Genomic DNA, 144179 nt, shown 5'->3' on the forward strand with positions numbered 1-144179 from the left:
TCAGTTTAATTTATTTTTGGGGTTGCTATTTATTCTATAAAGCTACATGTATTTTGTCCCTTAAAGTAATTCATTCATTCCTTTAACTACCACATTTTTACTTTAAACTTTATTCAATAAATTTCGATAAAGTTTTTTAGTAGGTATTCTTTGAAAGACCTAACTTTTTTTAATTTTTTGGAAGGAAAAAACTTTAAATCAAACCAAAACGCCTATTTAAATTAGGATTTTTCAAACAAAAAAAGTAATACTATACATGTGATTAAAATGGTATAATTTGGGTTATGTTACCTTGTTTACCACATAAATTACTATACCTACTAAAAATAACCAAACAGTCAAGAATTGTTGAAAATTAAATGTTTTTCTTTACTATGTTACAACAATCAAATAACAATAACTGCTACATTTGAGGATTTAAAAGTATACTAGGGTAGTAAACCTACTATTTGGTTTTATTTAACTTTAGTTGAAGATTAGCAATAATTCTTGGATTTCATTATTGTACTTCGCAATGAAGTGTGGTATGATGTTCGACCAATCAGAGTACAGGCACCGTTCTTTGATGATACGTCGTGTAACCAAAACACGTGAGCTTTTAAACGTAGCCTAATGCCTATCTACCAAAATATTGATCGAAATTATTTGCTTAAAAAAACATTATAGCAATTTTCGCATTATACAAAAGTTTCTCTACTTTTTATGATTAAAATATTGATGTATTGTACCTAAAAACCTGCCCTAGCTCATAACGAAGCCGACAGTGAAAACCGTATTAAACTCCTTTGAGTAAGCTAGTTTAGAAAATATCAATGCATCAACAGACCAACACAAAAAGGGACTGAATTTATAATATTTATTGATGTTCATTTCAATTCGTTTCTCATCGCGGTATAAGCCCAGAAATGTTTCATGCCGCTTATAACATTTAAAGTAGAAGGTCTCAAGATAAAAAAATACTATCCAAATAAAAAACTACGAAACCTATTGTCTGCTAAAATAATCTTCAATAATACAAAGAATAGACTATAATGTAAGTAATATGAGGAAAATATTAGACTACTGATGTTTTGTAAATCAATGTTCTTCTCCAGTGAGTTAAAGGGTAATGTTTTGTGAATGCTTCGGAAGCTCCTGTCTGGAAACCTTTAGGCTAGGTTATAATGGATTTGAGCGTGCGAAAATTCTGACCTGGAACGGATTCCAACTTGAGTCTACAGGGTAACACTCAGCTACTATGAACGACTGGGATATTCGCCGCGATATCCCAGATGTATCATACCAACTAAATCGATGTTTTAAAGTGGTATTTGGTTATAGTACACAAACAAATAAAAGTAAATTTGAAGATAAGTTTGGCATAAAACAACACGTATTGTATCTAATAATATAATAATTAGTGCAAAAAAAAAATAAAAATAAAAACAATGTTAACGTAATTCCTTCTGTTAAGTAGAACAATGACCTGATTATTGTTCATCTTTAATTTAATATTCTTAAAACTTTTCATAAAATCTGCTCTTTTTAATGTGTTATTGTAAAAAAGTTTATATGACGCCATTTTGAAAACTGATATAATATATACGGATACTAAACAAAAATGTAAAATTTAAGTGTAAGGACAAAACTCAAAGTATGCCTGAGAAGAATGGTTCAATTGCTCTTGATGAAACTGTTGACTTACCTTGTAATAATTGTTGTCAAACTGGCAGTTCTGACAGTGACACTATAAATAGTGAAAGTGGTTGTACTAATTTAACAATATGTTATTGATAGGTGACTCTATGATCCGATATGCTAGTATTTCAAGTTGTAAGAGAGGTGCTATGGTGGAATGTTGCCCTGGGGGAAAAATAAAGGATATAAAGGAGAAAATATTGAAGTATACCAACTATAATCTTTCAGTAATATATTTCCATGTTGGAACGAATAATCTCAAAATGTGGTACAGGGGACGGGCGGGTTACAACGGCGGCCATGGTAAGAGGGAGGTTCTCCACGACCTGGCTGACCTGTTGTTCACCACAAAAACTCATTTCCCCAATACCATGGTTTTTGTTAACAGCTTATTAATAAGATCTGAATTAACATACAGAGCTCTCTTTGACTTTAATGAACAAGTGAAACTGATGTGCAATAATTTTGATGTTGTTTTTGTTGAGGCAAATTGTTGGGTGAAGAGGCATCATCTTGCAAAGGATGGAAGACATCTTAAAAAAACAGGGAACTACCAGCTGGGGAAGTTGTTTTTGATTGTTTTTACTGCAATTGGTGACCGGATTCAGGGGTTTCTCACTGTTGATGCAAACTTGGACATTAATGAAAGTATTTTGGTCAGTGATAAAACTATTTTATCTAAGACGGCCCAATCTAAACCCTCTGTTGTGCCTCCCACTGCCAATGGTTCTTTTTTAGGGGCGATGTCTCGGGGAACTGTGTAGATAATAATCGATCAACTCGCAATCTTAAGTTAATTAATCACAACGTGCAGGGTCTCTCTGGAAAAATAGACAGTTTTCAAATATTTATTGATTCCGAAGATCCAGATATTGTTTGTTTATCTGAACACCATTTAAGAGATTATCAGTTTGAAGTAACATCTTTGCAGGGTTTTAATGGCATCACAGCTTTCTGTCGTACATCTCTTCAAAAAGGAGGGGTTTGTATATTTAGTAAACCTTCTATAAAATCTGAGGCCATAGATGTCTCACGTTACTGTCTAGAGGGTAAATGTGAACTTGCTGCCGCAAGGTTTCAGTTTGATAACAATGAAACACTCCTTATTGTCGCTGCTTATAAACCACAGCCATTTTCTTCCTCAATGCAAGAGCACGAAATTTTTTATGCACGTCTATCGGATTGTCTTGCAAAAGTGATGAGTGCAGAGGGTAAAACAATTGTTGTAGACGATTTTAATGTCAATTTATCTGTTTCTGATATTAAAGCTGACAACTTGTTGTACATGATGACCTCTCATGGGTTGGGAAATAAAATCACATCATACACTAGAGAATTTAAAAACTCAAAGTCTTTGATAGACCATGTCTACACTGATCTTCATGATGCCACTTGTAATGCCTCTGTTTTAATCACGGCATTGTCCTGATCACCATGCACAGGTGGTAATTGTTAAGTTATCACTTCCTGGGAACAATAACCACCCCAGGTTTTTACTTCGGCGATCATTTTCGGAGGATAATATCCGTATTTTCAGGTATTTACTCATGAGTGAAACTTGGTCCACGGTCTATGAGGCTAATAAAATGGACGATAAAATGCGTATTTTTGGATCATCTATATCGTATTATTTTGATAAAGTATTCCCTGAGAAGAAAATTAAAATTCGTAAGAATGTCTCTAGAGGTAAAGTGTCTCTAAGTGTTGATCAACTGAAACTTCGTGATGAGGTCATCCAGTGGTATCATTTGACTAAAGATTTGGATTCTTCTGATATGAGAAGACAGCATTATTTATCATTAAAACGGCAATACAAGTCTAAAATTAGAATTGCAAAATCAGCCAAAGTGCTGGAGGAGATCCAGAACTCTTCAAATAAAGCAAAAACTGTATGGGATATAGTGAACGAAAATAGGGGAAAGAAAAAGCACCAATGCTTCGTTCCTCAAACCATTAAGGATGGGCGTTGATGTGAGTGATCCAAAGCTGGTCTCAAATATTATTAATAATTTCTTTATAAATGTTTCCCATAATGGTTTCACTTCTACTAGGGGAGTTTTTTCAGATTATCTTCCTTGCTATAACACCTATTCTTTATTTTTTACTCCTGTTTGTAGGAAGGAAATGTCAGACATTATAAAATCTTTAAAAGCAAAGACATCCTCAGGCTATGACAACATGTCATCTAAACTGCTTAAGTCATGTTGGGAATCCCTTGCTGAACCACTCGTGCATCTCGTTAACTGTTCTTTTGAAAGTGGAACCTTTCCAGATGTGTTAAAACTAGCTATCGTAAAGCCTTTGCAGAAAAGAGGAAAAGTTGATGATCGCGATAACTTTAGACCAATCTCCATTGTTTCAACGTTCTCTAAGGTTTTTGAAAAGGCAGCTTTAAGTAGATTATGGTCTTTTCTGATTCAAAATAATATTTTGTTCAGCAATCAGTTTGGATTTGTCAAAGGAGGGTCAGCTGTCAATGCTATGTTTACTTTCATTGATAAAGTCATCAAGGCTCTGGATAGAGGCAAGTCTGCTTCTGGTGTCTTTTTCGATTTGTGAAAGGCATTCGACATGGTTCCTCATGAGCGTCTACTGAGAAAGCTTGAGAGCATTACGTGGTGTCGCAGAGCAGTGGTTTTATTCTTACTTGAAAGAACGTCGACAAGTTGTAGAATTGCCTTTTGTGGATGGAAACACTTTAAAGCATTGGCATTCTGATGTGCAAACTGTTAAGGCGGGTGTACCCCAGGGTTCCATTCTGGGTCCTCTTTTATTTATTTTATATATTATTGATCTTTGAAAATGTATCTCAGATGCCCACTTGTGCTTGTTTGTGGACGACACGTCAATTGTGATAGAGAGCCAATGTCGTGAAATCATGGAGGTCAAAACCTTTGTAGAATCTAACCGGATAGTCCAAAGGTTCCATTTTTGGTTCCAAGAAAATGGATTAGTTATCAACACTAATAAAACCACATTACTTGAATTTGCTATCACAAGAAAGCATAATGATGACCTTAGTGTTTGGGTTGATGATGTAGAAGTCTTTTCTGAACAAAGCGTTAAGTTTTTGGGCTTATCTATTGACAGAAATTTAAGTTTTTCTTGTCATATAAGCGACGTGGCGCAGAGGATAAGTTCTGGAATATTTGTACTGCGTAGGCTTTCTCATTTTGTAAACACTGATATTCTGCTTACAACATATTATGCACTTATTTTTTCTTTCCTTTCTTATGCGGTAACCATCTGGGGTTCCGAGAGATGCAATACTTATTGTATCTTTGTTTTGCAGAAGAGGGCAATGCGAATTGTTTGGCATTCGTCAAAGAGAGTCTTGTAAATCTGTTTTTAAGAAGCTTGAAGTTCTGACATTTCCTTGTGTTTACATTTTTTACACTTTGATGTTTTTTAAGCAGAACCATGGTATTTTTCAATCTCTTGTCCCTCAATCTGGATATAACCAGCGAAACAAACAAAAACTGAATATTCCTTACCATACCACTTCCTTCTTTAAGCATCACACATATTACAGTGCCGTATCATTGTTCAACGCTCTCCCTGATTACCTTAAATCTAACTTGGATCTAAACTATTTTAAAAGAAAGCTCAAGTCATTTCTAATTGAAAATTGTTTTTATTCTATAGAAGAGTATATTAAAGGTAGATAGAGTACCATACATAGATTGCTAGTAGTTTTTAGTTACATTTATTTTGACGCAAGCTAATGCATGTACTTATGTTTTTATGGCAATAAAGAAATTTTGACTTTGACAAAACTAAAAAAAAAATATTTCTTACTCGTATTTATATTGACATGAAAATAAAATGGTGTAGTTTGATTGCATAATTTATGGACACAATATATTGCATCCATGAAATGTTAAATATACTACCGCTTGAAACGTCATGGTTGGGGGCTTTCTAGTTCCAATTGTAAGAAGCCATTATAATAATATATCACTGGAAGGCATTAAACATATTATATTCAGTAAACTTTGACAGTAATATAAATACACAACATTCTGAATCTAATCAAGAAATATTATTTATTTACTAGAAGATTAAAATGGATTACAACTATAAACAACATATATATCATACACTATTTACAAGTCACCAAAGAGATTGGGTTAACCAATCAAAATGTCTGTTACACAATCCCCATATGGATGCATGGTGTGATCTCTGTTAAAGCCAAAGCTTCAAGTATAGGAAATAAGTTTTTGGGGGTTTATATTAAAATATATCCCAAAAAATGTTATAAAAATAATTATTTTTTTTTCAGATGTACAATTTTACCTGTCGTCCCTGTGGTATCTGGTCTATTGACATCTTTTGATACTTTGGTGAGTCATTTATTGTGTTTCATAATATTTACAAAACCTAATTTTAATCATATACTAGTTAGGAAAAATTATATTCTAAGCGATGAAACACTGTTTATTTAATTATAAATGATGAAATCATTATAGTATTGTCGATTTTACCAAATAGTAATCAATTTATACAATAATATATTGTATAATTACATATGTTTCTTTGTTGATCCAAAGTTTAATTTCCCGACTTATTTTAATACACATGTTTTATTTCAGCTCTTAGGCTTGTATCTAGTACAGTCAAATTTGGAGACTATAACTACTGGGATCTCAGGATAGTAATGGCTTATTCACACATTCGCTGCTGATTTATCAGTTTCACGTGATCACCAGTGCTGATAAATCAGCGCCTCGTCAGCGTCTTCTGAACGAAACGGAAGTGCTCGTTGTTCCACTTATGGATGAGTTGTTGCAGGGTTGTATTTAAGTCGTCAATATGTCAGATTAGAAGTAGAATTTAGATCTTGTGATAGGTTTTCAAATATTTTGAAAACTTACCCTTGTTTGTGGATCCCTCTCTCCCATGGGAAATATAATTAAAGACACACCAGAGGCATAGCTACGAAGGAATTAATTTCGTATCTTGAATCCGAAGGGTTTGGCATTAATTTAAAAAGTAAATTTAATTCTTCGAATGACTCATAGTGAGCGGAGTTTATTAAAGTTCGGAAATCTTAAATGAAATCTACACAACGTTCTCCTGCTTGATCTCGCGCTTTAACCAGCGCTGCCATCCATCCAAGTGTGAATGATATTATCCACGTCGGTACATACCACTGGTGATAGAAGCAGGTATCAGCAGTTGGCAAATCAGCCACGCGTGAATGATAATTGTTCACGCTTGTACATACCTCTTGTGATAACAGCTGGTATCAGCAGTTGGCAAATCAGCCAAGTGTGAGTGAGCTTTAAGAGTGAAAATTTATCACTTTTTTACCTTTTCCATCAAGTCACAAATTCACAAGTTAAAAACATCAGAGTAATCATCCAATCAGACAATATCTCTTAAGTAATAAGAAAATAAACCCTCGATTATACATTTAATACGTGTTTTGGCATTTAAAGAACATATACAAATATTAGAAACAAATAATACGTCAATAAAATCAAATGTTTCTGAACATTTAAATTAATATTACTGTTATAAATTAATTAATTAATAAAATTAACATTACTATTATTATAATACACAAACTATTATTATTATTTTTTTAACAATTAATATTAACAAGTCTGATATAGTTGTAAAATATTTAAACGGAAATGGAAAGTGTAGTTATTGAAAGAAAAGAAGAAAAAACACAAAAGAATAATAGCATATATATTTTAATTATGCTAAAGATCCCCAAAATATTCTAAATATTAATCTGAAAAAAAAAAACAAATTTTAATATGTTTAAAAGGGTTTTAGTTTACTTCTTTTGATATGATTATAAAGGTAACCTTATATTGTGGAGTTAATACTATAATAGGTTGCCGTAGTTAGAATGTTACGATTCATTACTCTGTTTAATAAAGTAACGATAACTAAGATTTTATAGGTTGCTCTTGAGATTAGGTTTTACTTGATCGATTACCAACATATTTTAATCAGGAGTCAGTTTATTGTTTAAAATTCAGTTAATTATCCTAGGTTTTTGCGCAATAGAAACATCTGGGGTACCAGAAATCAAGCTTAAGATGTTCAGGTTCTTATAACTGGATTAGTGATTGAACAAAAAGAATCTCGTGTTTACAGATTATCTTGTTAAATAAACTTAAAAGTCAAATAATAAAGAGAAGCAAACATGTACAGACTAGTTATTTTTGGAACACAATTTGTTGGTTTATATGAATGTAAGAAGGTAAGTGTTTATAAATGTAAGAAATTAGCATCAAAATCATTAAAATTATTATTTAAAGTTTTCCAATTTTATTATGTTTACTCCATTATGTGTAACCATATATATATATTTTCTCTGACTTTAATTTTTGAGTATAAAATCACTGATCGCAAGAACTTTATTATATATCATTTGGATACAAATATATGTAACAAAATATTAAACAATTAATGAGACAGTAGAAAGATGTTGTAAACATTTAGCCATATCGTTTTCCCACATTTAGCTGAAGAATGATATGGTTGATACCAGTTACTTTTGCTTAAAATGGGCTAATACTAGTTTTTATTTTTTATTACATACTAATATATGATATGCAAAGGAGAGAAAATCATATATGGTGCTTTATATGTATATTTTGCGTCTATTTCCAGTATACATGGCTACTATGAGTTTGTGGTGGTAAATCACCTTTACTAATTATATAAATTTATTAAACCCCTGTCGTTATCGTGTATTATAGCATACGCTGATTATTGCATGAACTTCTCACATCCCGAATCTTTGGAAGTAGCCAATCGAGAGAAAAAAACAATTAGGTGATATGATAGGCCTATACTTTATTTCTATACATTAATATCAACAGTAGTGCTTTAACACTATTGTATCGACGCATTAATTTATTTGGATTTTTTATTCTGTTTGATTGCTTTTTCTACTGTGTCCATAAATTTGTCTATAAAAACCAGTAAAAAGTGCCGCTATATGGTTTATAATTATACTTAATGTTTTATAATTCATATAATTAAATTCTACTGCTGTTGACCAGGAAAAGAAATAGGCATTGTAAATAACTTCAAATATAGAAGAATGCATTTTCCAGCGATGCTGCCAGATTATAACAACCCATATAAACATAAAAACAAACACACACACGCGCGCACACGTAACATTACTTACACATACACATACCGTCACGCTCATAAAAAGGTAAATATATATTTTACATAAGGTCAAATGAAACTAAGTATTGCCATCAAAATTGTACATGCAGAGCTCACACATACACGAAGTAATTATACATACACACCGTCATACCCATACACACGAATTACTTATACATAAGGTCTAATGAAGCCAAGTACTGCCATCAAAATTGTACATCCAATCTGGTGTCAAGAAATTTTGAAATTGTGTAACACAGGAACACAATACATAAATTTAGTCCTTAATAATTGTTAAGTAGCACCCGTAGCTGTACTTGGAAGAAACAGGATTTTTCCGGACATTTGCCATCGTTCAGTGAAACAAGAAAACAGTAACACTACGTTTCGAGATCTGCAATCTGATCTCTTCTTCAGGTAAAGAACTAACCTAATACATAATTACAAATTGGCAGACCAACCAATCAGTCAACCATCAGTCGAGATTAGGCCGCTTTGGTTGCCAATTCTAAAAAATGAACTAAAGAGAAAACCAAAAGTATCAAACGGATCGTAATAAACCAATGCGGAGTCAAAATATGGTTTTAAGAAGTTCATCTCGCATGAACCAATAATAACGAAAGGGCCCATTCCTGTCCCCCTTCCCTTGTATTTCCGCCATCTTGTTTTAGCCAGCCGTCACGATTACCATTGGCTAGTCCCTATGGTCAGTCGTAGGTGGTTAGTAGACGAGTGAAGACGTATTGTGACCTGTATCCCGTAGTTTAGTTTTAATGATTAATGTTTTGTATTAAGTGCATGTCTATAGAGTTAGTGAAGTTGACAAACAACATGTAGGTTGTGATTCCTGACTTAGGCGTGCCACAACGCTTTAGTAAGATTTGTTTATTTTAACCTAGTTTGTAATTATGTATTAGGTTAGTTCTTTACCTGAAGAAGAGATCAGATTGCAGATCTCGAAACGTAGTGTTACTGTTTTCTTGTTTCACTGAACGATGGCAAATGTCCGGAAAAATCCTGTTTCCTTCACAATCCTTCCATCGTTAAAAATAACCTTAAAACAAAGAATGTACTTGGAAGTTTATAATCTAAGTTGTCTTGAAAATCCATAACATAATAAGCCTACAACTGGCAAGCACTTGAACCTGTATATCTCGTCGTATTGTTAAACCACTATGTTAGATACAAACCTCTATGCAGTATATACTCGTATCACTTATTCTCTACTCGATTTTGTTTAGTTTCCATTAAACTAAGAGTCACCTAGCAGTATAATTTAAAGTATATTCTTAAAAATTCGTTACATTCTACGTTCATTACATAACCTAATAATTGTCGTAATTAGTTAATAACGAAAGTAACTTGTTTTTCAGCCCGGTAGAAAAGGTTTTTCTCATAATAGCAATAAATTCGTGGAAAAGCCAGAAACAAAGCGCTGTTGACGCAACACAGCGCTGTAACAATGGTCTTTTTAACCTCTATTCTTGTTTGTCCACCACATTAAATGTTAACCTTACACAAAAGAGTGAAACAACTTTTGAAACACTGCTCATGAAGTTTACTTTGCCAAATAAAGTCAGCTTCCTTAAACAGTGGCTTTGTGTGAATAATGTTTCAAACAATTATTCTTTTCGAAGTTATGTAACTAGTCATTTTCCCCACTTATTAAATCCTCCCCTGATTAATTAATAACTTCTTTAATAATATATTTGTTAAACCTAATTCTAAATCATATAAACGTTCTAATGACTCTTTACAACTATTATTAATTATTTCAAGATTCTAACTGTATCTGCAATTTTTACGTGGTTTAGCGGGAAATCCTTGATGGCGGTTATTATTTTGAAATCGAATTTTCACTAACAAAATTATTTTTATTATAAAAAATTTTTTAATTTAGTAGTGAAAATCTTAAAATTTCCTCTAGAGATTTGTTCAATTCATAATTTATTTGATAATGCCGAAACATTACTAAAATATAACCCTGTGCGTCATACGTGAGTATATATAGGGGATATGTCTCAAAGGACAAGCATATTGTCTGTGCGATCGCTTCAGTGTGATAACATGATAAAGGGCCATATAGATAACTGTGTAGAGGCGCTTGACGCCCGGCCCTTTCATCGTACCTACACAATAACCTAAGGTACACGGTGGGTCGAGAAATCTTGATATTGAAATCTTTTACACGGAAACATGTAAAAAAGATTTACGTTAAAAAATAAATAACATTTTTATTTTGGAATGTTTTCATAACATCATTTATCTGGATCATATTAACATTTTATTTAAATGGATGTATTTATATGGTGATAACTTATGCGTGAATTATAAACCGTCTGTACATTTTGTTAATTATCATTTCTGTGCACCATAACATCGTAATTGTTGGCTGAGCGTCAGCGAAGCCTACCACTCTTGGTCAAGAAAAATTAAATTTCATTTCTGTCCCAGATAGCACGTAAGCTTGGTTTTAGCCCTTTCTTAGTTTAGTCGTTAAAATTTAAATTTTGGAACATCCCCTTTAAAACAAATTAAGTTCCTTGAGTTTGAAGTATAACTACAATTCAAAATTGACTAATTTTCCGTTTGACTTAACCTTCCAAACTTGAAATTTTGAACCCATTGATTTTTAAAGTTCAAAACGCAACTGAGCCAACCACGTAAATGAGCCTAAAACAACTTAGAAACGGATCAACAATGACGTCACCAGTCACTGAAGTGCGACAGTGTTCTGCGCGTGCTTAGTTCTTTGTGTTCTTTTCCTCAACATGGCGGCACCGAACGTATTCCAGTATACTGGTGTTTAGGGACGATTCAAGAAGTGATTCTGTACTTCCTTTCATTGCTTTGACAGTTCAACTACTTTTCTTGAAGAATTTCGTTCTAACTATTATCAGGTAAGTTAAAGTTTTGTTTTAATATTCTAATAATGCTTATTTTAAGACTTAAACTACATTACTTTGTCCAATCACTCTTATGAGTTTTAAGGCAGGATTTTTACCTAATGTATTCAAAGATATAAATCATTCATTATAAGTCTATTTATTGAGCTTGTGAAGTAATTTATCTCGTGAATTTAGTGTTTTTATAGCACTAGAAAAGACGTTAAATTTATTTTGTAGGGTAATGGATAACTTTCCATTTTTCATGACTGGCGTCTGGAGACACATTGTTAGACCGACTCGGATAGGCAGATTCTTTGAAATTTTGTGTCTAAAATTAAATTTGTTAAATCATTGTAAAATTACATTTTTAAGTAATTTATCAATTTTTGAGTATTTTACAATTAAAATCACTTGCACAACAACAGTACAACTTGATTTAAAAGTTATTACTACTTACAAAAATTATTTAATTTTTTAAATGATTATAAACGATTTTTAAATGATTATAAACAATTATAAACGCTTTCTATGCAATCGTTTTAGCTAAAATTCCTTATTTTTAAAAGAATAGGATGTATGGTTTGCGTAAATTGGTTTGTTAGCTAAGTTTATTAATTATATGTATATTAATAAACATCAGGTATGTCTTAATTAATCATCAATCAAGTTATATAAATATGAACTACAACTCTGACTTACCGGATGGGCTGATGCTGACGCATGGTCGTAGTAATAGCAGCGAAATTAATTGGTTAAGGCTTTTGACCAGTCATGCATGGCAAATTCGGTATATTTTCAATTAGTTATTAATTAAACGCCCTAATTTTCGTTCACGAAATCACTCGTCCCGAACAGTTCGCGTTTTAGTTTAATAATATTAGAGTTTGTTGGTATAAGAGATTATTTTTACAAAATAGTAAAATACGTGACATACTTCATTTAAATTCTAGTTAAATGTTTTGACTTTTTTTTTAATTTGTAGGTTGGTGAAAATCGACCCCTAATTTCTACAGTTACTGCCACAAAAACCTATAATATTATTGTTATAAAAGTAGTTATTTCATTTATGAACACAAAACTACATAAACAACATATAAATTTATATTCTATATTTGGATGGTTTTAACAGTACTTTAGATTGCACAAGGATGATGATGGTTTAAAAATTATTCCTTTACCGTTATTTCTGTAACGCATGTTTAAATACGTACTTCCAAACGTATTGTAAAACAGTATAATATCGAGTGTAAACATTCAACGGGAAAATTAAAATCTCATTGGTTGTAAAGAATATTTTTCCTTTTACCTAAATCTAATATAGTTCAACTAGATCCATTTTCATTAATAGGCTTATAGCCGAGCACAATCACATTTTTGAAATTATATCTAAACCTGTTAATAGGGCTGAATGTTGTCAAAGACAACCTCAATATATATGCTCATTCCATTGGTCGAATGATATATGTCGGCAGATCTATCTCAGCAAGTTTATCTCGAAGATGCACCATATGATAACTCTATAGACTTAGCTGTAAATCTATTCTTCTCTTGGTTTGCTTACATTTTGAAATATAACAATTACAATTATACATCCTGACTATTGCATTTCATGTCATTCAAATAGACACGCCAATCGGTTTAGTTTATTTAAGCTCTCATATCTCAAAGCATTTTATGAGTTTTATTTTTACACACGTTTTATATAGATGGCCTGTAATATAATTCAATATGAACATATAGTATAATATCCATGTACAATAGTTCTTTATGAAATAAATAGGAATAAATCTTGTAGGTCCCATGTAAAACACTATATTAGGGTTTTGAATCAACAGCAACAAACATAGCCAGTTCTTCTATTTATTATTTAAAGAACCTTTCATTCATCAGTCATGTTACTAAGTGTGTATTTAATTTTTTTGTCACAGGTGGTGTTGAAGAAAATGCTTAAAAATATGGAAGATATATACTTCATGTTAATAGTAAATTTGACAATTTGTAAAACACACATTATTATTAAAACTTATTACTTATTAACTTTATAGTATTTAGATAATAATTTTCAAATTCCCCCAAATGTAGGAATATATTATTTGATGGTTAAATTCGTTAAAATTGACTTTTAATTAAACTGTCTTCTTCCCCATGTGTCTATGCTTGTAATAAGCTTGCTATTCTAAGCTAACTGTGGAGATTGACTTTAGATTTTGGATAACTTTGATAGTCCAGGCTTGGAACAAGCTAAATAAGTAGCTGCTATGATCTTTAAGCCAATCTTAAAACAAAAAAAAACTGTTAACTTAGTTTCGTAGGCTTGTTTCATGACTGCTAACTCAGGGAGGGAAGATTGGTACACGTTCTAAACAAGCTTAATTGGGGGTCTGTCTGTCCGCTCGACATCTTGAAAACGGTCTGATCAATAGAAATATAGCAAGTACCTTCGTTTATATACAACAAAACTGAGTTTGATGATGGTGAATGTCCCTCCAGGGGATTTAGATGAGCACTAGCAAATATTTTTACATTAGTCTTATGGGTAACCATGATGAAATCAAGAAAATAGCAGAGTAAACAGATTTTAACAATGTGTCATATTAACACATAATCTACATTATACATACATTTACCGTATGTATAATGTAGATTATTCATACGGTAAACATAAAAAATAATAAATAAAATCCAATGTTAAATTTTGGTAAAACGATATGATTTCAACGCATTCTTGCGTTGTAGAACTTTTAACATCTTTGCATGAAACATCGTTTCTACATAGACAAGAATTAGTTCTATGGTGGACCATATCAACCACATAATTTGATTGAGCGTCATTAAATCACGTAATAGGCTGTCATAATTGATATTTTGCCCGTCTATGGGATGTAAAAATGCCTTACTATATGACATATGTCTAACTATCTCACCATAAGACATCTTGAGAATGACATGAGCTATGGCCTTGAAATTTTTTGATTAAGCCTTTGCAAGGCTTGTTATTTGATACTTGGCTAGTTGTAATCCTACCTTGTTTAGTAAGATAAAAATTATCAACAGATCGCATTAATAAAGTATCTATTTATATTGCTAAAATAAATTTTTCATTTTTGTACGATAACTGTAGGCGTCTAAAGTAATTATATTATACGCATATTACTTATTACTTGACACTTCTTACACTTTAGATGTGGATTTATAAGGCCTTCGACACAAATCAGGCCAGAGCTATGCCGCATTCGAAGTTTCATTATAAATATATGAGGTAACCTTTGTTTAGTTTAAACAGCTGATTACTTAAACACTCGTGACGTTTAACCAGTGTTCTCGTTAACCAATATAATAATCATCTGGTATACCCTGCATTCTTTGCGTCGGTAGATCGGAAACCCAAATACATTTTGATAAGTTTTCTCGTAATTCATAAATCACTATCGAAAGTGAATATATTGTTAGCCCACACGAAACCTTGTAACGAATAAGTTATGAATGTTTTTAGAATGTCCTGAATGAGATTTAAATCGACTAATCCCATAGGATACGTTACGTCAGTTTATTCTATACGTTTTAGGTTATAGTTAAAAGGCTAATGTACTAATCAAACTGCAACCGAAAACTCATTTATGGTCAAGACTATTGACTCTATAAAAAAACTATTCCAAAATCTGAAATAATCATGAATTAACACGATACAATTGTTGTTATGGTAAGTTATCTGATTATTTCTCTATATTAATACTTATTGCGCAGGATTTAGTAACACCATACTCTTCGTACTAATCTAAAAAAACAAAATCTGAAGACATTTAGTTTTAAATTTAAATGGTCGTTTCAGAAAAAAAGAATCAGTACGATAAAATTGTTATTATCTTAAATTTGTTTTAACATTTTTATAGTATAGTTTTTATGTGTTTTACAAAATCATGTAAATAAATATGACAGTAATTTGAAAGTTATTCATATTAAGTAACATATTAAGAAACAATCTCCACTTGTTACGCAGGTTTTAGTAACTCCATACTCCAGTCTGTAATCTAAATAATAATCAACTTGTAGACATTAAGGGGAGATGTACGCCCTATACCAGCTCATGTTAATTTTCAAATATTTATGTTCATTTTTCTCAAAGAACTATGATACCTAACGAATTGAAATTTTCAGTACTTCTAAAACATACTATTATACACAAGCCCTGCCACTTTTAAAGATTTCAAATCAATATTTTTGGCTTTAGAAATTTTTTAAGGATACTCAATATTTTTTTAAATTATTTGTTTTTAAAAAAATTTTTATTTTTTTTTATTTTGACCTAGACTTATGAAAGTGGCAGGGCTTGTTTGAATAGGTACGTTATATATATGATATAAATTTCATGAAGATTGGACAACTAGTTCCTGAGAAAAAGGAACATTTATGTCAAAAAAGTAAATTTTCGGTAATTCACAAAACACTTTTATGTATACAAAAATTTTGATTGAAAAGTACCTTTTAAAACATTCCTGCTTCATAGTCTTGTTCCTTGGCCTTATCATCATCAAATAGTTTCTTCCTCACCATTCTTTCCCGTTTCCTAGCTTGCTTTGTCTCTTCTTCACCAGCTTTTTCGGCTTTCCTCACTCGGTCCTCATCAATCTGACGTAGGGTATAAACACAGTTTTGGCCTAGCTTTATACCTAGATCATTAAGCACTTTTATTCTGCCTTGACTTCCTTCATTAAAAGTAATAATACTGTCAAAAACACCAAATCTTAGTGTTTGCAGGCCTACAAAATTTAATTTAGGTATACGCGTCCACAACACAGAATTAAAACTTTCGTTTACATTCTGTGTTTGACCATGGAGACATTTTTTGAGCAGGTCTGGTGAAAATAATATTAAAATATTATTAAAATAATATTAAGTAATATTAAAAAGTGCAAGTTATGTATATTAAAATGCTCAAAACAATATCCTATCATTTGCCATCGTTCAGTGAAACAAGAAAACAGTAACACTACGTTTCGTGATCTGCAATCTGATCTCTTCTTCAGGTGAAGAACTAACCTAATACATAATTACAAACTAACCTAGTTTGTAATTATGTATTAGGTTAGTTCTTCACCTGAAGAAATCAGATTGCAGATCTCGAAACGTAGTGTTACTGTTTTCTTGTTTCACTGAACGATGGCAAATGTCCGGAAAAATCCTGTTTCCTTCACAATCCTTCCATCGTCAAAAATAACCTTTAAACAAAGAATATCCTATCGTTCAGAACGTCTTCGATACGTCTGACCACGGATCCCTGCGCCCGACTAGCATGTTTATAATTTTTTTTTAGCATATAAATATAACCCAAATATATATGTATTATATATCACTGAACTCAGAAAAATCTATACTTTAAGATAAAAATATAAAAAAATATTGATTTTTTTTTACAATATAGGCGTACATCTCCCCTTAAGTTAAAAATTACTCCATAAAAATTGTGTTGTACAGTTAAGTTACTTTGAAAATACGTAACAAAAATAAGATTGAATCAAGACATTATGACAACAAACAAATACACAGTTGTCAGAACTGTCAATAATAGTGATAAACAATATGAATAATAATAACAGTGATTCCTTATGTTAGCGTTTGTTATCGACAAAAAACTGGGTCGAATTGTTTTATAAACGGTTGTGTGTGCTCACGAGACTATTCAATTCGCCAGAGTTCTTTTATAAAATAACAGTTGTAACAATTTTCAATGATTGTGATAAACTATAGGAATAAATTCATTGTACCAGCATTTGTTCCCTAATATGAGAAAGAGCTGGTACGTAATTAGCTGAACGACAGCGAATTGTTCTGTACATAAGGTAGAAATACGCCACACCACGTGTCACGTAACACGTAACAAGCTTTGCCAAGGTTATATGAAGATTATTAAGTCTATAGCTTGAAGTGTTATAATTTCACACTGTAAAATGGCATATAATTGTACTCAGATTGCCTACAAATGTGTTTATTCAGCAATTTTCTCGTTTTCAACATAGTTATTCAAAAGTCATATATAAAAATGTTCTGTTAGCCTCGGCCAAATCCCTTGGGATGACATGTGCTATCATCGAACTCCTTACATAGAAACGATTTCTTTGTCTACATATTAAGCTTTACAAGTATACAGGTCTGTTTGTTTTAGAGATATCATACATATATAATGACAGACAAACAGGAATGAGATTTGTTGAAGTGACAGGCTTTGCTAACGCTCAGCCAGTGAAAAAGAGCTAACACTTGGTAAAGCGATAGCGAAGTGTGTTCTGTAAAAGTCAGCTTTTTTGGTTTGTATCCGAGCGCATACGAGACTATTTTCCAAAACTCTCAGAATTTTTTGGAATATTACTCTCCGCACAATGAAGACAAAACTTGATTTTGCATATCACAATTTAACACAATGTTCTAATGGGGGTTGGTTTGTGGGTAATGACTGGCGAAGATTTACTAAAGTTTCTTATAATTTCTGGAACAAACGTGTTTCTTATAGTTTCTGAACAAATTCTAAAAAATATGCCTAAAATCGACATGTATGATTAAACTGCATTATATTAAATGTAGGAGCTGCTGTTTATTTTTGTTTAAATACAGATATATTTGTATTACTATGAAAATAACTGTTTCAAATAAACAATATTTGGAATTGTCCAAGTCATACGAAGAACTTCGAGGTTAATTACCACTATAAATTTTGGTAATTATGATTGCGCTTAAATTCTTCACAAACTAAACTACAGATATGAGCAAATGGTTGAAAAATGTTGGAATCATACAAAAACATATCTTTCGAGATTTTAAAACTTTGCATTATTATAACTATTATTATTTACAACATTGATGAATTCATATAAAGATAAAACAGTGTATATTGCAGTGTATATGTTAACAGTGAATATAGTTACAAAGATTTAATTTGTACTTTACAGTAATTATGTTCAAATACCAGCACTTATTAATCGAATTTTTTAACTCAGCATTTTTTTTTAAATTTAATAGTTGTACATGTACAGTAATATTTCATGTATACTTCCAAAAGTATTTTCTATGGCACAAGTATTGCATTCAAACGTTTAAAAAGATTTTTAGATATTTTAATAATTTATTCAGAAAAAAACAAAAACATGTTTTCTTCTATATTAAAGTGTTGAAAAAGTATACACTAAAAATAACTGAAAAATAATTAATTAAATATACAAATTAGAGACATATATAACTAAAATATCTACCATACCGCTACGATCAAAAATATTGACATACAAGTACATGGGGTTTACTATTGTTCCAATGGGAAAAAACTCAATGTATTTTCACTGTAATCTACTCTCAATTTTAGATTGTAACAAAATTCCAAAGGGGAGGACATTACCTTTATTATAACGGTTGAACATAGTTGTGTATTTTTTGTCTTTAGAATAGAGTATTTGTATTTTCATTCCAATACAAATACTCACGTTCATAACTCACGTCGTTTTACTGACGTCAAATATTCATGTTTAAGTCAGGGTGAGCTTGTCGAGTCCTGCACAGTGTTACAGTATTGCAATAGTTACTCCATTGTTATCTTTGATATTTTAGTATATTACTCTTATCATTATTGTTATTGTTGTATTATTATTTTTTATTACTTGTTATATCACTACTTGTTATTGTTATTGCACTATTGTTATTGGTACCACTTTCGTTATGTTTCTCATTGTTTTAGTTTTATCTTGTTATATCTGTTTATTTCACTATGTCGTAGGCATGGTCAATTGCTAAACTCGATTTCTCATATTATAATTTTTTATGAGAATTTATTACTGTTCTAGTCATCGTAAGTATTGTAATTTTGCAAAATGGATATACCGTGGGAATGTAAATAAATAAATACACATCTCATTCGTTACTGAATCACTAGTTTTTTATTGAAGTGAATTATTATAGAATAAAATCAACGTCCTAACATAATTCTAAGTACCACTTTTACCCCAACCACTCAACCAGTGAAATCCAACATCGTCAAAATCTCAATCAGTAGAGCTTTTCCTCGGTATTTTCCGACCGGAAGTGTTTTATTGCTCTTTTTCTCGATAATTATATATATATTAGTCGGCGTTGAATTAATATATAAAATCAACGTTCTAACATAATTCTAAGTACTACTTTTACCCCAACCACTCAACCAGTGAAATCCAACATCGTCAAAATCTCAATCAGTAGAGCTTTTCCTCGGTATTTGCCGACCGGAAGCGTTTTATTGTTTTTTTTTCTCGATAATTATATATGTATTAGTCGGCGTTGAATTAATATATAAAATCAACGTCCTAACATAATTCTAAGTACCACTTTTACCCAACCACTCTTTCGTAATTACCGACCGGAAGTGATTTTTTCTCGATAATTATATAGGTACAGTATACAGTTTCATGATAACAAAAATCGTCGTCCTAACTCAATCGAAAACAACACGTTTACCTCAATCACTGAAGTCCAAATTAGTTTGAAGTTCTAATCGGGAGAGTTTTTCAAGTGTATTTTCCGACTGAAAGTAATTGTTTATATTTTTTTTCGATAATTATATACACGTCTACAGTTTAATGACACCTAAAATCAACGTCGTAACTTAATTCTAAGCAGTCATTATACGTCCCCAAGACGAATTTGAACAAAGTGGTCGCTAATTTAAACTGTTCGCCGTGTTACGGTTCAAGTTACTTTGCGACGTCACGTGACCGCGCCCTATAGAAATGCCGTGATTACACTACACTATCGAAAAGGCCGAGCCCAAAAGTATCGTTTGATACTTTATGATTTAAACGAAAGGACAATTATATTTTTAACAACGGTCACTTTAATCAATTAAATCAATCAATTTAATGTTTGTAGACAATAGTAATGATAACCTTTCCCTTTTTTTCCTGCTCCATGCTTTATTTTTTATATGTCTTAAAATTTCGGGGGGGGTCCGGACCCCCTGGACCCCCCCCCCTTCGCTACGCCACTGATGCCGAAACATTACAAAAATGTAACCATGTACGTCATACGTGAGTATATATAGGGGATATGTCTCAAAGGACAAGCATATTGTCTGTGCGATCGCTTCAGTGTGATAATATGATAAAGGGCCATATAGATAACCGTGTAGAGGCGCTTGACGCCCGGCCCTTTCATCGTACCTACACAATAACCTAACGTACACGGTGGGTCGAGAAATCTTGATATTAAAATCTTTTACACGGAAACATTTAAAAAAGATTTACGTTAAAAAATAAATAACATTTTTATTTTGGAATGTTTTCTTAACATCATTTATCTGGATCATATTGACATTTTATTTAAATGGATGTATTTATAAGGTGATAACTTATGCGTGAATTATCAACCGTCTGCACATTTTGTTAATTATCATTTCTGTGCACCATAACATCGTAATTGTTGGCTGAGCGTCAGCGAAGCCTACCACTCTTGGTCAAGAAAAATTAAAATTCATTTTTGTCCCAGATAGCACGTAAGCTTGGTTTTGGCCCTTTCTTAGTTTAGTCGTTAAAATTGAAATTTTGGAACATCCCCTTTAAAACAAATTAAGTTCCTTGAGTTTGAAGTATAATTACAATTCAAAATTGACTAATTTTCCATTTGACTTAACCTTCCAAACTTGAAATTTTGAATCCATTGATTTTAAAAGTTCAAAACGCAACTGAGCCAACCACATAAATGAGCCTAAAACAACTTAGAAACGGATCAACAATGACGTCACCAGTCACTGAAGTGCGACAGTGTTCTGCGCGTGCTTAGTTCTTTGTGTTCTTTTCCTCAACATGGCGGCACCGAGCGTATTCCAGTATAGCCTACTGGTGTTTAGGGACGATTCAAGAAGTGATTCTGTACTTCCTTTCATTGCTTTGACAGTTCAACTACTTTTCTTGAAGAATTTCATTCTAACTATTATCAGGTTAGTTAAAGTTTTGTTTTAATATTCTAATAATGCTTATTTTAAGACTTAAACTACATTACTTTGTCCAATCACTCTTATGAGTTTTAAGGCAGGATTTTTTTCCGTAATGTATTCAAAGAGATCAAAGATACAAATCATTCAGTATAAGTCTATTTATTGAGCTTGTGAAGTAATTTATCTCATGAATTTAGTGTTTTTATAGCACTAGAAAAGACGTTAAATTTTTTTAAAGACGGAAAATTTTTGTAGGGTAATGGATAACTTTCCATTTTTCATGACTGGCGTCTGGAGACACATTATTAGACCGACTCGGATAGGCAGATTCTTTGAAATTTTGTTTCTAAAATTAAATTTGTTAAATCATTGTAAAATTACATTTTTAAGTAATTTATCAATTTTTGTGTATTTTACTATTAAAATCACTTGCACAACAACAGTACAACTTGATTTAAAAGTTATTACTACTTACCAAAATTATTTAATTTTTTTAATGATTATAAACGATTTTTAAATGATTATAAACAATTATAAACGCTTTCTATGCAATCGTTTTAGCTGAAATTCCTTATTTTTAAAAGCATAGGATGTATGGTATGCGTAAATTGGTTTGTTAGCTAAGTTTATTAATTATATGTATAATAATAAACATCAGAGATGTCTTAATTAATCATCAATCAAGTTATATAAATATGAACTACAACTCTGACTTACCGGATGGGCTGATGCTGACGCATGGTCGTAGTAATAGCAGCGAAATTAATTGGTTAAAGCTTTTGACCAGTCATGCATGGCAAATTCGGTATATTTTCAATTAGTTATTAATTAAACGCCCTAATTTTCGTTCACGAAATCACTCGTCCTGAACAGTTCGCGTTATAGTTTAATAATATTAGAATTTGTTGCTATAAGAGATTATTTTATACCAACGAATTCTAATATTACAAAATAGTAAAATACGTGACATACTTTATTTAAATTCTAGTTAAATGTTTTTACTTTTTGTTAAATTTGTAGGTTGGTGAAAATCGACCGCTAATTTTTACAGTTACTGCCACAAAAAACCTATAATATTATTGTTCTAAAAGTAGTTATTCCATTTATGAACACAAAACTACATAAACAACTTATAAATTTATATTCTATATTTGGATGGTTTTAACAGTACTTTAGATTGCACAAGGATAATGATGGTTTAAAAATTATTCCTTTACCGTTATTTCTGTAACGCATGTTTAAATTATGATTTATTACGTACTTCCAAACGTATTGTAAAACAGTATAATATCGAGTGTAAACATTCAACGGGAAAATTAAAAGCTCATTGGTTGTAAAGAATATCTTTCCTTTTACCTAAATCTAGTATAGTCCAACTAGATCCATTTTCATTAATAGGCTTATAACCGAGCACAATCACATTTTTGAAATGATATCTAAACCTGTTAATAGGGCTGAATGTTGTCAAAGACAACCTCAATATATATATGCTCATTTCATTGGTCGAATGATATATGTCGGCAGATCTATCTCAGCAAGTTTATCTCGAAGATACATCATATGATAACTCTATAGACTTAGCTGTAAATCTATTCTTCTCTTGGTTTGCTTACATTTTGAAATATAACAATTACAATTATACATCCTGACTATTGCATTTCATGTCATTCAAATAGACACGTCGGTTTAGTTTATTCAAGCTCTCATATCTCAAAGCATTTTACGAGTTTTATTTTTACACACGTATTTCCAAAAGACGCAATGTAAAATCGTTTTATATAGATGGCCTGTAATATAATTCAATATGAACATATAGTATAATATCCATGTACAATAGTTCTTTTTGAAATAAATAGGAATAAATCTTGTAGGTCCCATGTAAAACACTATATTAGGGTTTTGAATCAACAACAACAAACATAGCCAGTTCTTCTATTTATTATTTAAAGAACCTTTCATTCATCAGTCATGTTACTAAGTGTGTATTTCATTTTTTTGTCACAGGCGGTGTTGAAGAAAATGCTTAAAAAGATGGAAGGTATATACTTCATGTTAATAATAAATTTGACAATTTGTAAAACACACATTATTATTAAAACTTATTACTTATTAACTTTATAGTATTTAGATGATTTTAAAATTCCCCCAAATGTAGGAATATATTATTTGATGGTTAAATTCGTTAAAATTGACTTTTAATTAAACTGAGTCTTCTTTCCCATGTGTCTATGCTTGTAATAAGCTTGCTATTCTAAGCTAACTGTGGAGATTGACTTTAGATTTTGGATAACTTTGATAGTCCAGGCTTGGAACAAGCTAAATAAGTAGCTGCTATGATCTGTAAGCCAATCTTATAACAAAAAAACTGTTAACTTAGTTTCGTAGGCTTGTTTCAAGACTGCTAACTCAGGGAGGGAAGATTGGTACACGTTCTAAACAAGCTTAATTGGGGGTCTGTCTGTCCGCACGCCATCTTGAAAACGGTCTGATCAATAGACTTAAAATATAGCAAGTACCTTCGTTTATATACAACAAAACTGAGTTTGATGATGGTGAATGTCCCTCCAGGGGATTTAGATGAGCACTAGCAAATATTTTTACATTAGTCTTATGGGTAACCATGATGAAATCAAGAAAATAGCAGAGTAAACAGATTTTAACAATGTGTCATATTAACACATAATCTACATTATACATACAATTACCGTATGTATAATGTAGATTATTCATATGGTAAACATAAAAAATAATAAATAAAATCCAATGTTAAATTTTGGTAAAACGATATGATTTCAACGCATTCTTGCGTTGTAGAACTTTTAACATCTTTGCATGAAACATCGTTTCTACATAGACAAGAATTAGTTCTATGGTGGACCATATCAACCATATAATTTGATTGAGCGTCATTAAATCACGTAATAGGCTGTCATAATTGATATTTTGCCCGTCTATGGGATGTAAAAATGCCTTACTATATGACATATGTCTAACTATCTCACCATAGGACATCTCGAGAATGATATCAGCTATGGCCTTGAAATTTTTTGATGAAGCCTTTGCAAGGCTTGTTCTTTGATACTTGGCGAGTTTTAATCCTACCTTGTTTAGTAAGATAAAAATTATCAACAGATCTCATTAATAAAGTATCTATTTATATTGCTAAAATAAATTTTTCATTTTTGTACGATAACTGTAGGCGTCTAAAGTAATTATATTATACGCATATTACTTATTACTTAACACTTCTTACACTTAGATGTGGATTTAAAAGGCCTTCGACTCAAATCAGGCCAGAGCTCTGCCGCACTCGAAGTTCCATTATAAATATAATGAGGTAACCTTTGTTTAGTTTAAACAGCTGATTACTAAAACACTCGTGTCGTTTAACCAGCGTTCTCATTAACCAATAATTATAATAATCATCTGGTATACCCTGCATTCTTTGTGTCGGTAGATCGGAAACCCAAATACATTTTGATAAGTTTTCTCGTAATTCATAAATCACTATCGAAAGTGTATATATTGTTAGCCCACACGAAACCTTGTAACGAATAAGTTACGAATGTTCTTAGAATGTCCTGAATGAGATTTAAATTGACTAATCCCATAGAATACGTTACGTCAGTTTATTCTATACGTTTTAATGTTATAGTTAAAAGGCTAATGTACTAATCAAACTGCAACCGAAAACTCATTTATGGTCAAGACTATTGACTCTTTAAAAAACTATTCCAAAATCTGAAATAATCATGAATAAAATTAACACGATACAATTGTTGTCATGGTAAGTTATCTGATTATTTCTCTATATTAATACTTATTGCGAGGATTTAGTAACACCATACTCTTCGTACTTAATCTAACAAAACAAAATCTGAAGACATTTAGTTTTAAATTTAAATGGTCGTTTCAGAAAAAAAGAATCAGTACGATAAAATTGTTATTATCTTAAATTTGTTTTAACATTTTTATAGTATAGTTTTTATGTGTTTTACAAAATCATGTAAATAAATATGACAGTAATTTGAAAGTTATTCATATTAAGTAACATATTAAGAAACAATCTCCACTTGTTACGCAGGTTTTAGTAACTCCATACTCCAGTCTGTAATCTAAATAATAATCAACTTGTAGACATTAAGTTAAAAATTACTCCATAAAAATTGTGTTGTACAGTTAAGTTACTTTGAAAATACATAACAAAAATACGATTGAATCAAGACATTATGATAACAAACAAATAAACAGTTGTTAGAACTGTTAATAATAGTGATAAACGATATGAATAATAATAACAGTGATTCCTTATGTTAGCGTTTGTTATCGACACAAAACTCAGTCGAATTGTTTTATAAACGGTTGTGTGTGCTCACGAGACTATTCAGTTTGCCAGAGTCTAATATATAAAATAACAGCTGTAACAATTGTCAATGATTGTGATAAACTATAGGAATAAATTCCTTGTATCAGAATTTGTTCTCTAATATGAGAAAGAGCTGACACGTAATTAGCTGAACGACAGCGAATTGTTCTGTACATAAGGTATAAGCGGAATTTCAGGCGTGGCTTCGCGATAAATATATTCGTCCTGTGAATGCAATATTAGGTTTTCAGAGTACCCAAATTATTTGTCCTTCACGATATCCGAATTATTTAGTAGTTGTATATTATTATACAGTATAATGGTAACATATTAATATCGCACATATTTGTGTTAATAAGTTAGAGAAATTTCGTTTCTGATTACTTGCGTAAACAATCAAAAGACAACACACACTGACGCGTTGTTTGTTGGTAAGTACGCTGGCGCGCACAGTCTTATGTTCTCTTCTCAGTGTTCGGTGAGAAAGTGACCGCTCACGGCAGTGCCCGCACCAACGCGGCAACACCGCGGCATCAGTCTCCCCACTGCTCGCTGCCCCTCCACACGCTTCCAATACGGAAGTTACATCTATTTAACTATAGAAATACGTCACACCACGTGTCACGTAACATCTAACAATCTTCCCCAAGGTTATATGAAAATCATTAAGTCTATAGCTTGAAGTGTTACAATTTCACGCTGTAAAATGGCATATAATTGTATTCAGATAGTCTACAAATGTGTTTATTCAGCAATTTTCTCGTTTTAATCATAGTTACTAAAAAGTCATATATAAAAATGTTCTGTTAGCCTCGGCCAAATCCCTTGGGGTGACATGTGCTATCATCGAACTCCTTACATAGAAACGATTTCATTGTCTACATATTAAGATTTACAAGTATACAGGTCTGTTTGTTTTAGAGATATCATACGTATATAATGACAGACAAACAGGAATGAGATGTGTTGAAGTGACAGGCTTTGCTAACGCTCAGCCAGTGAAAAAGAGCTAACACTTGGTAAAGCGATAGCGAAGTGTGTTCTGTAAAAGTCAGCTTTTTTGGTTTGTATCCGAGCGCATACGAGACTATTTTCCAAAACTCTCATAATTTTTTGGAATATTGCTCTCCGCACAATGAAGACAAAACTTGATTTTGCATATCACAATTTAACACAATTTTCTAATGGGGGTTGGTTTGTGGGTAATGACTGGCGAAGATTTACTAAAGTTTCTTATAATTTCTGGAACAAAGGTGTTTTTAATAGGCAAATTCTAAAAAATATGCCTAAAATCGACATGTATGATTAAACTGCATGATATTAAACGTAGGAGCTGCTGTTTATTTTTGTTTAAATACAGATATATTTGTATTACTATGAAAATAACTGTTTCAAATAAACAATATTTGGACTTTTCCAAGTCATACGAAGAACTTCGAAGTTAATTACCACTATAAATTTTGGTAATTATGATTGCGCTTAAATTCTTCACAAACTAAACTACAGATATGAGCAAATGGTCGAAAAATGTTGGAATCATACAAAAAAAAAAAAAACATATCTTTCGAGATTTTAAAACTTTGCATTATTATAACTATGATTATTTACAACATTGATGAATTCATATAAAGATAAAACAGTGTATATTGCAGTGTATATGTTAACAGTGAATATAGTTACAAAGATTTAACTTGTACTTTACAGTAATTATGTTCAAATACCAGCACTTATTAATCGAATTTTTTAACTCAGCATTTTTTTTAATTTAATATTTGTACATGTACAGTAATATTTAATGTATACTTCCAAAAGTATTTTCTATGGCACAAGTCTTGCATTCAAACGTTTTAAAGATTTTTCGATATTTTAATAATTTATTCAGAAAAAAACAAAAACATGTTTTCTTCTATATTAAAGTGTTGAAAAAGTATACACTAAAAATAACTGAAAAATAATTAATTAAATATACAAATTAGAGACATTAAAAATAACTAAAATATCTACCATACCGCTACGATCAAAAATATTGACATACAAGTACATGGGGTTTACTATTGTTCCAATGGGAAAAAACTCAATGTATTTTCACTGTAATCTACTCTCAATTTTAGATTGTAACAAAATTCCAAAGGGGAGGACATTACCTTTATTATAACGGTTGAACATAGTTGTGTATTTTTCGTATTTAGAATAGAGTATTTGTATTTTAATTCCAATACAAATACTCACGTTCATAACTCACGTCGTATTACTGACGTCAAATATTCATGTTTGAGTCAGGGTGAGCTTGTCGAGTCCTGCACAGTGTTACAGTATTGCAATAGTTACTCCATTGTTATCTTTGATAGTATATTACTCTTATCATTATTGTTATTGTTGTATTATTATTTTTTATTACTTGTTATATCACTACTTGTTATTGTTATTGCACTATTGTTATTGGTACCACTTTCGTTATGTTTCTCATTGTTTTAGTTTTATCTTGTTATATCTGTTTATTTCACTATGTCGTAGGCATGGTCAATTGCTAAACTCGATTTCTCATATTACAATTTTTTTATGAGAATTTATTACTGTTGTAGTCATCGTAAGTATTGTAATTTTGCTAAATGGATATACCGTGGGAATGTAAATAAATAAATAAATACACATCTCATTCGTTACTGAATCACTAGTTTTTTATAGAAGTGGATTATTAAATTAAATTAATAGTAATTGAAACAAAATAATTATTCCTTTTAATATCGAACCATTAACTTTCAAAATATTACAAAAATTTAAAACACCTCTCTCTTCTCTAAATATTACAAGCAGAAGAAGGAACTAAAGTTATGATCATAATGACAGCGTATTTTTGCAATATTTTTATAATTTATTCAGAAAAAATAAAAACCATTTTTTTAGATATTAAAATGATAAAAATATATACACTAAAAATAACTACAAAATTATTAAAATTATTAATTTAATATATAAATTAAAGACATCTTCCATAACGCTAAAAATAACTAAAATGCCTCTTGTTACGCTACGATACAAATTACAGGCATACAGGTATAGGGGGTGTAATATTATTCCAATGGGAAAAAGTCGATGTTGTTTTACTGTAATCGATTCTTCATTTTACATTTTAACAAAATTCCAAGGGGTGGGGAACTTACGTTTACTGTAATGGTAATCATAATTTAAACATAATTATTTCTCTTAATATGGAATTAATAACTTTCAAAATATCGCAATATTTAAAGCACCTCTTTCTACCGTATATAATACGAGCAGAAGAAGGAACTAAAGTTATGATGATAATTGATTCACTCATCGTTGTTGTCTAAACGTAAATTAAGTTCACCAAACACTTCTTTAATTTGAAAATAATAAAGTATTTCTATGCAATATTTTAAATAATTTTTAAACAGCTGTAATGATAGATATGGGCCTGTTATTATGAAAAAAAATATCTTCTGTAGAATTAGTATGGTATCAATTTGTTTATGTTAAAATATCATACTTTTAATCATGAAAAAAAAACATTTACAACTAAAGATTTTTAAACAGTTGTGCACTACTATAATTGGCTATGAATATTAAATTTGATTTACATTATTATTAGTGATATGTCGAACAACAAAAACTGGGACAATGGAAAATTCAGCCAAGCTCGGCTAAGAAGGGCAGTGTCCCAAGGAAGCCGTAACACTGCCGAAGATTTAGTATATCGCTGTCTCGTCGATGTTATTGGATACAAGATTTACGGCACTTTGTATAGTGACCACAAACACAAATTTCCACCTTTGCTTTCTTTAAGCATTCAGGAAGTAAATGTATTACAATTACACTGTTTTCATAGTTTAAATACCTTTGTTAGAAGTTGTAGCTACTGGTATTGGTACTGGTAATATATATATAATTGCTTTGATAATTACAACAGAAAAGAGTAATAAAACAACACAGGTAGCAACAAATTTACTTTAAAATAAATTATTTAGTAGCTTAACACAGTTTTGAAAACATGTAATTACGTAATTATATGTCATCAAATCAATTTTTCTCTGATGTCAAATGTCAAAGGTCCGACAGAATGTGATGCAAAGTAAGAAAGTTTGTCACAACTTTATAAAACGCTCTAACAGACTTTAATTAGAATATTAAAATAATTTAATTTAGGAACTTCCATTCCAGAATGAGTACAAACAACCATTCGTATGAGAGAACGATGCTTTATATTTTAAATACTAATTTCGAATATATTCTGCAAATAATTGTAAGATGTTAATCCAGGGTGACGTGATCTGAAGAAATCCTTGTCGGAGTGATTTGGAGGAGGTCCCAATAGAAAGGCGCCAGCCTTATCAACACATTTTTAAACCCCGAATATAATAAAAAGTATTAATGTCCTGGTTGCAAAGGGAATAATATTATTGTTACTAAAAACAACTTGATTAACTTATAAGTTAAAATAGTTAACGAAAGTAGCAGCGTAGAAAGTGAAATCACTCAGACAGGTCGAAAGGAATTGGAAGGGAGGAGGGAGGTGATATATAGGGGGATACTGTGGGTTATCCGCCCCAAGGGACAGTTTGGTGTAACCCCTCTCATGTATACCAATAACCCCACAGCCTGGTTGGCTTCGCAGGCTTCATTCCTGCCGTTATATTACCAGACATTAATGTAAGCAACAACCTACAACTCAGCTCATGTACTCCCTTGCTGTTATAATACGCGTTACATTATTTTGAAATATCTGTGTTTGTATTTAACAGTCAGTGATACTAACATCTTACTCCCTTCGTCTGCATTTGCCTGGATATTATTATGTAATTTAAAACTATGTTGGTTAATAAATTTAGGCAGTTGATTGCATATGTCATAAGCAACTCTTTTAAATGACTGTTATTAACATAAAAGCCTCCATCGTAAGTTTTAAGCCTAGACTGTATTGGCATTAATAAATGTATGACACTTAAGTAATTATGGAAATATCATTTAAACCATAAGTGACAGCTTCGTAATATATTATAATAACAGATTTACAAAGTACTCTTTGCCTGCCGTTCAATATAATTTAAATTTGCTATCGTGTGAACAGTTTGAGTTATGTTAGATTTACAATAATTACTATTTTGGATAAACTTTCACTTTATTGTTTATACAGGGTGATTCAAAACTAAACGGCAATCTCTCGGGAGCTTATTCTATAGTTAAAAAAAGTAAAAAAGTTCATATAACCATATGCCCGGAAACGCTTCGTTAGCGAGTTACGCCTAGCGAAAGATTTCGCCCGGATTTCAGAACCCTTGGTGAAGTCAGGCCGTATAAAAAATGGTAAAGGTAGTTACAAAGATACAAATACGATTGTTTTTTATGTTTTTATATCTGACAAATTTATTAAAATTCGTCCCAGAGCTGTAAATGCAATACTTTCAGAGATATCTTACGTAAAACACAAGAATTGGTGCAAAGAAATAACACATTTTTGTGTTTAACGTATAGAATTACTTCCATAAATGTTAAATAAAGGTCATTTTTTTCTTAAACAGATTTGTTAGAACATTTTAATTCTGAAAAAGATTCATGTGAATTACTTAGGAAAAAAATTAATTAATAGGTATTGAAATTTAGCTTTATTTAAAAATAAAAACAGACGCACAAAAATGCATATTCTTATCTGCATAAAATATTAACTATGTTTAGGTTGTTGTAACAGCTGATCATTTTTTCTAGACAGAACATTAACATAAAATGTATTTACTTTATAAAACTGTAATAATCACCTATAATAGTTGCTCAAAGTGTCCTCCGTTGTTAGCAATGCACGTTTTCGCACGACGAATCCACTCTTTTCTAGCGCGTTTCATAAACGTTTGGAGCATTCTTGATAGTTTCTGCCGCCTCTGTAATGCGATTACGTAACTCCTCTATGGTGTTAATCCGTTTTGAATAAACAATTGACTTCATCCAACCCCATAGAAAAAGTCTGCTGGCGTGAGGTCAGGAGGAACGTGGTGGCCATTTTACTGGTCCATTTCGACCAATCCATTGTCTACCGTATGTATCATTTAAATAGTTTTTTCACATCATTAGAAAAATGTGGAGGTGCTCCGTCGTGCATAAACCATGCATTTATTCTGTTTTGAACAGGAATATCTTCCAAGAGGGTAGGCAGGTTTGTTCTTAAAAAAAATTAAGTACGCTACTCCATTAAGTCGATTAGGGAGGAAAAATGGACCAATCAATTATCACCCACAACACCAAGCCATACATTGACTGAAAATGTATGTTGAAAATGCCTCGTCGCAGTTTCATCTGGGTTGTCGTACGCCCAAGTATGGGTATTACGAAAATTTACAATTCCATTTTCTAGTAAAACAGGATTCATCAGTAAAGAGAATACGCCGAAGAAAAATACTGATGTCGTAAACAATTTCTTCTTAAACCAGCGGCAGAACATCTTCCGTTTATTAAGATCTTTGCGGTAATAAGTCTTGAAACACGTGTTATATGGAATGGGTACAAACTGTGCTTCATGAAGTGTCCGCCATACGCTTGACTGGCAAATATTTAACTGACGTGATAATCGTCTGGTGCTTGTGGTTGGTGATAATTCTACAGCATTTATTATTGCTTGTTCATTATTATAGTTCCTTGCGCTACGTTGACGACCAGTATCTATTCGCTTCGGTTTAAAGCTACCAGTTTCTCTAAGTCGTCTCTCCACAGCTTCAAATGTTTTGCGATCAGGTGTTCTTCGATGTGGAAAAGTATCACGATATTCCTGAACTGCAGCTAAACCATTCTTGTTAACTTTGCCGTAAATCAGTATCATGTCCGTATACTCTTCAAACGAATACATACCATTTACATTATCTGCCATTATTTACTAAGATAATTACATACACTTTTATAAAAATATTTAATAAAATATTTTAAAAATAAATATTTAGTAAAATATTTTATACACTTGTATAAAATATTTCCAAATAATCACAGGATCTCACAAAATACAATCTTCACACGCCACAATACAAAAAACCTCCATAAAGGTTATTCAAATATTACTTCATGAACTTAATTGTTGATCAGCTGATAATGCCAACCTTTGCAAAGAAAATATGACGATAAAAAGTGTTGAATAAATGATCAGCTGTTACTCACAACCTAAACATTAGTTAATATTTTATGCAGATAAGAATATGCATTTTTGTGCGTCTGTTTTATTTTTAAATAAAGCTAAATTTCAATACCTATTATTAATTTTTTTTCCTAAGTATAATTCACATGAATCTTTTCAGAATTAAATTTTCTACAAAATCTGTTTAAGAAAAAAATAACCTTTATTTAACATTTATGGAAGTAATCTTACGTTAAACACAAAAATGTGTTATTTCTTTGCACCAATTCTTGTGTTTTACGTAAGATATCTCTGAAAGTATTGCATTTACAGCTCTGGGACGAATTTTAATAAATTTGTCAGATATAAAAACATAAAAAAACAATCGTATTTGTATCTTTGTAACTACCTTTACCATTTTTATACGGCCTGACTTCACCAAGGGGTTCTGAAATCCGGGCGAAATCTTTCGCTAGGCGTAACTCGCTAACGAAGCGTTTCCGGGGATATGGTTATATGAACTTTTTTACTTGTTTTTAGCTATAGAATAAGCTCTCGAGAGATTGCCGTTTAGTTTTGAATCACCCTGTATAACATTGTTAAAAACTCTTGCGCTGTTACACAATTTTCTTCTCAATAATTATTAGTCAGGAAATCATTTTACTCATAGACCTGTCTGTTTGTTTTGTAATATAGTTTCTTTTGCTTTCCTCCCAAATCACTTTATTTAATATTATGTTTCAGGGAAAATTAATAATAAAGCAGTATGTTAATTCCAAAGTTACTTAATAGTTTATTTTTGCAAAAGTAGATTAGTTGATTAAATACAGTATATTGCCCGAAAATCAAAAGATATTTTAAATGGAATTACACTTAGAAGCCAAATTTGTGCAACAGCCAACAGACAGACAGACAGGGGTTGTAAGCAGCCTAGATAAATATGTTAATGAATGGGCATTCAACGCATTGTGTAAAGAAATGCTTTGAGAGTTTGTTTGAAAACTTCACTTTCAAAGGTTTCAGGGTCCAGAGGATGTGCTTTGAAAGTTTCCTTTGAAATTGCCTTATTGAAGAGGTGGCTTGTATAAAACATCTTTCAGCAATAGGTAATCCGATAGTAGAATATCCCTTTTAGTAGAGTGTTTTATAATCAGCATTGGGATCCAGTGAAGGAATCTAAGGTTCCAGTATATTTTTAACTACAGAAACTTACCTCTTATTCTGTATTATTTTGTATATGAACATAACATTATTTATTTTTGTTGTTAAATATAAAGATTTATAGAAGGCCATATTTTAAAAATTCTTATGAAGGTTGCTTCAAGATATGTCTGACAATACGAGAGCAGAACGAACATCAACATCTGTAATGCATTTAGACGCTGACTTGAATTGCTCTCGAGACACCTCTTCTGAATGTAGTAGCATAAGATACAGTCATTCATCGTTTATTAGCTTCTAAACTTCCAGGAAAAAATTTAGTCTTTGATTGCGATTTTGTTAGGCTATCTCTACCACAGGGAAGAGAAACTTGGAACACAACAACCATCAACACAAATTTTGACAGATTTTCAGTAAAATGACATTTAACGTCAGCTTTAGTGTCGGCCATCTTGGTTGCTGCATCGTACACTTTTACGGTATCTTTTAGTCGTAGAAATATGGGAGATATCTTATTTAAAAAAATGTAACTAATAAACATCCAAACGTTTTTTAATCTGTGTGGGTTTTTCATAAAAAAATCAAAACTTGTTTTATTTAATCGTTTCAAATTAAAAATGTACAGCTTAAAAAACTAATAAGCATTTGGATGAGTGTTGATTATATCCTTAAATAACGTTAGATCAAAATAAGGGCGTAAAAGTGTACGAGTTTTAACATTATCCTTACAGGATAAAATTCAGTGGCATTTCACAACAATAAAGTCTTATAATCTTCTTATACTTCCACCTGTCAAATATTGTTTTATACTTTTAACGTTTCTCCGAGTGGTCAAGAATAGTTTAGGTAAAAATCAAAGCATACAATAGGCAAAACTGAAACATTATAAATTTGTAACTGTTTACAGCTGCCTTTCTCACTTTAACGTTAGTTTAATTTTTTTAAGAGGGGAAGTGGTAGAGTCAGTAGGAATATAACCAGTTAGATTATAGTCCTAACTTCACATTTTATAAAGTAATTTTTCATTTAATTTCAAATTAGACCTATCAAGTATAAAGGGTTAATTAAACGTGGTGACAGGTTCGGATGACGGGGAGTTGCAAATGGGTTACTACTGTTTATTCCATAAAAACGTTTAGTGTGATCAATTAAATGATATTAGCATAGAAAGAATGCGTTTCATTAATTCAATAGTACTCTAATACTTAACAGTAGTAAATTTACCATTGGTGGAGGGGGAGGGATCACCAAAAGTAACGTATACCAAAATATAACTAGATATAACTAGGTACTGTTCTATGTCATCGAGGCGTTAATGTGTACGTTAGAAAATAAATAAATAAATGTGTAAACATTACAAACAAAAAATGCCAACAGAGATAATTTAGTTTCCTCTCCGTTATGGTGGTACTAAGAAAGGGAAAAAAGATTTTCAGGCCATCAGCCGTTGGGGTTGTAAAACCTGAAACTGATTTATCGTCAATCACGAACTGCAAAGACAGGGTTTGCACCCAGGTTCCACAAGGTAGAAACTGTATTGCACCCATTCCTTAGCTGTACTTTAAATGAAATCTGAGCATTAAAATAAAAAAGGAGAGTTTAATTATTATTTTTTTTACTTTCTGATGTAATATCTAGCATTGTATTTCTTGAACATGTTATAAAAACCGTTCACTTTAACTGTATTTTCGAAACAAACTTTATTGTCTATTTTGGTTACTATAAAAATGAGAAGATAGTTTAAGAGTTGAATGCTATAACTACTTTACTGGGTTAAACTATTGTACGTAAATTCCTTGCTTAAAGTTTGTAACTAACGTAGGAAGGTTTGAAAGGACAGCAGGATTTCGAACATTTGCCATCGTTATAAGTTACAAAAGGAATAACTCAACGTTTCGAGGATTGGAATCCATCCTCTTCGTCAGGTGGGGGAAGTATTAATACACTCTAAAAAAAAGAACAGATAACAGAAAAGAAGGGATTCCAATCCTGGAAACTTTGTGTTATAAATTTTGTGTAAAAGGGTCCGAAATCCCGTTGTACCTAAATCGTATATTTTATTATTCAATTTAGCTCATTTAACAATATGCCTCTAGTTAGACAATATTACTCACTATTGTACTATGAGAAAATGATTATTCAACAATATAGATAATGTAAAATAGACTCAGTAAACAAAGCAAAGAAGATAAAGTTTTTAATTAAGTTTTTATCCGGAGTGCGACCAATGTTTTGTGTATTGAGCAGGTATGCAGAGTGATTACAGTCTGTTTGATCCAGAAGGCCATAACATTCGGAGAACTTCTTTAACTTTGTGAGAAACTTGTGCTTAGTCAGGACGTCTCGCAACTTAGCAGCCGCCAGAACAGCCAGCTTAGCTTTACTTCCCCAGAGTGAAGCTGGAAGTCAGTAGCAGAAACTTTTCGTACTTTGGCCATAAAATGTACAACTACCTACCTACTCGGTAGCTTAAGGAGCACAACATCGTTGTCTGGTTTTAGATCTAAAGTTAAGGATTTTGTGATATCCAGTTGTAAGTGACTGTTGTTTTTTCTATATTTTTTTACCAATCAGAATTAGATTCTTTATAGTTCAAATAAACATCAACACCAATCATAGTTTGAGTCAATCATAAAATAACTCCCTCTAATTTAAACAGACTTGTTTCTTTTTAAAGCATTATACTGAGAGGAGCTCTAAATAAAAATTCATTTTTATTTATTTAAGTTATTAAATGTCTTAAAAAACTAAACGATACACAATCATTTTTAAATGAAGAAATAAACCTTGGATTAATAATATAATATAATAATAGCTGCATTCAGTAAAAAGCGTCTGGTAAAGTACATTTAAATTACTCAGCGTGTAAGGCGAACAAGAAAATGACAAGAAGAGCATGATGGCTTACCATATTGTAATAAGGGCTAAGGGCGTGACAAGGGTTTGCCCAGCAGTACCCTCTTGGTATGGCACAATTGCTGAAGTAGCGTTTATATCACGTCCTTATACATAGTAAGGGACATTGTTACGTGAATAGAAATCTGTGGTCAGTAATGTCTTTGATTGTAAAACTGCTAATAAAAGACCCAATTGCCTCGTAAGTTTCATGACAATTTTATACGGTATACAATATTTTTTGGCGCGTTGTTTTGCATTAGTCTATAACCAATTAGAACTCTTGGCTTTTTCAGGTTCTATATTTTTTGTGAGATCACATAATTTGGGTTTAAACTTTTAGATAAAAATTAAAAAGAATAATCTAACTCTTTTTATTTTTTACTGAAGCCGAAGACAGAATTTTGCCTGAGAATTAAATTGATGTCAACGGCGTTACTTTTGGTTAGGGTTTAAAATGAGGGGGTTGAAATACCAATCGCTTGATCATTTTACATTTTAGCTTGATACAACTGAAAGCAAATGTTAGATGCCTAATATTAAAAGTTAATAAAGCTTGTAAACTCCGAATCCCATTGAGTGATGAAGATATAAGTATTATTTTGCTATCTGAGGGTTGGTTATAAATTTTTAAAAGTACATGAATATGATCTATGAAAAAACCTACCATTTTATATTTGTAACCCTTTCGATATTCACCAATTTGGACCGCCACTAAAACTAGCACGGCTGAAGATTATTATCTTTATTTGGATGAATTCTTGCCTATATTTTACAAAAACCTGAAATGTGAGCTTATGCAATGCAAAATGGATCTTGGTTACAGTCAATATAAGTACAATGTTACCTTGGCTTTTATTCACTTTTAAAAATTAACACAAAAAGCATTACGAACTTTTGAATAAGGCGTGCATTTAAATGACGCATACATAAAGCACATAACAGCCAGAAAACATGTTTACATCAAAGAGGGTCTCCACAAAGAGATTTCTTCTGTTATTTACAACACTAACTGTTTAGAAATTCTCTCTGAGGCAGAGCTTTTTGCACCTCTTAATTTTCCTAAGAGTTTAAACATATCCTCCGTATTAGGATCAACGTTGCTTTGGGATCAAACGGTTCTTTTGAAGCATCTCTGCTGAAAGCCGATAAAAGAAACGTTTCACAAAAATGCAGTATTAAATAAATGAATTAGCTGCTATATTCAATTTTAGTTATAACTATTCACTAATATCATGGTCTTGCACAATTTGTGTGAAATAAAGTCATTATTATGTTCAAGAAACGGTTCGAAATAACTTAAACCGATTTTCCGTCAGGTGAGTCTTTCGAAAATTATTTAGTCATTGTCCTTCAAGATACCATTTCTGAAGATAGAAAATGACAAAAATGTTTTGATCATTTTGGAGAAAATGTAAAGCAGTATTTGGCAGTCAGTATCTTTTAAACAGACCCACAAATATAGGAATGGAAAATAATGAGATAGCAATTTGGATTTATGTGAAAGAAGTTGTATGGTTTTATACAACAAAATTAAATTTGAATAAAAAATACAATTTAATTCTGCAAATGTTTCTGTAAAAGTAATGACTCATACAGACACTGTAAAATACAAAAATTGTACCTACAATAATTCCTTGCGCTTGTTTAAAAATTTACCAAAATTACAACTCTAATGCATTTAGGCATGAAAAATGGAGTGAAAAATGTTTTTAATATTTGGTCTATATTTACTGAATTCTTTAAAAGGCAAATGACTTTGCTAAAATAAACCAAACCAACAATAATTATTTGAAACACTTAAAAATTATGTTTTCTCTTACTAGAATATCAATGGATCAATATTCCTATAGAGGATTGCCATGACACGCTGACACATGTATAAGATAAGGAAAAGTGTAAAATGTGTGAAAGTATAAGATAAGGGATAGTACGAGATAAAGGTAAGTATGAAATGACAAAAAGTTTAAGGTGAGTAAAATTGTAAAGTGCGAGGAAATAAAAGATTAGGGAAGGAATATAATAAGAAAAAGTAAATATTAAATTAATCGTACAATAACGATTAAATATTTATATAACAATTTGAATGAACAAGCTAATTTAAATTCATTCTATTCATTGAAAATAATTTTATAAACAAGCAATAATTTTTTATACTTGATATTAAAAAGGCGATAATCCACCCCCCTTCCATTAAAGAAATATTTTGCTCCTTGTATCATTACTGGTCTTTATCACTTCCAAGACGTGTTTAAAAGGGTAATATTATTGTGTAATGATAAATACTTCGACCAACATAACCTCCAGCTGGAGAGCGATAACAGCAGTAAACCTGATCCCTCAGCAAGTTTTATGGGTTCCTTGTACCACAACTCAGTAACTGAGCTTTACAGGTATTTATATCCGTACAGGCCCCTGCCGTTCTTAATCTATTCTAGCTTATGGAAATACCACACATTTTACAGCAATGATAAAGAAATTCCTCCAGATAGATATAAAATGGTGGTAAACATAATTCTGCAGAACGTTTTATGGCTTAGTTTCACCACAACTCTTACTAACTGAGCTTTACAAGTATTTATGTCCAAACGTAAATCTTCACGGGTTCCATACAGCTCTTCTTCTTCTCAGGTTTAAAGAAAAACAACTCATTTTATAGCAGTGATAAATATTTGAAAACAAAATAGTCTGCCAGACAGAGAATAACGCTAAACGTAATCTCTCAGCTCGATTTACGGTTTCATTTGGCCGCAACTTTTATTAGCTGGCTTATTCATGTACATACCTAAAGCTCTACAGGGTTACTTTCATACCTTTCTCTCAATTTACTGCAAGAAATATCACTCATTTTGCAACAATGAAAAACTTTGAAAACAAACATTTTTTCAGACAGACAATAACGGTGAACTTCTCAGCACGATTAAGAAGCAGCCTTTACTAACAGGGCTTTACAGATATTTATGTCTATATAGCTCCTCCCTCTCTATTTTTCTCTTCTACGTGAAACAGGTACCACAAATTTTACAATAATTATGAAAATTCTGGCCAAAAAATCTACCAGTCAGGCCACGTTTTATGGTTTCATTTTGGCGTTAGACTTACTAATTCAGGTTTACGGGCAGTAATGACTGAACGTACAAAAACAGGCTCTTCCCATCTTTTCTTCTGTTACAGCTTAAGGAAATACAAAAGATTTTGCAGCAGTGATGACATTCTAACCTATTACGCCATTATAACGTAGAAATAATCCATTATAGCGTCGTTTGGCTTCATTTTTGTTGCAGCTCTTACTAACTTATCTCAGTAGGTATTTATGTTTGATGTCTGTTTCCATTTCTTGCTTAAATAAATAAATCCTTTTTACAGTAATGATGAACTATATGTGTCACAAAACTTTTTTGACATACAGGGTGGAGCGCGGTAATTTGCTTTTTTGCACTGCAGGCTGTGGCGGCACTATTGGTCGAAGAGAGGGGAAAGTGGGCGTGGCTTATAGTGGCTGACTGGAGATTTGTATTCCTCCGCGTTTCAGTTGCCATCATGCAGTGGACACGATAGGAGAGGTCGTTTTGTGTTGAAGCGTATTTTTCAAATGCCCACTCGATCATTGCAGTGCAGCGTGCTTTTCGTTTACGATTCGCTGTTCCCCCACGCGGACGTGTTCCTGGTCGGCAATCAATTGTAAATTGGGTAACTGCATTCAGAACAGCAGGGAATGTGTCATGTGTACGAAGGGGACCTCAGAGAAGGATTACAAAACCGGAAAACATCGATAGAGTTAGAGCAGCAGTACTGCAATCTCCAAAACGCTCTGCTCGGAAGCAATCACTTGCTCTTGGCATTTCAAGACGTTCTCTCCACCGGATTCTTCATGACGAACTGAGATTTCACCCGTGTATAAAATGTGCGTGGTCCATCAATTGTCAGCACGAGACTATTTGACACGGCGTACTTCTTGTGAAGACACGCTTGCAAGTATACCGCGTGACGCAATTGTATTCTTTTCTGATGAGGCACATTTTCACCTCAGTGGGTGTGTCAACAAGCAAAACATGCGCTACTGGAGTGAAACAAACCCCAGAGAAGTCCACTAGAGACCTCTGCATTCGGACCGCGTCACTGTGTGGTGCGCCATATCACGAGTAGGCATCATTGGCCCTTACTTTTTTCAGGGTAACCGTCGTGCCATAACTGTGAACTCCGAACGGTACTTGACTATGATACGGGATTTTTTTCAGCCGGATCTTGAGGCAATGCAATTAGAGGATACGTGGTTCCAACAGGATGGTGCCACTGCACACACAGCGAGGGTTACCATGAATAAAATTGTTTGAGGCAAATGTTTCCTGGACGGCTTATCTCTTAGAGGGGTGATTTGAACTGGCTCACGAGACTTATTCCTTTGGGGTTACCTGAAGTCGAAGGTGTATATCAACCGTCCCAACACTTTGGAAGACCTAAGGAACAATATTGAGGCTGAAATTGGCAGAATACCAGTCGACATGCTTGTTAGAGTTAATGAAAACTTCAGAAAACGTATGCAGCAGTGTGTGTGGATGCCGAAGGTCGACATTTGCCAGATACATTATTTAAAACCATGTAATTTAAAAATTCCCTTACTGTTCAATATAATTAAAATAAAAAATAATTTTTTTGTAAGGTTCATAATTTTTTTATTTCATTTCCAAATCAGCAAATTACCGCGCTCCACCCTGTATAAAGATTAGCGCTAAACTTATTTCTTCAGGATGATTTATAAGTAATTTGGCTGCAACTCATCTTAACTAACATTTAAATATATTTATGTTCTAACTTAAAATTCTGCAGGGGCTTCTTTATATTTTCTGGTTTTAAGAAATAAAACAGATTTTACCGAGTAAATAATCTAGGCATCAACATTTTCTTGCCAAACTGATGATAGCGGCAAACTTAATCCTTCAGCACAATTTATGATTTAATTTGGCATCACCTCTTCTTAACTATATTTATGTTCATACTTAAATATTTGCAGGGTTTCTTTCATATTTTATTGCCTTAATAAACAAACCAGGATTTACAAAAAAATAATCTGAGCATCCAAATCTTCATTATAATGCGAAAAAATAATGTATAGTTTCATTATACTGCGACTCTTCTTAACTATTTCTTTTCAAACTTAAAACTCTGCAGGGTTTCTTTCATATTTTATTGCTTTAATAAATAAACCAGGTTTTACAAAACAATAACCTGAGCATCCAAATCTTCTTTCCAGACTGATGATAGCGGCAAACTTAATCCTTGACCACGATTTATGGTTAATCTGGCCGCAACTTTTCTCATCTGAGCTGCAATGGTATTCATGTTGAGATGTAAAGCTTCACAGAGTTTCTTTTATATCTTTCTTTCAATTTTCTTTAAGAAATACTGAACGTTTTACTGAATTTATATAAACATACTGAACAACAAAACCTGCCAGACACGGAATAGCGGCAAACATATTACCTTTGCCACGATTTATCGTTTCATTTGGCCGCGACTCTTACTAACTGAGCTTTACGGAAATTTATGCCCTGACATATATTCCTACAGACACCTCGTATCTCTTCCTCTCTCCTCGCTTAAAGAAATACAACACGTTATGGTAAAGATATTGTAAAGAGCTATGAGTTCCTTTTCAGACAACAGTAACAATAATATTCCTAATCACTCAGTACATAAACGGTTCAGTTTGGTTAAAATTCTCATTGATAAGGAATTACTGCACACTTTAGAATAGACATTTGTACTCTTCTACTAGATATGGCTAATTTTAGCAGAACTGGTGAACTATGTTGAATTCCTCAGTTAATTGAATATATTTTTATTATGTTTATTTACATTTAACATGTTAATAATAAATTACATTAGTTTTTTGATTAAAAACTAACCACAAATCACTTTAAACATATGGCTCTCTTAAGAACTATTAAATAAATATACAATTCATTGAAATGACTACTCTGATAGAATACTCAATATTCAATATTTGAATAATTAGTGTTTAGTTTTATTAAATGCATGTTTAGGAGTTTTAGGAGTAGTGTGCATGCTTGTTGTGGTTCGTGACTTTGCGTGTCACAACGCTCTGGTATGATTTGTTTATTTTAACCTAGAGTGTAGTTATGTGTTAGGTTATGTTTCCACCTGAGGAAGAGATCAATTTCAGACCTCGAAACGTACAATTTCTGATTGTTCTGTATTACATAATATTTAAACAACAATTTATTAAACATTATAAGTCAATGAATCAATGAGAACCAACAGTTTTTAAAGTACTATTTAACACAGCGACTACATAATCAACGTACATTTTTACTAAGTAAATATAGATTGCTGCACTTAAAAATTGTACAGTTTCATACAATCTATTGTCTATACATAATGTGTATCCACTATGTGTTGGTATAAAAAATATGTTCACACAAACAGTCTGATGATTAAAGAACCTCTCAAGCTCAAGTTTCAATATGTTTCACTCAACAGGAAGTGAACTGTTTTAATAGTTAGTTAGTTTGTGTGGATAATTATTATTACAAAAATGATAAAAGCATTATAATATAAAAAGTTTTAATTTTAAAAAGACAACAATATGAGTAACTTTCATTAGGAGGCATACAAGCGAAAGTACTGTGTTGTTTTTTATAATATTGGATTACAAAATTTATAACACAACGTTTCGATTGAGATCAATCGTCTTCGTCAGGTGGGTGAGGTATTAATACGTACAACTTTGTACCTTGTGCGGTAATTTAAAACGTATGCAGTTTTAAACATGTCACTCCGCCGACTCTAAATGACTGGGCTAACATGACTTGTCGGCAGACCAGTAAGCACAGTAGCACAGTGACGTGTTTATTTACGCTTATACAGACATACCACTTCAGTATTTTATAGTTAGAGCTTCACTTAATGTGATTAAAAAGAAGCTAGAACTACCCCCTGTAGTTGTATCTTAACTTTTCTAGAATAGAAGTTGTAACTTCACTTTTGGTGTGGATTAAAGTATAGTTACATCTACCTACCTATAGATATATCTCCCATTATTTTGGAGTCTGTAGATAGGCACACTTCACTTTTATGTCTTGCGTGACTTTTAATGGCGATGTTTATGCAAGTACGGGGAAAGAAGAGTGTACGGTGAAAGAAGAGTATGACTAAGTGCAAGGAGCTGATGCGGTTTGAAAGTGAGAATATAGACTTTTTAGCAGAACAATTTCCTACCGCCTAGTGACGAAACTCGGGGGAAAGCACTCACTCCAAGACAACGATTGGAGATTTTTCTTCGTTATACAGCTGATCCGGGGTTTCAAAGTGGTGTAGCAGAAGATATTGGAGTGGACCGTTCGACAGTTTGTAAGAACATTAATTATGTGATGAACTGTAATTTTGGAAAACGCAGACAACTGGATACATTTTCCTTCTACAGTACAAGAAATAAATAATGCAAAGTTGATGTGGCAAAGAAATTTTGATTTACCAACTGTTGTAGGTGCATTAGATTGCACGCATATCGAAATAAAAAAAACCATCAATGTTCGGTGATGAGTATAAAACCGGAAGGGTTACCCCAGCATCAACGTGCAAGCAACATGTGGACAGTCAAGAAAGGTTCACTAGCGTTGCTGCAGAGTGGCCAGGATCAGTGCACGATTCTAGAATATGGAGAAGGAGTCATGTTCGGGATATTATTTCTCGTTATGACGGTGCTGCGTGTTTACTTGGTGACTCTGGGCTATGGTATTTCTCCTTGGTTAATCACCCCGTTCAAACCTCCTCAAACCGATATTCAGCGTCGATTTAATCGTGTTCATGCAAAGGAAAAGGGTGGTGATAGAAAGGGTGTTTCGGACAGTTTAAAGAAGAGATTCCCGATACTTGGCAACTGTGTTAGATTGTCTCTAGACAGAGTTACCAAAAGTAATTGTCACCTGTACTGTGCTGCACAATGTAGCTAAACACCTCAGAGATCCTTTAAATTTTGAAGACGACGCGAATGAAGATGGGTGTAACGAGGATGAAGGAGGCGAAGAAGTGTTCGAAAACCAAGCAACAAAACAACGTGGCGAACAGAAGCGGAATGAAATGCTGGGTTTTATTTAAATGTAAGTAAATTGTACAAAAAATAAAATTGTTAAAAAGTAAAGAGACTTTTTTGAAAACCTAGATTAAAATACAACCATACAAATACAAATAAAACCATAGGCCTAGTAACAAATGTGCAGGGCCTTTGACATAACCCACAGCTCAATGAACACTGTTGGCAGGCATGCACATAACCGCTACGTGGTGCATTCATGCCATGTAAGCTATAAATCTTTTTTTTTTTTTTTTTTTTTTTTTAGGATAAGGATAGTTTATTATTGGGTAACTGGAGTTGGGTTTAAAACTAACCCGCTAAGTTACATATTAAACATCAGATTAAAATGAAATAGTCATCAGTTTGAGTTTTCTTTCTCAACTGTTCCTCCTTTCAACTTTTGTAACTCAATTTTTTTCTTTTTCAATTTGAATTTTCTGTAATTCTAACTGTTGCAAGAGAACAAGTCTCTGTAGTTGCGGCGTATTCAAATCTTTTGTTTCACCTGTTTCGTATGCCAATAGTTTTTTGTTTGCGGGCCTTGTATACGAGTTGTCAGCTTGAGTTCTCAACTTTTTCTCAGGTTCAGATTCATGAGGTTTGGGTAGTTATTGCGATTGCGGCTGCAGCTAAGTTTTTCCACTCGTCACTGCTGTCATTTCTTGTCGCTTCTACTGAGGTTGACTGACATGCTCCAGCTGCAAAAACCTGCCTGGTACTTTTGTAAAAACTGGGTTTTCAGCCCCTCACCCAATAATGCCAAAAAGCATTTTTTCCCACTCACGTAGTTTAATTTTTTTTATTTCCTGTAGCTTTCACATCAGATTTCTTTTTTATTTTTGTTTTCATATTTTGGAGCATTTTGTTCATTTGAGTAGCATTTACTTCATTTCCTGTAGTTTGGGAATACGTAGAACACAAGGTTTCCCACGCTTTCTTCTTTTCTAATAAGACTTTGGGAACCTTGACTTTTTCCAACAACACAGTATTATTCTGATAATATTTTTACAAATAGCTCCCTATCCGCAAACCAATTTCTTATCAACGTCTCCTTCATCTTCAGATGATGTCATGATACCTATAAACAGGATAAGCAAGAGAACACGAGTGGTAACAGGAACTCAGAAGAACACGACTCAGAACGGCACGTGAGTTGTCTGTATGGCCTGCGCCGCACTTCACCGCTGCAGACTGGAAGAGTGCGGAGTGGGGGAAACAAGTCTGAACATGAAAAGTAGCTGCCTGCATCTACACTAGAGTTGTATCTACCCGTAGTTGTATCTCCAATTTTTATAGAATAGGGTAGTTGCAAACTACGGAGTGTTAGCGCGTGTTTTATCACTCCAGTTTGAGATAAAGCTATCACTACACTGTAGTGTCTACTATGAAGTTGCTACGTTTTAATCACTTCACTTCACGATGTCACAGAGTTATGTATCGATGGATCTGATCCGTGTGTACGACTTGTGTCAGATATTTGCTTTGTATGAGAGAGACAGAGAGAGAACTCAGTACTCAGCATAGTTGTGTGTACTCACACGTCCGTCTGTCTTGTGTGCATTCCTTCGTCAAGCGGTGGTTTGTTCCAGACACCGTATCTGGTCTGCTAAAGTGTATTACTCCTAATCAATATTTACTCAATTGTACCTAATATTCTCATATTTTCAGAAGCAGTTTATTATTTCACATCGTATAGTCCCATAGGTTTGTCAGAACTTGTATACAGAGATGAAACAACGGATGTGATCTAATTAAATAAATACACCGTTTCCACTCAATTTTAAAAGTTCAACAAATTTAAAAAGTATTGTAGGATTCTGGAATAGATCCAGTTAAGATAACCAAGTATCTCCTGGGCTGATTTAATCTTTTTGTTCGTTATTCCTTATTATCAACGGCATAGCCAATACACATTGAGTACATAAGTTAATTCTTTAAAGTCAATTAAGAAAAACTGCTGGTATTAACAACAGGTATTAAACTATGAATAATTAACGCACGATAAACAGTATGTCATAACAAAAAGTATGAGTTTGTGATCTAGTTTTTGTCCTCCCATGCCGTATTGTACTCGTACATATATTATGTTAGGTTGGATACAATGAGCCCGCTCATTCCTTCCATAAAAGGATGAGCCTTTTGTTGTTGCGTGACCAAATTTCCCCTCCTAAAGTCGATAGATGTTCACCTAACATTGAGATTGGTTATCTCTCTGAATTATCACTTGCACATGAATTATACATATATTTCTAAATTTTCAGGTCTTTATATGTGAAAATAAAATACTTTAACACTTGCTGATAAATCAATGAATTTATGATATTTAAAATTTGTGGTATCTACTCAAATAACCAAAGACACCCTTGATTCGAGGAAAAAACGATTTTTGTCAGAAATAATATAACTACGACCAATGAAGAGCTCAATCCTTTTTTTGGGTTTACAAAAGAACTTGTAGAACAGTGATTCTGTTGAGATGGGCCAGTAATTGTTTGTGGAAATGAGATCGTCCTTTTTGAAAATGGGCCTAACGTACGCGGCATTAAGGAATAATGGAAAACTCCTTGTTGAAAATACAAGTTAATGAGTTGGGTAAGAGATCTCAAAATGTGCCTAGACAATTTTTTATGAGACACATTGACATCAAGTTGAAATCATTAGAGCTTTTCGCTGGGAACTGCTGTATTATTCGATCGATCTCTTCTTCAAAGGAAGGTTCCATTGACATTGAATATACTGGACTCTGTCTTCGTGTATTATTTACTTGAGTGTCCAATGGTTGGGGATTTAGGTCGCAAGCCACATATGCAAAAGATCTGTTCAACCCATTCGACACCTCTTTTACACCACCCACAAGTTTGTCCCTGATTTTAATTTCTTTATAGTGATTTTGCAGAAGTATTTTTGAAGATATTATTGATTTAGAGACATCATATGTTTTCGCTGCTTTGATCACATTCTAGTAACTCTAATGATTTTTGTTGGATAGCATATATTTAAGTAAAAAACATGGCATCTTTAAACGTTTTAAGTCGTTTTTCTACAGAGTGAGTTAAATTTATAAAATTCCATTTTGCTTTGGAAAGGAAAAACAACAGCAATGTTTTCAGGCCTAATGCCTCTTACTGTTTTGGTAATTTTGGGTTCCCTTTAATTCTACTTCCACTAATTATGACTTCTTGGCCATAGTGGTCCAAGATCAGAGTTCCTCACCAAAATCAGATTTACTGAACGTTTGAGAGTAGTCCTGCCGTTATGGTTGCAGGTACTTTATAGGATGAAGTCTAGTCTTCAAAGTTCCTTGAATACACTCCTTGATAGAGAATTGACATGCAGTAATCACATTAATCATGTTTGTGTGAAATTGTCCTCAGGATTTGTTGTATTAAGATTTTTCACAAAATATTGCATGAGTAAGGTGCTAATTACGGCGTATTATGGCTTAATTCATCGCCACCTTTCATATAGAATCGTATTGTGGAGAGCCTGTGCAAACAGTTTATAACAGTACCATAAACCATAGAAAAAAACCTTCATTTATTTGTTTAAATGACCCGTAACCCGAGTACAAGACATACATGAATATCAATCAAGAGGAAGAAATAACTACTGTATGGAGATGCACAGATCAGAGGTTTACAAACGTTTGATTCCACAGGCAGGTGTTCATTTTATAAACAGATTGTCAAATAATTAAACATTTCTTAACGCGCACATTGTTAAAATCTGGTCTAAACTCTGCCTGCAATCAAACTCTTTTTGTAGTGTTGACGAGTCTCTGGCATTTACCACGAAAGTAGTAAACTCCAGCGCTGGAAGTGGGTGTTATTGGCCGAGAATGAATGTGGCGTGAATGTTGTAGGTTTAATATGGTCTAGCCTTAGGATGAATGTAAAACTTTTATATTTAATAAATGACGTTTGATATGCAATGTATATTTTAGATTGCAAATAAACGATTTGGTGGACAATGCTGCGATAAACTGAAAATGTTGCAACTGTTAGACAAATTACTACTAAAAGGTTGTTTTACGAATTTCCCTTTCTCAATATTGCAGGATTTTGCTTTAAAGGGGTTTTATGAAAAGCGGGATAAATTAATTAGCAGAAAAGTTATTCTGATTTTTTAAACAAAGACAAGGCAATTTTGCGAGCCTTTGGGTGTTTACCGATCTATCTACCGATCGGTAAACAGAATCTGCCGATAAAACTATCGGTAAAAACGAATCTACCGATAGTTTTATTGGTAAAATTCAGGTTGCCTACTTTTTCACCGTAAGTTTTTCTTTTGAAAGTCACTAAATAAGCCAAGTGAGAGTAAGCAAAATTATTCATAACATTTAAAAAAAATCAAGTACATTTTAATATTAATGAAAGAATAACCGTTATACTTACTGTTTGTAAATGCTATATAATATTAGATACAAATTCAGCTAAATTCAAGTCCAACAGTTTTATAAAAGCGTCTATAATTGTGTGAAATTGTCCTCAGGATTTGTTGTATTAAGATTTTTCACAAAATATTGCATGAGTAAGGTGCTAATTACGGTGGCGATTTCCAAATGAAACTCGATATAAATAGTAAATTGAACTAAACAACGCAAGATTGTTTTTTTTTAATATCAATTACACTAAAAGTAATATGTCGTATATCTAATTACAATAAAATTGTCTTGGCTACTTCTTTGTGAGGGCTGCATTATTAATATACTTGACGAAACTTGAATTTAAAAGAAATTGTAGTCTTCAATTGTTTCTATATACGACCTCCAAACTAGAAGATGTATTTAGTGCTAATTAATGGCAAAGCCAGAATTAAGGAAGTTAGAACATAGAAATATCCCAAATATACCAATTTTATTCGATGCAAATCTTAAAGAACAAACGTGAAGTTGGAGTGAAGTTAAATCGTTAATTTATCTAATACAAATAACATATTTAATGGCCAAACGTGAATCTATATATGGTGTTTCATTTGCAATAAATTTTAGCTCAATCCACCTTTTCATAAAATATAAATAGAACTGTGAACAATTTTATTTTAAAATCTCATTTTAGTTTTTTTTAAACAAATTGTCTTCAGCTATACCTAAGTTGATTTATAATTTATTAATTCTCACATAATTTTAAATTTGTATGAACTGTATTTATCTATTTATTAATTTATTTATTACCAAAATCTACAAATTAAATGTGCTACATAATAATATTCATACCGATACTGTTTACTGTAGTAGTCGTTATGTGTTGTATATTTTTATAGTTATTCAACGTATTTACTAAATAATAATAAAACTGGAGTTGCCTGAAGATGAAACCTTTGGTTTTGAAAGGCCTCGCCCAAAATAATAAAACAATTTGGAAAAGTAGTGTTTTTATTAATATTTAATAATATTTAATAATAAAACTGTTTTCATGTTTTATATCGAGTTTCAAATCTAAATACCACCAGCTACTTGTGTCAAAATAATTATAAAAAAAACAGATTTTTTTAAAGCGAAAGGATGAGGTTTATGTAAACACCTTAGTTAATACCGGATTTAGAAATGATGTCCAACCAAGTAAAGGCCGTCTGACGTCCAAACGCTTCTCTGGTATCTTTGTCACGGACCATTAACCCCAAATACGGCGTCGAAAATTAGGGCCGAATTTTCCAAACGTTTTGTCGGTCAGGTCGGGTTGGGGTGAACCTCGCTTCATTGCTTTGACAGTTATGGCTTCAGTCATTGGAGCTTGAAGCTCGTTTCAGACCCGTGTAGTGATTAAATCTCGATTGCTTGATCGCTTCAAAGTGATTGACAGTAGGGTAGTTGATTGGTATAGTAATTAATTTATGTACCTAAGATTATTTAGGAGAGCCTGTTTGGAATACTTTTATTGATGAGCTACTTAATGAAGCCAATCACTTAGCGGGGTAATTAATGGAAAGTTAGCAAAGTTCCCTCACGATTTTAATCGTGGGGCTGGTAAAATTACATTTATATCTGTCCGTCCGCTCGATATCTCGAAATATAATTGACATTTAGACTTGAAATAAATGTATCAAGCTGTATTATTATTTATGCAACACTGAGAATTGTGCACGTCACTCTGTTTAGTGTAGCTAAGCGTTAGCGAATAAGTTTACATGAGTCTCTTGAGTAACTGTGCAAAAAGATAATTCCCGGATGAGTAAATGTGTAAACAAACTGAGTACAAGCATATGGAATATTAGCACATAACCTAATACTACCCTAATACGTACATAATCTTTTGGTGACTTGGTGTGTAGGCATTTATTATTCGAATATTGCTACGTTATCCAACTTAATGATCATCAAAGTGAATCTGTCATGTGGTAAGACATCTATAGACGTTTTTATCAGCAGGCTTTAAATTTGGCATGAAACCGTGTCTACATAGAAAGCAATGAGTTTTATGTTAGTGCATGTCTAACCATTACATTTGGCTGAGCGTCCTTGGGGAATATTTCTCAGTACCCAATATATTATATAAAACGTTGTTTTGATTAGTGAAAACTAGTAATTTTAAATAATTGTAATAAATCTTAAAATTAATTTAATTGCTAAATTTCAAATTAATCCGGTAGTAAAAGAAAATGTACAAGAAGATTAAGACTAATGGACTGCACAAGAACGTTAATACCCTCGGCGTGAAGTCCGTTTCTTCATTCTCAGCTAAAACATGACACTTTTAATCTCAAGACAACGTTTCTCCCAGTGGAAATCTACTTAACATTATCCCAGCGAGGGAACTTCCATTAGGACAAATTGACTTTTTCCGCCCACTAAAATCTAAGCTTTTTATATAACTTGTCATAGAATGTGTTAAAATGAAATAAAATTATAAAAAAGTAATACAGGATTATAGTTAGATTTGCCTGGATTTAACTTTATTGTCATAGTAAAACATATACGCTTCTTTAGTATCAGTTACACGTTTTAACTATATCTCTTCATAATAGAATTTTACTATGAGCTGTGATACTTATGAGCAACACGATATGAGAATGTTGAATGGTATGTTTTCAAACATATTTGCTATGAATTCTATGGTTAGTTGCAAAAAAAATATAGATTTCATCCTGAGAAAAAATATTTAATTCTCCAAGAGAAATAGATTTTAATCCTTAACCAAGGGTTTTAAGTAAAATTATAACAAATTAATTAATTTTAATACACAAAATATATAAAAGAAACTGTTATATTCTTTATGCATGACGAGAAATTGTCAATACTTAACAGATAACATAGAATAACTGTGGTCCATTGTAAAATGTGACATAAAAGTAAGTTTTTTGTTTTTAAAAATGAATAAATCCATATTTTTCAAAATGGCATAATGAGTTTAATTTAATTAATAATTTCTTACTAGTACGTACTAACGAACTTATATTTCAATACAAAGTATACATAAACAATATTGTACTTGATTAATTATTTATAGAAATATTTTACAATTCGTTACTTAACGTGTGCTTATCTTTTAAAAATTAATAAATCCAAAGTTTAGTTTACGAAATGGTATTATAATTTCCAATGCATTAATAATGGCTTACTATTGTACTAGTACTAATGACTATAATTTTATATACAATTTAAAAAATATATATATTTCTAAATTCTTTGCTTAATGTTTGTTTTTGGCGATGAGGAGTGTCTGTAGGTAACAGGATTTTTCGGGTTTTTGCCATCGTTAAGTGAATCAAACAAAAACAAATTAAAGAAAACAAAAATTTAGATTAAAGGAAGCAATGGAAGATTATTTGTACGGACAAACTGCATTGTTTGTTTGCCTTGAACCTAATGCGAACTTTGAGCGCTTAACGCAGTGACTGAGATTTGACACTGGTCCAGACCGGCTTCTGGAATCTTGAGTCCACGCCTGTCAGAAAAGACGGTTAAAAGATGTTCAAAACGAACTCTGTATCGTGTCGATATCAGAGACACCTAGGCTACAAAAGAGCTCAGTCTGGTAACCCAGCAACCATCCTGTGTAATCTAGATGAAAAGGTATTTTCATTGTCTCATCAGGTACACAATTGAGTGCACCTTCATCGGGTGCACAATTGAGTTAATTATCAGGCGCCGAACTTAGTGGAAGGGGAAATGGAGCTTAACTGAATATTCGCATTGAATAAACCCTTACCACCATCGTTACGTTGCATGTAGAACACTACTGCGTAAAAATATAAGATTACAATAATAAGCTGCAACAGTGCTTCTAACTATGTGGAAGAAACGAAGTTGCAAAAAATAATGCCAAATAAAAAAACACGTTTTTTCATGACTAGAGTATTTTACGATGGAACCGGCATGTGAATTGAATACCATCCTGATCTGTTACAGAAATACATCACAACTGGCCTCTGGCGACCTCACTGGATGATTCATTTCTGTAATTGTATTTCAATTTAGTTTTATTTAAATATGTATCAAACTTATAGTTATAGGTTGAGTAGATCTGTTAGAAATGTGTCATTCTTGAGATGTGATATAAACAACAACTCTGATTAGTGCTATTTATAATATATATTTACTATTGTATTTTTTGTTTCAGAGCCGCTGAAAACGATTCAAAAACGACGATCCCCAGCAATGCTCTGTGCAGGGGTAAGTTGACCTAGCTTTTATTCTTTAGATATCCTGCGGACAGAAAATCAAGCAAAATATAAATTTTTATAGCCGCCTAGTAAACAGAAGAGAAAGTTTGCTACCCTACTGAGTGGTAAACCTTATCTAGGTAGACATCAAACTTATTCTTGATTATGCAGAAATTAAGTTACATGTAAAATTTAAAGTCTACAGATGAAATCATTATCAATATCACCTGCGGATATTTAGGATACGTTAAGTCTCAGCTAAATTCCTTCGAAGGACATGTCCGTCATCAAAGCACGGTGCGACAATGCTTAAGTAGAAGTTACGTTACATGCAACATTTCAAGTCCATAGTTCAATTCGTTCTTGAGATATACAGCAGACATATGGCAATGGGGACAGACAGAAGAACTTCGCTAAAAATATTAGTGAAGCTTAACAAAATACACAGCATGACATACATATCATCCTGAGTTATAGGTTTTGCTAACACTCAGCCAAATCCTATGGCAACATCCTCGAACTCTATGTTATCTCTACAGAAATAAAATGATACGATGGGGTACAGAAAGACCCGATAGAATATAATGAGGGTCTAGCCAATTAATCCACCAAATATCACTTGTATATGACAATTTCATATGAATTTAATGAAATCTGTAGAAAAATGTGTGTATTCTATGATTATCTCGTTGTCATCTTGGTTACCTATAAGACCGCTGTAAAATAGTCACTGACGCTCAGCCAAATCCCATGGAGTTACATTAAGCATACTCGAACTCGATGTTAGCCATATTGGAATGAACTATTCTATATGTCAGTTAGTTCTGTATATGTCGTGTGAACAGACAGACAGACATTAAGGTTTTCCCAGTACCTGAAACTTTAGGCTTCGCTAAAGCTCAGTCAATGATCAGTTTGTGTTTTAATAGACATTTAATCCTCAAGTTAAAATAAAGAAATTAACTCTAAAAACTTTGTACTTATGAAATAATAAAGCTTCCTTTGGAGCAAATAAGGCTATAAGAAAACCATGATTCAACGATAACATTATATAACATGTTATTTTATAACCATTGCCAAAACTATTTAAAAGATGTACATTTTTTATAACACTATTTCAATATGTAAAAAAGTAATTTCTCCTCGCCAAGTTACCAAGTTGATGATTCATAGCGAGAAGGAAGTAAGGATTACTAGCCAGCTGTGGCAGTGTGTAGGGGCAATGATACTAAACATATAAGAAGGCCCCATATAAGGTCTATAGGCCTTGAACTATTAGTTTTCGTGGTGGCTGAAAGGTAGCGCTAGGAGTTTTCCCTCCACAATTTAAATTTATTTATACCGTAGTACAAGGTGTGTACAGTAAATAAATAAATATTTCACGTCAAGGACTAATAGCATTGATTTATTTTTACATTTTGATGTAAGATAAATTTTTGTCGGAGACAAAGCAATGCCAACAATAGTGTTTAGAAAACATAGTCCTATATTCCTAAACCTGATCACTTCCTTTCCGATATCACAAACTTTCCCGATAACTTTCCATACAAAAATAATTCCCTTTAACTGGGCAAATAAATCTTGGCTCCTCGAAGTGGGGATGTTACCACAAAGTGTTGCTACCTCGAAACTTGATCACCACGAAATCCTTGAAAACGAAGTATTATTACCACTAGTCTGCCTAAAACAACCCCAGACATTAAACCAACTCAATAAAAAATTAGTAAACTAAAAATTACTTCACCAGAAGGCTTCACTGTTGCTTTTACTTATTAAAATATAAATGAAGAGAATTGAACTAATTTTATATGCACAATATTCTAATAATAAAATGTATAAGAAATTCTCGGCATTGTAATGATTAAAGTACGACAATTATTGCGGTTACAGGCCACAGCTCGCGGGAATTTGGACTTGTTGGCTGAGACAGGTCAATTTCTGTAACAAGATATCACCACACTCATACCGGAGGTGGGTGTTCAACTCAGCCACGAATAAAAAACTTTGGGGGTGCAAACTTTTATCATACTAGTTACACAACACAGCGGCAGCGATAATTGTCTGAATAGCTGCCAGAGTATATATAGTCGTGGCCATAAATATGACAACCAAAGGTATAACCTTTCACGCTGATCTTGTGGTTTATTTTTCAGTCCACGACAGGTGGAAACTTGAAGGCGGGAGGAATTTGTGTAGTTTAAGTTAACGATATTTTAGCATCGGTTAGTTGTATGATGAAGGTTGTAATTGAACACATAACGACAAAACATGGATATTTGTCTTTACAATGAAAGAATTAAGACGTTAAGATGGATCTCTAAAAGATAGGGAGAAGTAAGCAGGACCACGTTTCAATACAGCGTCATCCTAATAATATTACAAATGCGAACGTGCCTTTTTTTAGTTTGTTTTGCTTTTCACACATAAAATATGCAACCAATTGTACTAAAACTTTACATGGACATTCTTAGGTTCCCTGGCATGAATATAGGTCTATTTTCATATAGAAAAAATTCCTCCGGGCTACGCCCCACTGGTATCTAAAGCAGCTAAAAGTCCCATCTTAGTCTTGATAAATGTTAGCCTTTTAAATGTAATCAACTGTAATCATGACAGCACGATCATATGTTCCATCAATTTAACTATTTTAAATTTGTTATAATAAATAAATAACACCACTCACTTCAACATCGTGGCAACAAGGCATGCAAGTTTATTTATTTATTAACGTATGGAACTAAATTATGAGTTTGAATACGTAGAGTTTTAAATTTGGTTTCCTTAGGCATTGTGGGACAGCATATTCGCAGTAACTAAAGGACTAAAAAACAGAGGGACTGGTTTCATGCGGCAAACCGTTCGCTCCGTGGAAACAAAATGAGCGCAGTGAGTCCGTCATTTATAGCAAGGGGGAAAATCAATACACGAGACAATAAAATGTCTATGACAGGAAAATCGCATCCATTTCTCACTTATGAGGTATAGAAATACTGACAATTTCAAGACTGGACCGAGGAAATTGTATGATATATAACGAACATGAATTGAGAAGCAAAAACATGTAATTTACTGTATCATGTATCATTTTTACATATGGATTTCAACTGCCAACATTTAAGTTTTGAAATGTGTTGGTGTTATTGATGTTGGTTTTACATTTTAATTTTCCAATAGCAATGTCTATATTAATACAATTTAGAAAATGTAACTGTTTTGAATCCAACCTCATTACATTATTGTATATGTCTCAGGGAAAAATTGGAAACTCCAATTTTGCGTTGGAAATATAAATAATTAGAACTAGAAAACCTGAAACAAAAATTACTCGCAATTCTTCTTAGCCTTCGGCCCTCTCAATCATGGAGACTAAAAAATGAGTACCTGATGTATGATATATAACTAATTCCCTTTTAAAAATCTCATAGGACCATATCGTATTACATCACAAGTTCTTTCACTAAGAAAGCTATGGGCTTCGATCTTTGAGTTCCTCTCATTGATCCAAAATATGTTGTGTTACTGAAATCATAAAAGATATTCCAACAAATACACGGAACGGAAATTTGCATAGAAACTGCGGGCGAAGCCAAATAGTGCCAAATAAAATTAAGTTTTTTAATTCAATTTCCAATTGAGATATCGAGCAGATGGTTAGCCATTGCTAATGCTCAGACAAACCCGATGGAGAGGCATGCACTATTTCTTGAAATTTCCTATGGAAGACAGACATATAAGCTTATAAACAAACAGAAATGGAATTTTTCCATGTTTCTGAGTAATAATAAAAGTTTTGAAATTACAAATCTATAACTTTATTTCTTCTCGAGATATCCTGTGGACAGTTAGGCTTCCCTAAAGCTCAACCAAATAATGTCGCGAAAAAAAATGAATGCATCATGAACTTTCTAAGATACACCTCTAAACCACGTTTTAGTTTTTTAAGGCAATATTTAGCCTTGACTAGGAATGATTCTATCTCATCAATAGCATTGCCTACCTCATGACTCTCCGACCGATCAATATAGTCAGGCCCATGGTCATTTATAGCACTGAATAACAAGAAGTTAATATTCCAGGTCGTAATAATAACATTGCAGTTTCCGTGCGCTATAATCATTCCTGCGTCATTAACGTTACCGCCATTCGACTGTGACCACTCATTTCTAAATGGGCCATGAATAATGTACAGAGGTCGTTAAATAATAATGATTGAATTATTTTAGAAACAACCGTTGTACATTCCTCTTTCAATTTCCGATTTGAATTAAATTGTTCCGTTGTTATTGGCGGATACCAATAGATCAATTAAGTAACAAAGTTACAAACATTGGTCAAGCTTAGTGAATGGAAATGCTTCTTTTGTGTGCATCGGCAATATTTTAGCAATATTTTAGTACTTTTTATTACCGAAAGATGAGAACCCGTAATCTTATAAATGAGTCACAAAATGTGTTTCTAAGTGCTAATCTTGAGAACGACTAAACCAATTCGGCTAATTATTTTAGTAAATTAATTAGTGATTAACATAGTTTTTAAAAGTTATGTTTCATAATCAAACTGGCAATAAACAGTTGCTGACATTCAGTTAAAGTTTAACAAATTAGCTGCAACATCTGTTTACCTTTATCCTAATAATGATGAATTATAAATGCAAAAGTGCCTTTGTTTGTTTGTTATGATCTTATGCGTAAACTTTTCAACCGATTGCACAAAGATTTTTAATGGACATTCCTTACAGTATCTTGGATAAATATAGGCCCATTCTTAATTCTAAAACCTCTCATATACGACTCACTGGTCTTTAAAATAGCGAAATATCCCATCTTAGTCTCTTAAGTGAAATATTAATTTAAAGATCAGGTCAAATATAATAAACTATTCTGTGTAAACATTGTTTTTTTTTTCAATTGGTTTACATTTATAGTTAGTAAATTCCCTAAAGAATAAAAATTATATTTAACGCATTTTTATACTTCAGAGATTATGTAAGTACTCATCTACCTTGAAAATGCCCTATAACATAAGATGGTCAGAATTTGACAACGAAGACTGCCTTTGAAGCAGTCCTATTGAATTATGCCTGATGAAAGTTCGCTGGACTGTGCTTCAGAACTAATGTACCAATTCTAGCTATTCATTTTCCAAAACCTTTACAATATATTTCACTTTATAAAGAAACAAACATGTAGTATCATTTTTCATATACTTTTAACTGTAAATTTGTATGAAGTATTACATATTAGATCTAAAAGACAATGTCACTACCTAAACTTTGCAATAAATGTAAAACTGATATAAAACCCTTCTGTTAACTTTAGCAGAAGTAGGCTTCTCTGATCTGTTCTTGAAAGAAGGTAAAATTAAGTATGGAACAAACTAATAATAAAATACATCACAATGTCAATAAATATAAACTTGTTGATGTATTTACTTAATTGTGGAAACAAGGCAAACTCAATATTGGCGTCGGAAATAAATTTCACTGAAATCAGCAATGATCATACACGTGCAACGCTTACTTAATTGCGTGCAAATGAGCGGAAAATTGCTAGCAGTGCAAATATAAGAGAAAATGTTGTCCAACTATTTATTTATATTTAAAGCCTGTTGTGAAACCTAAATTTGTTGCCTTTCCACAAAAATAGGTTTATCAAAGCTGTGTATGTATGTTTCATATATATATATATATATATATACATATATATGAAACATATATATGTATATATATATATACATATATATGAAACATATATATGTATATATATATATACTTGATCATACTCGTACATACGAAAGAGATAAAATCATCTATCGAATAACGCATACTAATATCAAAGTAAATTACAACGTACACGAATACAAACTTTTTAACATATTTTCTTGATCGTGAGAAGAAGGCAAACTCAACATTGGCGTCGGAAGCATAAATACTCGAACCAAAAGTGCTCATATAGGTGCAAAACCTACGAAATACGCGTGCGAAGCTACTGTTAACTGTTAGTAATATGGTGTGTGTGTGTGTGTGTGTGTGTGTGTGTGTGTGTGTGTGTGTGTGTGTGTGTGTGTGTGTGTGTGTGTGTGTGTGTGTGTGTGTGTAATTATTGTGTTTGTGGTCAATAACACAAAGAATTACACAAGTTAAATATAATTTTATCTTGTGCCGCACGAGATTATTTTGCAAATATCCTACATTTAACTCATCTTGCCACCTTCTTAATGAAGATAAATGCTTTATGAGTATTGAATCTAAAATAAATACTCTTACTTTATAAATTTGGGTACTGATAAAGAGTTATTGTATTGGACTGAGCTTGTGGTTTACTTTAAAGCTAATTACTGAAATATTGGATTTGAATGCTGTAATTTAATGCGTTAAAACAAGGAAAATATCGATCTTTATAAATAAAGAATGAATAAATTAAGATGAATTAAACTTCTATCACTGTAAAGTAGGAGGTGCTTGCAAGACTCCGTGCTGTTGAAGTTCATGCCTAATAAAGTAGTTATCGTACTCGATACGCAACGAATGTTTAGCTTTTGCTAACGCTCAGCCCAACGCGATGGAGTGACATTCACTATCATCGTACAGTTTTCTACTTAAAAATGGTTCATACACTGTTCAATTTGTTATCGAAATACCATACGAAAGACATCAGTGAAGCGGATCAATGAATTGAAGTGGAAATTTTCCAGTTCTTTGAGTAATAGAAATATCTGCAGAATTTCAAATCTATAACTCGATTTCTTTTCAATATAATCCTGAAAACAATTAGGCTTCGCTAACGCTCCACTAATACCATGGAGAGAAAGGCGTCATCATCATCTAGCGTAATGTCACATATGTAGAAATGAAGCTTCATGAAAAATTCCAAATCTATAACTCAATTCGTGTATCACGCAGACAGACACGCAGACAAACATAGTGGTTTTCCAATCCCGTCAGTGATAAACTTCGCTTACGCTCAGCCAAAGACTAAATATTCTTTAGGCTAAAGAGTAAATGAAAACTCAAGGAAGATAGTTCATGATACCATTTCTTGCGTAACGGGCTTCAGTAAGTTTCGAGGTTAAGCTTGTTATTTCGATGACATCCTGTTGGATTTAAATTTATAAATATAATGGAATGCTTTTCACAGCAAAAGACATTGAGTGCAGTTGTAAATAATTGGTCATGACTATAAATGTACAAAAATGTACCGCAAAATATGTGTAGTAAGATACAATATATAACACAATATGGCGTGCCAGTCAATTAGTGGATACTGGTGGCAATCCACGACAACGCAATCACCATAACTTCCTATTGCTGCCTCATAGCCTACATCTTTCGTGATAATGATAATCACGATGTAGTGTTTGGGAGGACGGTGAGGGGGAGGGGAGGTCAATACAACACAATACACTCTGGCCATATCGCCACGTACAGTGACAAGTATGCTATTGTCGGTTCAGCCATTTGTGTTGATGATGGCCATGAAACAATAGGAGGCCAGGTTCGTTAAAACATTGTCATTGTTTATGATGCAATTGAATTAGTTGATAACCTATTGTTTTCCAAATGTTCTAATGCAGTTTGGCAGTTCTCTACGCAATTTAAGTTTGATGTTTACACAATATTGAGTTAAATATTATTGCATTGCAAAACGTACAGTTATGTTAATTTCCCTCATGTAACGACTTTTTTACGTTTCTTTTAATGATTCATTTGATACGATATCTCTATATTATCTTTTTTTCAAAAGATGTTTTTAGGAAGAGCTGAATTTTTATACTAGTTTGAATCAGTATGTAATATTCACTTTTTGAAAACTTATGCATAAATTCTAGGTACTTTACAATTGGTAATAGGTTCATCTTAGTCCAAGAGAGGACAAAATGGATATAGAGGTAAAAAATTATTCAATTAGTTTGCATCTGGCCTTCTTTCTGATAACCACTGATAGAAAGGATCTAGGGACTTGAACATTGGTAATAGGTTCATCTTGATCCAAGAAAAAACACAATGGATTTTGAGGTAAAAAGGGTCAAAGGGCTAACAGTTAGTTTGTGATTGCACGTTTTTCTGATACCTCTTGATAGAAAGATTGAAGGGACTTGGTAATTGGTGCATAGATTCCTCTTGGTCTTCTTTTAATTTTATTATATTAATGTGAAAGAGGAATCTGTCCGTCTGTAGGCAATAGTGGAAGGTTATGATGAATGATAAGTACTTGCTTTCGTATTGATCATTTATTAATTTGAGTGCGGAAAAAATACTATACGTCAACATAATATTATTTATATAATGTTTGAACTTTTAAGATGATTTACTCAGTCATCTAAACAACTTGTTTCTCAAATTTAGTAAAGTTTTGTCTAGACATGTCAGTTTACTTTGATCGGTGAAGTAGCTATTAAGTTAATATGAGGGTTTACTTAATAGCTATTTAGATACAAAAAAGTTTCTAACCTAGGTTTTTGGTTGAAAACTAACTATTTTACTCCAATTATGCGTAAACCACAAGTTAAATGTTTACATGCCATTAGCAATGTGTTTTATCGATAAAAACAATAGTAATGTCACCAGAATGGGTTCATTGACATGTCAACACAGGCATAAGCATGACAGTGCTCACGCGATCCTGCAATTTGTTTTCCATTACGTAAATACCTCTTGATGTAACGTTGAGCTTCCCACTTGCATATAACTTGCATGCAAGTTTTAAAGTGGAAAGGACTGAAGGCTATCCCTTAATTATCCTATACTTCTAGTGAACGTAGACTGTCTCGTGTTAATTGTCTGCTCTAATCCATAAGTTCCGTTTAAAAACGTAAATAACGTAAATGCTTGCTAAATTTGAAGTCTATACCTTATTTTATTCTTTGCATGTGTTTTGACAGACAATAATTCAGAAAATATATTTTTTAATTCCCCCAGCAGATGAAAGAGAAATTTCGCCACCCTATTGAGTGATAACTTTCGAAAACGGTTACCCAAATCGCATGCACCATCATCACTCATCCTTTTATAAGTTGAAATTAAATTTCGTGCAAATTTTAAAGTAAACAGATGAAAAATTTCTCGATGAACGCAAATTTGTAATACTTACGCTACATATGTTGTAATTTCACTCGATAGAATGTCATATGGTTGTACTCAGTTCATAATTTTATGTTTATTTATTCTAAGAATTTTTGCAATGATAGTTAACCATAAGACCAATATAAAAATGATCAATCGCGCTGAGTAAAATCCCATGAAGTGACATGCATCATCATTAAACTCCAAGTTAACTATATATAAAGTTAGCTTTAGGTCGATTCGTTCTCGAGATACCGTGTGGACAGGCAAACAGACAGATATGTAAAGTTTCCAGCTCCTCAATTGATAGGCTTCACTGTTACTCAGCCAGTAAGTGTAAATTGTAAGCTATCCTGTAAGTATTTTCTTGAGAATTGGATTTAGGAACCAATTTGAGAAAGTGGGTAGAAGAGAGAGTGTGATATATGCACTTAATAAGACGAAGCATCCCACTCTCTCCACATGTCGTACGAGCATCTCGCTTCCATATTAATTATTGCGCTGCATATACATGACGTGCACGTTTACAGTATGTGACAAAGACATCCAGGCGCCTAGGGAGAATTAGACTTTGACAAACTGTATTGTCACTCAGGGTTGATGGCTGTGTGGAATGTCGTCTAACTAAAACCATCCCTCAGTTGGAGGAAAGTTACATTTCGTTAGCGACTTAGATTTGAATATTATTAATAATAATTCTTTTATTGCATTACGGCAATAAAACAATGCCAACACTGCAAAAGTCCGTTTTATATAAGTCCCTAACTATACACATTCATTCTTGCTTGAGTAGTATTAGCTTTAAAATAAAGGGTGGGTTGAGTCTCGCAATACTTGGGTATTTCTTTAGGAACAAACCTTGCAGAAAATGTTTCTAACAAAAGTTCGAACAAAAGTGTTTGAAACCATGTATACACGATTATTGTGGTATTTTTATGGGAAGATTCCATGGGGCTATTTTGGTTTTGTATATACCAACTTGGAATTGTTCGCAATTGATTCATGTTCTAAACAATAAGTACGACACATCAATCTGAAAATTGTACAAATAAAGCGACATTAAAAGTATGAATTAATGATTTTTACTATATAAAATTTTACAGACGTATTCCTGTGGATTCGGTGTTTTACAAAGATTTCGTTCACATAAGCTTTTGAAGAAGGACAACAAAAATTAAATAGTTTAAATAATGGTAATGATTTATTATCTTGTATTTTTTGTAGGTTGAATATTTCTACAATTCTTGTGGCCACCTCCTTTACGAGTAGTCAGAAAACCTGTAAAAGTTGACGCGGCTCTGGCTGATTTAAGGGTTTTGAAAACTGTTAGATTCATAATTTTAATATTGATAAAAATTTCATCGTAACAAACGTTAATTAAATAATCGACAATGTTTAAAACTGTTTGTCTTGTGCAACATCCTTGAAACCATGATTCGTTAAGAAATACACAGATTTATTGCTGACAATGTTTTACACACTGAGTATATGTTCTAAAAGTTTCAAACAAAGATACACACCACTGTACACACATCGTTGCAATACACCATGTTGGAGCAATGTAATCTGCCCGTGATATATGACGGTACAGCTTCCACCTCCCCCTCCCACCATCACTGTTGTACAATCATCATCCCCCAGTGACAACACTCTTATGACAACGCAATTGTTTGAAATTAAAAATGTTTTCTGTAAAAATTGTATTAAGGTTAACAATTTCCATTATCGGTGCATATATTGTAAGAGAATAATGTAAACGTAGTATTTTTAGCTATAAACTATTTGTAATTAAGTTTAAAAAAACTTAAATTCTAATATTTACTGATCTAAAAGTGTTTTTATTGTGCGTGTGGTGGTGCCTGTTTGAAATTGTATGCCTACATAAGCAGTTTTATAGTTTTGTATTTTTTAAATGGTATTTATACAAACTATTTTTTTCTCCATATGAGATTTTATGATTTATAAAAAAAGTGTACAATCAACAATCCGTGAAATTCATATGAAGTGCATAAACTGTCTCTTCAAATTCTCGATCCCCTTCTGTGAAATCTCGTTCGTTGTTATTACCTTACATAATTCAGTAGATCTTGTATACAAAAACGGCCTGTAGCAATTTTCCTCATGGTATAACTTAATAACAATTCTAAATAATTTCACCGAACTTGATCCCAGAGCTTAAATCATAACTAGATAAAAACATATATCTGTTATAACATGACTTGTGGAAACTATAACTGCTCAAAAATAATCTTAATAAGTTGAAGTTTAGAACAAAAATAGATATTGCAGAAATCTCGACTAACTTCTTTGGACAACTCGATAAGCTGTTTATTTCCAATTTGTGGAACGTTTAAATTTCACATTTCTATTATTTCAAAAAACTTTTCTTGAATCTTTATATAATTTGTATGATTTTTTAAATCAATAAGGAGATATTTAATCACCAAAAACGGACAAAAGAAACGCTGAAAAACTTGGAAAGAATATCAATTTTATAAATATCTCGATCACATTCATTGTCTAGTTTGGTACGCCGCCGTTTCATTCAAATAAAATTATTACATTAACAACAACTCTGTTATGTATGGACCAGGATAAAAAAGTTAAAATGTTCTGGAATGCACATAACGGTACCTAACCAAGTATTTTGTATCTTGAATGGTTATTGGGAAATCGGTTACACCTAAAAGGAATATGCTATTATTATTTCAGATTTCACAAAATTTACCTCCTTCTTCCTAGTAAACCGGAATGACTACTTTTGATAGTAAAGTATTATAAATCGCTTAGATTACTAACAAAATTTGCATCAGCCATTACTCAGTGAAAGTATATAACTGATATCGAGTCCATGGTTGTTTAAGACATATTATAGTTCTCGGAAAGTTCTCAGTTACAGCATCGTGTTTATGATGCTGTAACTGAAGAAGGGAGACGTCCATATTCATTTTAACGATAGCGTTGCTACTATATAAGTGAATATAAAATATCACCTATGCTACTCGACGACATTATACAGTATCACTTGTGTATGCAATTACTACGCTGAAGTAGCAGTTACGTTCTCATATGGCTGTCACCGGTTCTGGGTTATTGGCTCTATAATAACAATTGGGTTCTGTAACTGTTATTTGACACTGCTGCTGCTGTACTGTTTCACATTCTATGAATAAAGTACATCATATGTATCTTGGGACTCAAGGGTGTAACCCTAAACTGGAAATTCTATAGTTCACTACAAATCAAACAAGCAACTTCAAAAATAAATTTGATAATGCCTGGGTTCAAGTTCTGAAAATGATTGGTATTTAATGTCACATTATTAAAGCTGCAGTCCTAAAAAAGGTACGTTTTACTTTTTATAGACAAAATGGTGGATTTTGATTCAAACCGTCATTTTTATTGGAAAAGATAAAACTCCATGTAAGTGGCTTTGGGTTTAATTTGCATTTTTATGACTTTAATCAAAAATAGGGTGGTGTTTTTTAAATTGTAAAGCTGAAATTTTCAATGTCTGAGAATCGTTTTAAAATAAATAAATTTTGGTATAAACTACATTACAAACATTAAACAAACTCATATTTTCTATTTTATTTTGATTTTACAAATTTATTAAAATAAAAAAAGCATATTATCTTGATGCATTTAAAAATCCATATTTTAACGGTCCATATACGTATTTTGGTGTTATACAGGTCTGCTATTTGTTTAAATTATTAAGACATAAAGTATTAAGACAGAATAAAAAAAATTGAAATCCTTCAACAACAGTTATTCATAATGGTCCAGGAGCCGAGAACCAATTGGCTCTGCATAAACACAAAAGCTGATTTTTCTTGAAATCGACGGAGGACTGTTTGCTACTGAAATTGGTTCTCAGCATCCCAAATTTAGTTGGTTTGGTTGGTCCTCATTCGATATTTTTTTATTCTTTTGATAACTTCCCTCTCACTTTTAGCCCCACCAAAACTATCTACCAGCTTCTTACTCAGGGCGGTACTCCCTATCGATTTCAAGAAAAAACAGGCTGTGTGCTAAACAATTGGATTTCGGCTCTGGGACAATATGTACTGTTCTTTCCATCGAAAAGTAGGTCAATAAGGAAGTGGGGGTCATTATGTCTTTCCAACTCGTACGTGTACACGAAAAAGATGATGATGATTAAAATATTTCAACTTTCATACGGAATGTATCTTAGCAATACATATCAGTATAAAAGAACTAATAGGCAGATAAGTAACAAAAAATTGATTTGATCTGTGAAATCTTGCATTGCTGACATAACATCCCTACATGACAATATTGACAATAGTCAACAGACAGTGATGGAGACCAATATGTCAGCATAATGGTGTGTAATTGTTCCGTTGATCGTTATTTCCGATCTATTTAAACTGTGGTTTAAATATTTCCTCACAGATAATTATAACATTGCATTGTTGAACCGTGGTCATAGCATCCTGACCTATTGAGGAATTTAAGATTTTGTGTGTGTTATGACCACAGCTCAACAATGTAATGTTATAATCGGGTGTTTAGTGCTACTAAAATTAAAACAGCTGATTGTTGTGGCTCACAAGCTGTCACTTAATGATATTGTTTAATACTCGGCTTTCTAAAAGCGCATTATCTCCCTTATTTCTCGCCGGATATTATTGAACTCGGTATTGTTGGATATGAAACTAAATTTTCTAACTAAAATGTGATGACTGTGAAGCTTTTATCATGTGTATCTTTTGTGATATTTAGCTTAAACATTTTAATAGGTCACCATTTAGAAAATAAAGCTTGTAGGAATTATTAATTTTGACTGTAGTTAAACTTTTAAATTGCAAAACTGAATGCAAAATGTCATCATATTAGATCAAGCCAATCTAATATATATATATATATATATATATATATATATATATATATATATATATATATATATATATATAAATTTCAATAAACATTGAATCGCAAAAAGTACTTGCTTCGCCGAGACTCGAACCCGGATATTTCACTTGCCGGGTGAATGTGTGAATGAGGGCTCTGTGGTGTAATGGCAGCACATTCACCCGGCAAGTGTGAGATCCGTGTTCGAGTCCCGGCGGAGCAAGTACTTTTTGCGATTCAATGTTTATTGAATTTAAAGAAGGCTATTGCCATTTATAAAAATGTAATGCATATATATATATATATATATTATATATATGTATGTATATATATATGTATATATTATGAAAAATATAAAAGGTGGGTTTTCTGGTTATTACTGAGTTTTTTAAAGCTTAAATATGATATTTTGGTTTTCATATACTCCAAGAATAATACCTGAGAAGGTTGTTAGAGAGCTGTGTAACATTCTTATGTACAGATGTTCACAAAAGGGTGTGACAAACTTTTGTGGGTTACTCATCATTAAAAAGATATCTTATAAACATAGGTTAAGAAATGTCTTGTTTAGCCGTTAGTCGCCATTTTGTATGTTTATTATAAAAGTATTATCTCTTAAACTAGTTATGTTGAAGGAAACCTAATTAGACACATAGGTTTGAATAGATAACAGTAAAATAAAATATTTATTTGATTTTTTCTTTAATATTAATAAAATGGCGCCTGTTGAAAAGTCTTAAAGTCAAATAACAACAGAACCAGTATAGTTCTAAAACATTTATGCCTACGAGATACAAATTATTTTAACATTTTTAATAACATTCCAACAGTACTTGTCTTAACGTGTGTATTTTTTACATATATTAGCTTATTCGAGGATGGTATGTGTCACTCTATGGAATTTGGCTGAGCGTTAGCAAATATGTGTGCATCCTATCGGTAATCATAAGGTCAGTGAGTAAATTGGTGAATAAATAAATGTGTAAAACACCAAGTGCATCCAAATGAGATATTAACCTGCGGCATATTATAAAATACATATTAGTAATGCAGCAAAATCACAAAAAACAGAATGAAAGTCAATGTTAAAAGTCGGCGACAAGGTTTGATTTCGTCCTATTCTTGCGTTGTAGTACCCTTCCTATTTCACCGGAACTTGTATTACTTACTTTTATTACACTTTTATGAAACCTATCTCAATGAATAAAGTGTGAATGTACCATGTGGCATGATATCTCCATACAGATAATCTGCGGACTAAATTTTGCAGGAAATTTCGTTTCTAGATTAACAAGGGTGAGTTCCGCGTTAGTTGGTATTCAGCAATGGAATTTGGCTGAACGTCTTATCATTTTCCAGGCTAAAACAATTCTTTTTCTTATTTACCATGGAATATTATTCTTTTACTTTCTGTATGGTATCTACCTGTATAGCAGACCGCGAGACATCTCAAGAATAAATTACCTATAGGCTAGAAATTTTGCATGCAACCTTTATAGAAGACTGTTACGCGATGCGTGTTGTGGAGTACGCTTACCTTGTATTATTGATTCTGGATCTGACTTATGAATGATTCACATGAACGAGAATTAGATACCACCGATTTCAGAGACTTTCATTCAAAACAACAAATAAATAATAAAGAAATAAAAAAGGTTTCCACATATATTATAGTAGTTTTCGAATTTTTTACAGTTATCAGATAAGGACGAACTTGGTCGTAATTTATAATTAAAAGACAGTTTTGACTGAGGACCACTGCAAGGTGCTGAATTATTCCCAATATCGTTATGACATGTTAAGGATATTGTTAGGATATTTTTAGCTGGAAGTATGCAGCTATGTTGTATATATGTGTTACCATATTTTACCTATGTATCTCGTATATTCCATAGCACTCAGTCTCAATGTATCAAAATATAATGTTATTAATACTGGAAAGTTAATTCAGAAAACAAGTATCTTACATTTATGTAAATCAATAATTTACCTAAAGCACGTTTTTGTAAGTGGGTCAGTGTTCAATCACACTGTACATTAATATAATACATAAACGTGCTATACCGGTTGATGGATGTTATACGAGGAGTCAAACATGATAGAGGGAGGGAATATTGTTGTTCCGTTGATCATTATTGCCAAACTATTTAACGTATGGTTTAAAAATTACCTCACATAACCTATTTGTCCTTAATGATTATTTATGATTAATACGATATATAAGTGTCTATCACAACGATGTTGTCAGTTCGTAGTCCACTTAGAAATTCTGGAATGGCCATTAAAGTCTACCAATCGCCTGCTAATATTAATTTTCGTGAATGGGGGTGAGCGGAAAGGATGGTTAAGAGCACACTGTTTTAATGAGTATCTCGTGATTTGAAATGGGTGGTTTAATATGTATTCAAGAGGATTTCAAAGGTATGAATAAAAATAAAGAAGTATGTTTAAATGTCTGTACAAGTCTAACGCTTTACTTACAGTATTATAGTGCGGTAAACCAGAAAGTACATAGTTTTAATAATTATTTAATTAACTAATTTAATATAACATTTTATAGTTTGTACTAAGTATTTGTACTAGATTCTGTAAAAATACGTAAAAGTTATAATTTAATGCTATATAATTTATTGGGCATATTATAAACCATTTGACAAAATTGTACGACCAGAGGTATTTTGTAAATGTTCATAATTTAATTATGCGTAACTCCAATGTAATTACTACAATCCAAATCTCGTTTAAGTTATATAATTTAGTTAATAAAGTTATAATGCCTGTTATTTAATTACATTGTTTGTTCTTAAAATAAAAATTAATTTTCAATTTTATCTGATATTTACTAAAAATAGGTGGTCAGGTTATAGTTTAATTTACATATTTAGTCCAATGTTAAGGCAAATTTGTTTTCACATTTTTATCTTTTCACAAACTTAAACATTTTTATTTAAAATTGTTTTACAACTTATCTATAAGGTCCGATATCGATAACATATAAAGACATTTATTTATTTGAAATCTGTCCAGATATACATTACTCTTTGATTATTGTTAAACTTACTCTAAAATATAAAATTACTGTCTTATTTACAAGTTTAATTTTCTATGAAACTTTTCACTTAGTTAACTGATTTGAAATTATTCTAAAATTTAATAGATAACATTATCTGTATTGCACAATATTGCACTCTGTAAAAGGGGGAAAGTTATGTTTCATGTAATTAAGATTGGTAGCAGTGTCAGCTCTGTAGTCGTAACAGCTGTAGTGCTGACACCAGAAAGTTGTATGTGCTGAATTAGCATAAACCCTCTCCAAACTCATCTTCACATTCAATAGAGTCACATAAGGCGAAACCAAGTGGCCTCCAAGTGGCTCGATTACTACAGATTACGTCAAGAGCTTTTGGTCTATTATATGCATACTCATTAGATTTGCATTTTCTGTTGGGATACAATCTTACAGTTCTTAGTTAACCTTTATTATAATTTATTCTTGAATAGCTAAATAATTAGTAGCTCTTCCACTGTTTTAGATGTAAACTTCTCAAACAATTTTAAACACTTGTTCCGTCAGAAAGCTATTTACAAAATATATGATCATAAACAGAAGTCTGACAGGATAAACATGGAGAGATATGTACAGTAGTTTTTCCTGTAAATCTAAGTCTATATTATTCTGTAATAATACGTATACTTACATTGTCATACAAAATATAAAGCCTAATATTGGTAATAAATGAAATAACATTTTCATGAAAAACTACTTCGGCAGTTGTACTTAATTAAATTATTGTATTTATTAATTTGTATATACAAGTTGTATACATCCGCTTTAACTTTTATGTAAGTATACAGTGTGTCCATAAAGTCATGTCACACTTTTATTTAATTACTTTTATTTATTTTTTTATGATAGCTACTCTATCATTAATCGCAGATCTATGAAACAGATATAAATTAAAACAGTTGGTTATGCATATTTGCTTTAATTGGTTCAGTTACCAAATCTTCTCATCTGTGGCTAACGTTTAGGAAAACTGCTATAATAGCACTTTGTAACGAAAAGTTCAGTATATTTTGTAATTAGCAAAGTTTCACACTGTAATTTCAGTGCATTTTGAGTATCGTCATGTGTTTCATGATCATTCTTCTTAAATACACCGTATTTATTTATGGGATAAGACGTTTGATGAAACATACAGCTTATAGAAAACACGCAGACAGGTAGACTATAAACACTGGATCAAACCGTTGAAAACATTCAAAACCGTTTTATAAGAAGTCCAAAAAAGTGTGAGTGGCTACGTGGACGTGAGTTGAATGTCCATAAGTAGATAAAAAATGTTTATAAGAAAAGGCTTAAATTTAACGGTTAATATTTTGCATACTTTTGCATACCCTCAACTATTGCATACTTTGAATCCAAATGAGTCATTAAAAAGGCTGTTTGCTGTTGTTATTCTGTTTTAAAATTAGCCTGATCAAAATTTTATAAACCGAATATTTTTTAGAGTTGAGGCTACATTTCACTTGTCTGGAAATGTGCATCGTCATAACGTTCTTATATTGAACACTTAAAGCAGCTTAAGGTGCCCCAGGAGTCTTGATCACAATATAAGAGGTGTATAGTCTTTGCTTTTAAAGGGCAGTTCACGGTGATCATGTTGAACTAATACAAAATGACGTAAACCTGTTTTAAGTATTCTTTAATCCTATTATAATTTATTAATGTGCTGTATATAATTTTGTAAATAAATATATCTAAATGTGTGAAATAAATTTGAGGGCACGCTGTATTTAAATGTTTAAAATTAACCAAGGCAAACCTATAAAACTAAGCTAAATCCATGAACTTTCATGAATATTGAAATGCATGAATCCCACATTATAATTCAAAGCGTTATTCAAAGAAGTGTACTGAAATGAAATGTAAATCTTGTTCAGAGCTCACAGTATGGTTTAAATATAAGATTTACAGTCTAGTCGTTATTTTCTTACAAATTTCAAAATACGCACTTGCCAACTATACAAATTTTAAGGTTTTACACTATTTTCCTGAGAATTCTACGCATGAACCAGCATTTGTACCAAATATTGTCTCTTTATACAGATTTGATGAATATGATAACATTTTTTTCCCAATTAACTTTTATTCCGTTTTGGCCCGAAAGAATGCCATGTTACCAACGTGAACTATAGTACAATATATATATATATATATATATATATATATATATATATATATATATACAAGATTAGTATCATGAATTTTCTATAGAAATAAAATTATTTCTTGAACTTATAAGCTTTAAATTTTAAAAGCGAATGTCATATGCATTTTTATAGGAATAGTTTTCGGAAATGTGAATTACAGTACAAATGTACAGACACAATTCTTTACAAAACATTATCTTCCTCAATGTCGCTGTAAGAACCAACAACTTAACTGTGATTTTGGAATAGGTTTAGAAATAAGTAAAAGATAAGGATTAAAATACATGAAGTTGATACAAATTGCATATATCTACATCATCCGAGGAATTTTAATAAAAAACTTAGCTGTGCTTTTGGGAATAGTGAAATATCAACAAACTGATGGACACTATTAAACTTTTTGTTTGAAAAAAATGATTAAATACACATTTGAGTAAATATGGATTATTAGAGCGTATACAAGAGTACATTCATCGGTGGTAGTGACAAAAATAGACACGGAAATGATAAAAGTGCATGTTAAACCAGAAAGTGATAAATAAATAGTGATGACGCGGTAGCGTTAAAGCGTAGCCGGGGTCGATGTTAAATTATTATCTAGGGGTGACAGTTTAAAAGCATGCAGTGGTTCATGTACTGTGGGATAACACGCTCCCATTCGTTAACTCTTGGCTGCTTCAAATATTTTAATGAATGAGACTGCATCATTTTATTTCACATTCAGTGGTTTGTTTTGTGAATACTAGACAAAGAATGTAATTGTAACAGCTGCAGTCTAAATATTGTTTCTTACTTGATAAAACAGTGTATCAGCATTTGAAATTGCAACCGAATTCGAAAAGTCCAGATGCATATGACAGATAGATTCGACGTATAAATTCTAAAAATAATAATACATCGAGAGTTATATTTTCAAACCAATTATTGAATAAATGTATCCAAAACTGATACCTTGTTGGCTGAGTCTTGGTGAAGTCTGTAACTCCCAGGGTTGAAAGAATTCAGTGTCTGCTTGTCTGGTCGCACGATGGTTTGAAAACGAACTGGCTTGTAGACTTGAAATTTGGCATGAAGCTTCAGTTCTATAACACTTGAGTTCTATAAAGGTGCATGTCACTCCATTGGTCTGGCTGAGCTGTAGCAGTTGTCTTATGGGTAACTACGGTGGAAACGAGAAAATAAAAAATAGGTAACTAAACTGAGTATAAACATATCATATTTGAACATATGACATAGTAAAACATTCAGATCATTCATACAATCCAAAGAAAATGTGATAAAGTGGAAATAAGCAATGTTCAAATCTGATTTCAGCGCAATCTTGTGTTGTAGTAATACCATACCGTACCGGAACTTTATTATTTAAAAACAGCTATGAAACCTTTCGATGAACGAAAATTTTAGTGTATCATGGTGTAGCAAGATATCTCTAGGAAGATCACCTGCAGAATTGTACATGAAACTTAATCTCTACATAGGCAAGAATGAGTTCGATGGTGGAGCAGGTCCAACCATAGACTCTAGACGAGTCATGCTCAACCATTTCATTTGGCTGAGCGTCATTAAAGGCTATTATTTTCTAGGCTGAAATAATTTCAAAATTTTATTTGCCACAGAATGTAAAATGTTTTATTCCGTATGATTATGATGTATCCCTATCTATCTGACCGCAGCTCGAGAAATAAAAGAGCTTTATAGACTTGGAATTTTGCATGCAATCCTAGAGAATTCTGTTACGCGACACGAGGTCAGCGGTTTGGTGTCGGTCAGTCGACTAAAGAGACAAGAGTGTGGTCAATGTTGGTGTGCATGCTCTCAGATTACTGAAACCAAACAATCGTTCGATTAAGGTAATGTAAAATAACGGTTGAGACAATCCTTAAATATAACATACATGAAGACAGGAAAAATTGAACTTTTAAGTAATCAAGCCCAAATAAAAAATGTTAATTACACTTGTTTGGATGGTACTTAAAGACAAAGCAAAGCAAGGCAAAGCTCTCAATCTTCAACTGTAACACAGATACATCTGCAATCTGCTGTCTATCTGTATCTGAAGGAACGAAATTTCTAAACAGCTTCACTAGGCGGTAGATACCCGCCTTTGCTCAAACCTGGTTTCCCAAGCTAGCCAAGCGCATGGCACAGGGTTGGTGTCCCTGCCATAAATGGTGAGCGGCATAGTTTTTGAAAGAAACAATTCGTTTTAACTCTGACGAGTAGTCACACCTCAGATTACAGAGCAAGGCCAGGCAAGAAAGGAACTTCCCTCCCAGATAGCATGAGCTATGTAGGTGCTGGAACTGCGTTATCCGTTGAGCATGGCTGTTCACTTCGCTCAGTCGCTTCCTTCAACAGAGTACTCAGTTGAAGAGTGAAAGCTTTTATTTCTCTCTTGAGTATGTGACTAAATTCTACTATTAAATTTATCTTTTTATAAACAAAACAAAACTTTTATTTCCTCAAATAGTGTACTGTAAAAACACATATCATTATTTTCTTTGGGTTTGATTATGAGAAACCCCTCAATTCTGTTTTAAGTATCAAGATGCTCTCATGGATTTATATAACAATTGTTGTTGTTTGCTTAGAAAAGGTTATTATAACATGTGCAACCAAAGTGTGTTTGCAAATTCAAAAGGTAATTCCAACGAATAACCACTTGCATCACCTTAATAATCTTCAATTCATTTTGAAATTACCATGTGTTTTACATGCAGGTTTGACTGATTGTTTATAACTGCTTATCATATTTACAAACAGCCTATCTTATCCAGAATGTACAGATAGCAGTACTTCCTTCATTATAGATACACAACACTACAAATTATACTGATACTTGAACTAGTATTTATAAACAGTCATTCGAATGTTGACTATATAAGATTACATATTTTCGAAATTATTAGATTATGTTGTCGGTAACATAACGATTCTGGCCTGATATACACATCATAGTTTGTTAATACGTATTTTTAAACAATATTCCACAGCCAATTTATTATTTTTTAAATCTTTTCCGTTCTACAGCACTTAAGATAATACAGGAATTATATAAACATCCAAAATCTATATTGAATAGGAGCTAGTAAAACTGCCACCTAATTAAAAAAAAGTTGGACTAGAAAATACAATATAAAAAATATTGTATTTACTTTGTCATAATTTTAGAATAGTAAACTCTCTGGGTATCGCTATATATTATATTATATGAAAAACTTATAGTATTTATATAACATCAAAAAATTAATACTCAAACTCGGTTATATGTTAATTTAAGATTTGTAGCAGTCCATTTGATTCTTTTATTTATATGAATTAAAAGTTTTAGTAAGTTTTTCCTTAAAGTGTTCTAATAAGTAGTAAGTAATATTCTAAAGAAAGAGTAATAGTAAAGAACGCGTGTGCACCTGTAGAAGAAAATGACTACCACTACATCAGCCGGTTTATATGCGACCTAGTTCTGTTGTGAAGTAATGAAATTTAAATACTTATTTGCTAATTAATATGAATTATTCGACCACTATAACAGCACGTGACGTTAATATAACCGCACAAGTTTTGATTATGTAATAGTTAGTGTTTATAGTATAGTTATGTCGTGGTAACGCATAAAATCTGTGAAGTGCTTGCCTGGCCCCGACGTGGGTTAGCTGCATCACTGCACAGTGCAGCAGATAAATTTAGCACGATAAAGTACCGTATAGTTTGTGTTTTATATACGTTTTGTTTGATTTGATATCTGCAGAATAACTTTTACAATATTACTACAAAAATAACTTAGATGAATGATGAGTTGTATATTGTGTCACTCACTGTTAATATTTACAATATTCAACGTCAATTTTATGATGCAACAGGGCCTCAATACATCGATCGTGTCACTGATCGTCCGTCTGTGCATAACCCTAGATAGGGAGGTCCTAGCGAATTGAAACTTGTACATACGTTCTTCATGGTCCAAGGAAGAGTCTTTATTTATATTTGGGTCAACATTTCAAAGGACAGTCCCTAGATATGAAGGTCCTAGCGAACTGAAACTTAGTACATACATTCTTCATCGTTCAATGAAGAATCCTTATTTATATTTGGGTCAAAATTTCAGTCCGTCTGTCTAATCATCTGTGTGTTATCTCTTGATAGAATAGTCCTAGATATTTGAAACTTGGTATAAGTTTTTATTTTTGTCTAACTAAGAAGCCTATTGATTTTTAAGGTTAAATCAATATGTGTTCAAGGTTCAGGTGAGACATGCTAAGTCGCCAGCTCCTCGACGATAAATCCAACGATTCGTTAGTTTTAATCAGATATTCACGCACTCGGCAACGGGATTCCCCGTTGAAAAATGAAGTTGTCGTCGTGTAGCCTTGTAAACAACCAGTTTTGTAAAATACCGAGAAACTGCTAACCGTTAACCATATTTCGATCAAAGACGAATTGACTTTGGATGAATCTCGTACATGTTCAGTGGCTGCACGTGGGTTCTGTAGGCCTTAATTTCAAACATTGTGTTTTTACTTGAGCACTAATATGGAAAGTCGCTTCATCAATAAAAACGTTATGCGAAAGTGTTATCTTTGTCAATACCATCAAGAATCTTCTTCATAGACCGCACGCTTTGGTTTTTCTTCCGAATGCAGAGCCTTTAACAGCTGTAACTTTTACGGATTCATAACCAACCGAAGTTACGAAATTTCAAAACACGCCAAATTGCTGTTTTAGGCAGTTCTCTCGACTAGCACGACACGACGATTTGGTGTTGAAGGACTACGTTGGAAAGCAGTTAGAATTCGTTTAACCTTTCTTTCAGGAACACGAGGGCAGTCAGGAGTCTTTCCTTTACGTGCACATCCTGTATATGCAAAATAACGACAACATCTACTAATATTCCACCTATTTGGAGAGTCGATTCGGTACCTTAACCAGAAACGTCTTTGCATTGTAGTCACGTAATTCAACTTCGCAAACTCGAGAACACAAAACGATTTCTGCTACGGAGCAGCCATTTTAAACATGACGGTTGCCAAGAAAAACAGAATACAACTGACATGTAGTGGCTTTTAGTATAAACTAGACTAAGTATTCTCTCCAATAGCCAAGCCGAGGCGCAGCGATCTATAGTTTGGACAAAATAATACTTTGTAAATGCGAATATTATTTTACCAATGTTGAGTGGCATTTAAAAATAATTCCTGGATTACCGGAAGAAGTCTTATCGCAAGCAAGGCTATTCCACTGATAGTCTATTAGTTATCAGACCTTACCAATACCACGCATCAGTTTCACCTCAAAATACTTTCCTGCTTCACGTGGTAGGAACATTTGCAAATCCCATTTTTTAGCTTTTGAGATTTCAACATTAAATACGTGCTTATTAGGTTATGATATGCCTCCTTATCCTTCATTATCTACCATAAGATTATGCATGTTTCTCAAATCATTGAATCAGCCAGTTGGCTGTTACACCTCCAGCTTTTTAAAGGAAGAGTGATTTCAGTGTAGAAAAATTACGTAAACCATGTGATTGTTCCAGAACTGTATCGTAAGATGATGAGGAACGGCTCGCTGAGCTCTCTGGGGCTGGGGAGGGACGCCTCCGGCCCGGTCAGTGGAGAAATACTTTCGGAGATCATCTACCCAGAGACGCCGCCCACCCGGGTTCATCAAGTCCCACCCTTCCCGGGAAACGACTCGTCTCCTTCCGGTCAGTAGGAGTCTAACATGTGTGACAACACATATTAATATATAATATATTTCGTAATTTTCAATTGTTTTTGCAAATAAATTCAGATAACAATTTATCTTAATTAAAGTTTTAAAATTAATTCCATATTCAAATAATTTTGCTTTTTAATGGCACCAATTCGAAATGTTTGTATTATTTGTATGGATGAACCTCATAGCTAAAGAAAGTCATATTAGTAGGTTAAATATAAAGAATAATTGAAGAGACCAATTGGTCTCAGATACAGAGAATCAAGAGACGATGTGGAGCCATGGGAAAGAGCAGTCTAGAGAGCAGCTGGTTTGAAGACCAGCGCTTTAATAATAATAATAATAATAATACTTTATTGTCATGGACATACTATATACATGTATTGACAATGTCAGAATTGTTGAACGTTACATTGTTCTTAGTCATACTAGAGCAATAAAAAAGAAGAAAACTTAGCCGTATAAAATAGTATCAATGCATGTATTGGATGTAATGTAATGAATGTAACAATTGTAAAAACAATGTAAAATTGATAATAATAAATTGATAAATAAATAAGAATATAAATAGATAAAATCGTAAAAAATTCAACAAGTTAACAAAAAAAATAAAGACTATTAGTAAGAACAGTGAACAAGAACAAAAATAAACTATAGAATCAACAAGTAAAAAGGTATTGATCAACGGACAATATATACAGAGTTTTGCCAGGGTGTTCTAGGAATTCCTCAATGTTATAAAAAGGATTTGCTAACAGCCAGTCATTGAGTTTTTTAAGAAAAACCTTACAACTATACAATTTAACAAAATAACTTAACTTATTATAGACTTTTTTGCATATTACGGAATGGCTATTTAACATTTTACTTAATCGGCATTGTTGAAAACTAATATTATCTTTATTACGTGTATTTTATGGATGTAGGTCTTCATTAAGTATCATTTCTGGTAATTTTTTTAAGGAGTAAGCAGGAAATTCAAAAATGTAAAGATTGACAACAGTGTTAATTTTTAAACTAATGAATATAGGCTTGCAATGATCTAATGGGGCTGAGCCATTAATTATTCTAATAACCCTCTTCTGCAATTTCAAAATCTCAACAACCCTTGGAGAGTTACCCCATACAAGCAAACAGTATTTCATTATTGACTGAAAGAAAGCGAAATATGCCATCCTAATATAATCTGTGGTTACACAATGTTTCAAACGTCTCAATAGAAATACAAATCTAGACAGTCTAGTTTTAATGTGGTCTATATGTGTTCCCCAGGTCAGCTGGTGATCCATAAAAATACCAAGAAACCTAACATTATTAACAGTGTCCAACTCTACAAGTTCTTGATTGTATGGCCTTAAGCTAAATGTTACATTTCAGTTTTACATTTATTTAAGAGATAACCATTGGCTCGAGACCACACCCCTGCCTCTTCTAAAGAGCTCCTCGCCAAATCATTCAGCTCTACAATATCATTTGAAACATTCAAGAAAGTTGTATCATCAGCATAAAGGAAAGTTCTACTAATAATATTTACAGGCAAATCATTAATACTTATTAAAAATAACAAAGGTCCCAAAACCGAGCCCTGCGGCACTCCATATTTTAGGTCAACTTCTTGAGACCATTCTCCATCGATAAAAACCACCTGCCTTCTATTTTCTAGATAGGACTTGAAAAGCCTCAATGAGCTACCCCGAAAACCATAAAAATTAAGTTTTTCTAATAGGTCCGAGTGATCAACACAGTCGAAAGCCTTGCTCAGGTCACAAAACGTTACCTGAGCCAAAGGCTCTGCACTCAAAGGCCTGCAAAATTTCAAAAACCAAACTATCTATGGCATCAAGCGTGGCTTTACCCCTCCTAAAACGAAACAAAATGTCCTGAAATTTGGACAAAATGTTTTTATCTTCCAAAAAAGTAACAACTTGTTCATAAATTATAATTTCAATCAATTTGGATACAACAGGTACAATTGAGACTGGGCGATAACTTTCAGGTTTATCTCTTTCTAGTGGTCAGGTTAAGTTGTTCCTGGTAGGTAAAATACTCAAAGAATAAAGCCTTTCAGAAGTCAACCATTATAGGAGTAATAGTTTTAATTAGCTCATATGACCTCTCAATTTAGGGCATAAAATATAGTACAATTAACGTCTGACTGGTAACTGTTGTTTTGCGAACAGTGTGAACAAAAGTACTAGCTCCTATAACAAATTTATTGGTTTGTAGATATTGAGTTTAGTTCCAGTTGATTATCCTGTTGGTGCTGCGTCTGAAATCTGACGCCCTCACAGACTGTTTTAGATCATACTAACATTACTGTAGATTCCATGAGTCAAGTCTATGAAAAGTCAAATTTCAGGCGCTGTACTAAGAGAAAGGTGGAGCCAAACTCAACATTTACATAAAATAAATCCTTCCCACCGTAGCTACGTTATGTGTTATTGATGTGTTGGAAATTCTCACAAAGGAATTCAAGAATTATTCTATAAAGAACTCTCTCGAAGAATTTTTTTAACTTTCAATAGTTGACATAATAGCTTTGTCTGTGAAGGTGTCCCAGTGGTCCGTGCTGAAGAAGCGCTGATCGTGATCTTCGTGCTGATCCTGTGGGTCGCGGCCATTGCTCTCTTCTTCAATCGCTGGGGGAAAATACGAATGTTGGAGCCGTACCAACCCAAGTTCCACCAGGAGCACCGCACCAGCTGCCCCATGGTGGATATTAACCACCAGAATCTTCCGCACGGACAGGTGAGCTTAATGATGGCAGGAATACTAGATGTAGACCTGTTAAAGATACTTAACATGATGAATCTTTAAGCTATTTATGGTATAGGTACACTAAACCACAAGTACAACTAACATCTCCATAATCTCGAAGTGAACATATTAAATATTGGTTGACGGTGAATGAATACTTCATATCCTTTTACTAAACAGCATGATTTTGGAACTTTACCACTTCAAACATCATGGATAGGAACATGCCAGATTTCCATGGTGGATATCAACCATCAGAACTTGCCGACATAGACACACATAAAGATGGCTGAAAAGCTAGTAATAATTTTAGTTATGTATTGGTACCAAATCGTACCAATAAGGATCGTGCTTTTTCATATATAATGGATTAATTGGCTGATAATTCGTGTTTTCTTGCGAGTAAAAACTGTAATATTTTTATTACAATATTATATATCCCTTTTAACTAACAGAATCTATCGCATGTCAAATATTCTTGAAATATTACGAATGCATCTGAGTATTGTTGGAGAAGAAGTTTTTCAAAAAATTTGTTCACAGTGAACAAAAACAGATTATTTTTAATTGCCTGTTTATCTAAGACTTTTAGAAAGTTTGATTTTTGACTCGTAGATACTTTTTAAGATTTTGAAAATCATTAAATTTGAAGTTAGAGGGAATTCGCAATATGTTTTTATAAACGAGGGATGATTGGTTGTACTTTGCTAGTTAAACGAATAAGATTTAATTTTAATACCTGTTGATTATTGTTTTATTTAGAATAACACTATTTTCAATTTGAGTGTTTTTGTTTTGTACAAATGTAACAACACTTTTTCATTGCTTTTCATTTTTTATTATTATATACAATCAAAGTGTCACATCAAAAAGAGAGATTAGATCCTCAAAAAGTTTTAACCTTGATCATTTGTTATGAAACCTACATAACCTATATTATTCTACTTTTACTACGAAAAATATTATTTATCTTTATTTATTTATAAATATATATTTAAAAAGTGTATGTTGTAGCAAAAATACAAGTTTTTTTAATAATGTGAAGTTTTGTTTATACACACTTTACCATTAACCACTCCCAAATTAGGTGTTTTTTGATCATGGAATTTTGATAAAGACATTTTGTACAAAACAGCTTGAAAAAGATAACGTTGGAACAAGGTAAGTGTACACCCGAGTAACCCTCAAGCTAGTTCACACTATACAGCCCTGCATTGTAGAATCCCATTGTATACAAAACCGATTGTTCTGTAAATGGCGAAAATGTAAATACGACATCTGAACTTATTGTAGAGCTCTCAGGTGTGAAACATTCATCAATCCATGACTCATCCAGTATATCTGTATCTCGGAAATAGATATTTGAATAGCTTAAAGGATGATTTTTACATTTATAGAGCACTACTATGATTTTTTTCCATCGAGATGTATAACACAGATTCCTAATTATCTCTCTCCTTCTTTCGAGGTTCCATTCTGAAGGGTGTGGCGTATCCGAATCTGTAGTGCCACCCATCAGTCATGCCTCAGTATAGTTCCCAATAGGTCACAGCTTTAGTGTTATATCGCAGGGCTCGTCGAAGACATCAGCACTCATCATGACATTTCCGGTTGATAAGTTGTCTACTGCTTTGTGATAAATTAACTTCCTTTCAAAGTTGAGTTGAAAGATGCTAAACTCCCCGAGGGCATGAACAGAATTTAGCTTTGAAGCTGGTGGGAGAGGTTTCACAGCAAGTAGATTCTAAACCACATGATTAAGGATCGGTTTGGAAACATATTTAAAAAAGCCTTGTTTTGCCATAGTTTTTTTCAAGATCGTAACATAATCTTTGTCATTATATAGGGATTAATTCAAAATTTCTTCCTGGTTTCTTGTAGTACATTTTACTTCAACAGCTCACAGCTATAAAAGATGTTGTTATGAAATATTTCCGAAGATGCAACTTTGATACTGAGTGGAAGCACCAACACCCCAGCACAGAGACTGAACTCGAATTGAGAATATTCTCAATGGGTATCCAAATCCCCAATATACCTGCATTTTGTTTGATTCTCAACAGTTTACTACAATTATTACGGACTGCTCTGTGACGTTTGAGCTTTGCTAATAGGGACAAGGAGAGATAATTCGCCAATAAGGATCAAACTCTAGCAGAGAAGGCAATTACTGGAGAATTCACTATTTGGTTTTAAAAATATTTTCAAAATGAAATTGTTGGTAGTACGTATTATTGAGAGTATTTGTTTTAACATGAAAAGACTTCCCTTTCCCTGTTTTCTATTTATTTTAAATAATATTCAGTTATGAATGAGGCTTTTTCGAGAGTCCTTACGTCATACAGTGATTACGTCGAAAGTATTCTAACACATCTCGTCACACTCCTACAAAGCAGGAAATAGTGTAGTAGTGGAATATACACTAGCATACAGGCTTGTAAAACACTAAAGCTATACATTTGGTTCTAAGGATTTATATTCCGAAGGAATTATTTTTTACTGTTATTACAAGAGAATTTGTGTCAAGCTATCATTACCTCATCAAACACTAGCTAGGAGCCAACCTCTGCATAATCCTTACTACTTCCAATAAAACAATTTAAACAAACACACTACTCAAACAAAACTGCAAAGTCTATGGTTTCTTACTAGAGTATAAACCTAAATTTAAAGTGTTTGTGTTCTCTTTGCTCACCGGATGGATCCCGTCGCTGTTGTAAGCAACTGTTGTCTAAGCATGGTTAAAAATTATCCAACTAGAACCTTTATTATCCTGTTATTCGCATACGTTTCCTTGCAGGTGATAATCGATGAAAAATAAAGGAAAATGAAAACTTTTAATGTTTACTACTTTTCATAGTAACAAAGTAGTTTCAAGTGCCCCGTAGTCAAATGCAGAATGTAGAATTTCAAAGTTTTCAAGATGAGACTTGTAGTGGGTTAATCATTAAAACACATCTAGGAAATGAAAAATATTCCAATTTTTTTCAAGGAACCATAAAGGAAAGTTTGATCTAAAATAATCTATGGTGTTGGTTCAGATATAAAATCAAAATCAGTAGGATTTGAGTGATCTGAAGATAGATGAGTATTTTTCATAGTGGTTAGCTAATAGAACATATAACAACCTTCTTCACAGTGTTGATAACTTAATAAAATTGTAGAAGTAGATAGACATTATCTTGGTACTGAAAACCAGTATCCCCTGCATGCTGTTATATAACATTACCCAAGACATGTGTTTCGTTATTTATTACCTTACAGTTGCGTGTTGAAAACATGTACAAAATACTACCACAAGTTTGACATCTATAAATAGCTATTACCATTTAAGAAACAGATATACGATCAGTCACAAATATGGTAAAATACACATTATTAACATTAAAATAAAACATAAAATGATGATGAACAAAGTGAAGTTTATGTGGTGTAATGGTAGCATTTTCGTCCAGTAAGTTAGAGACAGCGTCCGGTTGTGGCTGAGCATTTTTTTGCTCATCAAAAAAACAAATAACAGATATTTATATTGAATTAGCCTTGATTGATATACCATTTATGAAAATTAACAAATATATTACATATTAGGCCTACTGATGGTACAGATTATATAAACATATGTGTGACAAAACATAATGAATAGAAAACGTAATGAATTTTGCCAGGGGAGAGGCCAATTCATTTAAAAAAATAAGAGCACTGTGGTTTCAGGGTAGTATACTCGTCCGGCAAGTCAGATATCTTGTTTCGAGTCCCGAGAGAATTAATACTCTTTATTCGTTATTCTTAAATCATATTTCCATGAAATAAATGGAATAAATGTTACAGTAGATGGTATTTAACTGTAAGAAGTAACAATAATATAATATTTACTCATTAAAAAAAGTAAATATAAAAATGTTTTAAATCATAACAACGAAGTTTGTTTCTGAATTACTTTTGGTATGTATTCCCTAAGAAACCTTAACAAATATTGGCTTACAAACTAATTATAAATAGCTTATTACTGTCTATCACATCTAGATCTATTACCTGTAATAATTGAATTGGGAAATGAAACTAAAAATGAATTTCAGAAACTATTTGTATAGTTTGTTTTTATTTACAAAAGAAAGCCATAAGTATATTTTAAATTTATAGTATAGAGTATCATAATATCCTTAGATCTTCAAAACAAAAATTAAATCTATTTGAATATCGTTTATTGAATATTGTAGGGTTGCATGCTTATATACAGTATAATAAGAAAACTATCAAAAATTGTTTTAAAATTAAATAAAAGTTTTGAAAACCAGTTTTATTTTATTGCGGTATTTAAGAATTCCTGAACCACAATGCTATTAATAGAAATTATTAGAAACATTTCGTACACGTCATGATAGTACAAATCATAATATCGTTCAAAAGAATTGGTTAATTTTACAATTTATAATCCATGTACAATAAAAAGAATTTGAAAATTCTCTTCCTAGCTGTCCGACAATGAACGTATCAACGAAGTCTTTTATTTTTGTTTTTCTGCATTAGGTTACTAAATAAATTTGAATCATTGATTTTCCAAGATACACCACAGGCATGTCCTTTTTAAATGGCATAATAAACAATCATGAAAATAAGTTATGGTCACATGAAGATAATGCAGTCTCCTGGTCTATTTTAAAACAACTAGATTTTAAGTTTTAAAATCCATGTTTTGGGAGTCCTGATGTCGAATAGTGAAAAGAAGTTTATGGATACCAATAGCATAATCAAATTTCTCCATAACACTCCATAACATTTGAAAGCTAATCTCCAGCAAATTCAGTAATACTTGAAATATTTTCAGGCCAGGATGTAAGAAACTTAGTAAACTTAGTGATAACACTTATGATCTAATGATTTAATGTAATGAAGCTCTATAATAGTTTTGAATCGTAGTATACATGTTAATGGTACGTACCAGAAATCTCTTATATACTAAAGCAGTATTTCAGTATTAAAATCTGTAAGAGTATTCTAATAAATCTCTTTTGTTGACAGCCTCGAACGTCTTTCTCAAAGTTCAATGTGAACTGTCTGGACCCACCACCACACTTCGCTGCCGTCCCACCCACCTACCGGAGTCTGCTGCGACCCCGTCAGAACTCCGTGTTCGTGGGAAGTTCCACGGCCATGTTCTCGGCTCACATGAACCCACCACGTAAGACCAAGTCGGCGGTGGACATCCAGAGTCTGGTGATGAACGAAAGGCCTCCTGCCAGCAAGAGTATGCTCCCCATGACCTCCGTGGACAGGAGACCCTCTTGCAGCACTCTAGGAGTGAGGAGATCCTCCTGCCTCCTGTCCCCCCGACCTTGCGACCGTCGGCCTTCCTCCTGCAGCGAGTTCTCCCCCAGAGACCGCCACCCTTACTGTGGCGACTTCCTGTCTCCTCTCCACTGTATCGACAGGAGGACCTCGACTTCCGGTGACTATCTGGTGCCACTTAGGGAACACAAGGAACAGCGCCGCCCCTCCTTCAACAACGTGATCGCCCAGGTGACCGCCGAGAGACGACCCTCCTCCAGCATGCTCCGTATCAGTAACGTCTGAAGGTCGGCCGGCCGGATCGACTCACTTCCGGAGTAACTGCAACACCAACTTCCGGTAGCGATTCGGCTCCTTCTTCTTCACTAATTCTAAACAACTCACCGACTACTGGCCTATTGTGACTTAACACTACTGTTCTATTCTGACAAGAACTATTGCCTTCTTTACGTGGGTGCGTCTTGAGACTTCAACCCGTACCTTAGCTTTTATAACTTGTGACGAAGTATATTAGGCAACGAGGTAGTTTAGGTTAGAGAAGCTTATTTTTTACAATCGGTAATCCTTTATGCAAAATAATAATTTGTTTAGTTAGAAACTCGAATGGTCTTGCCATTAAGAAAGATCTTCACCTCTTTTACGCGCTTGAATATGTAATTTAAGGTTACCTATAAACTGGAAGAAGTATTTAGATATGTGTTATGTATCACATGGAATACGAGGCAAATTTTCACTTGTTTGGAGAAATGTCACCATCAATTTTATTTTATTTCAGTGATGGGTCGATTCCAACTATCAATTATAATATTAGTTCTAGGCAGTTTGGATTGATTTTCATTATCTATTAATCGACAGTTTATTTCTATGTTTGCTAAAATTTTGCCACCGATTATTGTTAAAAACAATGACAACAAGTAATTAGCCCTATTACGGCTTCTGTTCAGATTTCAATTTGTAATTTTCAAACAGTATTTTGAGTATCAATAGCCGTTGATTGTAGCGGGAAAAAATCTAATCGATAGCTGAATCCAATTCTGTCCGATTACTGGTAAGAGAAAAGGATGGAAGTGGACTAAGTCCAATGGCAACAGCTGTACATAATAACCATCATCCATTAAAACTTATGGAAATTAATGTATAATCGTTAATTAACAATTTCCGAATTGCAATATTTTGGAATCTACCTGTTCTAAATTAATTTTCTTTACAAAAAATACGGAAACAAAAGATCAATGTTTATTATTAATTATTTAAATTGTAATTTATTTCAACTCTCCCATATTGAATATTATATTAATTTTAACCTACAAAGCCAGAAATTTTTATACAATATTTCTTTCATGAGAGTCTGAAAGTTCACTGAGCGAGTTAGTGTGAAAAGAAGTTTGAATATTTTGACAATAACTAATGACCTATTTTATTTTGTAAATTTTTCATCTTCAAAAATCGCTTAGGAATACAAAACTTAAATTTCTAATTAGCTAGCTTTAAATTTGCATGAAAAAACTGCTGGTCTTTGTAAGATTAAATTATAGAAAATACAGTACCGGTATTTCTTTATTTGTAATTAAACACACTTATATGAAATATAGTTTTAATTTATTTGTTTTATATTTATATTTATGACATAAAAACATTATTGGTGTGTCCATCTAGAAAATTTATCTTTAGGGCCTATAATTAATAACTTATGATATAATACATTTTTTAGTAATTGTTGGCAATTACATTTAAAATTCAAAAAATAAAGAACAGTTTTAACATTAATACAAACACGATAACAATTAAATACTTATAAGAAACAAAAAATGCTTAAACATTCTTATTTACAGTTCGCAGTAAGTTAAAAACAAAACTTCTTTACAAAACCTGCTTCCTAAAAGAAGTAGTAATTTTTTTCAAAATTTTCTTGATTTTTATTTCTTTAACAATTCCAAAACTTCTATAGTCTTAAGTCAACACTATTTAAAGTTAAAACTTTCCAGTAAATCATGCAATGTTCAATATTACTTATGAAATAAATTTCGAGTGCTCAATCTCAAAAACTACCTAAAAAGACCAAAGACATTTCTAAAGTTATATAATAAGTAGGAATGCACGGCCTAGTTCAAATAATAACGATATTTATGTTGTGTTTGTTTTTATAAACAGTACTCAGATTCAAGTAAAAGAAAATTTTCCCTTAAAAATGCTTTCAACAAATCAGCAGAACTTGCACACTCTTGCAAGTTTGTCTTATAACAAGTTTTTTTTAATGAAATTGGTTTGATTTGACTATTGTTTATTGTTGTTTAGACTAGCTAAAATACTTTACAATGAACAACTTTCTAGTCCGTTATTAGGTACAGGTAATGTTCATAGCTGGTATTAAACTTACCTATTTCGAATGTTAACTGTGTAACGTTTAAGGACCAAACAATGTTCCAGTCCAGGATTAACTAGCACAAGCTGTATCTCATGATTCAATTTATGTGATTAATGTTAGCTATATTCTAGTCCTCAATTCCGATTCTCCATATGTACATCTCTGCATATATCCAATTGTATGTGGACTCGCTATTAGTCTAGCTGGAACCTTTGATTTTATTAATTACAAAGGAGATAACTCAATACTATGAATTGAGGCACGAAAAGTAAATGTTCGGACTGCCCTGTGTGGGGTGACAGGCTCAAATAGTAAATATAGAACGTCAACAATCAAAGTTAGGTGGCGCAGCCCTAGCGTCAGGACTGAGAACTATCTGAAATAATCTCCCACCTCAGTTCACCTTGTCTGTATGAATGAGTTATCTCCTCTGTAGAAAATACAATCAAAGCCGAAACTATATGATGTTATTGGCTGTAATAACTAAATATATAATCAAAGATCGATATTTTTATACTATGTGTAATGAGTATTTGTATCATTGTATACCTATGCCATATTCTGTTGTATTATATATCGTTGTAAAGTTGTTGCTAAGTGGGTGTTACACATTTAGTTTTTTTTTTTTTTCAAATTCAACAACAATGTTGGAAATTGGTCAATTATTAAGATATCGTATAAAATATGTGTATGTTTTTTTTAAATATTAACATTGAATTAATTTGAGTTCACTTAAGCATGCTCTGTTGCAATATTATTGTAACAAGCAGATAATATAGGTTCGAAATCCAAATGCATGTTTTAAATACAACCCTACACTATAGCTAGTTTCAATTTCTCAGGATATGAAACTTAGCAGCCAAATTATTGCTCAGTGTTGTACCTCTAGTAATGTATTTCAAAATCTGAATATGCATAAGTATATTTTGTATAGACATTGTTCTAATTCCTTATCAAAATGTAAATTTATATTACATTCTTATGGTTTTTTATGCGTATATATAATTAATGTCTGGCAATTAATCGATTGCTAATGTGTTTCAAGGAAAAAGATCTACAACGTTAAAACTAATTGGGAATGTGGAAAACATTAAAATAAATTTGTGTATATAACACTTTTCAAACTAAATCTTGTTAAAGTGGTGTAATCGATTTTGGGCTTGGAATGTTTTCTTATGTTAAATTCATAGCCCTTCAATATAATTTACCTGACTGCAGAAAAAGGAATAAACTCTGTTATCACTACACAAGAAATCACAATAATTTAAATTAGGCAGCTTAATTTTTTTATCAGACCCAAATAAAAATAAGTGAAGATAAAAGTATAAAATTTTAGTATACTAAATATGAGGGTGCAACATTTTTTATTTATAAAAAAATTCCATTTCGCGAAGAAAAATATGAAAAAGAAGCAGGTTTTATTAATTGTGAAAGATAAAACTTTCTTAATTTATGAATGAATGAAACCATATCACTCCATGACGCTATAGCTAATCAAGTACTTGTACATGGTTTAAAATTTTATATTTTTATCTTCAACCGTATTTTATTTAGGCCTGATTAAAACAATTGCCTGAATTTCCTTCTTGAAATGCCTGCAACTTTACGAGGAGTGATAACATTTGTTTTGTTTTTTTTCTGTATTCAGTTCAGTTACCTGAAACGGAAATGAATTACTGAACACTACACTATTTTTAGAACTCTAACCCGATTGCACCATATTAATTTGACTCAGAATTTGTTGAAACTGAAATTAGTTTGGTTTGGGTTCAGACTAATGTGTAATATTTTAAACTTAGACACTGAGAAGAACCAAACTCGTTAAAGATAAATATAAAAATACTTGAAGAGTAGAAAAAATGTTTTCGCTTTTATAAATTTTTTAAGTATGTAACTGATAAATAGTGTCTGATTAGTAATGGTTACCTATAAAATAAATAGTGGTAACTAAGAGTGTCTGCGGAAAAAGTATGTTTTGAAAAACATTACTAAATAATTATTAATTGATTAAACTTTTGACAAAAATTAAATCCATGTTTGGTCTTTTATCTTTTAATTAGAATGCCACATTGTACATCTTTCCTCTTGAAACGCTTATTATAAAATATAAACAAAAATCTATGTTTTTAATTTTTCATGTTTTTGTATAAAAATAAAACGTACTGTTTGTCTATATTTTCTTGTAGATTGAAAATATTAAAGGAATATCACACCAATATATGTATATAGTAACCTGCAGTATATACAAGTAACATATATCCGGTACCTACTGTCCATTAGGCCTAATATCGGTTAAGCGTATGTTTACAGTGTATTGTGCGATACTAGAGTTCTGTGGCCGATATAGATAGCATGATTAGACAGTAAATTACTTTTGATATATGGCTTGTACGGTACTTAAGATTATATTTTTATTTTAAAGTATTCTTTGAACTTTAAATAATGTTTGTAGATGTATAATTACATACTATATTAACACTATGGGTTTTAATGTTAGTATATGTGTAAAAATAACGCAATTTCAAACTACAATAAACGTTTGTTCTGACACACAATGAGAATTTTTAAGCCATTGTCAAAATTTTTCCAAACGTTGTTTAGTCAAAAATTAATTCATTTTTTCATTGTTAGTAGTAAGAATGCTTATCACTCAGTTGGGCACTAATTTTATGACGACGAGACATGGTTTGGCAAGAAATTAAAAGTAAAATTAATGATTTGGTAAAGGAAAGTAAATATTTATCTAATACCTTAGATATACCATATCTTGTTTAAATCCGTCTGGAATTTTTATTTTTACATAGACCAGCATTTTTGTATATAACGCGCTTTAAAATTAAATAAATGAATAAGTTTAAAAACATCGAATAGCTCTTTTAATTACAACTTTTCATTATTATGAGTAATATATAAATACGTATATCAATAATTGTACTGTATTATGTATCTACTAAAACCATTGTGGATGTCTATATGTAAATAACCATATAAATAATATTAATATGTACTTTGATAACGGAATAGCACCAGTTTCTTATATTGGGTAGAATAGTATGTCTTTTACATGTTAATTGGGATAATAAACGAATACTGACTTTTGTATACATTTCTTTGTTCCCTCCCCAAAAACGTACTAAATGAGCTAAGTATTGATTTAGAAGGAGTACTTGAAGTAAAATGAATGTTAATATTGGAATAAATTATAGAAATATGCGAAATTACGAGTCACTGATACCTGAAGAAAGTCACAGGAGATTAGTTTTTAACTGGACTAAGTATCAAAAGTACTACCAAAAGATACTCTGGATACTCTTTGATAGCTGCTATTGGTCTGCAAAGCGATCTTCATATTGAGGATGATTCCAAAATCCACAGTTGTGGTCTTCCTTGATTGTTTCTTGATTGAGAAATGGCAAAATTTGATTGAGGCTGTTTTTTAATCTAAAAATAATAACAGATCCACTTATAAATAGTATTATATAAGTGCGTGGGTCTTCTCGACTTCAGATAAGGTAATTTAGATTTTTAATTGATACCATTTTAAGACTGTAACATCACAGAAGTTTTAATAAAACTAAAAAAACTGTCGAAGAAAGAAAATTAACACCCCATGAAATGGTTAATCGTCTGGTGTATCGATTGTTCAGATATATTACAATAACCGAGACATGGAAGATTACTGTAAAACACACGTTTAAGCTGAATTTTAAAGAATTTATATTTATCCAAGTGGTGTATAAGCGTTCTCTATATTACTTTCCAACCAACCATAATAAAAAAGGCACGCTGAGTTCGCCTTTGATCGTTTACATTTCTGAACGTTGGTTGCTATGCGTAAGCATTTATGTAATATTTACATTATGAATCAAAATAGCCACCGCTTTGAAACAAAGATCCCTTTTAAGCTTTGAGTAAGAGGATGGATAATGTAGGATTTCTGTGGATGGAGAGGCAATGTAAAGTAATCAACTCTAAGCAGCTGACGTCAGCCCTCACTCTCTGACATTCGTGTTTGAGAGTATCCTTACTGTTTTTAAACATAAATAACTTTCGAGCCTTCGCCTTGTACAGTCTCTCACAAATCATTTGACAGTTCATTCCAAAACGGACGTTCCAAAGTTCAATATTTTTTTCAAAGTTTTGTGGGGCATAAATACCTTTTCTAACTTTTAAACTTTAACATATTCATTCCAAATCAACCTTTTATCTAATTTATTCCTATATGCAAGTAACAGAATATGATTTGCAATGAAGACTGGGTTCAATACAATTTATTACAGTTTTGAACAAAAATCGGACTGTTTGTTGAGATACAAAAAAACTACTTTGTTACTTTCTAAAAATATTTGAATGTATGAATTTAGAAATTTTGGTGTACAAACAAGGGTATACAAATAAGCTATATTATACTCAGAGATTTATGTCGTCTTCTCATGTTAACACGGAGAAGTACGTCACACCACGTGGCAGACATCGCTGAGGTGGCTTGTAAAATTTATAGCTCATTTCACTGTAGAGATGTCCTGCAATCAGATAGACAGACAGACAATCATACAAAAAAGAAGTTGACACAACAATGACGCATCATAGAACTCATTTTTGAAGAAATTTAAAATTAAAAGTCTATGAAATATTTCTGCACATATCTTTCCAGGCGAGACATTCAGATTCATCCCATCGTCAAAAACAAATTTTAAACAAAGAACTAGAGGTTAAATCTTTCCAAAGAAAGGTTGCCACAGGATACATTCACATATTTTTGTATTAAATTGAGGTTCATATAACTGATTAAATAATTAAAATTCTATACTCCAAGTCATTATAAAATTAGTTTGATGTGTTAGGATAATTAGGGTACACGTGTTAATATGTCACAAGTTTGGATCTCTTCTGCTATTTCATCATTAGTTTCCAATAAGATGAATCTAAAGATATTCGCTAACTCTCAGCAAAATCCCATGGAATGACATGCACCACCATCCAATCCTGTGTTTCTCATATAGAAATGAAACGTCATGCAAATTTTCAAGTCTAAAGGTCAGTTTGTTTTAGAGATATGGTGAAGACAGAGAGACAGAAATAAAATTTGTGTAGCCCCACAAGACACAGATTTGCTAAAGCTCAATCAACAAGATACCAATTTTGGATAGATTTATACAATAATGTTTTATTGAAATATAAAAAAGAATCTGATCGAAACTGGATCCCAGTGGAACTCCATGGCTGTCAATATTTTGAGACGTGATATTGGATCTAGGTGTGATAAATTTCGCTGCACTCTATGTACATTTGTAACTGTCAACGAACTTTGAAGTGTGTCCACTTGGATGGTGGACATACTTTACTCGCCAGAAGTCTAATCTAAAATATAATCTTACCACTTCCACTCCTAAAGGTGTGTAATCAGTTGGTGGTTATGCTATTGTTTATTTTAAAATAAAATTACTTATAAATAATATCCTTGAGGGCACTAATGTATTTTTAAAACTTCATGTGAAATTATGTAAATTTGAGAAAGATATTTGGGCAATTTTATGGTCAAGCAAGATGTCAAACAAAAACATACACACTGTAAATGTCCTTAAATTATGAAATTGTTTTGCGTGTGAAGCGTTTTACTTTTTTCCTGACTTTTCATTATATTCAGGAGAGCAACACACGTGCAATCAGCCAACTCAGGTGATTTGTCGCGTACGTGTATGCGCCTAAAAGTCAGCAGAACACGGGAATTGACATAAGTTCATCTTAGTGCACTCTAGCGGTCTTTCTGGTAACTACTGCTTGCGCCTTCACTTAATATGTCTCAGGTGGATTTAACACGAGCAAGATCTAACTTCGGATTACAGCATGAAATTGTCAGACACTGCTGCCAACTTAACCTTCTTCAATCATAAAACTAATCATTTATTACTAACTATATTAATTGATTACAGTATCTATTCAGAAATAACACTCGAAGTAAATACAAATAAAGATCTTAACATTATGGAAAGCTGTTAAATCGAGAAATGATCTTGACCATACAATAACCATATATGTTTAGTAAAATTTAAAATTAATATTGAAATAATGACATTTTAGACTTAATAACCGGAACCTGATAAGTATGAGAGAGACAGAGGTAACTACCGATGGTCTGTACAGAACGGTGGTTTATAAATATTTACTTTCTCATAAGAAACTCTAAATAATAAAAAATAAACTCCACCAATCATTAACTGTCAGTAACGGAATATTTGTTAATAATGTTCCGTCGAATTAAAAGTTTAGCGGTTTTTAGTTATGGCTAATATTATATAATAGCTCCGTTTCAGAAATACTAAAGTTATATATTTCAATACATTGTAACGTGATTACAAGTTTCCATAAATAATATTCCTTTAATTTTTACCAATAATATAGTCTAATTAAATGTATGTATGTGGACATACTAGATTTTATGATTGAATATGATTTTATAAATATATATTTCAATGATAAAATGGTAGGGATATCATATAAAATATTTATCTAAAAACCGAAGTAATAGTTAATAGGTATTACATAGTAAACCCCTGAAAGTAACAAGTTATCGGTTATATTGGTGCACCAGAAAATTTTTAACCACGCTTAAGTAGGCCACACAAACTATAATGTAATCACGTTTTTATTAAGAGTTAAGGAGACTGCAGGGCTTTAAAATAGTGTAGTTTTTGTCAGTCTTTACGATAAATCTTGAAATAAAGTTCTTAGAGACATGAAACTTCGTATATGGGTTCCTCTTGATTAGAACACTATTGATTTTTAGGTTAAAAAGTCAAAGTGCAATCAGTCCTTATGTCTAACTTTAAACGTGTGTTATATTTTTCGTTACTTGCTGTTGGTTTCTTCTATACTTCGGTATCTTACCTGTTTATTTATAAAAGGATTTAAAAAACTCAAATGTACAGTTTTAAAAATCATTCTTAAATGAAATAAACTAATCGGTTGTACTCAACACAGTTTTTAACATATATATATATATATTATAGAAAACTAAAAAGTGTACGCAAAAGGAAAGAATACGAATTAATTATCACTTTTGTGAATAAGTAATGTCTACAGTATCTTCGGTACTATAACAATTTTTAATACTATGAATTAACGATTTTTGGGTACAGAGCAATTTTTGAAACGTGAGTGTAACATGTTTCTTGCGGGTTAAAATTTTAATTCAGACTAAAGTTATTTTTGGCTATTTATGTTATCGTATGGTGTGCATGTATATTTTGATTTTTACTCTTATTAAATTAATGAATATATACAGAGAATACCTATTGAAATGTAAGCGTAATTCATTGAAACTTAAACATACATCATGTATTAAGTTAATATGTGTGTTTCAATTTATAGAAATCATATATGGAAATATTTTATGATGAAAGTTACGGAACTCAAAGAGTGTATGACTGTATTAACGTAAACAATGAAACTAATTTAATTGAGAATACTAAAACTGTTTGGTTTTCGGGGAAATTTGACGTAAATTGACTGAGGATGATTGAACTTGAGTTTATGCTTCAAACGTCCCACAAAGAACGCCATCAATAACTCTAAGTCTAGTTCCTATTGTAGACTGCTAATGCTGTTACATGAGAAGCCTCATGGCTCACTTATAGCCTTAGACTCATAGTAGTATTATAACAGTCGAGGTTTAGAACCCATTCAACTGCTTTAAATTCCACCCTCTTAGTGTTTCCTTTTACTGTACACTCTCGCGATAATTCATCATGCTTTTCTGCATTATTTAACTCGGATTGGTGACGCAGCTGGGACTCATCAACTGACAGATATGGTTTGTTATAATAGGTAGAAGTCTTCTTCATTGTTTCTAAACATTGATTCTTTCAATGAACATTTCTTAAAAAGGATACCTAATTATGGTCGAGGGATACAATTTAGCTTTAAATACGGGAATTCAGAAGCCAATAAAAATGTAGAATTATAGTTTTTTGGTCTCTAGCAAAACTAATTGTAAGATTTATAGGGTGCCTGAGGGAATAGTTTGATGGCGAGCAAGTAAAATAAAAAAAACTAACAAATCGCATTTTCAAACCACACCATATTTTCAAACGTTCTAAGAGTCTTGTGGAGAAACTTTCCAAAAAAATTCTTATTGTTGGCTTTACTGAGCCTCCAAATTTTCAAAGAGCTCTATATGATGTTTCCAAATGTGCTATTATAAGTGACCGAGATATACATTTGTACGAGAATAGTGACGGTAAGTTATCGAAATGAGAGGAAGATAACGTTGGTTTATGAACACTTGTCCTCAGAAGTATGTGTTCATTGTTTCACCGAGTTGTTAATTAGATAAGAAATAATCACAACGCTCAAGACACTTAAAACATATCTAACAAATTTTATAGCATACTATAATGAAGACGAGTCTTTCGTGTATTTCTTGGATATCGGCCAATCAGGATATTGACACATGCATTTGGAGTAGAATAATTGGTGAGTTAATGAAGGTAGTTTTTATGTTAAATTTTATGTCTAGTTGAAGATTGTGTGAATTTAATTGTTTTAAGTTAAAACGCTTTCTGTACATTTTAATTACGACTTTGCTTAAAGAGCTTCAATTGACCTTTAAGCTACAAATGTTATTTGCTATAAAACACGTTGCATATTGTCCTAATCACACTCTCCACAATCCTCATTCCAAAATTAACTGAAACAAACGTAACTTGGTATGTCACCTCACCGAGTTAGAAAATGGCAATTACGAATTTAAGTGATCCATATAGTATACGTATTCACAATGAGTTTTAACAAACAAATTTAAATAGTGCAGATTTAATGAGTTGCGTAAATGTTCTAGATACACGTTTCAATACTGGATGGGCTATAACCTATTCATAATATTTATGCAGACATTATATGAAGTAAGAAAGAACATTATTACATAAGAGTATTACCGTTGTATTACTCACTACCATCAAGGACCACAAGGCGATTGACATTTTGCCATATTATGCAAAATAGGATGCAAAACTGCACATCCTCGTAGGATGGCATTCACTAGCTAGCACTCTCTTGGTTACGGGAAAACATTTAAAGAGTCCACTATAAATAAAAACAAGACCGGACTTAAGGGTAAACTGTTTGGTCTGAAACTATGAATACTGCACCAGATTAAAATACTTTTAAAAGTCCCTTTTAAAATAGAAAATATTTATGACTACATTTACAAGGAAAATCAAATAATTACAGATGTAAATTGATCTGGAGACAAAAACACCGGGTAATTTTGATGACACACATTATTTGGAGTGCAAAGTACAATTTGTCTTGGCTTTGAATTTATGATCCCGCGAAATGCCTCATTCAGAGGACTAGACAAATGGTAATCACATGGTGCAAAATCAGCGATCTAAGGGTTTTTTTTAGTACATTAGCATATATTTTTTATGGTTACACGGGTTAGATGAATAGTGTAGAATATTCATTGTCTTTGTGAAGAATAATCTTATCCTCTGAAATACATGAAGCTTGTCTCCAATAGTTTGCTTTACCTTGTTGCTTTTGAACATCTGAGCGGTATATGGCTATTTGCTATTAGCTATTATTCGATATACTTACATAATGTTAGAGACCTAAAACACCGTCAACATGATTACCTATAACCTTGTTTGTTATTCACTGAATCCAGATCACTTTTGGACTATTTTATGGTTAGTACAACTTTTAATATACACTTTAGTCAATCTATTGGATCTCGTATATTTTAACTGGATTTACACCTTAAAAATATAAAAAAAAAACACAGAACTTTGTTCTATTAATTGTGGGATTTCCAAGTGGATTCACCATTGCTCGACTCAAATTTAAGGTTAATAATACAACAATTTTGACTTATCATCTGATCATGGTTCATCTCAGTTACGTCAAACTAAGGCCTAAAAGAATTAAACTTGTTTTTCTCCACTCAATTTATTGTCTATAATTATAGAATGATCCTCGCAAGAGAATTATAATATAGTATATATCATTTGGTTTTAATTTTGAATTAAAATACTGATATTACATAAAATTATAAAACGAAGAAGCAAATTAAGTGTATTATATTTGTTTGACACCAATTAAGGTCACCTAAGTTCACTTTACAGTTTCAATTCCCACATGGAAAGGGTAAACGGAAATTTCATGCCTCCAAAAGTATCCTCAGATGTATTGTTTCACCTAGAACCAATTATGCAAATACCTGAAAATACTTGTGATGAGTTTTCTAAGCAGCCATTTCTCAGCGTCCAAACAACTTAAAACAATATCTCCTCCTACCACATGGGTAGAAACGATACACCGTACGGACAACAACCTTATTTTTACCAGATCATATCTTATTTTTGTTTACTTAGGACAAGAAGCAGAAAAATATCTCCTTGCACTTAGTTGAAAAATACCATTGGAGCTGCTTCCGCAATGACAGTATATTCAGAATTGGTAATATTGGGGGTAGGGAACGCCTGCTGCAGTGACCTCATGTTAGATTTATCAAGGGGAGGGATAGCAGGAACATTAAGAAGATGTCACCTGAGTCATATCACCTTGGAAGAAGGGGAGGCTATCTCTTCCAGCATCCCCTGCCAAAGTGGGCTCTTGCCATGAGAGAAGGTACTCCATCATGTTTAGGCTTGCAACCACATCTTTCACATCTTTGGTTTGATTCCAGAGTGACAGGATATTCATGATGGGTAAGGTTGAGGCCTTTCTAGATCCCATGAGTAGGAATTGCGGGCTATATCTAGGTCATTTCAACTTGGAAAAGCTCTGGTCTACATCTCCAGTAAAAGCAGACAGTGGTTAGAACTCCCTCATGGCCAGGCTAGCGAGAGCATTTAACACTTATGGAGGCCCTCCAATTTTTTAAAACAGAAATCAAACAGCATTGACTTTGAATGTTTAACTATAAAAGATTTCCACTTTCCAAGTAACGAAACAGGTATAACGAAAGCCACAGATTAGAAGCGTTGCTTTTCGTCAAGCACTGTTACGAAGAAAAACGCTTTAAAAATTGATGAAAATCTAAAAACAAACTGCCAAACCAAGCATTAACAGAGAGGCACAACGATTTAAAATTGCGTAATATTACTCTAACAAACATAAAATGTCATAAAGAAAAGGAATTATTATTAGAAAATATTTTCAACCACTGTTAATTTTCAAATTAATCGGCGTTCATGAAAAGCACCTTTCCCATCAATCTTACTAGTTTAAAAGATTTTTAAATTTCTTTGAGCATATCAGATTTCTTTCCATTATTTTACCTTTATCTTACCTAGATCTTAGGATAAAACGTCAGCAATTTGAGGGAAAATAAGATACATAATTATTTAGGAATTTTGTACAGAAACAGACAATTTGGGTAGTTTAGACAATTATAGTAACTTTGTATACTTTCATATTTTGTGTATTGTTAAGTTCTTAAGACTAGAAAGAATAGTAATATATTTTAGACAAAATTCTCAAAATTATTGATAAAAATATGAAAAAATGTATAGCCCAGAAAATAAACACCTCAAAAGACTGGATGTCAGCACACCCTGCTTAGACTATTAAATTTAATCATGTAATTATTGAGCTTGATCCCAATTAGGGTAACTAGGAATTCTAGATTATAATTTTTCAAACAAATGCTTTGGTAGAACTTTAATAATAAGATCAATATAAATTTTAATTTTAGGGATAGTAGATCTACTTTAAAAATAATATTTCTTAGAATATAAATTATTATTAAACTTCGCGTTATATTGTGCTTTAAAGTGACGGGATTTTATTTCCTCCCAAAAGGATTGGTGATGTCTCGGGCTGTTCGAGACGCCAAACCGGAAACGGAAGTACCCGACGGAAACCTTCACAGTAATAGCCGCTGTCAACTCTTTGGTTTGCCTCAATGACGAACTTTTCTGTCCTGTTATTGTGCAAATCAAATCTTCCCTACATAAAATGCAGCTAAAGCATTCCGGTCCGTTGCACTTCTGCATTGAAATATGTCACCATTGAGATGAGAATTATTGAAAGTAGATTTCGAAAGTATTCGAATTTAGGATTAAACTGTAGGTAGGATTAAAACATTGTAATTTTTATGTGACAATATATGTTTTCATATCGTAACACCACCGGTTAAAGATAGAAAAGTTTAGGTCATACTGACACTTATCGTAAAATAGTGAAGTAAGATAAAATACTTCTATTCAAATCAGCTACTGCTAGGATACATAAACAGCTTTCCTGATTTATGATAAGAAACAAGTGCTGCCATTTATAGAATAGAAACTTCACCGGGAGGACCTTTTCATTATTTTGGAACACTGACTAAAAATATTGTTATGTCAGTTCCGAATCGAAATACACGATTTTGTCAACCCTTTCTCAATTTGTTAAAACCTTAAAGAAGAAAACAGAGGTTGAATTAGGTCAAGGTTGGAGAGCATACTTTTTATGAGCACAGAGAGTAACTACAGTTAATATTTAGTGTGTTCATGTTAATTATATTAATGCCTACTACAAACTCTTATTTCATTTGTTGAGTTTCATATTTGCTGTGTCACTAATTTCATTTTAGGTGCCGGTGGATTGTATGAATTAGCTGGTCTCTGAGTCAGTGTACTTTCAGTTAACTGACGGATCATTTTGGATTTGGATTACCATTAGAATAAACACTCAAATACCACATGCTACCACTATTTCCAGCTTAGTTCTTGAATAGTTCTTAAGAACCCTACTATATCTTTAAGTCTACCGTCAGATGTCCGGCAAAGTGGTGGCCTGCGTAAGTAATGTAAAGCTGAAAAAGAGCACATGACAATTTAAGCACCAAGACATTCGATATGCCACATAGTTAAGGCGCCTTTACTCACCTATTGTTGTCTATAATATAGCAACAGTATTTTGTGTAATGATTTCAATCACTAACATTACTTTCAGTAGTGTTATGTGATAATAGTGATAATTCTCTTCTAAAGTTTATAAATAATTTTTCTAAAACAAATTTGCACGTTTCTCTTCTAAAATTTTTGTATTCTTTAATGACCATCTCGCAGATATATCAGTGATAGTGGTGTGTGTATTCCACTGGTGTAAAAGATAACTGCCTAGAAGTACAACTACTTGAACGACTTCATTTGCAGCAATATTACCAAAAATAAATTATTATAAAAGTGGTTGAATGAGATTTATGGAAGTAAGGACTGTTGATAAACATGGTAAGAAAAAATCTTCACGTAAGACAGGTGATAATAATTTTCTACTCATATATCAGCTTTGAAAAACTTGAGGCATAATTTTCCAACAAATAAGCAAATGTATTAAAATCTTTTGCAAATTAGTAAGTGGCGCTGCACCATAATCTCTTGATGTTTATTTTTTAAGAATAAGTGGTTCTTAATAAAATCATATGCAAAGATTTGGGCAATAAAGGTGAAAAATTGAAATTTTGAGTTAGAAAAATGATAGAGGCCATCCCTCAGATGTATCATCTGAGTGACAATAATAAACATGCTTTTGTAATTTTCTTTACTTTTTTGAGTGGCATCGCACGTAGATGGTAACCGATCTTTACATAATACCGACGTGGTACTCCCAAGAGAGTCTACATATAATGCTAAGTTTCATATATTCACTTACGTAGCCGTAATTCATAGAGAGCCAAGTTAGTATTTGGACTCATCCACCAAAAGCTTTATTCCTGCTAGTTAAAATAGGCCCCTATCTACTTCATCATTCAATCGACACTTGGGGTACCATTTCTTTTAATTTTCTTCTCAATACTTTATTTAACACTTTTCTATTCTTATTTATTTTCTTCTAGTAACATGTAATGTCCACCGTAAACTAGCTTCAGCAACAACATTTTGATATGGTAACAGTTGTCTGATTTTCCGGTTGTGACATATTCGCCACAAATACGTCATAGCACAAAACATATATAAAACCTATAAAAATTAAGATACCAACAACATGTATAGAAGTTTGAGATTCAATTAAATTGGAGTCTTATTTATCTATTCTGTCTGTAAAGACGTTTATTTATATTAACGTCAGGGAAAATTAAGGATTTACTGTACAATTATTTCAGAGTTTTATGATCTCGGGTAGAACGTCACTTTGATAAAAGACAGGATTTGTGTAACGAGGTCAGACTAGGATCGTTGGCAGATTTTAATCAAGATCTTGTCTCCACCCACTGACCGAATTTCCCATCATCCCTTAACACCCCTAGACTACCGTGACGTTAGTATCTTTCAAAACTTCATTTCAAGGAATTAACTTATTAAGATATTAATAAGATATCCAAGCATTTGCTGGATATATCATTATATCTATAGCTTTTTAAATATAAATCTACTCAAAACCGTGGAATATCTGGAGGAGCTATAAAACTGGAAAAGTACAAAAATTATTTTTTGAAATAACTGCACCTAAACTATGTAAGTTACACATTGTTCAAAAGCCAGAAGCAAGCTTCCAGGCTGTTTCTAACTATTCCTCTCAAGTTTCCGTCTTTTCAAGTGGCTTTAGTGAACTTGTAAGTTTGTAAAATACTATGGTAAACCTCTCAAAATAACTTGTTTGCGTAGTTAACCTCAAGCTAGTTCATTTAATTTATCTCCCTTAGTTAATGCATCGTATTCATCTCAGCTTCGTAACAAATTACAAAGTTACTCATATTATTTATACGCGCTATTAACTATTGTGTGGGTTGCAACCCTGGGTATCAAAGTTTTAGTAAATAATATATGAACTTAAATTTCGAATTATTAAAATATTTGTTTCATCAAAATACATTTTTGTATGCACGCACATAAACCAAAGATCTAAATTTAATTCCTAATTTTTATCTGATCGATATTCCAGCTTAATCACTTGATTTCCTTAGAACAGGAATCTCTTTGGAAGCGTTATGTTAACTCCAAGTGAAATATTCTTTAGCTGTAAATGATAGTTTTCACTAAATTAATTAACGTACTAAATAATGTATATAGTAGCATAATTATTGTGGTAAGATCTTATAACTCTCATACTCTATCTGTAAATAATTTTATATTTTTATGTTCTACAAACATGGAGTATTAAGATTACTTGTAGGACACTGCTCAAAACACTTCTGGGCACATTATATTGCTGAGGATACGATTTTCAGAATCTTCAGATTCTGGAATCTGAACTTCTAGAGATCCTAAATTCCTCGAGTCGTGATACCTAGAGCATGTGGTCCAAAATATTGGACTTGTGACGGCCATACAAATATTCTCTCATAAAATCTTTAACGGACTTTTAAACTGATTTAAGAATCGAATGAACTTTTTTAGTTCAAGGCTTTCCTAGTTTTTAGGTTCTATAATTCAGAAAGAGCAAGTGTATATTCAGAATTACCGGAACCTATAGAATATTGTAATCAGTACTTGGCGCCTCTAGCATGCTAAATTCCAGGTTGCTGGATCTAAAATTCTAGTCCAATAGGTTGTTCTTGAACCTCTGGTATCCTGTAATCCAAGTACGTAGACCCTCTACTTCTTTGGAGTTAAAGTCTTAAAAGATTCAAGATTTATTGATCGAGAACTACCAAAGCATTTAATGTCATGAAGTCAGGGCTATCAAAGCCTCTAGGTTCTTTAAGTAATTAAATCCCAGGCCTTTAAATTCTTGTTAGCATTTTCGAAAACTCTGGGTTCCTAGCCTCCATTAGTTTCTTTTTGGAAAATTGAGATTTTGGATTAATTATACTAACTACATCACGTAAAGATATGAAGCGTTTAAAGTCAGCTTGTTACTAAACAAACTTTTCATCGTCAATAACAAAATTTAATCGAATAGAAAGAGAAATGTTGTGCAAAGGTTTTGCACTGCTATGAATTTCGCAGAATTCAAACTAGTAATATTTTATTTAAAAACATTAGTTAGTTTTACACAACTCTTTTTTGTTTATTATTAAGAGCGCTATATCGGTAAATATTTTTATTTGTAAAACTTCTAATCAACAGAACACCATTTTCAATTGGCAATGACATACCAGATGTCTGCATACATTACACAATACTACATGTTCTCTGTGTCATGTTGTTATTATTTACTCTAGTTTGCACCAACTATAAATAATTTCGGTGTCCAGTATCCACACGTGGACAAGTTTAACTACCTATTTTTTGGCTTACTTCTTTGAGTTATCTTTTCCTTTGGGTTTTATTAAGTGAAACGCATCTGTACAACAGACTAAATCTAGCGCTATCAAGAACCGTTAGTAGATTACCGCGTTAAACGAAGACATACAGCATACAGTGTTATTTAAGGCTGTTAGTTTGAACAAAAGTCTATTAAACTTTGGTTGATCAGTTGCAATAATGACTTTGATTAGAACTTCACCGCGAGTTAGGAATTAAACGGCTTATTTTGTCGGGTGGTATAGACACTAACCACGTACCTGTCGCGAAGGCCAACCGTGGTAAGTAATCCGGTATAAGGCGTTATTTATAAGCATTTTGAAAATAACCTCTATAAAAGGTAGTTATTGACAATACTTCCTGATTGAAAGTGAATGTCACTTTGTTTAATGTAATTTTCTACAATCCCAAATTTATATTTACTCTAGTCTATGTATAAGTATGTATTTATGAATACATTTTTATACAATAAAGTTTTAAAAATGGGCTACTATGGCCTTATCCATCCACACTTTGCGTATGGAGTAAGACTTTGGGGAGGCTGTGCCAAAAATAGATTGGAACGAGTATTCAGACTTCAAAAAAAGGCTGTCAGAATCATACAAAAATTGAGTTTCAGAGAATCGTGTAGGGAATCTTTTAGGGAGCTTGGATTTATGACTTTGCCCTGCCGCTACATTTTTGAGGTGGTTACGTACTGCAGATCAAGGTGTACTCTGATTCGTGGCAGGGACGTTCACCAATATGAAACAAGAGGCAGGGACAACTATCGAACTCAGCATCACAGACTGGCGTTGTCGCAACATCTACCTCAAGAAGTTGGTGTCAAACTGATCAATAGGCTCTCTGAAAGTATAAAGAATTCCAACAATCAAAATCAATTTAAAACTCGTCTAAGACGCCTACTGGTGTCTAGAGCGTTTTACTCTGTCGATGAATTCATGATGAGCCGCTGGGATTTATGAGAGCATAGGATCTGAGGTCAGTGAGAATGTGTTTGAGAGAATGTATGAAGATGTAAGTTTGACTGTGTGTGTGAATGTATAAGGGGTTGCTTATAACTATAATTATAAGGGGTTTCTTGACGATCGCGATGCAATGTTGAATTGTAAAAAAAAAATGCAATAAAAGATGATTTGATTTGATTTGAAATTAGGACATAATATGACATATGTAAATGTTTCCAAATAATAATTATTAATGAATTCCTCCCATTAGTATTGATAACGTTGTTCATAAAGTATACTCAGATATACCATATTGTTTGAAGTAAACTGGATTTTTCTGGACATTTTATGTCTTCGTCAGAAAATAATCGTTACTATGATTAATGGCCGTATAAACCCTGTTTCCGTCACTGTCTATTTTCCGATGATCTGTCATAGAAAAATCTATTTTCTTGAACATAAACAATTCACATAGGCCTCCAACAAGAATATATTTCATCAGATGAGTCATTAAGTGCCTCTGATTGTAAAAGCTATATTACGGCTATATTATCAAGACCAATTTATACCTCTATCATTCATATAATGCTGATTAAACGGACCTTACTTTAAAACAAAACTGGTCCTCAAAGTCCTTAGAACTTTCTTTAGACCTTTTAAGTTATCTCATTTTAGTCGCTGGATGTCCTTGGTACTCGGCAGCAGGTGCTGAAACATTCGATCACCATCATTTTTGTTTTGTATCTCGTTTTGGAAATTCCTCACAAAAAACATGTATTCCCCATGTTATCCTCGTTCCTCCATGTTAGCCACCTAGTTGTATTCAAATTTTTCATCGACCATCAATTCAATGTTATTACAAAAGTTTGGTCAATACTTTCAATAATTTAATTTGTAACTACAACACAAAATCAGACTGTAATTTTTCTTAAGCATTTGCAATAAGCTGTTAAAAAGTTACGTTCACACTGACCTTAGTTTAAACAAAGGCATCACCAAGGCCAGCAGTTACCTTGCAATCAAGGGTTGCATATGGTAATTAATTGAATAATTAACTTCACCCTCCAAAGTCTAACATACGATCAAAGCTTTGTTGATGACCGTAAAACCTTAATAGTGTAGAGGTCTAATGTACTGCATACAATTTTAACCATTTCCATTTCAAACATTAAGTTGAATTAAAGCAATACAAATTGAGTTCAAGTAAAATTAATAGATTACAAACTTACACGCTGTAGCACTTTAAATTTTAAATTTTGAGTATGTGGGAGTTTTTATATGACTCTGTAAGTTTTTTACGGCGCTAAAAAATAATTAACAACGAATTACCTATTATTTAACAGTTTTTACACTTTGTTTCGTATTATTATTCTATAAAAATGTAATTTATATTTATATTTCTCAACAGAACATGGATAAAAATTTATATTCAATAAAAATATTCTTGCTTGTTTTGCTTCTTCTTATTTATATTGCTTAAGCATTTGCATTTTATTTCTGTCAACACAAATAGATACACCTATTATAAATGTCTAAAACAACGTTTTCTAACAATCATTTATAATTTAGTCCCACTGTTTATCTTGCATTAAGCATCACTTTAATAAAAGCATCAGAACATTATTATTGTACAACCTACTCGTGGAATTAATTTTAATGATTCTTGTATCTTATGGAGTATTACTAATTTCACAAAAATCTAAAGACCTCTGTTATAATGTGGATTTTCGTAGATGCTTTTAAATGATTATTAGTTTTAAAGTTATTATATGAGATATAAAAACCCATTTACACCAAAGACACATTGGCTTAATTTCTTATCAATGATTTTAAAATATCGTGAATTCCTATAGTACCGAGTAGTGGGACAGATGCGTGAGTAATTGATTATTACAAGTATACCAAGTGTATCATTTATAAATTTAATAACATAAACATTTTTAAAGCAATTTCCAAATTTAGATAAACTTTACTTGATTTTTTAATTCTATTACTGGATGAGCAGTAGCGAAGCCAATCACTTGAGGCACTAGAACAAATTAGTCTGTCTGTCTGACCACAGGAAATCTCAAGAACTGACATTTAGACATTGGCTGAGTGTTGGAGAACATTTTTGCATTAGTCTTAAAGGTAACTATGATGGCAAAGATAAAATAAATTTATAAATGAACTTCGTACAGCCGAAACAGCTTTCATATCGGTACTATATTTTATATCTTACATTGAATGCAGTGAAAATACTTAAATATTACAAGATAGAAAAACATGTGAAGGAGATATATAACTTTTTCTCAGAATGGATGTTACGAAAATACAGAGAAAACAAAGCCAGATGTTCTTGTCATCTCTATCCTAATATAACGGTGCAAAGAAGTGAGATGTAATAAAGTTAACACCCTTCTGGCCGTAGGCAACATTTCTTTAATATTATTTTGGTCTTTGTCATCTTACAGTAACATAGGAGCTCGATGATTGTATGACACTCCACTTCTCAAGTACTTGAACTGATAAAGACTATAATAGTGCTCGAAATGGCACGTTCATAGGCGACCTTCATCTGGCGCGGCGATAACCTAATAATTTAAAAAAATAAATGAAACAGATAAATACATGTATCTCATTGTAGCATAGCTTTTCCATAATGAGACTAAAATGTTAACTAATTTTATACTTTATTATTTACAATATTTTATTCTTAAACCATTCGAGCATTCATTTCAAAAGAAATTATTTTATAAAATAAACCTAATGAACGAGTTTTGCAAAATTAGTTAATAAATTAACACTATAACAACATGAATATATACAAATGCATATAATAAAGAAATTCACCATTTTGAAATAAATAAAATTAATTTCAAACGTAGGAACTCAACATTTGTGAAATACATTTGAATATAACAGACTTAAGTCCTAAGAAGGTTCCATATAACATAAAAAAGACTTCTCAAAAAAGAAAAGAATTCTCAAGGGATTTTGAACCGCTTTGGAAATAATATATTATAAACAAATCTGTAACAAATATTGATATTTGTGAAACTATGAACGAGTTTTGCAAAATTAGTTAATAAATTAACACTATAACAACATGAATATATACAAATGCATATAATAAAGAAATTCACCATTTTGAAATAAATAACATTAATTTCAAACGTAGGAACTCAACATTTGTGAAATACATTTGAATATAACAGACTTAAGTCCTACGAAGGTTGCATATAACATACTCGTACAAAAGACAAGAAAAGAATTCTCAAGGGATTTTGAACCGCTTTGGAAATAATATATTATAAACAAATCTGTAACAAATATTGATATACAAGGATCTATGGAAAACTTTTCTAACAAAGTAAACTAACTTTATAATACATATATTTGATTTATAACGTTTCATTTTTTTTAATGTTAGAAAGTGCTGGGCTTCATAAAAATTTTTAACATTTTCAAATATTTTTTATGGTTACAAGTTTTTTTTTAATTTTAACGGAAATTATTAAATAATCTTGTAGTAAAGATTAAAAAAATATTATAGTATCTGATTTCGATTTTGGTACTTGAAGAAGTAAACTTCGAGAATTGAATCTGAAAATTGAGGTGTGACATGCGCGTTTGAACCTCTTGTAAAATTAGTTCCAATACTTTTTATAATTAAAGATTTCTCAAAGAGAGTATTTTTTAAATGTACAAGTTTAATAGTGAGAAGGCAGGGTTTTGTATAAAAATGTCTAGGAATAATATAGATACTTAAGTATTATTTCAAAGTTTACAAGTTTTTTTGTCAATACTGAAATATGTTTCACATGTTTATTGATGGCTAGTAACACAGTGGTATTGATATGTTGGTAGACGTAGTGATTAAGATCTAATGTTTTATATCGAAATACTGTGAATTAGTGGGAATTTTGTATTTAGTAGGAAGTAAATATGAATAACTATGTCAACAACTGTATATCCATACAGTGGTGAGTTTGAAGTCTGAAAATTTGTGATCAGCTATGGAATGTACTCTTTGGTGCAAATGGCGATGATTTTGATAAAGTTACAAAACTATTTACAAAAATTACAAGTTTTTCATAGCCATAACATTTAAAAGTTAATATTCCATATACAATATACCAAACTATTGTTGCCTTTTATTAGTAGGCATACTCGACCTTTAGTTGCAATATTATTACTACAAATCATGTGTTTAAAGTTCTTAATAAAGGTAAATCTTTTTGTGTCTTTTATCGAAAAAATCATTTTTTCATGTATAGTTTACCGATGGAATCTTTCTGTATTCTTCTCCTGTACTTGTACTCTTACCATATCGAAAATAAAGCGTCTGACTATTCTACAAAGAAAGCAGTATTACCAACTGCGTCACGGAGCCCGTAAAGAAAATAAAACTCTGAAGAAGGAGAAGAGAGCTTAATGGTGTTGTTACAGTTTAGGTTTCATATTACCTTCCATTTAACTCAGGGTTTCCTAAAGTATATTGATAAAGTTCAACTTTCACGGAAACTTTCTTTACTGTTTTTAGTTTTACATCTTAGACGAAAGTACTTAGAAGTATTCGATTATCTCTGTAAAAATACGGTATTGGGCTGAAAGTTTTATAAGACTACGTTTTAGTGTTAATTAAACATACTCTTATCTGATATAATTATACTAGCAGTTAGTTGCGGCTTCCCACGCAATTTCATTGGTATTGCACCTGCATGAACACTTTCAGTTTGAGTAAATTTGGTTCGACGCCAATTTTGAGTTTGCCTTCTTCCCACGATCAAGAAATATTTTAAATATGCATAAATATGGTCTTTGTGTTTAACACAGATTTTAGCATTAGTTCTATAGCTGATTTTTCACTTTTAAAATCAAGTAAATACGTATACATAAACAGCGTTGAGAAGCCTACATTTGTCAAAAGACAACTAAGATATTTTTCATAACAGCTTTTAAATGTAATACAAAATTTAACTACATTGCCTCTTATATCTGCACTGTTACCAGTTACCCGTCAATTTGCAAGCAATTTAGTAGGCTTTGCACGTATACGACCACTGCTGGTTCAAGTGAATTAGATTTCCGAAACTAATGTTGAGTTTGACTTGTTGCGTAAGTTTATACGTATGACCATTGTAAATTTTTTCGTTTTTAGTATGCTTTGTGTCATTGTTGAATTTGTATTTTTCTCGATTAAGGAAATATCAGAGAAGACAATTTTTGTTAAAAGAGAATTTAAGATGGGTTTTATATTGGTCTTTAAATTTATAGTTAAAATTATATAGTAAGTTTTTCTTTTATACCTAATAATATTTGATAAAAATGTACTGTTAAAAGTACATAAACAACAACACAACGCGTTTTGTTTCCTTATAATCCGAAAAATATTTTATAACATTTTGAACTGAAATCAGTTCATTAGTCACACATTCAAGCGAACTTTGAACTAGCATAGTTCTTGCCGACTGCTTCAAAGGGAATTTTTAGAATCAAATTCTGATCATCTTACATTTAAGGAAATTTTCTAAAGTAGATGAGTTCTTATCTAATCGCTGATGTCTAAAACAGCGTGAAAAGCAATGGTTATCTCTATGTAAACTGCTCTCAGTAATTAAATTTCATACTTTTTCAATTAATATGTAACAACTTTAGAGACTAGGATGGCACTTTTCGCTACTTTAAAGACCAGTGGGGCGTATCCCTGAGGGGTTTTGAAATAATAATAGCTCTTTATTGATAGCCGGGATCGTAATAATGTCTAAGAAGTAATTTCAGTAAAATCGGTTTCACAGTTTACGAGTGAAAGGAAAGCAAACAAACAAAGCCGTTTTCGCATTTATAATATTATTAGGATAATGATTTATTTTATAAGATGATTTTTAGTCCTCAAATGAATTGCTTAAGATAGCTGTAATACTCATTTATTTTTTAATCTGATTAATCGTTTATGGATTCCAGATTTGTGTTTTTTTTTTTTTTTCTAACAATCCCAATGTAGCATATTATTGTGGTATCATTGGTATGTAGTATATCCACATATTAATGTGGAATATTCTTAAAAGACGAAATATATCTGTCTCTACCAAAAATATGAATCCATACCTATAAGCAAACAAATTACGTAAATTTTCCTTCATTATCCTATTTTTATGTAATAAAAACCTGAGTAACAATGAGTGTTTTAAGACTGTTGTCCCAATTTAAATTGGGAGACATACGGAATACAATTTTAATACAGTAAGACTTACAAAAAATAGTATCGATTTGGTTTTAAATTATCGTTAGAATAATATCAATTATTGATAAAATTATGTGCAAATTTGTAGCCTAAAATGGCAATGGTTCCATCAACAAGAAATCAGCAAGTCCTATTTGGTTATTTAACCATGAGGGTAATTAATGAGCTGAACCCAAATATGGTTAGTTGGAATTGTAGCTTATAATTTGTAAAACAAGCAATTTTATTACAAATTTCATTTAATGATAATTTTAAATTAAAATCTTAGTGATAGTGCCGTGAATTTACCCTAATATAAATACATTCTTAGAGCGTAAAATATCTTTAAGATTCTGATTATATTGTACCTTAACTTAGCGGGATTTTATTTCCTCCCAAACGGATTGGTGAAATCTCAAGCTGTTTGAGACGTCAAACCGGAAACGGAAGTCCCCAGCGGAAACCTTCACAATAATAGTCTCACTTATCTTCGTCCGTCTCAACGATGGACATTTCTGTCCTGTTTTTGTGCAAACCTTCCATAAATAGAAGTCAGCTAAAGAATTTCATTCCATGGCATTTCTATGCTGTCACGTATGAAACGAGCATTATTGAAAGTACTGAACAGTGGCTTTTGAAACTACTAGAAACTAGTTAAAAGTATTTGATAAAATTAGCGTGTGGAACAATTGTAATTCTTATGTTAAAATATACATTTTTCTAAACTAATACCTCCCATAAAAAACTATACTTCATATCATTTAACACTACATGTGAACTCTATAGTTAAGTACGATAAAACACTTAAGTGCCCTCTAATTAACTATTAAGAGTACAAAAAAAATCTTCTTTGCTATATCATAAGGAACGAGTACCGTCATTTATATAAAAATACAAACTACGCTGGAACGACGTTTCAGTTATTTGGTTCCACTGATTCAAAATGTTTATATATCAGTTCCAAATTGAAAAACATGATTTCCCTCCCCCCCCCCTCCTTAGGGGATGATGTTTAAACCTTTGTAGGGAAGAATGGGAGTGACATGAAATAAAGGGTGGAGACCATAGTATCTATGAGCAAAGACAGAAACGTATAATTTGCTCACATTGATGAAAAATATTGCCTATTGCTAACAATTACTTTATTATTTGGATTTCATATTTTTAGTGCCATAAACTTTATTTTCTTTGCAGGTAGATAGTATAAATCTACTACTAGGCCTCTGATTCAAGTTATTTACCTTTAGGAAAAACACTAACTACACTCACAAACCATATTATGCTACCACTATCTCAAGCTGAGTTATTTCAAATTCTGAAACCCTCAACTATAACTGGACAACTGTAAGATGTCTCGTAAAGTGCCAAAGGCCTAATGGAAGAGCGTAAGTAATAAAAAGCTAAAATAGAACACAATCCAAAGGCATTAAGCGCCAAGATGTATTGTATGCCACATAGTAAAGGTCAATCGCACAGCCTATATTCGCATTAAAGTCCACTACAAGAGTACCATCCAGCACACATCTGTGGGATATTTCGTGAAATTATTTTTATTATTATCATTGACAGCACTGACCGCATTCTGTTATGATATCAGAGTGCTATTATGATGCAAACTTTACAAATATTGTCTCTAAAATACGTTTTTAACATTTATCTTCTAAAATGTTGGCAATTTTTAATGACCGTCTCGCCGATTGATCAGTGATTGTGTTTTTGTATTCCTCTGGTGTAAATGATAACGGCCTATAAGTATAAATACTTGAACGACTTCATTTACAGGAACTTTACCTAAAATAAATTATTAAAAAGGACGATTGTATGAGATTTATATAAATAAGGACTGTAGATATGCGCAATTCTAACACGTTTTGAGAAGCCAAATTCCTGCACGTAGGACTGGTAGTAATAACCATTCAGAAATTCATTTACTTGTTTTTGAAAACTACAGTCGTGATTTTTCAAACAGATAAAACAACCAAGAAAACTTTTATGAAATAATTAAGTGGCGCTCCACCAGAGTCTCTTGATGTTTGGTTCCATGTAGAGGTGTTTCGTGATAGTATAATAACATGTAAAGCTTTGAGAACAAATGGTTACAAAACTGAACTTCTTAGATAGAAATAATCATAGTTATTGGTTACTCCGATAATTAATCACTTAAGTGACATGGAGATCACCTCTCAGATATATCATCTGAATGACAATAACAAACAGATCTTTGTATGTTTCTCGACTTTTTTAATAGTACCTGACTTTTGATGCTAACCGCCCTTTACTTGACCCCGACGTGGTATTTCCAAGAGAGTCTACACGTGATGTTAAGGATCAAATTGTCACTTGCCCCCACGGTCCTAGATAATCAAATTGGTATTAGAACTCAACCACCAAAATTTCCATTCCTGCTAGTTAACCTAGATCATTCATGCTTCAAACGACTCTTGAGATATCCCTTATTTTGGATTTCTTCCCCTTATTTTTATTCTCTTCTAGTAACATGTCATCAACTGAGCATCTGAAGATGGTAAAAGTTGTCTGATTTTTGTGACATGTCCTCCACAGAAAACTTTCCTTTATAAGTCCAAGTATTTTCCTTAAAGCTTTCGTGTACATCTGCCACCAATCTGCTACCAAACATCATGTGTACCGAATGACGATAACACATGGGGTGGTGACTTCTGAGGTCGTAGTAATAAATACTCGAATTGCAAAGTTTACTTATAAGTTCAATTTAATTAATGAAACTTACAAGCACCACTTTTAGTTGGTAAATTAAATGTATGCCTTGCTACGTTGCTGCCAATTAGAGTACAAGAACTAAAAATGTATATCTGATACGTGGGCCTAAAATATCCAATGTTCTATGGAATTATGCCTACGATATTTTACTTTATAAAACTTTAAGATTTTACTTCCCTTCGCAATATGTAGATCACAACCCGGGCGTCGGCGTCTTGGCACGAGACATTGAAGCTGTAGTCTAAGAAGGGTCATTTCTAGTTGGTAATTACTAGAAGAGGAGTAGAAGTTATGAAAGTGGTAGCGATCTACTCAAATAATACGTGAGCTCGCCTAAAACAAATTCGCGAACGGTATTAGCCATTTAATGAGACAAAAGACTTATGACAACAACGTGCTCGTCAGAAGGACGACGCCACAACTTGTATCTATTTCACTCAAGCAAATAAAAGATCTTCAAGGGTAAGTTACTTTACTATTTAAAACTTTACTTTACGTTACATTCATTTTTATAAGTTTGGCATCAAAGGGCTAATTTAATAACACGAAAATATAAATTTTACTTACGAACATAGCGCGCGAGGTGAAATCGGTCACGTAGTTGGGCTGCTACGAAGGGTTACAATAAAATATTCATACGTGTGCCAATTAGGTAGTTAGTCCGCCGATAATTTAGTTCGGGAAACATTAGATAAAAATAATATTAAGTTGTACTGGCTAACTAGGTTGTGAAATGTTGCATTATATAAAATGGAACTAACTAACGGTACAAAATACAATTATTATTGCATTGATATCAAGTGTAAAATTAAATTTATGTTTAGAGTTATTTCCAAATTTATTTCAGCATGTTCAAAATTTACGAAAATTATCTTACGTAATTATTATATGTGATAGCGGAAAACACATCATGTTACCAAATTATAGAAGTTTAAGATACTAACAAAATGTTTTAAAAGTTCGACATAATAAAAAGCAAGACTTATTTGTCTATTCTTTCTGTAAAGACTTTTATCTATAATAACGTCAGGAGAAAATTAAGATTTACTGCACAATTATTTCAGAGTTTTATGATCTCGGGTAGAACGTCACTTTGATAAAAGACAGGATTTGTGTAACAAGGTCAGTCGAGGATCGTTGGCAGATTTTAATCAAGATCTTGTCCCCCACCCACTGACTGAGCTCCCATCATCCCTTAACACCCCTAAAGTACCGTCCGTTCGTGATGTTAGTGTCTTTCAGATTTTCATTCGCAAGTCTTTTAAACAGTGGATCAGGTAATTATATACAAAGAAGAATTAATTCCAAATTTAAAATTCTAAAAGACATTTCTAACCTCATTACGCCTATAGCTCCCTGAATTGAATTGAATTAAAATATTAATAAATTATCCAAGTAAGGAATTTACTACTTATAGCACATTTTAAGTTTATCAAATATGTATAAATCTAATCAAAACCTGTGAACATCTGAAAGAGTTATAAATATAAAATTGGAACAATACAAATAAGTGTGTTGCGAAATAGTTGTACTCAAACTACACAAGTTACACATTGTTCAAAAGCCAGAGGCAAGTTCTCGGGCTGTGTCAAGTTTTCATGTGGCTTTACTCAACTTTTGAGTTGATAAAATACTTTGTTAAACCTCTTAAAAGAATTTTGTATACGGAGTTAACTTCAAGATAGTTAACTTAATTTATTTTCATCAAACTAATATAGAGTAGTCATATTATCATTTTAAAAACAAATGACAAACAAATATTCAGATTACTGATATATGCTATAAACTATTGTGTAAGATGTATCAAAATCTGTCAAAAATGTAGTAAGTAATATTTAAAGCTCAATTTGCCAAAGTAGTAAAAGCCTTATTATCAAAAATATAAATTTCTAACTACCAACACGTTTTCTACACTTTAATAAAATTAACCTTAAAAGTCAGTATTTTGATTTTCACGCACATAAACACAAATTTTACTATTTAAAATTTTCCATCGTGTCACTCTGATGGATATGCACTCAGAAAACACATGTCTTTGGAAGCTCCATTTGAACTCCACGTTAAAGATCCTTCTGCCGTAAATGATAGTTTTCATTAAATTACAATTAACGAGCTAAATAAATTTATACAGTAACATATTTGCGGTATTATCAAAACTCTATCCGAACACCGCTTATCCAGATTATTTATAAGATTCTGATCACAAGACTCTGGAAAACTTCAGGTTGCCAATATCAGAACTTTAAGAATCTGTATAGTCTGTAATCAGCACCACAAGAGAACCTAAATCTACTGAGTCATGATACCAAAATTGCTTTATCTTAAACATTGTGCATGTGATATATGCTAATAAAACTTTTGTCTCGCTGAATTTTAATATAGTTTTGAACTGGTTTATAAATCAAACCTTGTAGAATTTTGCTTCGAGGCTCTCCTGAGATTTTGGGTTTTTATATTCAGACGGACTGTGTTTATAGTCAGAAATCCGGGAAACTCTAGACCCTTGTAATCAGTAATTCTGAAAACTCTGATGTGCTGAGTAATGTGTATAGGTTGTTGGATGTAAAACTCCTGCTCAGTAGGTTTCTACTTTTCTAGGATTAGAACCTCCAAAGCCTCAATGTTTATTGATTAAGTACTCCCAAAGAATTTAGTTTCCTGAAGTCGAACTCTCAAAGACTCCATGTTCATGAGTGATTACCTCCCCGGCCTGTTTTTGGATTCTCGAAGCCTCTGAGATCCTAACCTATATTAGTTTCACGTTATGAACATCATATTTCCAATATTTCCATATACTATACTAACCTCATCACTTGACGATTTGAAATGGCAAAAAAGATCATATTATTTTATCAAATTTTCTATCGTAAGAGCAAGATAAATTTTGTGCAAAAGAGTATTATCCTACTAGAAAGTTCGTAGCAATCCAAATTAGTATTATTAGATTTAGAAGCATACATAATTTTTAAACTCAGTTCATTATTATCAAGAGAAGTATATCTCTAATATTCTTTTATTTCTAAAACTTCCAATCAACAAAATACATTTTGTAACTCTCAATTTCGTGTCAGAAGTTTGTATACATTGAACACTACACGTTCACTGTTATTATTGACTCTAGTTTGTACCAATTATAAATCATTTCTCGGTCAAGTACCCACACGTGGACAAGTTTAACTACCTCTTTTGTTGGCTTACTTCCTTGTTTTATCTGTCACTTTGGGTTTTATTGAGTGAACCTCTTCTGTACAACAGACTATATCTACCGCTATCAGGAACTGTTAGTAGATTACTGCTCTAAACGGAGACTATGAATGTTTTAATTTTACTTTACTTTTGCATGCAGTGTTGGTCATGGTGTTAGTTAGAACAACACTATACTTACCTTAGGTTGAGTAGTGACTTTGAATAGAACTTCATCGCGAGTTTTGATTTGAACAGTTTATACTGTCGTGTGGTATAGACATTAACCATCTGCCAGTCACCAAGGCGAACTGTGGTAGGTAATCCGTTTTGAGTCGTTATTTTATAAGCATTTTAGATGAACCTCTACAAAATATAACCGTTGTGATCGTTCACTAATTGAATGTCTATGACGATTGGTCTCTTATATATTTTTTTGTATTCTATAAGAACACTTACTACAGCCTATTTTAAGTACATTCTTAGTCCCACGTATATTTGAGCCGTCTTTGTAAAATGTATACTTAGATACTCACTATTGATTGTTTAAAGTGTTTTTCGACGATGGAACAAGTGTGAAGGATACATAATCCTTTACAGCCATAATACTTTTTTCGGAAAACCTTACGAAGGTAAAGTTCTAGAAAATCCTGTTGCCTTCACTCTCTATTTGGCTATGTTTTTTAAAGGGTCTCTGTTTTCTTGAGCTTAAAAACTCGAACTGGCTTCCGTAGTTCAAAATATTTCAGAGCTTTCATCAGAGTGTAAATGAGAAGCTCTATCGAATGTCTCTGAATGTACTTGAAAGTGTTCTTATCGCAGCAGATCAAAACAGCCGACATTTCAGATTAATGGAATGCTTAATAAAAGAAGCTAACTAATGAAACTGGCCCTCGAAGTCCTTTTGAATTCTCTCATTTTAGTCTCTGTATTTCCTTTGTATTTGGCAGCAGATGCTGGAACATCCGACCACCATAATCTTTGCTCTAAACCTGGTTTTGAAAATTTCCTCACCCAATGTATTTATTCAGAATGCTATCCTCGTTCTAAGTCGCATTGCAATTTCTCATCGGTTATCAATTTCTGGAAGCCACAAAATATGATTTATTAAACTTGTTTTTAAATTTTATTCCAAGTATAGTTCCTACATTGATAAGTTTAATTTGTGACCACAACCCATGCACACTGTAACCTATCTGCATAAGTTAACAAGGACACACACTGACCATAGTCTGCACCAGGGTCAGCGGTTACCATGCAATCAAGAGTTGCATGTAGTAATTCATTGACCAATTAATTTCACCCTCCCAAAATCTTAATAACGTTGCGGTCTAAGGTACTGCATATAATTTGACAAAATAACCTTTTCAGACAGTGAATTGAATTAAAGTAACACAATTGAGTTCAATTAAAATTACTGGCCTCAAAACTTACACTTTTTGGCTACACTTGATAATTTTAAAAGTTGAGTATGTGTCAATTTTTATATATTTTTGCACAAGTTTTTTGGGGGTTAAACAAAATAATAAATAAACTACTTACTGAGTTCATAACAGGTTCTATACTTTGTCTGGTATTTATGTTCTATTTTTATTCATAACAAGAAAACAGGTACAAATATTTATTAGATAAATATCCTATATCTTAATTGTGATACTTCTTATTTAAATTTCTTTTCCATTTATATTTTGTTTCTTTCAAAGCGAAAACATACACCTGTTATAAATGTTTAAAACAACGTTTCCTTACAATCATTTACAATTTAGTTTCATCAATTACCCTGTTTTAAGCGTCACTATTAAATGAATAAAAACAAAATCATTTATAACCTCCTCGTATCATTAATTTTAATTCTTCTTGTATATTATGGGGCATTACTAATTTCGCATAAATTAAATGACCTTTAATTTATTGTAGATGTTTTAAAATTATTATTAGTTTCAAATATATTATCCAAGATCGATAAAAACCCATTTCAACCAAATACACACTGAGTTTCCATCAATTTTCAAAACATATCAACAATTCTCCAACGTCCCATTGAGGGGGTATATGTGTATAATAGATTAATACCAATATACCAAGTGTATCATTTATAAATTGAATTACATAAACATCGCTAAATTAATGTCCAAATTTCGATACACTTTACTTGATTTTCTATTTCTATTAGTGGCTGAGCAATAGCGAAGCAAATCACTTGAGGCGTTACAAAAAATTAATCTAAGTCTGTCCAATCACAGGAAATCTCAATATTTGACCTTTAGACTTGAAATTTGGTTGAGTGTTAAATGCAATTTGTTGTATTAGTCATAAGGGTAACCATGATGTCAAAGATAAAAACACAGTAAATACATTTATAAATGAACATAGTACAACCGAAATAGTTTTCCTATCGGTACTATATTTTCGTTATACCATTGATTTCGTAGTGAAAATTGTTGCTCAACATAAAACAGAAAAAACACGTGAAAGATAAATTTAATATCTGTTCACGGTGGAAAATATATTTAGCAAACACAGTGAAGAGACACCCAGGTGTTCTTGACATATCCAGCCGAATATAAAGGTGTAAAGAAGTGAAGTGTAATAAAGTTAAACTCTTCTGGCTGTAGGCACTGTTTCTATAACATTATTTTGGCCTTTGTCATTGTAAGATAGGAGCTTAACGTTTGTATTACACTCCGCCTCTTAAGTACTTCAGCTAATAAAGACAACATTAGTGCTTGAAATGTCCCGTTCATAGGCAACCTTATCGGGCGCAGAGTTTACATAATAATTTTAAAAATCAATAAGACAGATAAGTCAATTTGTTTCTTTGTAGTATAGTATCTTCCACAACATCGATAAAATCTTAATTAGTTCTATACATTATTATTTGCAATACTTTACTCTTTAAACAGTAAAAATTCATTTCACGAGAATTTATTTCACAAAATAAACAATACTGACAAAATGTTCTATATTAATTAAATTTAACACTATAACAACATGAATATGTATATAATAAAGAAATACACCATTTTGAAACAAACACTAATTTTACTTAATATAATTTAACTTAGGAACTGAAAAACTATGTAATAGTTTAAACATAACAGACATACCTCCTAAGCAGCATGTACATCACGAACAAAAAACGTATTAAAAGTAAAAGAAAATCCGGAGAAATAATGCACAGCTTTATAAAATAATATATACAATAATCTATACAAATTATAAATGTATAAGAACTTTTTAAAAAAAAACTATATTACGTAGAAAACAAACAATAATTCCTACGTTTGGTTGTGTCTCCTTTCTGACACATTTTTAAACCACAGTACTGCGTATTTAAAGAGCTTATAGAAGATACGAGAAAAAACGTTCACACTAATACAATTGTGAAACATTATGAAACATCCAGTGGGATATAGTTAATGTGTAAAACTGCACAAGTTAATTCAGCATCAAGAATGATAGTTGGCTAAAGAAAAGTGTAATATAAATGTAGTTTTAAGTACGCTGTAATTTATCTAAGAGCTCAACTTTCATGTCACTACAAAGCTGCAGTAATTTAAGGACAGAAACTAGTGTTTTAACTAACTTAACTCCATGTTCCATGTCAGAACATGGAATAACTCTTTGAAACCTTAAACAAAAAACTCCCTACACATATAAAACACAAACACATATAACTTCTTACACTCAAAATCCTTCTCTGGACTAAATGTGTTCTTGTTAGAGATGTAGCCTCGAAAAGATATCTGATGATGAATTCTTAAAATTTGAAATGTACATTGTTCGTAATAAAAAAATACATCAAAAAGTGTTAAAAATGTTTATTATCGTATGTGTGTGTGTGTGTGTGTGTGTGTGTGTTTTTTTTCTTGTACTAAATGTTTTGCAAAATTATTTGTTTACTAAACTATGGAAAGCCATTAGTGAGATAACAGACATTTTTATTAAAACCACTTAATATGAAAAAATTTCAGACGAGATAAAAAGTATTTACTTTTGTATTTTTTACCACGTTTCACTTCTAACATAACGGAAACAAAGCGCCTGACTATTCTACAAAGAAAACAGTATTACGAACTGCGTCACGGAGACCGCAAAGAAAATAAAACTGTGTAGAAGGAGCAGAGAGGTTATTGGTGTTGTTACTGCTTGGGTTTCATATTACCTTCCTTTTAACTGAAGGTTTCCCAAAGTTTATTGATACAAGTTGAACTTTTACAGAAACTTTCCTTATTGTGTTTAGTTTTACTTTAGGGACTAAAGTACTTAAAAGTATTCGATAATCTTCGTAAACACGCTATATTGGACTGAACGGGTCACTAGACAAACAACTAGTTTTAGTGGTTATATCGAAGTAAAATATACTCTTTTATATTATCCTTGGATTACAGTTATTTTAAAATATGATTTTTAGTTCTCAATAGCAAATCTTTTAAAGCTATAGTTATGGCTTGAATGTAAAAAATATTTTAAATATATTTAACAGTTTATAAATTCGAATTTGTGTTTCGCATTTGCCAAACAATCTATTTATGTAATATATAATAGGCCTATTCTTAAAAGATGAAATATTTCTGCTCTATCAAGCTATATATTTTGACAACCTAAATAAACATGTTAGGTAGCTTTACTTTAATTACCCTAATTTTAAGTCATTATGACTTAAGTCAAGAATTAAGTCATTTAAGTCTTGCTTCAAGACTGGTGCCCAATTTAAAATCAGGAGGACAAGCTAATAAAACTTAGAATAAATTGCCACTTAGAACAAAAGTATATATTAGGATAGTAAATATACCGCCATACAAATTGATTTTAAAAACATAAATTATTATTAAACGCCGTATTATATTGCACCTTATCGTGACAGGATTTTATTTCCTCCCAAAAGGATTGGCGATGTCTCAAGCTAATCAAGACGTCAAACCGGAAACGGAAGTCCCCGGTGTTGATTGTACTTCTCAATAACAGCCACTATCAACTCCTTGGTCCGACTCAACGATAAACTTTTCTGTCCTGTTATTGTGCAAATCCATAAATAAAATACAGTAAAAGTTTTACTATCAAAAGTTTGTTTTTATGACTAAGAACACATTTTTTATTTCTATGCACATACAAAACAAAAAAGTGTTTCCTTTAATGTATCGTGTTACGCTGATTAATATGTCAGTTTAATCACTTCATGGCCTTAGAACACGCATCTCTTTGGGAGCATCATTTTATAAATTTAGTGCTCAATAAATTTATACAGTAAAATATCAAATTTATTACTCTGATACTCTATCCTAGATCTCTCTATCCCTCAACAATATATTTTATATTTTCATCTTACACTTTGGGTTTTATTGAGTGTACCTCTTCTGTACAACAGACTATATCTAACACCTTTAAATACTCCAAAGCACTTAGTTTCCTGAATTCAGGACTCACGCAGCTTCGTAGGTTAATAAATTAATTACTCGTATTTCTTCCTAGCCCTGTTGTTTGTATTCTCAAAGACACTGGCTTCCTAGATTTGATTAGTTACCTTTTAGAGAAATGAGATTTCCGATTTATTGCTATAACTATATCACGTAACGATGTGAAATTCCTAAAAATATCCTGTTACTTTAGCAAAATTTCTATTTCCAAACATGAAATTTAAACGAAAAACAAGAGAAACGTTGTGCAAAAGTGTTGTCCTACTAGTAAGTTTGCATCAATCAAAATTAGTAATATTTAATTTTAAGAAACATATACTTCTATTAGTAGGAGAGCAATATCTGTTAATGTTTTCATTGTAAAACTTCTAATGAATAAAACACAATTTTAACTCTCAATACCTTTGCAGAAGTTTGTATACATTGAACACTACAGGTTCTCTGTGTGCAGTATGTTATTATCAACGCTAGCTGGTACAAACTATAAATCATTTCTCGGGCAAGTACCCACACGTGGACAAGTTTAACTACCTCTTTTGTTGGCTTACTTCTTTGTTTTATCTGCCACTTTGGGTTTTATTGAGTGAACCTCTTCTGTACAACAGACTATATCTAGCTCTATCAGGAACTGTCGGTAGATTACTGCTATAAATAGAGACTATGAATGTTTTACTTTTACTTTATTTTTGCATGCCGTGTTATTTAGGACTGATAGTTGAAACTAAACTTTATTAAGTACAGTTGATCACTTGCAATAGTGACTTTGACCAGAACTTCATCGCGAGTTATGAATTTAAAAGGTTGTCGGGTGGTATAGGCACTAACCACCTGTCAATCACCAAGGTTAACTGTGGTAAGTAATCTGATATGAGGAGTTGTGTTGTAAGGATTTTGGCTCTACAATGTGTAGTCAATGCCAAATGCTTGGCACTGTCTAATGTAATTTTCCACTATCCCTAATGTGTATATTTACTATACTATATGTATTTGTGTAGGCCTACATATTCACATATATTATGGGAAATTTAAATGTTTATAAATAATAACATAATCCATTCTTACAATTAGTGTTGGTAAAATTGTTTAAAAAGAGTACTCAGATACCTTTTATTGTTTGTTTCTTTTTCCTTGAAGATGGAAGGTAATGAAAGAAACTGGATTTTTCAGACTTTTACCGTCATCCAGGAAATAATCTTTAGGATGTTAAATATCTGGATAGTCTTCTTTCCTTTTCCGTCAATTGACCTATTTTTTTTTTTTTTTTATAAAAGTCTGTATTTTCTTGAATATTCTCCCTCTAACAAAGCAGATATTTCCATCAGAATTATTCATTGGAAGTCTCTGATTGTAAAAGCAACATTCATATATCCGACCTCTTTGATTCATAGAATGCTACATAAACCTAATTTAATTATAAAACTCGCCATCAAAGCCCTTAGCACATCGTAGTTCTCGGAACTTTAAAGTGCTCTTATACCGGTCACTGAATATTCTTGGTACTGGGCAGCAGAAGCTGAAACATCTGATAACCGTCATGTATTTTCTATTTCGGTTTATTAAACAGAAATAGTAAGCAAACATATGTTTATTAATAATATTCCTATAACTTTATACTTTTTTAAATTTACATTCCTTTATACATTTCCGTCTGTTGCTGACCAAGTAAACACATACATCTTTTTTTAATGTTGCAAACATCGTTTCACGACGATAATTTTAATTTGACCACGACATTTATCCTGTATTCAATTTATCAATTATCAAAATTAACTTTCTAAAGCCTACTTGTACCAGTCACTTGTAAAGTTTCGTTTTCTTAGATTCATTGGTTGTATTTATTTGTGTTATTTATACGGCACTACTATTCTCAAAAATCTAAATTACCTCAAATTTTTAAGACGTTTTGAAGAGTTATGTCTCAAAATTATCATACGATATCGACAAAACCCAGTTAAAACAAATACACCTCGACTTTAATTCAAAAATGTCATTCCTTCTCCATGTACCCGAGTAACGGAGAGGTGCGTGAAAGGTTCGAAAATGGTGGATTCATACAAACATACCCTTTATACATAGAGTTACATAACAACAATTGTTAAATGAGTGTTTATCTAAATTTATAAATTTCGATACACTATACATGATTAAATCTTCTTTAATTGGCTTAGCATTAACGAAAAATATTACTTGAGGGGCTAGAAAAATTTATTTCTGTCTGTCTCTTTACAAGATATGTCTAGAACGATTAGACCTCTAACTTGAATTGACTTAGCTAACCTTAGTGGCTTTTTTGCATTCGCCTTACGGGTAACCTCGATGGCAAGGAGAAAATTGCATAATAAATAAAGTTAAAATAAACATTTTGCAACCATACGACATTTTACTATATGACTAACACATGTGGCTATAGACTTGAAATTATGCATATAACCTCAGCGAACGCTGTTACGCGACTCATGTAGTGGCGTACTCCTACCGTAATATTCTAAATGATCAAAATTAGTTTTGATATTGGCACTAAATTGTTTTATTACATTCAATACAGCTAAAATAAATTGAGATACCAAGACACTGGGAACACGTGAAGTATGAATGTGATTTTTGCTCATTGTAGAAAAGGTTTTATTGAAAATTCAGAGTAAACAAAGCCAGGTGTTCTTGTCAGTTATAGCCTAATATAATGGTCAAAGAAGTGACATGTAATAAACTTAACACTCTTCTGGGTGTAGGCAACGTTTCTATAATGTTATATTGGTTTTTGCCATGCGGCAGTAAGATAGGGTCTCAATGTGTACATGACACTCCGCTTCTTAAGGATGTGTGCTGATAAAGACTATAATAGTGATTAAAATGCCACATTCATAGACTGCTCTATCGGGCACAGCATTTAGATAACAGTTTTTTTTTTTTTTTTTTTTTTTTTTTTTTTTTTTTTTTTTTTTTTTTTTTTTTTTTTTTTTTTTAAATCTAAATCAATGTATAATTATAATTTAGCTTTTCATAGAATAACTATAGAATCGTAATCTGTTCTATAGTGTATTACAATATTTTATACAAAATAATAACACTTTTTTTCTACGGTGACATTTTGGTAATGTGTATTTAGAGTAGCCGAGTTTATAGGAGATTATAGACAATAACGTTAGTAGTAAACTGTTAATGCTATATATTAATAATGGCGTATTGTCAATAATCCGAAAGTGTCACAATCACATTATACATTGTATGTGTATGATATTATACTCTGATGCTAAACTGTTCTAGCCTTTTCTTGCTAGCTGTACTCGACCTGCACTTGAAATTAACACTAAAAATTATATTATATTTTTAATGCTAACTGAAGACAAATCGTTTTGTACAGTTTGACACAAACACACCGTTTTGAGATCTGCTATCTGCCTTGTTCTTCCGATGACAAATATAAAAAACTGTAACAAAATAAACAATTCAAAACTCAAAGTTACCAATAACGGAAAGAGATATAAAACGAAAATTCGAAACGTAATAAAAGTGTACCACACATAACGAGCGTATCACAATAATTTGCATACATACATTATATTTCAAGAATTATCAACTGATGAAGAGGACAGATAGTAGTTTTTGAAACCTTGTGTTACAACATATAATGAAGGAACATGTCCTTAAATTATCTATAATTAATTGTTGGAAAATCGGTTTAACTAAAAAAATTACATTCAATGTGATTGATATGGCTAAAATTAGTGCGAGATTCATTTCTATTTTGAATTTTAAATTCATATCCAGTTTTCAATCAGAAATTGGCATTCGAATCAAAGGAAGGACAGATAATATGGACATCAATCAAGGTAACAGAGACTTTGTGTCACGAGATCCAGCTACTCCGGGTACTGCAAAAACATCTACACCATTAGATTAAACTGCTAAGAGCCTAGAGCCAATTTGTACTTTATGAGAACAGAACCTGGGATTTCTTTCATTCAGAATGATACATTTTTTTAGAAATAAATCGCCCATTCACACTGATTTTGGTGGAGGTCGGAATATAAAGGTATCAAAAGGGTTAAAAATCATACCGACTGTCTGGCATATAAATAATAGTAACATCAAAAGGCCAAGACACGCTACGTAAAATTATATAGTTATTTGACGCTGATTTAATATTTACTTGGCTTGGAGGTTGGCTTAAGTGTGTCAAGCTAAGAAAAATATTATCTAATAAAAAAGTCGGTTTTTACGGGCGAAGATTTTACGTGACAACGTCTTTTTCTCGGTAGAATATTTATTGATATGAATATTATTAAATTGCACAATAGGAACAAGGAATTGAGTGAAAATAAGAATTGCAAAAATTTTAACTATAGAAATATATTTTGTTTACTAAAACATTGTACATAATTTGAAATTAATTAAAATTCGTTATTGTAAATGGTAAAGTTGAATAAAACATTTACTAAAATTGGAATTTGAAATTCTTGCTAAACACAGTTAAATTCTAACTCCACGCGTGGTGATTGGTCGGTTTAGTTCGTTTGTTTGGTCGCACTGTTATGACAGGTTAGAGGTTATAATTTGTTATTTTAAATGTTTGACTAGCAATACGCGCTGTTTCTTCTCAATCGACTGAATTACGATTGATTGCAGAGTGATTTAAACTAATAATTTACTTAACACTATCAACATTTGTCAATAGTATGACATAATCTATAAACTCAGTTTCTCAACTTTTGTGTCAATCTAACAATTAATCAATCAATCATAGTTTACAATAATGAAATATCAGTGTACAATTATTTACCTCTATTGTTGTAGTTGTTGTAAATGACGAATCTAAGCACTCCACATTTTCACGAATAAACATAGTTATCTGCTTTATCCCGTGCGGCGGACCCACAGTTATCTGCTTTATCCCGTGCGGATCCCGTGCGGCGTACCCACTGGACGGGCATCGTAACGTTACCGGGCGTTACACTTTTTCATGAGTGACTCCGAGCCGCAACCTAATTTAAGACGTTGTCACGTCAAAATGATCATATTTTAACCCATTTCATACCCTCAGATTTCTACAATCTACATGCATGAAAACTAACGTGGCTAACAATCGATTTATATTTTAGGAGAAATAAGCTCTGCTTATACAATACAAATTGTTCTGGCTCCTGGACAGTTGTCAGAAACAATTTACAGTACAAGAGAAAAAAGTGTGTATTATAAATACAAATTAGTGTACTTCATAATGAAGTGGCATAAAGCAATTTTGTTCATTTATTTTGCTTTATTAGCCAACTTATCAAAATGTTTGCTCTTACTCATAATATGATGCTTGATTGAATACTTACAAAACACATCCCTTATATCTATCTATCTAAAGCACATCACTAATTTACATTTATTTGGTTGAAATTTTAAACGTTTTTAGAGAGGTTTTTAGCATATGAAAGAAGTTCAACAAATGTTTGATATTTTTCAATGTGAAAAATGTACGTAATTATCAACAGTGATTACTGTTAATTATAGTGACCGTTAACATTTCTGCGTAAAAGGTAGTTACACGTTACATAAAATTAATTTTACGTGATTAGTTGCAATACTTCGGAGTACACTTGTAAAATATGAATATAAAACCTTTAACACGCTCTTAATAAGCTTTTTATTCAAACATATTTTATTTTCTATTATTATTGATACCAAAGTGTTCTGCTAATATTTCAATGTACAATCACAGGTAGTGTTTTTAAATGGAAATTCATGTCGAGCAATTACTGAATTCGTAATTAAAAGGGTTCAGCTTTATTCGGTCTTACAACACCATATGTCCATTAGTAATGTAATCGTATTTCTGTTCAATTCATTCCATGCCTGTTACAACACATACTCTACGGGTTTTTTTAAATATTTTCTTTTTTATTGTTTCCATTAATGCTATCTTTAATTTTGAGAAAGAAAAATAAGTATTTTGTTAGAGAGTATACAAACGGTAATATTAATATGGAATTTACTTTTTCTTCTTAAAGAACTTAATTTTTATTGAATTAATTTAAGCACAGCATACGTGACTTATAAACATTGCTGTTTGATGTTTCAACGGAACATAACCATTTTACAAATGTTAGAACCCACTATATAAAAAAAATTTAAAAAGTTTTACATGTATACAATATGAACTCAAACAACTCCAACAAATGTACATACATATCGTGTTGTTATTTATAGTTTTGTAGCTCACCTTCATATTCCATGTCAGAAAAGGAGAAAACTCTTTGAAACTGTAAATGCTCACAAACACTCCCTACATATAAACACGTACCTCGTTACACACAAAATCCTCCTCAGGACATCCTTTACTAAATATTTTTTCATAATGGTCTTTTCATAAACTATGAAAAGCTTTATAGTGAGATATGAGTTACTTTTATCTAAACCACGTATGACGAACATTTTGGACTAGACAAAAACCATTTACTTTTGTATTCTTACCTTCGTTTTACTCCTACCATAACGAAAGTAAAGCGCGTGACTATTCTACAAAGGAAACAGTATTACCAGCTGCGTCTGGGTTTCATATTACCTTCCTTTTAACTGAGGGTTCACCAAAGTGTATTGATACAAGTTGAACTTCACGGAAACTTTCTTTATTGTGTTTCGTTTCACTTTGGATGCGATTGTGTTTAAAGGTATTTGATAATCTTCGTAAACACACGATACTGAACTGAAACTTTTACTAATCAAACTACAAAGTGTAATGTTTATAGGAAAATGAAATATACCTTTGCTGATTTATTATACTTAGATTATATTCTAAATCAACAACTGGTTAAGCTAAATATATGGTTTTAATGTAAAACATATTTATTTTTATTCTATTTGACAGTTTCTCGATTTCAAAGCTGTGTCTCACATTTTTCACACAATCTTTACATTTAATATATCATTTGGCCTATACACAAAATACGGAATATATATGTCCTACACAAGGAATAATAAAAGGTTATGTAAAGTTACCACCATTATTCTATTTTTTTAATAATATTTACTTGTTTCAACGCTGCTCTCCCAATTTGCAATTGGGGGAAGGTCATCTAAAAAATTGAATGTATCTTGATTGCGGCAAAAAAATCTAATCACAAAGAAAGTACATACGAACGACACGAAACACAACAAAGATAGAAATACGAATAATTTAACTGGTTGGCAGGCCAAAGATATCCTGTAATTGGTCTTTGTTATTGGTGAAATAAAGATTTAATTAAATCAAAGAAACACAACCTGTTATTATATAGCCAACCATTAATACAGGAGGAAAAATGTGTATAATTCGATTATGAGTTAGGAACGTCCATTGCATGGCTTGATGACTTGAAATTTTGCACGCAGCTCCATTTCTATTCAAGGTGCGTTTCACTTTGTGGAATTTGAATGAGCGTTAGTCAATATTTTTAGACTTGTTTATTTGTAGCTTGTAGTTAAGCTATGGGAGAAATAATATAATAAATACATTTTTAAATAAGCCGGTCAAATTGATATGAGATTTGGGCGGCAGTATAGCCACCACCACAATAGAATTATGATTATCGAATTTTATTCTAAGCCCTTATTTATTATTGAACTGAATGCTAATGATAATTATATCTTCTTAAAATAGTACTGTTTCGTTTTAAAATGGCAGTTTCAGTAACTTGTTTTCTCGTCCGATCACTACATTTAAAGAATACGTCTATTAAAAAATAAAAATTCCAATTATATCTTTCAAGGATTACATTTTTAGAGGTTCATCTTTAAAACTTTAAAATTGGATATTTTTAAATACAAATTTTGATTTCTCATTTGCATATCCCCTTTTTACATAAGACTTGGTTCACATTTTATCATAAAAGTTGATTCTATTGTTATTTGAAGCTTTTATTGGGTTTTTATTGAACTAAGTACTATTTAAAATAAAAACACCGTTAGACGTTCTTGTATTATAAAGGCAGGACGTGTCGACAACTGAACAGTTGAGTAAGGCAAATGTCCCTTCGGGGAGCAGTAGCTATTGTACGGCATCATTAAACTGTTATAACGCGCCATCCTGCCACCCTTCAGTAGGTGATTTTCAGCACGATTCTATAATATTTAGATTTTACTAGGAAAGTTTCAGCATCAATTAATGTCAGAATGAGGCAGCTTAGTGGCAAATGTTTCATCGGGGAGCGGTAACTTTGGTACTACGTCTACTATATCTAGCTACCCTTGACTAGGAGATATATAGTACGTATTAATGCCAGAATAAGGCAGTTTAGTGGCAAATGTTTCATCGGGGAGCGGTAACTTTGGTATTACGTCTACTCTATCTAGCTATCCTTGACTAGGAGAGATATAGTACGTGTTAATGTCAGAATGAGGCAGTTTAATAGCAAATGTTTCATCGGGGAGCGGTAACTTTGGTACTACGTCTACTATATCTAGCTACCCTTGACTAGGAGATATATAGTACGTATTAATGCCAGAATAAGGCAGTTTAGTGGCAAATGTTTCATCGGGGAGCGGTAACTTTGGTATTACGTCTACTCTATCTAGCTACCCTTGACTAGGAGAGATATAGTACGTGTTAATGTCAGAATGAGGCAGTTTAATAGCAAATGTTTCATCGGGGAGCGGTAACTTTGGTATTATGTCTACTCTATCTAGCTACCTTTGACTAGGAGAGATTTAGTAAGTGTTAATGTCAGAATGAGGAAGTTTAGTGGCTAATTTTTCATTGATGAGGATTAGATATAGTATATCATCATTCAAATGTAATGTAACGCCATTTTGCTACTCATAAGTATAGAAGTTTCTGCATATTTTAATATAAGTGTATATAGCCGTGTTTAATCTTGAAGTTGTATCCATTGCACATCAATAATTATGTCGACTCGTCTTTTACATTGCATTTACAATTTGTTAACAAGTTGTTACTATTCTGCTAAATATGTTTACTGGCTAGTTAATGGAGAAGCTCTATTTTTGTGAGCCTATTTTATTTGTATTCTGTTGCATCAGTATGATCAAACAAATATTAAGGTTGAAAAAATTTAATCTGGTAGCTTAATTTGATTTGACGTTATTGTCCGAGCAATGAAACAAAAACCTAAATAATACCAATAAACTGTAGGAGGACGTTTCACTTAATCAACAATAATGAAATTTAAGTAAATTATGTTTGGTCGTTCAGCCAACATAAGAAGAATATGTCTCAAGATTTACAAAAACCGTGACAAATTAGCTGCTGGGATAGTAGATAATAATGAAACCTTATCAACGTTGCTGGGATACCTAATCCGAGTAAAAATTATATTCAAGTTTTTGGTGTATATAAGTTTGGTTATACTTTAACCGGCGTTAAAGATGTCTAGGCAATGTTACAATATTAGGATGTCGATCTAACGTTAAAAGCATACAAGTTTGTTATTGATGCATGCCAAATTAAAAAATGTACTTTTTATCTATCGAGCTATTTAAAATATTTAGTCCAACAATATTATTGAAATATTACAACTGGCAATTTAAGTCTGGTGTCTATGTAAACTGTGTGTTAAAAATAAAGCTTATTTTGTGAGCAAAAAGCCATAAAATTTCGTTTTAATGATGATATTAACTTAGATAAAGTACAGTTGTGCTGGTACGTAAAAGTAATATAAATTGGACAATCCACGGCATTGTAATAGCAGTTACCCGTAAATGTTGCGTCATTCATAGTGACAACAGACAAATGGTTTAGGAAATGAGTCTTTTACGGTATGTCGTGTAGGAAAATACGCCCTAGTTTTGTCAGCCTCATATCGTACATGTGTAGTCATCGTGCGTATATCACAGTACATATCATGTATGAGTACCCATCGTATGTATATCACTGTACATATCGTATATGTATACTCACCGTGCGTATATCACAGTGCATATCGTATAAGTGTTCTCTCCGTGCATGTATCACTGTACATATCGTATATGTGTATCATCGAGTGTATACCACTATAGAAATCGTATATGTGACTAATCGTGCGTATGTCACAGTACAGATCGTGAAAGTGTAATCACCGTGCGTATTTCACAGTAAATATCTTATATGTGTACTCACCGTGCGTATATGACAATACATATCGTATAAGTGTACTCACCGTGTGTATTTAACAGAACATATCGTATAAGTGTACTCACCGTGCGTATTTCACAGTAAATATCTTATATGTGTACTCACCGTGCGTATATGACAATACATATCGTATAAGTGTACTCACCGTGCTTATTTCACAGTATATATCGTATAAGTACTCACCGTGTGTATGTCACAGAACATATCGTATAAGTGTACTCACCGTGCGTATTTCACAGTACATACCTATCGTATATGTGTACTCACCGTGTGTATTTCACAGTACATATCGTATAAGTGTACTCACCGTGTGTATTTAACAGAACATATCGTATAAGTGTACTCACCGTGTGTATTTCACAGAACATATCGTATAAGTGTACTTACCGTGCGTATTTCACAGTACATACCTATCGTATAAGTGTACTCACCGTGCGTATTTCACAGTACATACCTATCGTATATGTGTATTCACCGTGTGTAGTTCACAGTACATATCGTATAAGTGTACTCACCGTGTGTATTTCACAGAACATATCGTATAAGTGTACTCACCGTGCATGTATCACTGTACATATCGTATATGTGTATCATCGAGTGTATACCACTATAGAAATCGTATATGTGACTAATCGTGCGTATGTCACAGTACAGATCGTAAAAGTGTAATCACCGTGCGTTTTTCACAGTAAATATCTTATATGTGTACTCACCGTGCGTATATGACAATACATATCGTATAAGTGTACTCACCGTGTGTATTTAACAGAACATATCGTATAAGTGTACTCACCGTGCATGTATCACTGTACATATCGTATATGTGTATCATCGAGTGTATACCACTATAGAAATCGTATATGTGACTAATCGTGCGTATGTCACAGTACAGATCGTGAAAGTGTAATCACCGTGCGTTTTTTCACAGTAAATATCTTATATGTGTACTCACCGTGCGTATATGACAATACATATCGTATAAGTGTACTCACCGTGTGTATTTAACAGAACATATCGTATAAGTGTACTCACCGTGCGTATTTCACAGTAAATATCTTATATATGTGTACTCACCGTGCGTATATGACAATACATATCGTATAAGTGTACTCACCGTGCTTATTTCACAGTATATATCGTATAAGTACTCAACGTGTGTATGTCACAGAACATATCGTATAAGTGTACTCACCGTGCGTATTTCACAGTACATACCTATCGTATATGTGTACTCACCGTGTGTATTTCACAGTACATATCGTATAAGTGTACTCACCGTGTGTATTTAACAGAACATATCGTATAAGTGTACTCACCGTGTGTATTTCACAGAACATATCGTATAAGTGTACTCATCATGCGTATTTCACAGTACATACCTATCGTATATGTGTACTCCCAGTGCGTATGTCACAGTACATATCGTATATGTGTATTCATCGATTGTATATCACAGTGTATACTGTATATTATGATAATGGCATTACCCCTTAGTCTGGGTGAAAAGCGACAAATGTTTTACTTTAGTATTAAAAACCAAGATTTTAGAGTAGAATAACTTGACACACAAAAGTGAAGCAGGAAACACTTTAGCTATTCAGATACATATCAAACAGGTAGATTTCATGCCGTGTAGAAAATTGTGACAGAGCATATGGTATAGTAAGTCACTGGCGTAATTAAGATCAGGATGAGGGAAAGTTAATTCCTCAAAATTAGTAAGATTTTTAGTTCTTATACGCATAACAGAAATACAACTGGTTAGAAATAAAGCAGCTATTGTTTTCTTTGAATGAGGTCTATGTAGTTTATTCCTATTGAGACTTTTTCAGATTATTCCACACCCCTATCCCAATGGTGGATTTGCTTTTCCATCAGATTTGCCTCCTGCTCAGGCCAAGTTCTAGTTACGCTACTGTTCTTAGCAAAGCTATGTGACAGGATAAATATGTTATCATTTGTTATTACGTGGGATTAAATATATTTTTATCATCTCATAATATATTGCATTTTATAATGATAAATAGTACCATATATAATGTATATGAAAATTTTTGATTTATGAAATTACCTCTCCGATTAGATACACTTACCCTATTATATAACGTTTGTGGATAAATTATTTGAATAAATAGATAGTTTGTGTTTTCATTTTGCATATATTTACATTGGGCTGAATGGACGACATAAATTAAATTGGAATACAGGACGAAGAGATAACTGGAAGTAATTCAGAATATAAAACACCGACATCCACAATGTTGACCTCCTTTCATTTTAATCCAAACCATCCGTGCGAGGGATGGATGAATAAAATATCTGCACCCTACTGGTCATATCTATTTCAAAACCATTTGCACACTGTATTTCCATACGTTAAATGTACACAGCATCATTGAAGAGTTGAAGAAAAATGTTTGAACAATGACTAAAATTAAGAAAATGTATACCGTAATCTTGTCACTTAAAATTCATCCTATATTTACATGGGCTGAGTGATCCCACGGAATATCTGCACCTCTTTTCTCTCTTTCTCTAAAATCAATTTCAGTTCCTTAGAGAAACTCAAGGTTCTAAAGAACAGCTGTTATCTAAGTTCCTTTGAGGAGTTTATGCTTTGCCTTTGATAGAAAGGTTATCTATAGGCACTTGTGCATATCCCATAGGTACAGTTATCCCAGAACTGTGCTTTGGGGTATACAAATAACACATACAGTACAAGACGAAATCATTATGTTAGTGCACTTACGTCGGATTTTGTTCACTTAGAACAAGAAATGAAAAACATCGCATAGCACATTTTCATAAAAGGACCTTTGAGCTATTTTCGAAGTGAAAAACAAACCCCGTGATAAATCCCCATTAGCAAGGATAACTGGGATTATATAGGTGATTCACCACGAAGATATGCAGGAACTATGAAAGCCTATTCTACAAGTAAAAATCATGAAAGGTTAATATAAATATGGGTCGTGAAATTCTTCGTTACGGCTAACGAAAGATTTCGTCCGGATTTCAGCTCACCATGTAAAACGAGATCTTCATGAAATTCTGGTAAGGTATATTACGAGGCAAATTCTATCATCTCATATGTTTTTTGATCTGAAAAACTAATTGAAACAGGTCCCAGAACTGAAAGTTAAGTAGTATAACCTGTGTCAAATGAAAAATGGAGTGAAAAAACACATTTTTCATCTTTGGGCAACAATAACTTCGTTATTTCGCCAAGAAACACATCATAACATTTAAGAAAACTGAAGAAAATGTAAATAAATTATACAGAGTAAATAATTGAATAAATGGTTTGTATAAATGGTGCTCACGATATATGCTTTTCCATTTTCCACTGGTTTTAGGTGAATATGTATTAACTTTTCAGGATACTTCTGTTCAACATAACGGTCCGATCTATTCACTAAGGTATGATTTGTGTATCAATATGCTAGTCTATAACTTTGAAATTTTTTTGGTATTTTAGATTTTAGTTTATATTAGTCACCTGATATGTTTTGTAATTTAATGAGACTAATCTCCATAGTAAATTAACAAAGCACTATTGCATGATTGATTTAGTCTCTACAACTTTTAGTCTCGTCCTATATTTTGGCCCCATAAAATATTTTAACTATTGCCACTGAGGTTTAATGATTAATTTTTGAATCTAGGCTATATTCAACTTAAACAAATTTTAGGTTAATAATGCCACCTCCCTGTATCCTTGATTAAATCAACTTCTTTGAGTTTGAACATTTTCTAATTTTTCTTTAAATGTGACGAGCAGCGCTTGTAATCAATTTTGAATCCTTCCATACGTACTTCTTTTAGGAACTTTTGTATGTTATCAATAGAGACTCTTGATCCATTGTAAGAATTTCAAAACGACTAGGAAGACAGCTTGTGGAGACATAAATTACCCCAAAGATGACTGAGGTGATTTTTCAGTGAAGTGATTATGGCATTCGACCTAGCCTATAATATTCTTTAATCTCTGTTACAATCAAATTTATATCACAGGCAGGACCGGTTCACTAAGAAAGGATTATAATCTTGAAGCTTGTGAAAGACAAAAGTGATTAATTGCTCTGGTGGTACATTTGTCAGTGAAGTGGTCTGCTCCCGCACTAAATCTATAACCATAAACGTGCAGCTGACTCTATTTATACTGCAGTTATCATACACAAGTACGTTTTGATGGATTTTCAAGTTGAAATAGTGTTCTACCAAGATTTTCCTAAGAGCCAATAGGAATTTTATCCTCCTTATTTCTTTAGATGAGTGAAGTAAATGTAGAATACTTGTAGAATAATTTAAATATGAATAAGGATTATTTTAAAGTTTGGTTTATTTCACTTTAATTTTTACTCAACGATGAAATACTATCAGCATATTTTATGTTTATTTTTACACGAATATCGAGAAGACTTAAGCTCAATAAAGAAATTAAGAAAATTTGTGTTATTATTGCCGAAAGACATCAAACATTTTAGCATTTTAGCAGCTCAATGCTACGGCCCATAAATATTAAGCACATTTTAATTCTAGGAGAAATCAATTTATACCATATATTTAAATGTCGTAATAAAAAAATATTTTGATATTAAACGTAATTCTAACCACAGTTCATAAGACTTGAAGCAATTTGAAGTTTGTCGATACAATATTATTTACTTTTAGGTTATTTAATAATAATATTTAATATTTAATTTATTTTAGTTAATCTATAATAATAGATTATGGTGTTGTATGTGGGAAATTTCCAAAACTGCGATACATATTTATTGTACCAACTGAAATGTACTTTACACGTTGAAATCCGATTTGTAAGTGCAAGGAAAGCTCTTTAGATATCTGGAATGTTTATAGCAAAACCTACACACAATACTAAACTAATCTGTATGCAATTTTAATTTCAATACTAATATGACAAAATCTTAGTGGTAAACTATGTAATTAAAAAAATTACATTTGCACATCCGAAGTGCCAGAAATTTCAAGTCAGCATTTGACACCAAATAGTAAACCTGGTTGCAAGAAACCAGATGACATCTGGTTAATGACATCTGACGTATAATAACAAGAGTATTAAGCCAATGGTTATTTGGTTTCAGGTTAAATGATTGATAAAATATGTGTCTTTATAGCTCAAGTGTTCACTTTTTTTAAAATTCTCTTTTAAGCCTCAGCTCTTGGCTATGCTGGCTTGTATTTGGTCACTGTGGCTGTTATTCCTATCATGATTGGAGCCCCCTCCCCGGGATTTGAACCCGTGATATCTCAGTTAGAGAGCCGTAAATGTATCCACTAGTCTACGGAGGAGGACACGTGTTAACTTAAAAATGCATAAACTGTCTTTGAGAAAAGAACGCTAGGAACATATGAACGAGAAACATAACTGTAATTGAATAATAAACATTGACGAATACCTCCCAGCTGATGTTTCGTCAGAAATTCCAAAAAGTAAAAATAAAAAGTTTTTTATAAATGAACAAAGATTCAAACCGATAGGAAATTTTGATTGTAATATAAGTTGATGAATAATTTCACCTTTTTAAAATCAAATAAATTTATCTATTTCATATACTTTGTCTCACAGGTACTGCTAAAGTTAAATACCTGCAAAACTTAACTATTATACGAGCAGAAAGGTCTCATGATTTAGATGTTTCACAAGAGCGAGCGGCACAACGAGTAGCTAACCAAAATGAAGAACAACGAGAATACCGATTAGAAGAACAAAGAAGTCGAAACGGAAGACGTCGTAGGGCTTTAAAACTTAATAATTATTTACCGACATATAAATGTGCCGTTGCTGCAGCTGTGCAATATCACGCTTTAGGACCATTAGAAATTTTGTGAATCCATTGCGGTGCATTACATATCCCTGAGGAACGGGGTTCAAATCGCATAACTAGAAATTATTTTGGTGACTGTTGTTTGCATGACGAACTTTAATGGATCAACCAAAATTTTCTAATTAATTAGTACATCTTTTTTGACGTGACAACGTCTTAAATTAGGTTGCGGCTCGGAGTCACTCATGAAAAAGTGTAACGCCCGGTAACGTTACGATGCCCGTCCAGTGGGTCCGCCGCACGGGATCCGCACGGGATAAAGCAGATAACTGTGAGTCCGCCGCACGGGATAAAGCAGATAACTATGTTTATTCGTGAAAATGTGGAGTGCTTAGATTCGTCATTTACAACAACTACAACAATAAAGGTAAATAATTGTACACTGATATTTCATTATCGTAAACTATGATTGATTGATTAATTGTTAGATTGACACAAAAGTTGAGAAACTGAGTTTATAGGTTATGTCATACTATTGACAAATGTTGATAGTGTTAAGTAAATTATTAGTTTAAATCACTCTGCAATCAATCGTAATTCAGTCGATTGAGAAGAAACAGCGCGTATTGCTAGTCAAACATTTAAAATAACAAATTATAACCTCTAACCTGTCATAACAGTGCGACCAAACAAACGAACTAAACCGACCAATCACCACGCGCGGAGTTAGAATTTAACTGTGTTTAGCAAGAATTTCAAATTCCAATTTTAGTAAATGTTTTATTCAACTTTACCATTTACAATAACAAATTTTAATTAATTTCAAATTATGTACAATGTTTTAGTAAACAAAATATATTTCTATAGTTAAAATTTGTGCAATTCTTATTTTCATTCAATTCCTTGTTCCTATTGTGCAATTTAATAATATTCATATCAACAAATATTCTACCGAGAAAAAGTCGTTGTCACGTAAAATCTTCGCCCGTAAAACCGACTTTACAGGCAACCATAATTTTTTAAACCGTCACCCATATTCAGAAAAGTTTCATAAAAAATAAGAAACATAAACGTATCTTTTGTTCTAACATCCTTTAATTCAAAAGATGACATAACAATAAATAACCATGTCATTTATAGTTCTATATTTTGCGGAAAAGGTACACCATAAAATGAATCCTAAAACACGATTTACCGGTAAAAATACCAAGCAAACCTCGGTTTCCTGATATTTTATACTTAAATGAGATGAAGTTATTTCTAAAAATCATATAGTTTGGCCTTATTTTTTAAATTGGTCACCAATCTTGCAAGATGATACGCTAACGATCATATCAATATTTTTATTTAAAAGATTAACCATATCAATCTTTTTATTGTAAAAGATTGATCATATCAATCTTTTTATCGTAAAAGATTGACCATATCAGTTTTTTTTTATTGTAAAAGATTGACCATATCAATCTTTTTATTGTAAAAGATTGACCATATAAATTTGTTTATTGTAAAAGATTGAATGTTACTACTACACAGAAGATGCAAGGAAGCTAAACTCTTCCTTTAAGATATTTTTCATATTTACCAAAAGTCAGTTAGCAGTTGCATCCTCGAAAGTAAATACTTTAAAATTGAATTTGAATAATAGCCACGATCTTGACACTTAATTCGATTTTGAAATGCCATTCATAAACTGATGCGATCAAGAACAAAGTGCCGTTTGAAAAGATTGGCGCTGATTCATGTTACGGTTAATAATAGACTATTAATAGCAGTCTAGAGAATGGATTAAGCTATAGATTGTGGCGTACTGCCATAATATGGTAAAACAATTACAGTGTTGCTATTTAGCTCGTACTTTATGCAATCACACCTGTTTGTGATGATTTAATTATTTGCAAAAAATAAATTTAACAGTAAATATTTACTTCAGATAACACAAGCTTATTATTTGTATTTTATTTTATAATGTTTCGACTGTGGAAGAATAGTAATAATATTTATAGAAATATTATTGACTGGTAATATTTTAAAAGCTCCGTGACCTTAAAAAGCTAAAACTAAAATGAGCTCACTCAATCAATTACGGGAAGAACAAGAATACTCTATGTAAATACTTGGCATACGGTAATTAATTTTAGACTAAAGTTATCTGTTTATATTTAATTCTTTGACTATAAAAAAGAGAGTAATATTGCATAACGTTATTACGACAAGCGCGGAACTATGTTGGGTATTGTACTCGTAAAATACCCCAGAAACAGAAATAAACAAACCGGATGTAGCATCCAGCAGTGTGTGACACAGAGGAAATTCAGTGTGTTTACGTTTCAGTGAATTCAGTTCCACATGACGTGAAAACTGTATATTAAAATACTAACCTAAATTATACTTTTCACTTCAACTAACAAGATACATAACTACTAAAAACGCTAATTTATTATATAAAATTGTCTAAAAATTTTACACTAGATCTTGGTGGCTTTATTACATTTTTTTTTAATATTTTATCGATTTAAATACTAATAATATTATAACAAAAACATTAACATTTACTATTACCTAGATAAATGGAATTTGGTTCTTTATATAACAAAACATGATATTATCTCTGATCGGATTTTCACGACTTTTTAAATTTTTTACTATGCTTAAACATAACGTGTAATCTAGTCTATTTGGTTCGATTTTTTATTTGAAGTTGTCCTTGGAGGATTCCAAGCTCTGATCGTGTTTGCCAGAAATTTTAATTCTCACGATGGTAAGTCATAGCGTTTCATTTGTTTTAGTTGGTTTACTCTTTAAGTGACTTTGTTCTTGGAGGGTCCAAGCTCTTATCCCTATTACGGGAATTGTAATACTTACTATGATCAGTCATAGCGTGTCATTTGGCCTGATTTATTCACTCTTTAAGTGACTTTGTTTTTGGAGGATTCCAAGCTCTCAATCAACATTCGTATTGAGCCAACTCTTCCCACCATTGTTATATTATGTGAAGAAACTCTATTGCTCGGAAGTGCTTTGAGATCGTGTATAAAATATTTTAGTGCACTCAGTTGTGCACCTGATGAGACAATAAGAATACCTCATTATCTACATTGTACTCGATTGTCTAGTCTAGATGTATCTGATGTAGAAACCATACAAAGAGTTTACGTTCAGCTTCTTCGTCATCGAGAATTCTTTTTAATCTCTTCAGACGGACGTGGACTCCAGATCACAGGATTCAAATCTATTACAAATTTCAGACAAAGAATTTAAGCGGAAGGCGAAATTGAACTGAAGTCAACATGAGGTAGTTTAGTTAGTTCAATATAACTGAACACTGTTCATGAAGAATTCCAAACCCATCCTGTTTTAAGGAATTGTAAATATTATGATAAATCATAGCGATTCATCTAGTCTATAGTACGATTTATAGCATTGCAAGCATTGGTTGTGGCAAATAAAGTGCTGTTTAATGCATTTAAGCCTGAATTAAACTGGTTAAACTTCTTATGATTGTATAGGATTAGTTTTTTACGATAACACTACTATTATAGTTACTAGTTGCGATCTCTTTACATTATTAATAAAGAATAAAACCAAATGGGCAGGTTTGCAATGATATGTCTCAAACTGTTGGTTCACTCTAACCGGGTTAATGTATTTAGAGAATCCAAATGCAAGATAAAGTTTAAGTGAAGTTTTAATTCCGAAAGAATATGGTGTTCAAATTCAAATATTTTATTGAGTGATTCCTTTCCATCTTAAGTCTTTATTTCTCCTCACAATATTAACGTTCAATTGAAATATTGAGTCAAATTAATTGGTCAACTCTCTCCCTTTCTCGAAGCTATATTTTGCCACTTTCATTCATATAATGTTCATAAATGTTTTTAGATTATTTTTCAAATATTTCTAGCAAAATGGTATAATTTAACTTTTATAAAAAGTTTTATTCGAAAAATTACAATATTATATACAAAAAGACAATCCAGAAACAATGTCGATCAATAAAATGAGAGCACGTTTTCATGAAAGGGTATAGAAGCGTTTGTATTAATAATTAACTGCTTTTGTCAAGTAAACAGTTGCTGTCAAAACAATTAATTAGTGCCACAGTTAGCATCCACGTCACGTGTTGCTCACGTGGTGTTGGTATCATTCATCACGTGACTTGGACACGTGACTACTGTTGTTGTCACTATTTCTACATATTACTTTTTTGACAAGTGTTTACATTTAGATTAAACCATATGTAATATTGTTTTTTTTAATGTCAAAAATATAGAAGGTATTGTTTACGCATGCGCATTGCAGAGCAAGTATAAACTAGTATTCTATTTATGCTGCAAAGAGCTCACAACTCTTACGTACTGTAGAGACACATAGAAGGATGTAGAGATGGGATGGAAATGTTCATATTTAATGTAAAAGTAGTATATACAATAAATAAAACGAACATTTACAGTTTCAAAGACATAAAAACC

The 144179-nt window shown here is 32.2% G+C and overlaps 1 protein-coding gene across 2 annotated transcripts; it reads left to right on the forward strand.

Annotated features, from left to right (window-relative positions):
- The first annotated feature begins 5961 nt into the window (after positions 1-5961).
- Positions 5962-88435, forward strand: LOC124365805. 2 transcript variants are annotated; one of them, XM_046821829.1, is made up of 5 exons: positions 5962-6023; positions 53838-53890; positions 78567-78737; positions 81300-81496; positions 86525-88435. In XM_046821829.1, the coding sequence occupies exons 3-5, from the start codon at positions 78581-78583 to the stop codon at positions 87074-87076; spliced, it is 906 nt and encodes a 301-aa protein (XP_046677785.1). In that variant the 5' UTR covers positions 5962-6023; positions 53838-53890; positions 78567-78580; the 3' UTR covers positions 87077-88435. The 2 variants fall into 2 exon arrangements, with proteins under 2 accessions (XP_046677785.1, XP_046677786.1); XM_046821830.1 differs by having other exon boundaries at positions 86546-88435.
- The last annotated feature ends 55744 nt before the right edge of the window (positions 88436-144179 follow it).

This window comes from Homalodisca vitripennis, chromosome 7, assembly GCF_021130785.1.
Source record: "Homalodisca vitripennis isolate AUS2020 chromosome 7, UT_GWSS_2.1, whole genome shotgun sequence".
Classification (NCBI taxonomy): Eukaryota; Metazoa; Arthropoda; class Insecta; order Hemiptera; family Cicadellidae; genus Homalodisca; species Homalodisca vitripennis.

Bases quoted from the DNA above. Each gene is read 5' to 3' on its own strand.
- LOC124365805 (XM_046821829.1), top strand. From the start codon at position 78,581: ATGATGAGGAACGGCTCGCTGAGCTCTCTGGGGCTGGGGAGGGACGCC. The intron at 78,738-81,299 runs GTCAGTAGGAGT...TTGTCTGTGAAG, and splicing joins AAACGACTCGTCTCCTTCCG to GTGTCCCAGTGGTCCGTGCT. The intron at 81,497-86,524 runs GTGAGCTTAATG...TTTTGTTGACAG, and splicing joins AGAATCTTCCGCACGGACAG to CCTCGAACGTCTTTCTCAAA.